General features: G+C 33.0%; 10 protein-coding genes and 1 pseudogene across 15 annotated transcripts; 5 read left to right on the top strand and 6 right to left on the bottom strand.

Annotated features, from left to right (window-relative positions):
• The first annotated feature begins 20,988 nt into the window (after positions 1-20,988).
• On the top strand, positions 20,989-22,278 carry LOC107612415 (RNA polymerase II elongation factor). 3 transcript variants are annotated; one of them, XM_021116823.2, is made up of 2 exons: positions 20,989-21,853; positions 22,151-22,278. In XM_021116823.2, exon 1 carries the CDS (start codon positions 21,106-21,108, stop codon positions 21,808-21,810), a length of 705 nt encoding a protein of 234 aa, XP_020972482.1. In that variant the 5' UTR covers positions 20,989-21,105; the 3' UTR covers positions 21,811-21,853; positions 22,151-22,278. The 3 variants fall into 3 exon arrangements, with proteins under 3 accessions (XP_020972482.1, XP_016169631.1, XP_016169691.1); XM_016314145.3 differs by having other exon boundaries at positions 22,097-22,234; XM_016314205.3 differs by having other exon boundaries at positions 22,087-22,220.
• A 1,148-nt stretch (positions 22,279-23,426) lies between these two features.
• TEX1 (Transducin/WD40 repeat-like superfamily protein) lies at positions 23,427-27,522 on the bottom strand. Its single transcript, XM_016314092.3, has 11 exons — positions 27,323-27,522; positions 27,100-27,195; positions 26,091-26,220; positions 25,834-25,925; positions 25,685-25,753; positions 24,860-24,917; positions 24,613-24,712; positions 24,321-24,407; positions 24,139-24,217; positions 23,766-23,898; positions 23,427-23,684 (listed from the first exon to the last, which is right to left on the bottom strand). The coding sequence occupies exons 1-11, from the start codon at positions 27,383-27,385 to the stop codon at positions 23,650-23,652; spliced, it is 942 nt and encodes a 313-aa protein (XP_016169578.1). The 5' UTR covers positions 27,386-27,522; the 3' UTR covers positions 23,427-23,649.
• Positions 27,523-46,936: 19,414 nt separating this feature from the next.
• LOC148575625 (uncharacterized) lies at positions 46,937-47,655 on the bottom strand. Its single transcript, XM_088501625.1, has 2 exons — positions 47,569-47,655; positions 46,937-47,482 (listed from the first exon to the last, which is right to left on the bottom strand). Exons 1-2 carry the CDS (start codon positions 47,653-47,655, stop codon positions 46,937-46,939), a joined length of 633 nt encoding a protein of 210 aa, XP_088357751.1.
• A 6,448-nt stretch (positions 47,656-54,103) lies between these two features.
• On the top strand, positions 54,104-55,629 carry LOC107612188 (uncharacterized; annotated as a pseudogene).
• A 3,953-nt stretch (positions 55,630-59,582) lies between these two features.
• LOC107612087 (uncharacterized) lies at positions 59,583-61,822 on the bottom strand. Its single transcript, XM_016313944.3, has 2 exons — positions 61,456-61,822; positions 59,583-59,866 (listed from the first exon to the last, which is right to left on the bottom strand). The coding sequence occupies exons 1-2, from the start codon at positions 61,718-61,720 to the stop codon at positions 59,700-59,702; spliced, it is 432 nt and encodes a 143-aa protein (XP_016169430.1). The 5' UTR covers positions 61,721-61,822; the 3' UTR covers positions 59,583-59,699.
• Positions 61,823-62,441: 619 nt separating this feature from the next.
• Positions 62,442-67,586, bottom strand: LOC107611979 (TMV resistance protein N-like). The gene is made up of 5 exons (XM_016313860.3): positions 66,884-67,586; positions 64,943-66,044; positions 64,533-64,802; positions 63,634-64,437; positions 62,442-63,522 (listed from the first exon to the last, which is right to left on the bottom strand). The coding sequence occupies exons 1-5, from the start codon at positions 67,372-67,374 to the stop codon at positions 62,554-62,556; spliced, it is 3,636 nt and encodes a 1,211-aa protein (XP_016169346.1). The 5' UTR covers positions 67,375-67,586; the 3' UTR covers positions 62,442-62,553.
• Positions 67,587-84,337: 16,751 nt separating this feature from the next.
• On the top strand, positions 84,338-88,117 carry LOC107611881 (translocation protein-like protein). The gene is made up of 5 exons (XM_016313782.3): positions 84,338-84,659; positions 85,437-85,751; positions 86,533-86,734; positions 87,355-87,583; positions 87,720-88,117. The coding sequence occupies exons 1-5, from the start codon at positions 84,570-84,572 to the stop codon at positions 87,991-87,993; spliced, it is 1,110 nt and encodes a 369-aa protein (XP_016169268.1). The 5' UTR covers positions 84,338-84,569; the 3' UTR covers positions 87,994-88,117.
• A 2,716-nt stretch (positions 88,118-90,833) lies between these two features.
• Positions 90,834-94,651, bottom strand: LOC107611622 (nuclear transcription factor Y subunit A-1). 4 transcript variants are annotated; one of them, XM_088500930.1, is made up of 7 exons: positions 94,312-94,638; positions 93,236-93,514; positions 92,983-93,086; positions 92,713-92,784; positions 92,357-92,521; positions 91,231-91,663; positions 90,834-91,007 (listed from the first exon to the last, which is right to left on the bottom strand). In XM_088500930.1, exons 2-6 carry the CDS (start codon positions 93,510-93,512, stop codon positions 91,262-91,264), a joined length of 1,020 nt encoding a protein of 339 aa, XP_088357056.1. In that variant the 5' UTR covers positions 93,513-93,514; positions 94,312-94,638; the 3' UTR covers positions 90,834-91,007; positions 91,231-91,261. The 4 variants fall into 4 exon arrangements, with proteins under 4 accessions (XP_088357056.1, XP_016169147.1, XP_016169092.1 ...); XM_016313661.3 differs by having other exon boundaries at positions 90,834-91,663; positions 94,312-94,651; XM_016313606.2 differs by lacking the exon at positions 94,312-94,638 and having other exon boundaries at positions 93,236-93,704.
• Positions 94,652-105,367: 10,716 nt separating this feature from the next.
• NPQ6 (YCF20-like protein (DUF565)) lies at positions 105,368-107,080 on the bottom strand. The gene is made up of 2 exons (XM_016313481.3): positions 106,958-107,080; positions 105,368-106,043 (listed from the first exon to the last, which is right to left on the bottom strand). Exon 2 carries the CDS (start codon positions 105,992-105,994, stop codon positions 105,539-105,541), a length of 456 nt encoding a protein of 151 aa, XP_016168967.1. The 5' UTR covers positions 105,995-106,043; positions 106,958-107,080; the 3' UTR covers positions 105,368-105,538.
• A 1,332-nt stretch (positions 107,081-108,412) lies between these two features.
• LOC107611453 (RNA-binding (RRM/RBD/RNP motifs) family protein) lies at positions 108,413-112,540 on the top strand. The gene is made up of 2 exons (XM_016313400.3): positions 108,413-108,587; positions 111,582-112,540. Exons 1-2 carry the CDS (start codon positions 108,574-108,576, stop codon positions 112,351-112,353), a joined length of 786 nt encoding a protein of 261 aa, XP_016168886.1. The 5' UTR covers positions 108,413-108,573; the 3' UTR covers positions 112,354-112,540.
• Positions 112,541-118,602: 6,062 nt separating this feature from the next.
• Positions 118,603-119,674, top strand: LOC148575624 (cyclin-dependent protein kinase inhibitor SMR13). Its single transcript, XM_088502375.1, has one exon. The coding sequence runs from the start codon at positions 118,789-118,791 to the stop codon at positions 119,131-119,133; it is 345 nt and encodes a 114-aa protein (XP_088358501.1). The 5' UTR covers positions 118,603-118,788; the 3' UTR covers positions 119,134-119,674.
• Positions 119,675-125,440: the final 5,766 nt, after the last annotated feature.

Here is a 125,440-nt window from a genome sequence, read left to right as displayed (position 1 = left end):
CAAACAATATATATATATATATATATATATATATATATATATATATATATATATATATATATATATATATATATATATATATGTGTGTGTGTGTGTGTGTGTGAATAGTAATGTAAATGTTATTGGAAATTTAATGTTAAATGTATATATCTGATTCAAGATGGATTAGTCCTTGTCCTGTTGGTCTGAGATGTTAATATATATATCTGTTGGAACTGTTTGACTACTGTTTTGTTCCAGGTTGACCGTGAATAGAATCAGGATATTTATCAAACATTAAGATCCCCAAAAAAATAAATGAACCGAAATTAATACACAGGGTGAACTGAAAAAGTGCATATATCAATATAGCAGAAAGATAATTTTAAAAAAATATTGCTATCAGTATTTAGTTTCAGAAACTCCTGAATTCTTTGGAATAATTTTTGTAGAACTGTCCGGCTTCTTAGTGTCTTGAAAATCATCCGGATATTTGGGATAAATTGTTTATCCACAACACATCTAGTTTGCAGAATGAACCGAACATGTTATTATGGTGAAACAATTGTATAGTACTAAATGAATGGAACATTATCCATTATATAAATTCAAATTCAAACAGCTTTCTGCATAATGAACCGAACACGTCATTATGATAAAACAATTGCGTAGTACTAAATGAATGGAACATTATCTATTATATAAAATCAAATTCAAACAATTTTCAGCATAATGAACCGAACACGTTATTATGGTAAAACAATTATATAGTACTAAATGAATGGAACATTATCCATTATATAAAATCAAATTTAAACAGCTTTCTACATAATGATCCAAACACGTTATTAAGGTGAAACAATTGTATAGTACTAAATGACGGAACATTATCCATTATATAAAATCAAATTTAAATAGCTTTCTGCAGAATAAACTGAACACGTTATTATGATGAAACAATTGTATAGTACTAAATGAACGAAACATTATCCATTATATAAATTCAAAACACCTGTGTCTACAATTGAGAGATTATCAATTCAATTCAATTCAGAACATATGCGTACATCAATTCAATTCAATTTAACAATTGCATTCCATTCAATTCGATTTAAAAAAAATCCAAACCTCGTTTGCTTGATTCGTTTCAGAAGAATAATCCAAAACACTCTCATTCAACTGATTTGAAGTTGAATCATTCATTGTTTTGATAGAATATTTAAATCTGAAAACGAAGAAGATAAATCCACAAAATCAAAGAAGAAAACATAGAAGAATAGGATGAAGAAGGACGAGCAGCAAAAAAAAAGAGCAGAAGGGAAGAAAAAAGAAGAAGAACGACGAACAACAGAGATTGCAGATCCAAAAATTATAATGCAAATCGTTAACGTTGAAGAAGAGAAGAATAAGAATGTTTACGTTGAAGAAGAGGTTTACGTAAATCTGTTACGTTGATACGAGGGAGAGGGGGGCACGCGTGTATTTCACGTAACTTGGGGGGAGGGGGGAGGCGCGTTAACAAAAAAGTGCTTGGATAACTTGGATAGGTTTTTTATATGGATGTGGAGCATTTTGTTATTTTTTGTTAGCTTTTGTATCCGATGCTCTCTATAGCTATGATGGCCCTATTTATTATAGCTCGACGAGAACTGAATTATATTGGATCTTTCCGATTTGGTCGTGGTCCACTTGGTAGTTATCCGAACTGACTGTTTGTATGGCCGAGATATACACGGATGCTATACAAGTGCTTTGTAACGATTTCTTCTTTAGGAAGTTTTTAATATTTAAATTTTGATTCCGAGATATAGTGTCATTGACCGAAGTATTCGAGTATAAACTAATTTGAATTGAGTTTTTTAAGTAAGAGTAAACTACTATTTATGTCTGAAAATTGAAAATGTCGATAACTTTATGAAAAAAAATTGAAATTATATCTATTAATGATGGATTCAGTGTGTCAAAATTACTCAATAATTAGACTGACATTAATTCCATTAATAATCCTTTTTACGTGACACATTAAGACATTATGTGACAAATGTAATCATTATGTGTATGGCATGCTCAGCAGTGTGACCATTATAAGCCACTCTAAAACTCAATTTTTAAATTTTAAAACATTCCCCAAAAATTCATTCTAATTAGAAATCTTAACTTTAAAAATTCTACGCACACAATCAAATGCCAAGACGAAGACTGTTTATCCCAATTCCAAATAGGAGTTACAGTAAATCTGAGAGTTCAATTTTAAAGAAAAAGCAAGATAAGATATTTGATGAGAGATGCTTTTGTGGATTGGATCTTAGATGTGGTGCTGCTGCAATTTAGAATGTCGAATGAATTTTAAGAGGTGATTTATATAATGTCCTCAATTGTAGATAAATTCTTGTACACTTTATTCTATTGCAAGTGAATATGTCTCTGAAGTTTCTTTTTTTTTTTGTCTTTGGTAGCGTTAAACTGCAACTATTTGTTGTGGGTAGCCAAAATTGAAAGACAATAGAAAGCTTTTAAAACAAATTTATCTAAAAGAAAGACGCGTTAAGATGCTTATGAGGCTAATCCCAAGGTCAAGATGCTCACGTAGATAAGAAAGATTGAAGTTGAAGTTGCGAGACTTAAGGTGTGGATTTTGACTGTTTCTTTGCTTGTGATGCTTAGTTTTGTTTATAATGTGTATCTAGTAATGATATGAGTTGTATATTGTTCTATGTATGATATAAAAATTCAATGCAATGACATTATCCCTTTTTGTGTTTAGAATGTTTGTATGATATGATTGTGGTTGATGTTGTATGGATTTTGTGTAATAACACATGCAAGATGTAAAAATTGCCGAATGAGGTCATACAAGATATAAAAGTTGGCCAATATTATCCTGAAAACAGGGCATGTTGTGAACCAATTTTAAGTCCAAAACAATAACAAACAATCTGTTTTAAAACATAACTCAGACACTCATACATGCAATATAATTAACATTAAGAGTAATGTATCTCTTTCAATGTTGTTCTGGTCCAAGTAATATGGCCGAGCTATAGAGCCTTTCTTTCGGGATGATGGTTGATCTATACGTCGGCCGGGATGAGCACTAAGGGGAGGAGTACCTGTAAAAAGCACTCCGACGCTCAAGTTAGAATGAGTACCAGATAAAAGAGATGGTATTCAGAGTGAATAGCGTACCTTTTATGTGCTTAGAGTTTTGTATTTATAGAGTTATTATGCTATAGGTGGTTATTCCGTGGTCCTAGTATTTTGGTAACCACTTCTGTACGTGTTCATATGGTTCCGTTATAGCCGAGATTCTCTCTAACTAAAATAGGCACGTTTTATTTATTTTATTCAAATTCCGACTTATAGGTAAATTTTAGGCCGAGGTATAGGCTTCATTGGTTGAGCTATAGGTAATGGATTAAGACTTGCTCTCCGAATAACAAGTGGCAATTACCGAGTAATACGGAATGGACCAAATTGTAAAGGTCGAATTATAGCTTGTAGTTGCCGAGTTATAGTGACGAGATCATAGCCCTCAAGCTTGACCTGTTTATTTTTAAGAGAAGCAGGTTGAGCTTTTATAAAAATTAAGTTATAACTTGGCAGGATATAGAAGAGATGCGATTGTGTTATAATTAAGAGATATGAGGATCAGCCCCCCAAGATCAACTTGATAATCTTGAAAATAAAGTTGGGCAAGATTGTCATTGGGAAAGGTGTTGCTTATACCAATATATTGTTGAACAAGATTTTTTGTTAGACTGATGCCGACTTATAGGTGTCGGTATGCTTGGACTGATTTTGACTTATAATTATTGGTCTGTTTGAAGTGATTCCGACTTATAAGGGTCAAATTGTTAGAAATGACTCCAACTTATAGTTGCCGGTTTGTTGGAAATGATTATGGCTTATAGTTGTCGATGAGTGATTGAAGGATGAGTTTGCTCTCAGATTGAAAGATGAATTTGTTCTCGGATTGTTGTAATAATTGATTATATAAAATGATAAACTATGTAAAAATGGAGCAATTTGGATACGTAGAATAGATATCTTAAAGAAGTTATGATGTATTCAAATTAATGAAATCAGATACCTTCACCAGTCGATTTTCAATTCCCTATTTGTGCTGACATTATAAATGCAAATTTTAAATTTATTGGCTACAGTTAAAATTAAGCTCTGTCATTCCGAAAATAGATAATTAAAGAAAATGGAAAAAACATGAATAAGACATATGAGCATTGAGCAATTAAAATGCAGTTGAAGAACAAAACAATAATTAGTTAATTACTAACAATAACAATATAAACAATAAACAGAGAAGTTTTCAATAATAAATGAAAACAATTGAGAAAGAATAAGAAAACATGTATCTTATGAAAACAGAGAAGTGTCGTTACCATTGTAAGTTGCTTGAAATTTTTATTGACAGCAACATAAGAAGAGAAAAAGGAATCGACATAAGAATAAATGTGGTGAATACAGCAAAGCAATGTAAAATAGAGAATAAAGCAAATACTTATTTATGAGTAATACGTGAATTTAAAATGAACATAAAAAGATTCACTATTACTAAAAGGAGAGAATAGATGATAAGTTTCTGAACTAGCACATTGAAATTATGAGATTAGTCGTATTTGATTGTTTGGATCTTATATAATTTCACTCTTGATCATGTACCAAAGATAAGAAAATCAATTTTTTTTATCAAATGCTTGTAAATTGTACTAACACAATTTCTGATGAAAACATGAAAGTTGAGCATGTATTATATGCAACTAGAATTATATAACACTAGATGATATTACTAGAAGATTTGAAAAGATTTGTATTGAGCTGCGTGATCTTGCTCATGGTGCCGGCCTTAATTGGGAGAAAATCAAGTTTGAATCTTCATCTATGATTTTATTACAGTGGGTGATGTTCATGCTCTTGATTTGAAGCTTTATCAAAATTTTAACAATGGCTAATGCAGTTTTTGCTTCTATTTCTTTTAAACAAGAGTTCGAATAAAATTATTAGCTTTCAATAATTGATAATGATAAATATAAAGGTAGATCGATCATGTACAAAAACATAACAGCAAAGAATAGATAATAGCAAAAATTGATATATTTTATATCATGTTTATTTTTTCACTTATCAAATTATTTGTCAAGACATCATAATTTTTTTAATTTATTGAGATTAAAAAATTATCAAATATTGTGATGTTATACTAGATAAGGTATAAATAAAATTGAGTAGCAAACATTTCCATAATATGTAAATTGCAAAAATAATGTATATGTCATCTAAAAATTTGTTCAAAAATATTATAAAAAATTGTTAAATTTGGTTAACAAATTTGAATATAATTCCTCTTTACTTAGATAAAAATTTATGTGAACTGTTTCCGCTATATTGGTGTTGGTAACCGAGTCAGGTATGTGGATGATCGTAGATGACAATCTAATTGTGGATTTTTTTAGTTAAGTATATTTTGGCAAATAAATTGTTGGGTGTGCTTGAGATGTTAAAGATTAAATCTGATAGAGTGGTAGTGAATAAATAAATATTGAAGATACATACTGCTAAAATGTTATTAATTGAAATGTGGGTTGTTTTTGTTGCAAGTGACAAGGCGTCTAATGTAACATCAGCCGGGCTTAGGGCCTGGGTGAAGAAAAGAAAGGCTGCTGAAAAAGAAGGCTCGACCACCATTCGTGGAAAGGATAGTGGAGTGGAGGTTACGCAGCTGAGTACTAAGGCCAAAACAATTATATTAAAAAGAAAGAAAAAAAAGGTTTATGTGTTTGGACATGAAAAACTGGACTCTATGCAAATGAAAGGAAAAGTTGAAGAAGAAAATGTTGGGGAGTCATTATCAATTCAGAAGAGTCAGAAATTGCTACATGGCTACTATGGTGACGAAGATTCTGATTCATTGTGGTGCGAGCATTATCAATTTGGTAGTCTTGCCAATCAAGTGGCTCAATCTGCCGAGGATATTCAACAAGTGGAAGGCGTCGGTGATTTCAGTATCGATCACTATCTCCAGGTGTTAGTTGATATTGATGTGTTTGCTATGTTGGTTTTTAGATTTGCAGTTTGTCAATGATTTTGTATTTTGGGTTTGCGGGTATTGGGTGCAAGATTCCTAAGTATTGGTCGGACACGGGAATTAACATGTGAAGGCTAGAAATAATGATGATGAGCTAAAAAAGGTTACCAATGCAATGCTTTTGAAGGAAGAAAGAAAAGACAATATCTGGGATGGCAGAGGCGGTGAAGGAAAACTGATGTTGCATGTTCGGTTTATGCGAATAGGTTTGATTAGTGCATTTTGCTTTTGATAGTAGTTGACTATGAACTTCTACCGAGGCTTTTGGTGTTTGTTTTTTTTTTTTTGTTTTTTTATTATTAATTAGCTATAATTTGATTGGTATAACTTGACTGTTTGTTAGTTACGAATTCGAGGTTTACTGAGTTGCAAAGTTCTATGATTTCATTTGATTGTTAAATGTGCCGTTGTATTTGTAGGTAATGATATACCATGAGTAATTGCAATTATTAAGTAGATGGTATGGTTTGAGCGTAATTTCAATTTTCATTATTATAATATAAAACTTATGGTATTTGAACTATAAAGATGTAACGAAATGAAAAGAGCTAGCCATGAAACAATTAAATGCATGCTATCTATTGACCATTAGTATTTACCATTGTAGGAGGTGTGGGTAGATCTTGTGTCTTTTAGGCTGCGTTTGTTTACAGAGATAGGACACTGAGACAGTGACACAGAGATACAAAATCGTATTTTACAGAGGAGACATGGACAAAGATAATGTGTTTAGGGACATTGAATTAGTGTATTCTGTGTCCATCCTAATAGGAAGGACACAGAGACACTAACAAGGGATACAACTTATTTTTTATTTTTTCTTTCATTATTCTTGTTAATTTTTTATAATTATATTTTTCGTCTCAAATTTTTTGAATAAAAAAAATGAGAATAAATTAGATTTTCATAATTTGTTTTAGTTTATCACCAAACAAGATACAAGAACATAAAATTGTGTCTCTGTCCTTTATGTCTTGTTCTCAGTGTCTTGTCTTGTCCTATTCTCAAAAACAAACGCAGCCTTAGATTATAGGGTGATAAGCTTATCATCGGGTTGTGTTGCTGTTTTCTTTATCACCTCGACTATTCTGTTGCAGAAGCTCGGTCACCCTTTGAATTTCAGCCTTAAGGGACTCATTTATAGCTATTAGTTTTGCCTGAGAGGAAGTCGGGATGATTAGATTTTGTGGTTCTGTCATTGGTCAAATGCCTGTAAAATGAACGAAAATGAAGGAGAGAGCTAGGCAAAAAAAATAAAATAAAAAGAAATAAGAGCAGAGGTGGGGCAAAGTTAAACTCTTCGGCCCCACGGTGGGTGCCAAATATTATGGTCCAAGTAATATGGCCGAGCTATAGAGCCTTCCTTCCGGGATGATGGTTGATCTATACGTCGGCCGGGATGAGCACCAAGGTGAGGAGTACCTGCAAAAAGCACTCCGACGCTCAAGTTAGAGTGGGTACTAGATAATAGAGCTGGTATTCAGAGTGAATAACGTACTTTTTATGTGCTTAGAGTTTTGTATTTATAGAGTTATTATGCTATAGGTGGTTATTCCATGATCCTAGTATTTTGGTAACCACTTCTGTACGTGTTCATATGGTTCCGTTATAGCCGAGATTCTCTCTAACTGAAATAGGTACGTTTTATTTATTTTATTCAAATTCCGATTTATAGGTAAATTTTAGGCCGAGGTATATGTTTCATTGGCTGAGTTATAGGTAATAGATCAAGACTTGCTATCCGAATAATAGGTGTCAATTACCGAGTAATACGAAATGGACCAAATTGTAACGGCCGAATTATAGCTTGTAGTTGCCAAGTTATAGTGACCAGATCAAATGTCATCAATTCAAACAAAATACTAAAACAAGCAAAATATGGTAAAATCAAGTCAACAAACAGATCCATCAAAATAACCTAAACCACACATAAAGAGTCTATTGTCTCTTCTCAATAAAAAAAAAAACTTTAAAAAAAAAACATTGAAATCAATAACCCTATATACAAAATTGAGAAATCAATAATAGAAGGAGTAGAATCAGAAAAAAATTACATATCTACAATTGGCACAAGCACTACAAACAACTTCAGAGGTCCAACAACAACTATCTCCTCAGCAGCAAAGAAACGATACCAGTCACGATGGTGGGCTCGCAATTGTCTCCAACTAACTTCCTTTATAGAGTACAAAAATGAGGAACGAAAATAGTGGAGGTCAATAAAAAAAGATGGACAACTTAGCTCTTTTAGCTATGCTCAATTCAAAATCCTTATCTAATTTCCAGGGACAAATTATCTATGGATATAATGTTTAATAATTATATTTTTAATGCAAATTAAACAAAAAATTGCTTTGTAATGCCTTGATGTGCCACATAAAAAGGATTACTAATAGAATTAACGGCAAACTAATAGTTAGGTAGTTATACGGAGCTAATTATTGATGGGTATAAATATAATTTTTTTTCTATGGACGGAAATGTTAGCGTTTTTATTTTTTTATAGACAAAAATAGTAATCTACTCTTTAAATAAATATTTAAATTAGTTCTTAAAATTGGAGCGATGCTGAGAATTGTTGGAGCTTTTTCTTATATTGTGTTGCTTCATAACTCATCACATATATCTTTTATTTACAATAAACCCTAGTTATAGCATGTGATGAATCTGGTGACCTTTCAATTTTTGATGATGAAACTGACGATGGTGGGTATGAAATTTTCGAAGGTAAGTTATACAAGCTCTACTACCTAAATTTGAAGACGGTGATACTGATGAGAGGAGGTCCTTGCAAGAAAGGTAAGGAAGAAGGATTTAAACGTAAAAGATATTGTTTCAAAAAAGGAGAATATGCAAATTGCAAGGAGTGATGTTATTGACAATAATAGCAAAGGTAAAAGGAGTAATGGAATCAAGAATATTAGGACTAGGCCAAAGGTATACACAACACAATAACATGACAACTCACCTCATGATGAGAAGGTTGATCATGCACAAATGGAAGTTGAGGATGACCCTTTTGTTGAAGCATTTCATGGAAAAATTTCGGTCTTACAATGAGTTTAATGAGGAGAATTTATTTGATTATGAATCTAAGTACTTTCACATTTCTATTGTGCTGCAATAAAATTTAGAAGGCATTGACCTTAAAGATGCTCAAATGAAAAATTTGAATTACGGATTGTGTACTCCTAACAGTATACATAACTATGATGCATGGACACTGACACGGACACGGGACACGTCGACACATAAATTTTAAATTTTAAATTTTATAAGACACGAGAACATGTATATATATAAAATATAAAGTATTTTTTAAATAAATCGTAATGGTATTTTGATATTTTGTTGATATTATAACATAAATTAATGTTTAATTATTTTTAATGTCTTATTTTAATTATATAAAGTATTTAAAATATTTTTTGTTTTAATAAATAATAATATATACTATTTCAAAATTTATTTTAAGAATACATGTTAAGAATAAGATTGGACACGCTGATACGTGATGGTATTTAAGTGTGTTCAAGCGTGTCCGAAGAAGAATTTTTTATTTTTTATTAAGACAGGGTTGGACACAGCAGACACGCATGTCGGATGAGTGTCGGTGAGTGTCGTGTCCGAAATGTGTCCGACATGTGGATACGACAACGAAGTATCCGTGCTTCATAGATACTGTTCCTGTGTAAATCGGAGCGCTCTGAGGTATAGGTCGTCCTACTAGAGCTCGGACCGACTTCCCTTAGAACGGAAGGATGGAACGTTGTCTACTTGCTGGGGAGGCGGCGTTGAGCACCTGCAAAGAGACTCCAACGCTCAAGTAAGTAAGAGTGTGAAGTAATTCAGAGTAAAAACTAAATGTATTGCGTACCTCTAGCTTAGTAGCTTACTAGTATATATATTAAGTTATTGTGAGGTTTGTTATTCGTATCTCCGTTGTTATTTTGACGGAGTCTATGCTAGTTATTGTTCAGGTTTGTTGGGGTAGTGATGGTTTAGTTGGAGAGATTGTTGGGGAGGATATCTCTGCCAGTTATACCCGGTTCCGAGATTATTGCGGTTGTGGGTCAGGGTTTGAGTAACGGATCATAGCCCCAAGCTTGACCTGTTTTTCAAGATCGCGCTATAATAGGTCGAGTTTCTTGTATAGTTCGGAATTGGGTATAATGGCAGCCCCCAAGGTCGATTTGTTTATTGCGGGTTTTTTTGAAAAAAGTGGGTCAAAGTTGGAGTTTTGGCGGTAAATTGATTGGGGATTTGGATGAAAGGGAAATTTTCGGAAAGTGTACTTGGCTTTTTAATGTTGTCTTGGGAATGGGAACGGTTGCAAATCGGGTGCGTTGATTTGTGAATTGGTATTCAAGATCAATGGTTGTGGTTTGTTTGAGGGTTTTAGTTTTTCACCTGAAGACGTGGTTAGTGGGCTGGTGGATTTTTTGGACCTTTGGTTATCTGCTACTGTTTACTTGTTACCTGGGGTTTCTGAAGATGAGCAAAAAAGGTTAGTGTGTTTGGTTTTCTTTGCGTTTTCTTCTCTTCTGGTTCTGTTTATTGCTTTGCTGATGGACAAGGGTAAGGGTGTGATGGTGGAGAAGAGGGTTAAGGGTAAGAAGTAGAAGGGGGTGGTTGATGGTAGTGATAAAATTGTAGAAGAGGTTTTTGTTTGGGATCCCATAAATCCTTATGGGTGGATTTCTGAATCGGTGAAGGGTTGGGTTTCTGTTTTCGATGATGATCGGAGTGTGTCCCAGTTAGGTTTGCCATCTTCTTGGGTTAGGGAGGGTGGTGATATTAATCTTAAGTTTCTGCCATGCAATGCTGTTGATCGAGTTTTACATCGTAGGGAGGGTGTTGAGTACTTCTATATGTACAGTGCTGTTTTCGTGGAGTTAGGTGTTAGGTTTTCCTTTTCAGAATTTGAATGTGGTGTGTTAATGCAGTTGAAATGTGCGCCGTCACAACTGCATCCCAATTCTTGGACTTTCATTAGATCCTTTGAAATTTTGATGGGTGTTTTAGAAATTGAGCCGTCCTTAGAGGTGTTTTTTGCACTGTTTCAGTGTAAGGGTATAAAAGGGGTTGTTGGTTGAACCTTGCTAATGCCTCGGGTCGTGCTATCTTCAGCTTGTATCGTTCTTCTTTTAAGGGTTTCAAGTCCATGTTTCTGAAAGTTAGTGTGGTTGAGCGTGAGTTTCCATGGTATGTTGATGATTGTTTGTTAGAGAAGTTTCCGTTATTATAGGTTTCGAGGCCTAGGCAAATTCTGGGTATGGATAGGATGGAGTATAGGAATGAAATGGTTGTTGAGTTCTTGGTGAATCATATATCTTCGTCCTCCCTGCTTTCTATTATAGATATTCTTGAACTTGAATTTGATAGAGATGCTTTATCTGAGTATATAGGTAAATGATTTGATTTCTTTCTGTATTTATTGATTTGTGTTTGTGTTGATTACTTACTATTTTGGTTTTTGTGGTGTTACAGTTGAGAAGGCTCCTAAAGTGACGTCTAGTAGTTTGCGGGTGTTCTTCCGTAGTAAGAATGTTGAGAAACTGGGTTCCAGTAGCCATACTGTGGCGGAGAAGGGGGGAGAGGTGAATCAGCCTTCTCCAGTGAAGAAGGTCAGTTATAAGCGCAAGAGGGGTGATAGTAAGAAGGGTATGAATGTTGACGAGGAGAAGGTTGATTTGAAAGACATTAATTTGGATCAAGTAAAATGGTTTACCGAGAACCAGAAGGCGTTGCATGGGTATAGAGGTGATGGAGACTTGACTTCATTGTGGAGTGTGTAGAACCTATGCACAATTACTCAAGAGGGGGGGGTGAATTGAGTATTGCAACAACAATGAATCTTTTTGCGGAAGTTAAAGACAATATACAAAAGTGTTATTGTACTAGTATTTTTCCAAGAGCTTAACTCAATTGTTAAGCATTTATAAGGAGCTTTTACTTTCCAATAGACACCAACTCAAATAAATTGATCAAGCTTTTCACCAATCGGACTTAAGCTATTCCTTAAGTACTTACGAAGCTACTTTTTGATCACAATTTATTTGCTCAAAGGTAAAAGACAATAATATTGAAGAGATGAGTTTGGAGAGATGCAAACGCTATTTAGAGTGGTTCGGCACAATCCTTGTCCTACGTCCACTTTCTTTCTCAATCGCTATTGAGAAGTTCCACTATTGCCAAGCTTCAAGGTGCTCGCGCAAAACCTTTTACAATCCGAGTCCTTAGTTTCCAACACCTCACGGTATATGATCACCACTCGTATACTAACCCACTCCACTTAGAGATTCCTTCTCTAAGATTTGCCTTGAGTACTTAGTATACTTCTTTGGTATCCTTACCGACTATAGTGTTTATAACTCTTGACTCAACCTTGGAGATCACACTCCAATTTACAAAGTGTTACAAGAAAACAATTCTCAAAGAATTGTTGAGATGAAATGAGTACTCTCTAGAAGAGTGTATGATTACAAGTTTAGCACTATTGAACCAATTGATATTGCTCTCTCAAATTGTGTATTATAACACCTTAAAAATGTGTAGAATGAAAGAATATGAACAAGATAGTTTGCAAATACTCACATGTATGAAATAAGGCTTCAATCCATCTATTTATAGACTCCCCAAACCTTAGAAACGTTGGGGAGTTAATGAGATGGAGCCTTTTTGTCAAAACTAGCCGTTTTTTATGTTTTTGAATCATTTGCATCGATGCATAACACTTTGCATCGATGCAAATGTGTCTTTGAAGCTGAAATTTGAATTTTCAGCTAGGTTGCATCGATGCAAGATGAGTGTGCATCGATGCAAACCTTAAAGAATGTCTTAAAATCACTTCAAAATACTTAGGATTGATCTCAAACTTGTTGGAGTCAATTCCTATGCTTTTGTACCTTTGAAAACAAGTTTTTAAACCATTTGGCTAGCATCGAATTGCAAGATGTGCATCAAAATATTTTATGAGTGTGTGTTGAGAGATTTAGCAATTGGTTCTTAACAAGAAGTTACCTAAGTCCTAAGACACTATACTTGTCTTCAAATGTTGTGGACTTGAGTTTCTTGTTGTTGTTGTGTTGCTTTCAACTCTTCATTCCTCAACGTTGAATGTTGGTTGATCTTTCAACATGCTTGTTCATTCAAGTTGTTTGTTGGTTTGTCTTTCATGTCGTTTGTTGGTTTGTCATTCATCAAAACCTACGAATACAAACTTCGCATACAAGCAACATGATTTACAGAGTGAACACTTTCCACTAACTATGGTGGCCGATGAGTATGGTCAGTGTCCTTCAGATGTTAAGCTCATTCATGATGTTGGAGATGTTGGTGTAGCCCAGTATTTGTAGGTATTATGTTTTTTGATATGTTTGGTTTGTTGTTGATAGTTTTAGTTTTGGTTTTTTGATTTTGTTATTTTTGGTTAGGTGATTGGTGCTCGGTTAATGTGTATTGGCCGGACCGAGGAGTTGAAACATGCGAGAGGTGCATTTGATAAAGCTACCATGGATCAGCTTATGCAAGATAATTTGGAGAAGGGTAGTAAGCTTCGTGATGCTTTGGATTTGGTAAATGTGTTGGGAGAGATACTGAACACTGTTGAGATTGCTGTGAAGAAGTCTCGGGAGGAGAAGGCGGCGCTTGAGGCGAGGTTGATAGTACTTGGAGTTGAGAAGAAAAAGCTTGAGACTGAAAAGGAGGATCATGGCCTTGAAATGTTCACGGCTGGTTTTGAGAGAGCTGTTGAGCAAGCAAAACTTCTGGCGCCTGTTGTGGATTTGTCTGCAATGGATCCGTGCAAAGTAGTTGTTGGCGACGAGTTGGTTGATGATGATGATGGTGTTGAGGGTGAGGGTGAAAACCCTAATGTTTAGCTTATAGTGGTTTGTTTGTTTTTGTATGTATACTTTTTGGAACTTCTAGACTTATAGCCGTTTGGCTTTGTTTGTTTTGAACTGCTGGCTTTAGCCAAACAAATTTGATAATGTTAGGATTTGGTTGCATGTTTTTGTTACATGTTTGATTTTGTGAAAAATATGTTTGAATACTTTGGGTTTTAGTATGATTTGCTGGTAGTACTTCGGACGAGTAGAATATGAGATAAAATGTAGATAATAGTTAATGTTTGTATTGTAATATGATAAACGAAAGAGGTGCAAGGTGGTGTGCCTCATTAAAACCTCTCCAGCAAAACCCTCCTTAGGGATACAATCTGGTAGTAGGAAAAAGAATGCATCACCATGTCCGACTTATAAACTAACTGAAATACATTTTTAAAGAAGATGTGTTCCAACTATTTAGTAGGATAGTTCCATTAAGCTTTTGTAATTTGTATGCTCCTTTGCCGATGACTCTTTGGATCCGGAATGGGCCTTCCCAATTGGCACTTAGCTTGCCGTGTCCTTGTGGTTTTCGTACATCTTCTATTCTTCTGAGAAAGAGGTATCCTTCTGAGAATGTCCTCAGTTAGATTTTCTTATTGTATTTCTGAGCTATAGCTCGTTTAACGGCTAGTTGTTGTAGTGTTGATTTGTCTCAGCTTTCTTTGACGAGGTCAAGCTCGGTTCTTCTGTTTTCAATGTTGTCGCTTTCGCTGACGTTTGTAGTTTTGGTATTTTGTAGGGAGATCTCAATGGGTAGCATGGCATCACTTCCATATACCAACCTAAAGGGGGTTTCCTTTGTTGATGATTGTTCTATTGTGTTGTAGCTCCATAGTATTTCAGGGATAAGCTTGGCCCATTCTCCTTTTGAGTCTTTGAGTTTCTTTTTAAGGCCTTGTAAAATGATCTTATTGGCAGCTTCGGCTAAACCGTTAGTTTGTGGATGTTCGACAGAGGAGAATTGTTGAACTATTTTGAAATTTAGTAAGAAGTTTGTGAACTTTTGATCTATAAATTATCTACCGTTATCAGTAATAATGGATTGGGGTATACCGAATCGGCATAGTATATTTTTCCATACAAAAAAAATCATTTTTTCGGAAGTTATTTTTGCCCGTGGTGTTGCCTCTATCTATTTTGCAAAATAATCAATGGCGACAATTAAAAATTTAACCTGGCCTGGAGCGGGTGGAAAAGATCTGAGGATATCTAGTCCCCACTTGTTGAACGGCCAGCATACCTCGGACACGTGTAACTGCTCGGATAGGTTGTGGATAATTGGTGCATGACGTTGGCAGTGATTGCAATGTTTAACTTTAGTCATGCAGTCTTGTTGTAACGTCGGCCAATAATAATCTGCTCGGAGGATTTTGGTGGCTAAACTTCGTCTCCTATGTGTGTTCCACAGACACCTTCATGAACTTCGTCCATCGCCAGTTTGGCTTCTGCCATGTTTAGACACTTTAGGAGAGGTCTTGTAAAACATCTTTTGTATAGTTTGGTTCCGAGTATTGTGTAGAAACTTGCTCTTCTTTTGAATTTTCTTTGATTTTGAATGTTGTTGGGTATGCTACCTGTTTGCAAGTAACTTATGAAAGGTGATCGCCAGTCATCTTCCTGCGAGATACTTGAAATTGTTGTTAGCATAACACTAGGTTTGTCAAGCGTTAGTTGAGATAATATAGGTGTCGTAGTTTGACTTCTTGTTGTTGTTAATTTTGAAAGGATATCTGCTCTATCATTTTGTTCCCAAGGTATGTGGGATATATTGAATTTTTGAAAACTGTTGACAAGGTTATTGACAATGGTGTTGTATTTTTCTAATAATGGATCTCTTACCTAGAAGTTACCTGTTACCTATTGTACCACAAGGAGGGAATCGCATTTGACGTTTAGTTGTGTTATCCCCATTGTGTGGGCCAATCTCAGTCCTACTATTAGAGCTTCATATTTTGCTTAGTTATTGCTTGCGTGGAAAGTAAATTGTAGGGATTGCTCTAATGTTGTTCCTTATTCGTCCTCAAGTAGTATTCCTGCTCCAGAACCCTTACTATTTGAAGCTCCGTCGACGTATAGTGTCCATGTGTTATCCGTAGGACCTTGTTCTTCTAAGGTGAGTTCTGCGATAAAGTCGGCTAGTGCTTGAGATTTGATGGCACCTCGGGATTGATATTGGATGTCGTATTCTGACAGATCGATCGACCATTTTCTTAATCTCCCTGCTAGTTCAGGTTTAGTCAGAATCTGCCTTAGGGGTTGCTCGGTTTTGACCACAATGGTGTGGCTTTGGAAGTAATGCCTCAAGCGTCTGGCCGTTGTGACAAGAGCCAGAGCCAGTTTTTCTAGCTTCGGGTATCAGAGCTCGAAATTCTGAAGGAATTTGCTGACGAAGTATACCGGGTGTTGTTGCTTTCCTGTTTTTGTTACTAAGACAGAACTGATAGCATGATTAGTAACAGATAAATAGAGATAAAGTGGTTTACCAGCCTCTGGTGTTTGAAGTATTGGTGGCTCTGATAGAATAGTTTTGAGCTCGGCGAAGGCTTCTTCGCACTCATTGGTCCATTTGAACTTTTGTTATTTTCTTAGAGTCTTGAAAAAATGATGTGATCAGTGAGCGATGCGCGGTAAAAACCTGGCCAATGCTGCAAGTCGACCAATTAATTGTTGAACTTCTTTTACCGTCTTTGGGCTTCTCATGTGTAAGATTGCCTGGAATTTTTCAGGGTTGGCTTCGATACCTCGGCATGTTAGCATGAAACCGAGGAATTTCCCGCTTTGCACCCCAAAAGCGCACTTTTTTGGATTGAGTTTCATTTTATATGTTCGAAGTTGTTGGAATATTTCTTTCAGGTCATCAACGTGATTTGTTGTATGGGTTGATTTGGCCACCATGTCATCGACATAAACCTCTATGTTCCTTCCAATTTGGTTTGCAAAAATTTTGTCCATGAGTTTTTGGTAAGTAGCACCTGCATTTTTGAGTCCAAACGGCATAATCTTATAGCAAAAATTGCCATTGTCAGTGATAAAAGTAGTTTTATCTTGGTCAGTTGAATGCATCAGTATTTGGTTATAACCAGAATAGGCATCCATGAAACTTAAACATTGAAAACCAGAAGAACTATCAACTAATTTATCAATGCATGGGAGAGGGTATGCGTCTTTCAGAAGACAAGCCTTGTTAAAGTCTGTGTAGTCTACACACATCCTCCACTTATCGTTGTTTTTCTTTACCATCACCACGTTGGCCAGCCACGTGGAATACCTCAGCTCTTTGATGAAACCAGCATTGAGGAGCTTTTGGGTTTCCTCCAGGGAGGCTGCCCTCTTGTCTGTGCCGAGGTGTCTTTTCTTCTGGGCTATAGGTCGGATTGATGGGTTGATAGCTAGCTTGTGGCAGATGACATTGGGGTCTATCCCTAGCATGTCTGCTGGGGTCCATGCGAATAAGTCGGCGTTGTGCCTTAATAGCTTGGCTAGTTGATCCCGTTCGTCATTTTTGAGTGCGTTACCGAGGTATGTATGTTTTCCTTCCTCAATAGTTAGCTGAATCTTAGTAAGGTCGTCTGTTGGCATCAGTTGTTCTTGATAGTTAGTTCTAGGGTCCAGGTTGGCCAGGGGAGGTAATTGTTCTGAATTATATACTGCCTGGACGTACTGCTGTTCGGGCTGTTTTGATTGTTTGTTCTTCAGGCTGGCGTTATAGCACTGCCTGGCTTCCTTCTGATCTCCATGGATAGTTATGACTTTGTTATCCTGCGAGAGAAACTTAACACACAAATGCACAGTAGAAACAATATCATTGAATGCATTTAAGGAAGGTCTGTCTAGAATGATATTATAAGGACTTTTGCAATCGACAACGAGGTATTGTATGTCTATGGTTTTACTGTCAGGACAATTTCCAAAAGTGGTTTGTAACCAGATGTAACCTGGGATGGAAACTCGCTCACCTGAAAAACCTACCAGTTCTCCGGATGAGGGTTGGAGGGTCTTGTCGCTCAGTTTCATCTTTTGGAACGTTGAATAAAATAACACATCGGCACTGCTACTTGGGTCCATCAGGATCTTCTTTACTAGTGGCTCTCCGACCTGTGCTGTGATGACTACGGCGTCGTCCAGGTTTCGGTCGGTTGCCTTATAGTCTTTAGGAATGAACGAGATCTCTGGTTTGTCCTTGTTGGTGGGTTGGGATGAGGTTGACTCTGTCATAGTCATCATAGCTCGATACGATCTTTTTCTCGTCGAGTTTGTACATCCGCCACCTGCAAAACCACCGGAAATACAATTTATTATTCTGTGAGGTGGATTGATATCACTGTCTACCTTTTTCCCTTTATCTCGGGAATTGTAAGTTGTTTTAGATTGTTGGCTGAGGTCTTCTGTGTTCCGCTTTCGTCCACGGCTATCGATGTATTTGTCCAATAGTCCTTGGCGGGCTAGCTTCTCGAGGACATCTTTTGCTATTACACAGTCATCTGTGGTGTGTCCATACTTCTGATGCAAGGCGCAGTATTTAGATTTATCTACATATCGCTGGTCCTGGTATGTACCGGCCCTGTTTGGAGGTTTGATGAGTTTCGAATGTAGGATGTCCTTTATGATGTCTTCCCTTTTTGTATTAAGGGGAGTGTAGCTGTCGAACTTAGGTGTCAGTCTAAATGACCTTTGGTCTATTCTACTGCTCGAATGTTTGTTCCGTCTTTCGTCCTCTCTATTCAAGGTAGGCTTTTCCACTCTTCGCAGTGCTCAGAATTCTTCAATTTCAATCTAGGTTGTTGCTTTTTCTTGGAATTCAGCCAGAGTCTTTGGTTTTACTATGACTATGGACTCTTGGAATTTTCCTGGGCAAAGGCCGCTCTTTAGGGCGTGGAGGTGGACTTCAGGGTTTAGATTTGGTATTTCATTGGTTGCTTCCGTGAACCTGGTCATGTAGTCTTTCAGTCTTTCATTTGGACCCTGTTTGATAGTGCTCAGGTAGTCAGAGTTGTGGACATATATCTTGGATGCGGCAAAATGATTGACGAACTGGTCGGTCAGCTCATTAAAATTAGAGATGGAACCTTCGGGGAGGTTAGAGAACCAAATCATGGCGGCTCCATCCAGAAAGGTTGGAAAAGTGCGGCACAAAATTAGGTCGGATTCTTTGTTCATGAACATCATAGCATGGAATCTAGTGACGTGGACATTTGGGTCTCCTATTCCTTGGTAGGGTTTTAGGGTCGATGGCAGGGTGAAGTTTTTGGGCATTTCGAAGCTCATGACTTCCTTTGTGAATGGGTTAGTTCTTTTGGTGGTTGTTTTCAGGGGATTAGGTATAGTGTGTTTTGTCTCCGATGTATGCTCATCGTTGTTGTCTTTGTTTTCAGCGTTCTTATGTTCTCCTCCTTTGCTATGGCCGTGCTGCTTCTAGCGTAAGAGTTTAGCCATTCTCTGGTTTTTGGCCCTGAGGGCCTCATTGATCGCTAGGAGCTCGGCTTGGTTAGTACTTGAGGGAGCATGACTGTGCTCGTTCGCCATGTGCCGTGGCCTGCAAAAAAGAGTGGAAAATGTACAGAATAAAGAGTCGTGGGGTTAGAAAAATCTTCGGGTCCACGGTGGGCGCCAAATGTTCCTGCGTAAATCGGGGCACTCTAAGGTATAGCTCGTCTTACTAGAGCTCGGACCGGCTTCCCTTAGAACGGAAGGATGGAACGTCGTCTACTTGCTGGGGAGGCGGCGTTGGGCACCTGCAAAGAGACTCTAACGCTCAAGTAAGTAAGAGCGTGAAGTAATTTAGAGTAAAAACTGAATGTATTGCGTACCTCTAGCTTAGTAGCTTACTAGTATATATATTGAGTTGTTGTGAGATTTGTTATTCGTATCTCCGTTGTTATTTTGACAGAGTCTATACTAGTTATTGTCCGAGTTTGTTGGGGTAGTGATGATTTAGTTGAAGAGATTGTTGGGGAGGATATCTCTGCCAATTATACCCGATTCCAAGATTATTACGATTGTGGGCCAAGATTTAAGTAAGGGATCAGATACATAAACAACTTCGTTAACTTTTATATTAGGAAGTTATGGAAGGACAAACTATGTCCAACGTTTGTAATCTTTGAGAATTTATTTAATAATTTTTATTATTTAAAGACTAATTTATTCAAAATTGATATTCTAAAAGATTTAATTATCACCTACTCTTTTAATTTTTTCTGATTTGAGTCGCAATATATGAAAAAAATCACAAATTAGATCCATATTAATAAATTGTAACGAAGCCCATATTTAGATGTTTTTTTTCTCCCTAAATTACGCCCAATAACCTAGTTGATATGAATTAGAGGTGAGCACGGGTCGATTTGGTTTGAATTTGTATTTTTTTGTATATGTATCCGAACCAAACTAAACCGATTAAAAACGGATTGGTTCGGTTCGGGTAATTGGATATCCGATGACTGAAATTCATAAAAAAAAAACCAAATTTTTATATTAAAAATTCAACAAATACAATAAACATGTAATATCAATAGAAATAATCCAAACATGTTAAATATCAAATACATTAAAAACTAAACTCATTAAAATTCAAACATATTAACAGTGAATAATCTGTCTAATAAAAAAATCATATGTATATTTTTTATTTTTTTATTTAATTAATATATGATCGGATTCGCGGATTGGTTCGGGTTTCGTAGCCCCAGAATCAATACTCGAACCAATTACTAACAAAGACCATCGATTTAGTTCGGATTGGATCCGATTACTCGTTAGTTCCAGAACCAATTTAATTGGTTCGATTTAGGTTCAAATGAGTAATTGGGTATCCGCTTCCCCTCAGTCCTATGAATCCTATTTTTTTCCATCCTCCAGAAGAAAAGATATATAGTAAGGGGAAAAAAGCGAGCAATGTGTCCGTTGGAAACTAAGGAACGTGACTGTTGTGGAAGTCATCAAAATCTGACCGTTAGGATCTCCATATGTGTATGACCTTTTATATTCCTCTAAACTTTGTTTTCTCTATCTCACAAAAGAAATAAAAAACTCTCTTTGCTTTCTCTATTTCTCTGATCTTCTCTTAACGCTCTCTGTTTTCACTTCATTCCAACTACTTCATTTCTTTTGCATCTTTCTACAAGCTCTGTTTCGATGGCGGAAACAAAGAAAGACACTCACATTGTAGAAATCCCGGTGGACCAAGAACACCAAAACAACCACAAGATCCTCTCATGCATCACCTCCAACATCGCCGAAGCAATCGAAGACCACCCTCTGACCGAGATCTCCGACAGCCCCGGTCACCTCCTTCTCCTGAAGCTCTGGCAGAGACAAGAGACTCTCTTCGCTGCCCGAATTGCCCGAAAGGAAACAAAACTAAGCTCTCTAAAATCCGAACTCTTCACACTCTCCTCATTCTTCTTCATCTTCCACTTCCTCTTCCTAACACTCTTGTTCACATCATCTGCCAATTCACCCCAAAAGAACGGCGCTTCGTGCTGCACCAAGTGGTGGCTACCGTCTACAGTTTCTCTCTGCACTTCAATGGTGTTTCTTGTGATGGTTCATGCGAAATTGCGAAGATATTGGAAGGTGTGGGAGGAATTACAAGGGGAGAGGGGTGATGGGAGGGCACTGAGTAGGTGCATTCAAGAACTGAGGATGAAAGGGGCGAGTTTCGATCTGTCGAAGGAGTCGAGTTGGAATGGGAATGGGGTGAAGAGGATGAAGAGTTCAAGCGTTGAGATCAAGTGGCGGCCGGTTAGTTGGTGTTGCCGGAATTCGCTAACTGTTTGCATTTTTTGTTTTACTGGTTTTGTGTTCCCTGCTTCAAAGCTTCTTCTTTGTGGCTTCTGACTTCTGGAATCTTCTTATGATGAGTTGGCATTTCAGAAATGAGGTAAGCATGGATGATTCATTTCAATGATTTCTTATTTAATTTAGAAGGATCTTTTAACTAGGCATATCAATTAGGAGAATTTATCGTAAATCGTTAGTGGGAAATGGTGAGTGAAGAGTGTGAAGTTTTTTTTTTTTTTTTTCTCTTTAATTTTCATTTCTTCAATTTTTATGAGTTCATTATTGGCTCGTGCCTGTTTTTCTTCTTTTATTTTTTTTGGCAATTTGTTCTAGCAAATTTCAGGGAATGGAGCATTTTTGGTCCGATTAATTAGGAACAACTCTTCAAATTTTGAAGGTCGCTATGCTTAGAAGTAGTTCAGAATTATAATGCAACCTTCAACTTCTGGGTAGGGAGCATATGTGATGTGACACACCAGCAAGGCCCAGACATAGGAGACTCTTTGTATGAGGCTCGGTTTCAAGACACCATAATCTGAGCTCCTGTGGTTTTTTATACCAAGACAAGATATTTGTGTTGCTCAGGACTAGAATTTATTCTGAAGCAAGCAACACCTCTTGTGTGCTGAGTCCCTGAAATCTTTCAATATTGTCAACTTATCTGAGATATGCAGTAAAACTGCAAGCTACTCCAATTTTGCCACATTCTATAGGCCTATTCTTTTTCATACATTATGAATAAATTCATTCATTCGTTCAATTGTAGAACTGATGTTGCTTTGCTAGTTGTTGAATCTACAATCTTGTCAACTCTGTATCTAAGCTGGATACAGATCAGTTCTTTGGAATATCAAAGCTGTTATCACTTCATGAGAATGGGCGCAAAAGCATTTTTTAATTTTTTTTGAAGACATATACTTTTGAAGAGAATGCAGACTGCAGAATTGTTCTCATAAGGGGTAACCATTAGCTTGTAAAAGATTAACTTTAATAATAGGAGATATTGCCACCAATTGATAATACCCATTTATGTTATTTCCAAATTATTCTCAGCTGAAAAGTTTCTGTTATCAACATGGAAAATAAAATACTAATGAAGATGGAAGATAATTTGAAAAATCAGAGAGGTTGCAATATTACTTGGAAGCTAAAGTGGCAATCTATCTTTAACATTAAAATGATGATATTTGAAAAATAAACTACTCTTTTGTCCCTTATGTTGCTTTTGTTTATATATACAGATCCTGAAAAATACATAACCATGTCTGACAAATAAAAAACATTAAATTAGTATATTTTTTTATTTTTCTTTCTAAATCTTTTGTATAGAAATAATAAAAATGAATTGAACTTTTAAAATTTATTCTTTTTATATTTAATTTATCACCAAACAACATACAAAAACACTAAATTTTATCTCTCTATCTTTTGTATCTTATTCTTAATGTCTTATTTTGTCATGTTTTCAAAACCAAACACAGCCTAAGACAGTTTTTACACAGTGCCAAATATCACTCTACTGTTTATAAAAGAGTTATAAACAACAAAGCAAAATGTTAAATTCTTCAACAGCTTTCATCCTAATCTTCCATTTTGGTCACAACATTGAATATTTCTCAGTCCGGGTAGAGATTAAAAAAACAAAATAAGACAAATACAGTAAGACCCAATGCTTTCAAGGAATCAAAGATAACACATTGAAAAATTTAGAAGTTAAGCTTTCCGAATATCGAGTTGCTACTCTACATATTTTTCACTTTGGATTACAATACAAATCAGCCTCTATGAGGTTGTTAATCCTGTAATGGAAGTCTTCTCTTGAGTTCATGCCACCCCGTCAACTATTCATCCTCAAATACTAGGTATGAATGTATTTTTATGATACACCAACAAAAATTATGCACTTTCAAAGCCAAAAATTCGGAAAACACCTGCAATCAAAATGCAGATAAGTTAACTGCAGCCTCCTGTTATTTTTGTGTTTCTAATAATTTTTCACAAAAGATATATACCTTCATCAGCCTGATACTTGTTTTTGTCATCACCAGCATAAGCCAGTAAATTATATTTAGGGTTCCACTCAACACTGTTCATGGCAGCTCTACAAGGAATCTGATGCACAGTTCGTCCAGTTTGGACATTCGACTGTTTCATAAGCAACAAAATTCTAATATAAATCTTCATTGCAAATAAATTATCAGAAACAACAACAACAACAACAACAACAAAGCCTTGTCCCACTAAGTGGGGTCGGCTACATGAATCAAACGACGTCATTGTGCTCTGTCATGTATCATGTCTACAGAGAGAATTGAAAAAAAAAAAAAACCAACAGGTTTTCCAATCACATGATAGTATTAAAAGTTGTGTCAAGCATAAACTTACAATATCGATAAATAAGTCTTCACTCGCAGAAGCAATCAAATCCCCAGTATAATTGAAACTGATTGTCCGAACAGGCCATCTAAGAAAGATAAAATTCCATTCCATATTTGTCATAACACGATCTATAAAATCAGTATATATATATTAAAAAGAAGTGCCATATGCAAGCCAAGAAAACTTACTCGAGCTTTGTGAATGTATGAACACACATCATCTCTGAGATATCCCACAAGCTAACAAGGGAATCAGCACTTCCAACAGCAAAATATCTGCCTCAAGAACATGAGGTTATTGTTAAAGAAGATCTATTTGTTATGTCCATATATAAACATTTTCATGAAATAAAAAAATATAGAACATAAAAAATTCTAAGACACTAAAAGATTGCTTTTATGAAGAATCAGATATATGGCTGTGCATTTGTCTCCTTCCTATGTAATAGCAAGACCAGAAATACAAAAATGAGAAGCATACCTTCCTACTGGGTCGATTGCGATGCAATAACAACCAGCTGTATGAGCCATGAGGGTATCAAGAGGTCGAAGAGATGGATAAGACAGTACTTCCACAGTCCCTAATGATGGTGAGAATGTAACAAGAATATTAAAGAGAATTTTTTTATATACTTCATTTGGACCCGATGAAGTGAAATGCACTAGAGTTGGGATTCATATTCGGACTTGGTTAGGGAAAAAAGCACCAACTCAAGCAGTGAGCTCACCATTTCCTGTTGTTAGAAAGAACATCTCTCCTGTCATGTTCCAAGCAATCTCATTTACCTAAGTAAACACAGGAAAAGTACAGGATCATTCAGAATAAAATTAACTCAATATGTTAAGATCATTATGTGAATTATAAAATTAATTTCCTGTCTGTTCTCAACTGTATATCAAGTATCAGCCATATGACCAAACTGCAAGGATGTACAATTTACTACTGGAATTACTTAAAATGGATGAACTTTTAAGAAATCACAAAATCTCAGCTATAAATTCGTCCGTTTGAGTAAAAGCATGAGCTCCAGAACAGCATCATAATTGATAATGTTTCAAAATGGCTAAAAAAGAAGCAAAAAAAAAAAAGGACTGCAGAGAGCCAGGTACCAGGAAATACATCAGCGACTTACTTTGGCCATAAGCAAAACAAAATCAGATTTCAAGGCAAGGAAGTCAAACAATAATGAAGTCAAACAAAACACATAAATATACAAATCTAGCACCAACTCCGACTTTTTGAAACTAGGGTTTATAGCTCTACGCCTCTACCCATTCAGAGCAAATATGGATTTAATTTGTATTTCATTGGACTCTTAAATTCGGCCGTGGTTCCTGAACTTAGCTGGGCAGTTTAAAGGGTATGGAAATCAAACAAACATTAATCATTTAAGGAATTGAAAGGATAAACACTACATATGTATATTCACATTTTACGCAAAATTTTCAAGGTTCAGTTTCATTTTCGTAATCTTGAGTTAAGTCTTAACGCATTCTCAGAAACAGAACAGACAGCAAGGGTTAAGTACAAAATATATAAACTAGGGTACTACCTCGTAATTGAACTTCCGCCTATGAATTGGTTTGAACTTCCGGACATCCAATATTGTTAACTCATCATCCTACAAAATGCTGAAAAACAATGAGAGAATCATAAAACCTAGTCTATTTAGTAACTAGCAAAGCTGATTGCGTAACAGACCCTATTGCCTACAGCTACATGAGTCCCATCAGGTTTGTAGGTAATATTGATATTCTCCCCACTAAGTTCTGCCTGTTGTGAGCATTTTCCACCTGCAGAAATCAAATATGAGCAGTTTCACTTCAACATTCAAATACATATTCTTGCTAACATAACCATAAAATGCACTACTAATCTCACAAAATATGAAAGGTCATAGTTATCCACCTTCTAAATATGACAAACCAAAGCAAATTGTACAACTAATGTTCACTTACTACGAGCATCCCACAAACGAACGGTCTTGTCACCCGATGCAGTTGCAATCAGATCAGCATGTTTGGGGTCCCAACATAGCTGATCTACACTATCAGTGTGACCCTTCAATTCGATATCTTTGACCTTACCCTATAACAAGTAAAACCATCCCAGTGCCCGAAAATCAGAACACGATACACAAGAATGAGAAGTCAAATTTCCAACCACAAAAAACAAAATAATCTTTACTAATGACATAAAAAATAGCAGCAAAAACTGAAAGATAATCTCTAAGCTAAAAGGTGCCAAGGAGATATTATTGTCAAAATTACAATTCACCAAATATTTCCTGATTTGATAAGTCCTGATTCTAATAGAAACTTCCTTCCCAAACTCCAATATCATTGTCATTCTGGATGGGAGAAGGAACCAGGGTGGCAACTACTTCATTGTACTTACCAAACTGCAGCTACACCTCAAATAAATTTAACTCTCCTTGAGCTATCAATTTCTAAAAATTAACCATCAGTTGAGCTGCATTCGGAATAGTTATATTAGCATCATAATTGAAAGGATATGTTTACCTAAACCCAAATCCTTTGGTGGTAATCAAGTCAAGCCACATCCAACAAAAGATGAAAAGGGGATAGCTTGAAATTCATTGAAATTTTCATCTTTTTTGAAAGCAACAAACCCTAACCTAGTAAGCAATTTTTGTTAGGGGGAAGGAAGTGGACTGCTTTAATTTTTCCTCAAACAGCATATGTATGCATTTCTTTGTAAAAATACTTTCTCCAATCAAAATGACACCATCTATATGAAGATTAAATGTCATTTTCAACCCCCATGAAGCCAAATTGAGGTAGAACTAAGTATATACTACCCTAAACCTAAGGCTAATGTAGATGACCTTTTACTCCTCTAATCTATGACATGAAACAGCAAGAGGATTCTCATCGTAAACAAAACGAGTCAATTATAAGGAAAACAAAATACTATCAAATAATATGCATCAAGGATCAAGCTTACATGGCCATGTGGCTCAATATGCCAGATTCGAGCAGTTTGATCAACAGAGCCAGAAGCGAGTTTTGTTCCAATGCAGTTCCATGCCACAGAGTGCACCTTTTCTCATACGAAACAAAACTTACCCAGTTTCAGAATTTAATCAGAAATAGTGCCAAGGAACTTGTCTTAACCACAAAATTTGAACATTGAAAACTTGATTACCATGAGAGAGAGAGAGAGGTACCTTCTTCTTGTGACCAGAGTACTCTCTGCTATGCAGATTCTTGAAGGGGATTTTTTCGTCCATCGTGCGAATTGCGAAGCGAAGAATCTAAAGCCGTTTTCTCTTCTTTGAGGCTTGAAGGGAAAAGAAAAGATTCTAACGCAGTTTATGTGATTGCTGGAAGCTGTATATGTTAGAGCTAGGGGCGTTCGGCAAGAGGCAATTTGAAATTATATATTTGTATTTCTTAAAATACATTTACACAATAAAGATTATTATTTTTAATTAAAGTGTTTAGAATATAATTTTTTTTATAAAAATTTATTTACTACTAATTACTTGGATAATTAAATTATTTATCACATATAAAGAGAAACTAAGATTATTTTTTATTATGGTCTCATTTAATTAATTAATTAAAATAATTAAAATTAATATAGTTATTTTTTTATAATAATATTATTAAAATTTATAAATTTAAAAATAATTTATTATTAAAAAAATACTAATATTCAAAAAGGAATAAAAATTTTATAAATAATAATAATATACAATATATAATTCGAGAATAATTTAATTTATAAAATTACTTAATATAAAGAAGAACATAGTTAAACTCTATAGTTGACGATAAATATTAAGAAATTGCGATATACATTCAATTAAGTTCTTTTTTAATTTTTATTAATATATAAAATATATACATCGGTCACATATACATCCTTAACATATATATAATATGCAACGGCCAACGGTCAAAATAGACAACTTAAATTTGGTTAGCATTTTAACTTTTATAAATAAAAATAAACAACTCACTCAAAATTTATTTTGTAATGTGTAAAAATTAAATTCATTTTTTTATGTAAATAAATATAATTAATTATTATTTAATATAACAATATAAACAATGTTCAAAGTATTCCACTAAGTACTTCTGAAAATCTCCTTTCATCTTCTTCGACTATATCTCTATTTAATTAATTATGATTTAATATAATTATTTATTTTTAAAATAATTTGCCACATGACAAGTTATTATTAGTTACTCGAAGTCTTTCTAAAGTGGAACTCTCTCTTCTCATTGTATGTATAAGAACTCTCTAGGCACAAGATTCGGTGGTCCAGGAACCTTTGGATCACTTAGTGGTCCAAGTAAAAAACATGTTTTTAGAGTTTTTTTATCAATTACTACGTAGTCCTTGAATTAATTTTAATTACAAATTAACCCCATATATTTTATTTAATTATAAAAATAAATTTTTATTTTATAAATTATTATTTTATCAATTATCTATTATATTTATTAACAATCAAATACAAAAATAACAACCAATTATATCTTCCATTCATCCTAATAATTCCAATTGATTAAAAAATTAACTTTGATCTCGTTACGTTCGTCCATGTCTTCCAAATCGTGTTTCCTTGAAATTCAATCGATAGGTTTTTTAAAACAATCGATTGAATGATAACTCAATTGATTGGTTTACACTATATCACAAAACAATCGATTGAAAGTTGTAAGGAAGAATGGTAAAAAGCTTAAACCAATCGATTGTTTATACTTTCTAATCGAATGAATGCCTCAAAACAATCGATTGTTGTTGTTACTCAATCGATTGAATTCACGAAAACAACATGGATTTGCCAAATACAATCGATTGAAAAGTGATGACATTGAAGTTTTAGCCAAATTCAATCGATTGGTAATGTAATCCAATCGATTGGAAGGTGATGAAGTTGAATGTTTTGCCAATTTCAATAGATTACCCATCTACTCAATCAATTGTTTTTTTTATTATACCAATAAGCTATTGAACCAACTTGGTTAAACTTGGTTACCAAAATAATTTCGTCATATAGTATCACGGATTTAATTAATACTAGTAGAAATACATTTCCTTCGTCCAAACTAGACCAAACTACAGGATCAATGATTTAAGTTAAGTGATAAAAATTGTTCTTATGTTAATACATTGATATTGGTGCAAGAAGATAATAAGATCCTGATCATGGTGATTGAAAAAAAATTGGATTAATGAGGATTTGTACAACCTATTTGTGATTTATGAAAGTAGAATAGAATAAATTGTGCAAAATCCTACAGAATTCTGAAAAATGAGAACATTACTAATTGATTGAGTAGATGGATATTCCATTACCAATCGATTGAAATTGGCAAAACATTCAACTTCATCACCTTCCAATCGATTAGATTACATTACCAATCGATTGAATTTGGCTAAAACTTCAATGTCATCACTTTCCAATCGATTGTATTTGGCAAATCCATGTTGTTTTTGTGAATTCAATCAATTGACTAACAACAACAATCGATTGTTTTGAGGCATTCATTCGATTGGAAAGTATAAACAATCGATTGATTTAAGCTTTTTACCATTCTACCTTACAACTTTCAATCGATTGTTTTGTGATATAGTGTAAACCAATCGATTGAGTTATCATTCAATCGATTGTTTTGAAAAACCAATCGATTGAATTTCAAGGAAACACGATTTGGAAGCCATGGACGAACGTAACGAGATCAAAGTTAATTTTTTAATCAATTGGAATTATTAGGATGAATGGAGGATATAATTGGTTGTTATTTTTGTATTTGATTGTTAATAAATATAATAGATAATTGATAAAATAATAATTTATAAAATAAAAAACTATTTTTATAATTAAATAAAATATATGGGGTTGATTTGTAATTAAAATTAGTTCAAAGACTATGTAGCAATTGATAAAAAAACTCCAAAAACATGTTTTCTACTTGGACCATTAAGTAGTCCAAAGGTTCCTGAACCACTGAATCATGAGCCAACTCTCTATCTCTCTTCTCCAACAATTGGTCCTCATCTTTTGACAAAAAAAGTAAAAATGAAACCTTTGATACTGGGCACAGGATTCGATGGTCCCAAAACGTTTGGACCATTAAATGCTCCCATAATAAAACATGTTTTTAAAGTTTTTTTAACAACTGCTACATAGTCCTTTAACTAATTTTAATTACAAATTAATCCCATATATTTTTTTTAATTATAAATTATTATTTTATCAATCATCTATTATGTTTATTAACAATCAAAAACAAAAACAATAACGAATTAGATCTTCCATTGATCGTAATAAAGTTTTTGGCTATTCCAATAGATTAAAAGTTTATATTTGATCGTGACGTTCGTGATCAACAATAAAATCGTGTTTCCTTGAAAACCAATCGATTGGAATTTCAAAACAATCAATTGAATTATAACTCAATCGATTGGATTACAGTTTATCACAAAACAATCGATTGAAAATTGCAAGGCAGCATGGTTTTCGCATAAATCAATCTATTGGTTATATGACCCAATCGATTGAACGATGAATAAAAAGTGGATTTTTGTAATTCAATCGATTGTTTATACTCTCCAATCGATTGAATGCTTGAAAACAACCTGAAGTCTCACCAAAATAATCGATTGGTTTTGTTACTCAATCGATTAAATTCACCAAAACAATATGGATTTGCCAAATTCAATCGATTGGTTGTGTATGTGAATTCCAATCCAATCGATTGGAAAGCGTTGTAAATGATTTTTTTTTCTGAATTCAATCGATTGTTAATATATTCCAATCGATTGAAATTTGAAATGCCTATCTATTAAACAAGAAAACCATGCGTATTCACATTTTCTAAAACGTGAGAAGCTTTCTAGATTTTAGAGAGAGGAGAGAGGAACCGAACTAGTATTCTTACGTGGTCGAAGCAGGGTGTAATTGAGGTTATATATTAAATAATATTTTATTTTATTATTTAGGTACTCCTTAGGTACTCCTAAAGTTATATATTAAATAATATCGTCTTTTTATTCCTCCATTTGTCTTGAATTACCATAAAATAACAAAACTTAAAAACCTTAAACCCTTAAACTCAGTTTTCTCACACTCAAATCTCAGTAGAATTTTTACCTTGAGCTGATGGTTGTTACATGAAGCCAAGAAGGGTGCAAATTCCGGATCATTTAGAATCTCCCTCCATTTGCCTCTCCTATGTTTCTCGACGCCTCAATGAGCGCGTCTTCTTCTTTCTTCCATTTCTCCCTTTGCTTACCCATTTGACTGCACCATAACAACAATGATTTTTTTAACAATTCAACTTGAGAAGCTTTCTGGATTTTAGAGAAAGGAGAGAGGAACCAAACTGGTGTTCTTACGTTTCAAAACGGGGAGAGACTGGGTGTGAATACGTATGGTTTTCTTGTTTAATAGATAGGCATTTCAAATTTCAATCAATTGGAATATATTAACAACCGATTAAATTCAGAAAAAAAAATCATTTACAACGCTTTCCAATCGATTGAATTGGAATTCACATACACAACCAATCGATTGAATTTGGCAAATCCATATTGTTTTGGTGAATTTAATCGATTGAATAACAAAATCAATCGATTGTTTTGGTGAGACCTCAGGTTGTTTTCAAGCATTCAATTGATTGGAGAGTATAAACAATCGATTGAATTACAAAAATCCACTTTTTATTCATCGTTCAATCGATTGGGTCATATAACCAATCGATTGATTTAGCGAAAACCATGCTGCCTTGCAATTTTCAATCGATTGTTTTGTGATAAACTGTAATCCAATTGATTGAGTTATAATTCAATCGATTGTTTTGAAATTCCAATCGATTGGTTTTCAAGGAAACATGATTTTATTGTTGATCACGAACGTCACGGATCAAATATAAACTTTTGATTCATTGGAATGACCAAGAGGTTTATTACGATCAATGGAAGATCTAATTCATTATTATTTTTATTTTTTATTGTTAATAAACATAATAGATGATTGATAAAATAATAATTTATAAAATAAAAAACTGTATTTTTTATTAAATAAAATATATGGGGTTAATTTGTAATTAAAATTAGTTAAAGGACTATGTAGCAGTTGTTAAAAAGATTTTAAAAACATGTTTTGTTATGGGACCATTTAATGGTCCAAACGTTCTGGGACCATCGAATCCGGTGCCTTGATACTGTAGCGTTGGAGTTGCTCTCACTCTTGTCCTGCACCTCTAGCATCATTTCATTCTACTTCTACTGGGCCAAGCACCAAAAAGTTTATCTTGTACTATTGTTATTGTCTCTACGTTAAAAATAATTGTTGTCAACTCGTTATAATATTCAAAAGTAATTTTGTAAGTAATATCGTGCTCTACCTATTAGCTGTTAGTGGTATCTCTATTTTCTCTCTGTACATCCCATACGCAACCAGCCTCTTCTACCCATGACCGGCAATGAGCGACCGGAAAGGGCCCCCAATGAGCCACCATGACCACCGTAAAATCGTGAGAACCCACTGCGCAGTAGCAAGAAGATAGGAAAGGAGAAGAAGGTTATTCGGGGACCCAAGCTCTCACCCCTCAACATGAAGACTGATGACAACGAAAGAAGTTATGGAACAAGATCTTATGCGAACATAGTGACTGGAGTAGGAGCCATGTCCAATGATAACATGTCAGATTCAGAGAAGGAAGATATGATGAGTGACCAGGAGAAAATACATGAAACAACAGAAGTAAGAGGAGAAGGAAAAAAGAAAGAATCAGAAGAAGTAACAGTGGTAGATATGGGAGAAGGACTGTTTAACATTATCATCAACGATACAATCAAAAAAGAACTCTGAAAACTGTGGTGGAAATCCCTAATAGTTAAACTAATGGGAAAGAAAATTGGTTATGCAGCCATGAAGAGGAAAATAGAAACTTTATGGGGGAGATTTGGTGGAGTAGACATTATTGACCTGGGCAATGACTTCTACCTGGTTAAGCCTTACTCTAAAAATGATTTAGATCACGCCCTCCTTGAGGGCCCTTGGAAAATATATGACCACTACTTAGCGGTAAGACTCTAGGAACTAGATTTTAATCCGCCGCTCACTACTATTGATAACTACTATTGATAAGATCACAGTGTGGGTAAGACTCCCAAGACTGCCCATTGAACTCTATAATGAGAAGATTTTGAGAAAAATTAGAGATTTGATAGGTAGAACATGCAAGATAGACTATAATACTTCTCAGTTATGCAGAGGTAAGTTTGCCAGTCTATGTGTTGAAGTCGATCTAACCAAGCCACTGCTAAGGAGGTATATGGTGAATGGAAAAGTCTATCAAGTTGAATATGAAGGTATCCACCAAATATGCTTCACATGTGGAAAAGTGGATCATGAACAAAAATATTTGTGCCGTACGGAGGGAATTAAGGGAAGCAAAACATCAGTAACAAAAGGCAGAAGAGGAAAGAGGAAAACAACCAGAAGGCAACATGGAAAAAAGGCCAGGGACACTAGAGAACGAAAAAAAAGAAATGAGAACACAGAGACAACAGAAATTTTAGCAATAAAGGAAAAAGAATCAAATAACTATGGTCCATGGATGGTTATCCAAAGACAAAGAAGATGGAAAAAGGAGACAAACAAGGATGGAGCTGGTCTAAGTCATTCAAAAGAGAAGGGAAACAAGAAGAATAATATATCTAGATATAATGCATTGAAAATAGAAGAACCAGAAAATAACAGCAGGGATAATGAGGAGGAGAGTAATCAAGAGAACAACAATAGAGAAGATACAGAGCCAAAAGAACAGATGCAAAAAGAAAAAGAGATAGCTCAACCAAGTAGAACTCACAAAGAAATAAATCAAATAGCAACCAACAGGAACAACAACAAAGAACAGAACTAGAAGCAAAACCAGCAGATACAAAAAAAAAGTCAGATCAACAAAGGAAAAGAAACACACAAAGGAGAAAGCATCAGCCACAACCAAAGAAATAAAATAGTCAACTGCAGGAAAAACTGGAATACAAATGAGAATGCAACACAAAACCAAGCACAAAAAGAAAATGTTATAGAAGTGGAAGAAACACAATATAATGAAGAGAATGAGCCCCCAGACCTGGGAGAGACAAAACAGAAAATTGAAGCTTCTAGGGATATAAAGATGCAGAAGGATATAGAAGATCTTATAATGGGGGTAGGCTTCAAAAACCTCAGGACTAGTGGTTTGGAAGGAGCTGAAGCTGTGGACATGCAGCTGAATTAGATCCGCCTTTTATCCCCTTATTTTTTTTAATGATTATAATGTCTTGGAATGTTAGAGGTGCAGCTAGTTGTGCTTTTAGACGTACCTTAAAAAGAGTTCCTTAGATAATACAATCCGGATATTATCATACTTTTGGAGACCAAAGTTAGTGGAGACAATGCGAGAAGAATTATATAAGGTCTGGGATTCAACAACTTCATCATAGAAGAGGCGCAAGGCTTCATTGGCAGAATTTGGATTTGTTGGAAGGATAGTAATTTTTCCATTACTCCGCTGGAAACTAATCAACAATTTATTCATACAAGAATCCAAGTGCAGATTGAAGAACCTTGGTGCCTTACAGCAATTTATGCTAGCCCTCAACCAAGCAATAGAAGGATGCTCTGGCCGAATATTGAAAGAATTGCTAGAAATATAAATGAACCGTGACTTTTAACCAGGGATTTTAATGAAATAAAAGACTGTACGGAGAAGAAAGGAGGTAGCTCCATTGATCAGAGAATGTGTAGGAATTTAGCTGATTGGATTGACAGATGTGGTTTAGTGGATTTGGATTTTGTTGGCAAAGATTCACTTGGAGAGGACCTCAATGGGTAGGGATATGATAGAGTTTTTAAAAGATTAGATAAAGCTCTATCAAATCCTTCCTGGAGAACTAGGTTTCAATAAGTAGTGGTCAAAGTCCTCCTGAGAACCAATTTGGACCATCACCCTTTGCTAATCAAAAGAGGAGGAAGAAAGCAATTGCAAGAGTAGAAGACCTTTCATATTTGAAGCTCTGTGGTCCTTGCATCCAAATTTCAAGCATTTTTTGGAAGAGCACTGGAGAGAAGACAACAGACTTATCCAGAATCTAAACAGTCTAAGGGAAGATCTCAATAAATGGAATAAGGATGTATTCGAAAATATTTTCAAATAAAAAAGAAGATTGCTAAATAGAATCAATGGCATTCAGAGGAGCGAAAGTTACGGAAGAAATCTGTTTTTGGATGACTTGGAAGTAAAGCTCAAGAGAGAGCATGAGGAAATACTAGATAAAGAAGAAGTTTTTTGGCTCCAAAAATCAAGAGAGCAATGGGTGGTGGAAGAAGACAGAAATTCCAAATTCTACCACACTAAGGCTATCATAAGAAGAAGGAAAACCAACATTCTCAAGCTAAGAAATGCAAGTAGAAATTGGATTGAAGAAGACCAAGATTTAAAGGAGCATGTTATTGAATATTTCAAAAGTCTCTATCAAGAACAGGTAAATACCACTCCTCTAACCTTAGAAAATATTATAGTGCCTAACTTGGATCCTTTGGATTGTAGGATGATGGAGAGAATGCCAACAAATTGTGAGATCAAGAAAGCACTTTTTAGCATAGGATCCTTCAAAGCTCCAGGAGATGATGGATACCTAGTTGTTTTCTTCAAAAATAATTGGGATTTATTAAAACATAAAGTCTATGACTACATAAGAGATTGTTGGAGGAACCCTACCTTGTTAAAGGAGTCTAACTCAACCCTTATTGCGCTCATCCTGAAGATACAACACCCATGTAGCATTTGGTAGCGAGACAGAGACTAAGAGACAGTGACTGAAAGACAAAAACTAAAATAACTCTCAGTATTGTGTTTGGTATAGAAGTGTACAAGATTGAATTATGTCTCAGTATCCTGTTTGGTTTGAATTAAAACTAGAGACTGAAATGGTTAAATTTATAAAAATACCTTTAACCTTTATATGCATCCCTAACCCCAAACCCAAATTTAATTTTTTAGAAATGTAATTTGGTGCCTTACCCCACTCAAGCCATAACCCACTCCAGAGCCCTTCTCGTATCCTCTCCCCAAAACTTCTGGTCTTCCCCGTCGCCGGCAGCAACGTCGAGGATCCCGAGCGACGACGGCGTGTCTGTCTGTCTCCAACGGTTCACAATCGCGTCTTCAAGCCTCCGACAGTGGTGTCGTTGCTGCGGTTTGCGTGTCTCTAGGTCTACGCCACCACCATCGCCACCGTCTCTCGTCTCGAGTCATTGTCTCTCAACGGACTTGGTAAGTTCGCGAAGTTCAATGTTGATATTTGGTATAGCATTTGTGTACAACTTAATCTGATTTGGTATAGCCATCAATGAATTCATCTTATTTCAATTGCTTTTCTTCACATGATTATTTGATTCTTAAGTTTTGCTTTTATGCAAACCTAAATCAATGAATTCATAGTCTCTACATTTTTATATATATTTACACTTAGATTGAATTTATGGAAGAGTGATAGGGATGAAATGAATAGATCGAAGGATTTCACTATTTTTTTTTCTTTGATGTAAATAGCTTTACATCATTCTTTCAAATTAAGTATAAACAATTTGGAATTTTGCCACACTTTATATATATATATGATGTGTTGATAGAAAATTGTCAGGAAAAGGTATTTTCTAACTTGATTTTGAGTCTTTTCAGAATAGATAAGAATGAATATAATAATAATTGGTGATGATGATGATGAGTATGTTTGTTTCATGTTTGGTACTATCCATTGCTAATTATATTAACAAATCATTAGCATTAGGAGCAATAATATTAACAGAAGCTGAAATATTGCATTCATTTAGAACATTAATCACAATTTTAATACTTAGATGACCAAGGCGTTTGTGCCAAAGGTCTACAACATTATCCAGATTATGATTCACATGTAGAGTAGTCTTAGGTATCACAGATTGAATAGGAACAGATACACTATTGGATTTTAAATTCCTAGGTACATTAAAACTAGTTAAAGCATAGATTCCATTATTAGAAATTCTTGAGGTCTTGAGTTGCCAAAGTTGAATCTTCCTCCTATGTCAATCTTCCACCTCTTCCTCTTATTAGATTGCTCCCATTTCTCTTCCATAATTATTAAGAAAAATCGTAGTCTTTGAAAAGATTGGCAAAAAGAAAAGAGCTATCAGGCGTTTTGAAGAATCTATAAAGCATGTAGATGAATTCCACTTCATGTTTAAAAAGTGTATAAATTACCATGTTTGCCACACTGAAGATTGCACTTTAACTGCTTCTTCTGCTTTAATTTGTGAAAATCATCTTGTGTGATTTGAGTAAAGCTAAAAAAAGATTGCACTTTAACTGGGTTAGTTGAACATCTAATATAAGAATCTAATTGAGTACTAGACATATTATTGAATCTCATTGTTATTTAAATATGGGAGGTAGCTATATATAAATGGTCAGCCACCTAACCAAATGAAGAAGGTATAGAGATAGAGTTATATTTGTAAATAATGACTTATTAGAAAAAGTTATGGACAGAGTTATATTTAAGATGCTTCTTTATTGCCTTTGATAGCAAGGTTTTTCTAAGTGGCTGAGTCTCATCTTGATTGTGATATTCCTCTGAACATTCTAACATAATTCAATGTCTACAAAATAAATGCAGTAGGATCTAGCAATACTCACTCACTCGTGTTAACTTGGAGTCTATTTATTATTGAATGAAATATAAACATTATATTCCCATTTATTATGAAAATAAGATGTTAATCTTATATTAAATCTGATTTGGCCTTTAGGTTCAGCAGCTTATTTAACCATGGCATCTACAAGTAGAAGACCTACAAGTGGTTCCTACAGAAGCGGCAATGTAATGGGCAAAAGGTTTTGTGAGTGTGGTTTAAGAGCTCCATTACAAGTCTCAAACAGCATTGCCAACCCGGGTAGAAAGTATTATGCCTGTCTTGTAAAACGATATGGATGGTTTAGATGGGCAGGTCCGTCTAATCAATGTCCAAGTATCCAACATTCTGAAGTTTCAGATGGTCGCTCTTGTGATTTCAATTCCAATTTGAAGTTGATCGAACGAGTTAAAAAACTACATAATGATGTTGTATTTATGAAATTGTTAGCGTTCTTTCAACTTTTTGTTTTTTTAGTTTGTATTGTCTTGATGATAGTATTGTTGTTTAAGTTGTAGTTTGACATTTGGATTGAAACAAGCAAATGACAAATTGTATAAATTAGTTTGCTTTAATGAAATGCTCTTATATAAATTGGTTTGGCATTTGGATTGAAACAGGCATATGACAAATTGTAGTTTATTTTCGTCACTTGTTTTCAATAGTGAGCAGTTACATTATATTGAAATAGACCAAACATTTTTCCCTTTTTGCAGGATCCTGGATTCCATCAACAACACCAAAAATATAAATAACAGTTATATTATATTAAAATATTTTGTGTTCAATAACACAATTAAAATGAAAATATTGTACTAAACATCAACTCACCTACTCAATACATACCAAAAGAAAAGCAATACCAAAATATCCAGCCAAATTTATACCAAATGACAAGTAATACCTTAAACCATCTACTGTATACCAAGGTAGCGTTTGTTTGTGGGACAGAGACAGAGAGACAGAGACCAAGAGACAAAGACAGAAATAAGTATTTGTATTGTGTTTGGTGTAGAAGTGTACAAGACTGATTTATGTCTCAGTATCCTGTTTAGTTTGAAATAAAAAGTGGAGACTAAATATTTAAAATTACAAAAATGCCCTTAAATTTAATTAACAACCCTAACCCCCAAATCCAATTTCATTTTCCTCAGCATGCAACCCTAGACCACCTTGTTGTTCACCCTCTAAAGACCCCTTTTCTCCTCTCCTCTATCCTTTCTCATCTCCTATCCTGCGAATGAATCATGGAGCTTGACCCGCTGCCGGTAGCACCTCTAAAGGTCCGAACGACAACGACGCCTCTCCAATTCTCCGTTGGTTCATGTTTTATGGCCCCAGTTGCTCCCGTCAGTTTGTGACGCTGTTATCGTATCCACGCCCGTTAGTTTGCGTCGCCACCGTCTCGGAGCTGTGCGTCTGGTGTCCGTTGTTTCTCTGTCAACGGAGCTGGTATCTTCTTTCTATTTACCTTATTTGCTTGTTAATTTTGTGAAGTTCAAGAGGGATTTTTTATTCCCTCATTTTCTAATTTGTGAAGCTCTCATCTTCTGATTTGTCCTCATATTGATGAGAATGTATAAATCCCTCGTTGGATGATTTGAGACTCGCCCTGATTTGGTTAAAATTGCTGATTTGTGCTTCATCAATTGTTGAAGATTTCTGAAGTTGTTATATCCAAGTTCTTATTTTCCCTCATTCGCATGTTTATATATTCCCGTGTCATCTTTTTTTAAGATTTGGGAATGTGTGACTACTGAGTGCTGATTCCATGGTTTGCGTATTATATAAAAAATTTTAGCTTACTTGTGCTTGTTAATTGCTGATTTGTGAATTTGTGATTGTTATTTTTTTAAATTTATTTATGATGATTACTGTATAGAAAAACAAAGAAGATGATTTGAGAATTGTGTATCATAATTATGTTCCTGTTGTCACTCTTTTTTATTATCGAAATTAGTACCTACTGGTGTGTTATATTGAGTTGGGAAATTTTTTTACTACTGTCTAACATACTAGGAGTGTGAATTTATTGGAAAAGCTAGAGGTACCAACATTTGATTTTAAATATGACAAAGACATCTCTTCCTTGGAAATATCTTGAATTGGAAAATTTGTTTTGATTAGATTCATTAAATAATTTTATTTGGACTAGTTGATTCATTCTTGTGTTGTGTTACTATTTCTTGATAACCTGGTAAATGATTTTTGCTTATTGTTAAATGTATAGCCTGGTTAACAATGGCTTCCACAAGTAGAAGATCTACAAGTGGTTCGTATGGCAGCGACAATGTAACGGGGGAACATTTTTGTGAGTGTGGTTTAAGAGCACCATTATAAGTCTCGAATAGCATGGCTAACCCGGGTAGAAAGTATTACGTCTGTCCTGTAAGGCGATGTGGATGGTTTAGATGGGCAGATCCAAGTAACCAAAATTCTGATATTGGAGATGATCGCTCTTGTCAACTGAATTCTAATTTGAAGACGACCGAACGAGTTGAAAATCTTCATACTGATGTTGTGTATCTGAAATTGTTAGCGTTCCTTCAACTTGTTATTTCTATAGTCTATGTTGTCTTGGTCATAGTATTATTGTTTAAGTTGTAGTTTGACCTTTGAACTCAAATAGGCAAATGACAAATTGTAATAACTAGTTTGGGAACATGTTTCAGTATTTTTTATTGTTAAATATAAAATGAGTACACGTTCAACATCACTTCTTCTCTTTCTCACTCTAGTCTTTTTTACTTCACTACTGCTCTCACTATATTCTTTTCATATAAAAAATAAAAAAAAATGTTGGTACTATGAAAATGCTCTTCCAAAAAGGTTGCTAGCTTTCAGTGAATATTTGATTGACAAAAACCAATCTAAGGACAACATATATGGAATTTTATGAATTGAGCCAAGAAACATTTTCTCTTTTGAGGTAAGTACATACAAGATCAACTATCTAAGTTGTTTGTTTCATGTTGTTTTAATACATGTTTTGTGTAAGATTTTATGCCTGTCTTTGCTTCTGATTTTAATACTTTTTTTCAATAATGATAGAGTTGAATAAGTTTGAATTCAGGGGAAAATGGTGTTATGCAATTGCCTTTTTAATAGTTTAGGAAACCTGATCAAACCCATTTTGGTTTTGTAACTGATTTTTACTTCTTTAGCCACAAAAAGGGGAGAAAAAAAAGGCAATAGTTGGTTTTCAGGCCTTCTTTGTAGAATCTGTTTAATTTTCCACTTCTTCATTAACATATTCAATAATTTTAGTATACACAGTATCATTTGAGAACCACAAATTATTAGAATGGGACAGTTGATGACTAAAAACTAACATAATTTTCATTAACATGATCATGACCATAAATATTGTACTTAGCCAACAATTCCTGCTCAAGCAACCAAAATAAAGGCCATACCACAACACCCATAAGATTGTACGAAGAACCTACACCTATTCTGAATAGAGCAAAATACAGGCATTACCAAAATATCTATCCAAATGCATACCGAATATAAGTTTGTATGTTAAACCATCTTAAATATAACCATCTCACAAAATCCTAAAACCCTATAGTGAAAAACTTAATACCCTAAGCAAAACTTAATACCTTTATCCAACAGTCAACTTCATATAATAGAGTGCACAAGGCCAATCATCTGTGAATCTGACAAGCCCTAAAAGTGTGCATACACATTAGGACTCTTAGCAAACTTCAAAATTCGCCCTCACCACCTCGTCATACCGAACCCAAGCTGTGTGAGCTTCTCGCCAACCTTCCAATTCTTGTTCACACCAACAATGGCATCAGCTATCAATTGGGCATTCTTCCTTTGGTCAGCCGAAGATTGCTGAATATGGTCAGCCATCCTCTCCAGTACGTCAGCTTGTTTTCTCTTCCTCCCATATCGCCTTGTGCTTCCTGCACTCGCATCAGCTTCAGAATGTGATCCTTGTCCTTGCATTGCTGGCCTTCTGTCGTTGTCTGGATGTGGAGACATCTCAAACTTATCAAATCCAACTGCAGTGTCTTCTGTCTCTTTGTTAACATGTTCCTCCGCATCAAAGCCACTAACTGCTGCTGCTCCCGTGGCTCTATCCCTGCCAAATATACCCTCTAGCCGGTGAAATAGAGGAAATGGCTTACCAGGACTGTAGAATTTGATTGGATGTGCCTGTGAAAATATAAACCCGATTTAACAAATTTTTGATGAAGTTCCTACTGTAAAAGTAGTGACATTAATGAAGTTCCAAATAATTTAATAAAGCCACAACCACATTCTCAAATTATTGGTAGTTACTATCACTAACACAAATATTAATTATTGCATTAGTTTTAGTCAATGTAATTTGTAGAGGGAAACATGCAAAGGGAAATACAGCAAAAAAAGAAAGATCAAATTTAACTTGAACACAAGAGGTAAGCAACTTGTGGATAAAAATAGGAAAATGGATGAACAAGTTTAGGATAAGCAAATTGTGGATAACTAAAGCAAAGGAAAAGGGTCAACGATGATGCTTCCAATATTTATTATATTGCATTTAATTTTGTATGATCCTTTCAAAGATGATAGACCCTAGCCTAGATAGATATATAGATATAGTTGAGACATAAGGCAGGACGGGTAATACTAAAATATCAGATTATAAACTTTTCTTTTTTCCTTAACAAAAAAATGATTCTGATTGTGAATAAGTCTCCAAGTAAATAGTGAAACAACAAGCATTCTGTAGGGATCTGCTCGTTTCATTAATATTATTGTGTCAGGGAAGCACCAAAACAGAATTTCAAAGAACTCATTCAAGTCATAGACTGCAACAAATTTTAACTACCAGATGGGTAGCTAATGCAATTGTGAAATACTTCTACATATCATTGCCAAGGTCAGTTTCCATTTCTAATTTCTACGTTAATGCATAATGCACTTCAGATTTTGTGGGTTAACAGAAATTTAAGCAGGGCAGTTTATGAGAGATATCAAGCGACCATGTCACCAAAAAGTTTTCATTTAGACAAGAACCAAATAACACATTGAGAACTGAGAATATCTAACCCAGAATTTGATAAAAAGATGTAGAGTTTAAAACAGAACAGTCTTTCTTCTTCTCAAAGTGTGAAATATGGTATTTATTATATGACCATCCACCTAAGCCTCGCAGACACAGTAACTAGGTAAGCCAAGTCTAAAGTACTCTAAACCAGAAGTATACTAGCATAATTATTGATCATTGATTGAGTTACTAATGCATTATTCAACTAGACTTGTTCAAGAGGTTCAAAGTGGCTCAGATTCAATATAAACTGTATAGTTCTATACAAATGTTTATATGATATATTAAAAATTAGGAATCACACTCACCTTCAACCATACATCAAGGACATCTTTGTTGTCAACTTCGACACATTATTTCTCATGATTCTAGCCAAATCCACTGCATCCAAGCATGTCAGCGGCGTACTAATACTTCTCCTTCAACCGCTTGTGCTTATTCTTGCAATGCTTCGCGGTCAGGGTACAACCGGGGAAGGCCTCCAGCATCTTCAAAGCCAGTTTCTCGAATGTTCCGGGTTTGAACTGCCCACAGTCAGCCCTCTAACCGTCTACCACAAACTTCTCCCTGAAGCCAACAAAAGTGTTAGTCTCTTCATCACTCCACATGCGCTTGTTCTCCATTTTCACTACCAAAATTAAGATAATCAAAATTGTGCATATTTAAATTTTGTAGACATAAATTATCTAAATTACAGTTAATTAACATAAACTAACAAAACATAATAAAACAACAAACAATAACACAAATAACCACGACTAATCCACAGCCTACAATTCATCCAATAAGCAAGTACAAATATATAAATCTGAACCACAAACACTTAGTTGCTATTACAAATGAAAAGGTGTTATTACAATGTTTCCCGTCTCAACAAGTCATACAAATTAAAATGCAGCCATTACAACAATACTCAATCGATTACAATGTTTATTACGCTGCTCTTACAATACTATGGCATACGACTTGTACGCCACTCTTTATACATCTCAGTTGCTATGTTGTCATGCCAGTGAATCCACTCGTTCGTGTTTTCAACCACATCAATCATTTCATCCTGTGCTTCATCTCCATCAGGCATAAATTCATCCAATATGCTACCTTCCTCCTCCAGATCCATATCCATACTCTTTCGAATGAAATTTTTGCAGCAAACAACAAGCAATAATTATTTGAGATTGTGTCTTTAGAGGGTAAAAGCTAGGGCTTCTTAAGATGGACCACCTCTTCTTCAGCAAACCAAAGCATCGCTCAATGATATTCCTTGCAGAAGAATGAACCTTATTAAAATATTCTTGGTAATTGCGTGGTGCACGTGCTCCTTGGGCCCACTCTCTAACATGATATCGAGTGCCTCTATACGGTGCGAGAAACCCTAAACCATTTGTGTAACCAATATCAACTAAATAGTAATTACCTATAGACAAGTAATGCAAACAACATAAGACGTTGACTATCGTGAACTCAAGCTATTCGTATAGGATTAACTCCAAAGATGGCATAATTACCGTGGGGTATCTTAAGACTATTACGACAAGTTACTGCATCTCGAAGTACCTGTGAATCAGATGCCGATCCGTCCCATCCACTGAGTACATAGACAAAATCCATCTCCGGTTACACACTCCTAAGACATTGGTGCAGATTTTACCTTTTCTTGTTTGGTATCTTGCCTTCTCAAACTCGGAGACTGTCACCTCTATATAAGTGCCATCTTAATGCTCCCAAGCAACCCTATCATCCATAAAAAGTTATGATACAGATATAGAATCCTTCAGGCAATTATGAATCATATACAACATCGAATAAGCTCTACCTTAAACCTTCTCCATGTGGGGTCAGGACAATCCACTTCAACTGGTGTAGCCTTGGCAAACAAAATGCTTTGAATCCGTATTACAGCCTTCAAAACTTTATTAAAATACTTACTAACTATCTCGCCGGACCTACAAAATCTAACCTGCAGACTACGATTTTTTTTTGTGATGCGTTAAGATAATTAAGAAAGTCACAACCTGCTCCGGCAGGCTTACATGACCATCCTCTTTAAGTCCTCCTTGAACTTGGAGCAACTCACACAAATTAGCAAAGGCATTTGTGTTCATTCTCAACTCCCAAATACAATTCCTATCACCCTCACCAACAATACATTCTAAAGCCTCACGTCTAATTCTACTATTCATTCTTTCGCCTAAGGACAGTTGGCCACTAGTTCTATCCCTAAAGTAAACAAATAGCGTAACCACAAAGAACAACATCAAATCTTCATGCTTGAATCTCATCTCTTCATAAAAACACACGCATCGCTTAATAATTTTCGACCACTCCATTTCTTCCTAGCAAAGTCATCACATTAAAAAATGCATAAACATTCAAAGAAATCTAACACTACTTGATGCAAAATCTGCTAAATCTTCTTAGAACTAAAAACAAGATCAAGAAACTGGAACCAAAAGACAGTATAATGGAAGTTTCTCAAATTTAAGAATCTGATGCTCTTCTTTGGAACCTTAATTAAGAAACCTAGTTGATATAATTGGAAACTTAAAATTAATTAATTAATTAAGCATCTATAATTACCATATCAGATGCGAGTTCCTACTACAAGGTTGGCTGAATATTAAAAGAGGCAAATTAAAGTAAGGGCACCACTCACCTATAAATTATTAAGATTGGAGTGTCTAATAGAAGCATTATCCATACAGGGATTCAAATTTTTGTCACATGTGACCATAAATTTATGTCATAATACTATATATATATATATATATATATATATATATAAAGAGAGTATGATATAAAAAATGAATTGATCATGTACTTAACAAAACTGCATATATGAAGTTTGGTAATATAGAAAAACTTAAAAGTTTGGTGCAGTTATATAAAATTTTATTAGCTATAGTTGAATATCAAAGTATGTTAATGGAGTGCCACAACTCTTTAAACTACAACTAAGCTAACAAATTTCTCATCAACACAATTTCAGAAATTACTGTGAGTGCGTTGGTTATAGCCACAACAATCATACATTTTACAAAATAATTTACACATTTTCACATCAAACAGATGTAAATTAGGCAAAAAAAGTATCCCAAATTTCAGAATCAACAAATGCATAAAAATGAATTCCAAAAAAACCAAGCATGACCAAAACCAATTTATAAGAAGCACAGCACAAACAAAATTAATGAAACAAGATATGAGGACATAGAACCAAATCCACAGAAGCTATCTACGCATCTATACATCAGAACAAAGAACCAAATCGAATTGAAGAGAGAAAAAGAAAGATTCTTTCTATGCATCTAGTTGAACAAAGAACCAAATCCATAGAACATAACTCGCGACATAAAAAATCGACCAAAATCAGTAATGAAATTTGACCACAACTAACCTAGGTTACACAAGCTGTGACGACAACAACGAAGTTTGATGAACTCGACAGCAACAGGGGAAACTCTCTCAACTGGGTTCCTCAGATGTTATCCTGTGAAGGAGCAAATGAAGACATGAGAACTCGCAGCCTAGGAAGACGAACCTCGACGGCGACTCACTTACCTTGCGGTGGTTACGAGGGGGACGTGCTGACACTAGCGACATAGAGGCTGGAAGCACTTTGAAGCACAAATGAGAAGATGGAATGAGGGGCTGCTCACACTGAAGCCCTAATCTGATTTGAAGAAAGGGTAAAGTTGACATTAGTTAATTACAATAGGGGTATTTTAAGTACAAAAATATTATTAAAGTTTCAGTCTCTGTCTTTAAAAATCTCAGTCTCCAGTGTCCCTACTTTTTGGTGAGGTACTGAATTACTGAAATTTTTGAGACAGAGACACAAATTTAAGTACCAGTCTCTACCTCAACAAACATAATACTAAGTTCTTGTCCCCCAGTCTTAGTTCTAGTCTCTGCAAACAAATGCTACCCAAATGACAAGAAAAAGAAATACCATTTTAACCATCTAATCATACTAAAACCCTATAGTTCCAACATAATATACTAAGCTAAATCCACATAACAAGTTTCAATCACATATGAGAACTTCAGATAATGGAACGCACAAGGGCAATCTTCCGTAAATCTGACAAGCCCCAGAAGTGAGCACACACATTCAGACTCTCAGAAAACTTCAATACTACCTTCACCACCTCGTTATCACCGAACCCAAGTTGTGTAAGCTTCTCACCGACCTTAAACTTCTCGTTCACACCAAGGATGGCATCAGCAAGTAGTTGGGCATTCTTCCTTTGGTCAGTGGAAGATTGCTGGATATGGTCAGCCATCCTCTCTAAAACATCAACCTGCTTTCTCTTCTTTCCATAATGCCTTGTGCTTCCTCCACTTGTACCAACTTCAGAGTGTGAGGCTTGTCCTTGCATTGATTGCCCTCTGTCTATGTTTGGATTTGGAGACATTTCAGAGTCGTCAAATCCAATTGTCTGGTCTTCAGTCTCTTTATTAACCTGTTCCTCTACATCAAAGCCACTGATGGCACCTGCTCCCGTGGCTCTATCCTTATCGAATATACCCTCCATCCGGTGAAACAGAGGAAAGGGCTTGCCAGGACTATAAAATTTGGTTGGATGTGCCTACGAAAACAAAAACAAGATTGTAGTCAATATATACAAAGAAAAAAGATACAAGTCATTCAAGTAGGGATAAGATCACACACGACCTTGAACCACGTATCAAGGGCATATTTGCTATTAGTCTCGACACATTGTTTTTCATGATTCCAGCCAAATCCACTGCATGCAAGCATGTCAGCGGCGTACTGATACTTCTCCTTCAACTGCTTATGCTTATTCTTGTAGTATTTCATGGTTAGACACCCAGGGAAAGCCTTCAGTATCTTCAGAGCTAGTTTCTCAAAAGTTTCGGGTTTGAATTGACCACAATCAGCCCTCTGACCATCTACAATGAACTCCTCCATGAAGCCAACAAAAGCATCAATCTCTTCATTACTCCATATGCATTTGTTGTCCATTATCACCTAACAAAATTAACATAAATAACCATAAGCAAATACAACAAGTGTAAACCCTAAACCACAAACAAATACAATTGTAAAAAACAACCATAAACAGTTTTAATAACCATAAACATTTTTAATAACCACAAACAAATAGTTGCTATTACAAACAAATAGTTGTGATGCGTGAGCATCTTTTCTTTATTTTCTATTCATTTTAGATATGAATTTATTTAGTTTTAATTAAATTTTTGTGTTTCAAAACATGTTTAGATGCTACTTTGAGTTGGTCTATTATTTTGATTATTTTAGGCAAAGTTTGGATCGGTTTGACAGAGTCTGTGCAGAAGAAAAAAGAAGAATGTCAACTCTGTTAAACTGGCGCTAAACACCGCATCTGGCATTTAGCGCCCAAGTACTTTGGATTGCGTGCAGTCATTCTGTCAAGTTGGCGCTAAACGCAAACCTAGGCATTTAGTGCCAGGTGCCTCGTAACGTGTGCGAGCTCTCTGCCTCATAGGGCGCTAAACGCTGAACCTAATATTTAGTGCCAGGCAGTCAGAAACAAATTGGAGCTTACTGCCATCTGAGGCGTTAAACACCGATTTTAGCATTTAGTGCCAAACACACGGATCAACCTCACTCAAAGGAGCATCTTTAGTTAGATTTGGCTTTTAATTATTATATTTTGTTTTATTTTGGTTATTTTTATTTACAAATAAAATCTTTTAGAGCTAGAATTTATTATTTTATTTTAGTTTCAAATCAAATTAGGTTAGATATAAAAAAAAAGATTAAGCCCTTCGGGATGACTTCTCCCTTACGCACCTCATTACAGTTTTTACACACTCTTGGAGCCCTAGTTTTCTCTCTGAGTCATGAGCAACTAAACCTCCCCGGTTAAGGTTAGGAGCTCTATTTGTTCTATGGATTAATACTATTACCATTTTATTTTGATTAATGTATTGATTCCAATTTCAAGGATTTGCTTTCGTTCTTCATCTTAGGGATTGGAGTATATTGGAAGATAACCCTTTTTCTACTTGAGTTCTTGTTAAATCTTGAAAAAGTAATTTACGTGGACAAAAGCTTGAAAGTAATTTCTCCTAAATCACTAATTACTTGGACTTAACGGGATGCGTGACATATAATCCTCTTATATTTGGGTAATTAGAAATTCTGTGGCTAATAAACTAGAATTGGACTTAACCCTCTAATCGAAGTCAAGTGATCAAGGAATTGGCGGTTGATTAGGTTAAAGGAGACTAAATTACTAAGGAATTAGGGTTTAGTCAATCACATTTTGTCATGAATTGAATCTTGCATGATTAAAATAGTTGTTAAGAAATAGAAATCCAGAAAATAAACAACTCTGAAACCTTAACTGTTCTCTCACATACTTTTCACACCAAATTTATTGTTTGCTTTCTAAATTCCAGAATGCAATTTGAACCCCGAAATACTCTTTTCTATTTGTCTAACTAAGTGAATCATTCAATTGTTGTTGCTTAGTCCATCAATTCTCGTGGGATTGACCCTCACTCACCTGAGGTATTACTTGGTACGACTCGATGCACTTGCCGGTTCAGTTGTGGTATTCTAATTCTGCACCAAGTTGCTATTACAATGTTTCCCTTCACAACAAGTCTTACAAATTAAAATGCATCTATTACAACATAAATTAATCAATGACAACATACATTAAAATCTACTACAACACAAGTTAATCTATTACTACTCTATACGATTAGTTCGCCACTCTTCATACATCTCAGTTGCTATGTTGTCACGCCAGTGTGTCCACTCGTTCGTGTTTTCAACCACATCAATCATTTCATCTGGTGCTTTATCTGGGTCGGGACCCCCAATCGTGCACCTGGTGGCTTTGGGTTCTTCTCCGAACTGAACAAGATGTTGTCGCGGACCGCATGTCGGTCCAGGTTCATACGGGCATCCTTCAATGACTTGAAAGCTTCCCATTGGTCTTTCTCCATTCTCCTCATGTAATCCTTGACAACCATCTCCATACCTTCCAGCTCGGGATCCTTGTCTTTCCCTTTCATGACTCTTGACGGTGTTTCCACACCCTTGGGGGTGGCTAGAACATTCTCTGAGTTCTTAGCCTTGTTTCTATTTTGGCTTGGATTCCCACCCTGCTCCAGTAAGGCCTTAGGAGTAGACACAGGTTTCTTCAGAGTTTGTGGGTTTTTTCCTGCACCCGATTTGGGGACCCATTTTAGAGTTTGGGTCCTAACCGTTGCCTCTTGGGCCTGGGGTAGCTGCGGCCCAATCTGCCCTACATCCTCTTGGTCCTTATCCAAACCTTCCATATTATATCCTGCACGTTCCCCGAACTTTCCCATGCAAATTAGCAAAGCGGGATCCCTGCCCAGAATCTTTCCCTTTTGGAGACCCGTCCTTTTTAGAATTATAGCTAGAAATCGGCACCTGATTGGCCTGAGATTTCTTATGTCCTGATTGAGCTTTCTTTTTGTCAACATATCTTTTAACCATCATCCATGGCCCAAAATCAGCGATGGATTGACCATTAATGTGATTTTGCTGATTTCGTGGGGTCTCAGACTTTCCATTCTGGTCACCCTCCCTCCCGACCGGTACCTCCACTGGAGTAGTATCTCCGGCGCTAGTGTCTTCCATCGGATTGTCGCCAGATGCGAGGTTCTCTATACATTGCTCTGATCTATGGCCATATTTGCCACATGAAAAGCAGATTTGATGCAAACTTTCATACTCAAGGTGGAGTTCACATCCAAGAACCGAGATCCGAGGTACCAGTTGTTTAGCCAGGTCAATTTCAACACATATACGGGCAAACTTCCCCCTCGAGTGAATTGAGGTGGTACGATCGACTTTTAGCATATGACCAATAGCGGATCCTACCCTCCAAAGAAACCGGTGGTTATAAAGTTCAATTGGAAGATTTGGGATCCGGATCCAGGTAGCGATTTTCCTCACTTCTGTGGAACCTGATAGGAAGAAAGGTCTCCATCTCTATACAATGAGATGGTGGCCGGCGATCATCCAGGGCCTTTCCATAAGCGCATGTGTGTAGTCCTCCTCGTCTGAAAAGTGAACCAAAAAATAGTCACGATTCATATCAATAACATGAATCTTACCTTTACTTTCCCAATCTTTGCGGAGACGTTGCTCCATGAACGCGAAAGTAACACATTTGCCCAACACCTTGACCATGAGAGCATTTTTCCATGGTTTGCACCATTCTTCAAACTCCTCTTTTGACATTGGAATCGTAGAGTAAGGGTTGAAAAGTTTCTCTACATTCCCCCATCTTCATCATCTTGATAACATTTGCCTTCAGGGTTAGGCTCATGATCATCCATGTTGAAAGGCTCTTCATGGTCGCCTTCAAAACCAGGACTGGTCAGTAGAGTATCCTTATATGAGTCTTTCAAAACTGGTATGGACTTTTCCTTTACTGGGACAATCTCCATACAATCAAACGGTTGATTGAGATCCACCTCTCCTCGCGTCTTCACTTTCTTCATACTTCGTTGCATTAGGTTATCCTCTTGAGTGGAAATCCTAGCAGAACGCTATTTTGTATCCATATTTGAGTTTTACATCAATCCAAACACTTTAATTAGTTAGATGATGATCATAATTTAACATCATAACTATTGAAATGTATTTTCAAATTTTAGTTAATTAAATTTTGTATTCGAATGTATATTACGCATAATGAAATTTAGAATATAAATTTATTTTATCCATTTAATTTTGAATTTATTTTATGAAATTTAGAATTTTGTATTTAAACGTATTGGAATATATTATTTATCCATTTAATTCAAAAATTGAATTTGAATTTCCTAAGTGTACCTAATGAAATTTAGATTTGAACATAACCTAATTACATACTATTCGTAATTATTATTATTATTATTATTATTATTATTTTAAAGGTAAATTATTATCATTTTTTTCCGAATTTTGTTTTTATTTTTGTCTAGAAAATTTTATTTGTTCAACGGTAATAAGTAATAATACTATTACCGTTTTTATCATCAGCACAAAGATTGCGATTGTTTTGAGGATATGATAAATTAAAGGGTAAAGTATATTTTTTGTCCCTAATGTTTGTTAAAAATTTCAAAAATATCCCTAAGTTTTAATTTGTTTCAATTTTATCCTTTAAGTTTTCGATTTGCATCAATTTTATCCTTATAATTAATTTTTAGATAATTAATATTTTTCTTTCCAATTATACCCCTTGTCTATCCCCCCACCATCATCATCATCACACTCCCCTCTGTTTTTCTCTCTCTATACCCCTCGTCTATCCCCCCACCATCATCATCATCACACTTCCCTCTCTTTTTCTCTCTCTCTTTTCCCCATTCTCACCATCATCTCCCCCATCGTGAATAACCATTATCAACATCCTTCTCCATCATCGTCGGCCATACCCCTCTTTTTCCTTCTTTCTCCTTTCTCCTCCAACCCTCCATCTCCACCAGCGTCAACATCAGCCGCAAATCCTTCCGCCTTGGAAAATTCGTCCAAGACCTCAACGCACTCCAAGTCTTACACAAACCGCACGTCTCCTCCGATCTCAACTTCTTTCTCTCCGTCGTCGACTTCGACAGCGAGGGAGTCTATTACTTCATCGAACAACTCGTGTGGCTCGCCAAATCGGGACCCATCGATCTGAAGTGGTCACGTTCGTCCATAGGAGGTCTGAGGAGATGGACGGAGATGAAATAGGGTTAGGAGCACTGAAGCCAAACGGAGCTTCGAGGAGAATTTTGGTTCTGTGAGGAGCAATAGGATTAGGGAAAGTCGTGGAGTTGGTATGGTTTTTCAAAATTTCATGTCAATTTTTAGTTCAAATCAATGAAAATTTTTCTTTTGAAATGGTCATTGATGGGTACAAATTTGAGCTTGAACACTGACAAAGATAAATATTATTGTGGCTTGTGGTGGTGAAATATTACATTTATTTTTGCAGTTTTGTAATTGACACCAGCAATAGCCATGAGGACAGAGCATGAATTAGAAAAGAGAAAATAATGCTTATTCCAATTGAATGAGTACTCTTCATATTCTATGGGAACTTGAAAAGAAATGCTCCTTAATGTTAAATACAATTGAATGAGTACTCTTACATAATGGTTGTAATGGAGAGTCCGAAGAAAAAGAGAGGTATGGATTGAATGAGTACTCTTACATAATGGTTGTAATAGAGAGTCAGGAGTAAAAAGAGAGGTATGGATGGAGAAGGAAGTTGATAATAGTTGTTTGATGATGATGGTGGTGGAGCTCATGGTGAAGACGGAAGAGAAAGAGATGATGATGATGAAGATGATGGGATAGGAGAGGGGTATAATTGGAAAGAAAAATATTAATTATAAAAAAATTAACTATAAGGATAAAATTGATGCAAATCGAAAACTTAAGGGATAAAATTGAAACAAATTAAAACTTAGGGATATTTTTAAAACTTTTAGCAAACATCAAGGACAAAAAATATACTTTACCCTAAATTAAAACATAAAAAATAAGACATAAAAAACTAAAAACATATAGTATTTTTATATTTTATTTGATAATAAAAAAAATTATTAAAAAGAGATTAAAATATATTAGGATTAATTAATATTTATAAATACTCTCTTATATTCCATCATTCTAAACACTTGAGTACTCACAAACCCTAACAGCCACTCTCTCCCTCTCTCTCCGAGCTCTAACCCAGCCAGCGCCCAGCGCCGCTGTCGCCGACTCTTCTCCTCAGCCAGCGTCTAGTCCCGCCGTCGCTGATCCTCTTCTCCTAGATCCCTTCTCCTCGCGTCGTCAGGTTTGCTCGGAGCTGCTATTGGCGTTGCCGCCTCTGTCCTCCTTGTCGTCGGCCGCCGTGAACTCGTGTCTCTGTCCTCTACGTCGAGCCCCCTCTCTCTCTCTCTCTCGCTCGCGTCAAGCCTCTATCCTCGAGCCCCCTCTCTCTCTCTCTCTCTCTCTGTCCGAGTTCACTTTCCTTCCTCCCTCGCCGCCAGCCTCTGCCGCCGCCTGCAAACTCTGCTGCCGGCACCGCAACGAACACCGCCTCCTTCAGAAACTTAGCTGGAACATAGGACATGTGAAGTCCAAAGCAGCTGGACAAAGAAAGTGTAGCCGACTAAACTAACGCTTCAAATTCCGCAACCGCCATTTTCTTACAACAAAATCCTTCGTTTTACTGCACCCTTCAACTGGGGCGATGTCTTTGTCAAAAGAAGCAGAGCCAACGTTGGGTCACCTCACGCTCAAGGACACTGAGGTGAAGCTTCCACGGCCAACGAGGGTCAAGAACAAGACACCTGCTCCGATTCAAATCACAGCGGAGCAGATTCTACGGGAGGCTCGGGAGCAGGCTGAGATCCGCCCGCCAAAGCAGAAGATCACTGACCCCACTGAGCTTGGCGAGTACCGCCTCTGCAAGCGCAAAGAGTTTGAGGATCAAATTCGGCGTGTGAGATGGAACATTGGCGTGTGGATTAAGTATGCACAGTGGGAAGAGTCTCAGAAGGACTTGAAGCGAAGTTTGTGGCATTTGAGAAGCAGTATGGTGATAGGGAAGGGATTGAGGATGCTGTTGTTGGCAAAAGAAGGTTTCAGTATGAAGATGAAGTAAGGAAAAATCCCTTGAACTATGATTCATGGTTTGACTATATACGATTGGAGGAGAGTGTGGGCAATAAGGAAAGGATCAGGGAGGTTTATGAGAGAGCTATAGCTAATGTTCCTCCTGCAGAGGAGAAGCGATTCTGGCAGCTATACATCTATTTGTGGATTAATTATGCACTCTACGAAGAGCTTGATGCTGAAGATGTGGATCCAACAAGAGATGTATACAGGAAGTGTCTCAACTTGATTCCCCACAGCAAGTTTTCATTTGCAAAGATATGGCTTCTAGCAGCCCAGTTTGAAATACGTCAGCTGAATCTCAAGGGTGCTCGACAGATATTAGGAAATGCCATTGGAAATGCTCCAAAAGACAAGATTTTCAACAAGTATATAGAGATAGAACTGCAGCTTGGTAACATAGATAGATGCAGAAAACTATATGAAAAGTATCTGGAGTGGTCGCCTGAAAATTGCTATGCTTGGACCAAGTATGCAGAATTGGAGAGATCTTTATCTGAGACTGAAAGAGCTAGAGCAATATTCGAGCTTGCAATCGCTCAACCAGCATTGGATATGCCTGAGCTATTGTGGAAGGCATATATTGACTTTGAGACTGCAGAATTTGAGGCACAGAACAGTTTAGACCTGACAGAAGAAGAGCAAAAGAGGGAATGCCTTCAGCGTGCTAGAAGGGTGTTTGAGAAAGCTCTTAACTACTTCAGATCGTCTGCTCCAGAACTGAAGGAGGAAAGGGCAATGCTATTGGAGAAATGGCTCAACATGGAGGCTGCTTCTGGGAAACTTGGTGATGTTAGCTTAGTCCAGTCTAAGCTGCCGAAGAAGCTCAAGAAGAGAAGACAAGTTACTACTGAAGATGGTTCTGCCAGAATTGAAGAATTCATCGACTATTTGTTCCCTGAAAAAATTCAGACCAGTAATCTTAAGATCTTAGCAGCTGCATACCAGTGGAAGAAGAAGCAAAAATTGTCTTCTGGCGACAACTAACAATATTTTCATCTTTTGTCTTGTTTGTCACATGTATATATGTGTTCAAGTGATTACGAATGGGTTATTCGTTATTGTTAAAATCGAAACTGTTGAATACAATTATTGTGACTACAACTTAGCCCAGTTACGTCTTTATAGTTTATAACATTCACTGTTTTAGTAGAAACTTAGGTGGTTCACGTGAAGTTGACAGGTGAGAAAGAGCTTGACAGGTGAGAGAGAACTGTTAATGAAAATTTAGTCAAATCAATCAAACTATCTAACAACTCTCCGTTATTAACTTCACTTAAATTCGACTGCACCTGAGTTTATATCTACTGTTTTATCTAAGGCCAACAAATGTTAATCTACAAAAAAATAATTATGAAAATATAATTTATTTTTATTTTTTCATTCAAAAAATTAAAAAATATATATAATTATAAAAAAATAATAAAAAAAATTAAAAAATAAATGATATTTTTTGTTAATATTTTTATATTTTTTTATCAAAATAAACATAAAATATAAATTTAATATCTTTAAATATATATATTTTTTTATATTTTATCTATTAAACATAATTTTATATCTTTTTATTTTTATTTTAGTATCCTATCCATATAAACAAACACGCTCTTTAATATCTTTTCGGGCCATGTTTACACATGAATTTCAAATTGATTGAAACAAACACAAATGAAAATCTAATTGAATTGAAAACTAAATATAGGAGCACAAATAAACTCATGATACAATCTTATCGGAAGTCAAAAAATAAATAAATAAACAAAGATTGATGTTACACGCACAATAAGTAACATTATTGTACAAGAAGCCTCTTCTGCTCACAGGTGGCAATGCATAGGTAGTGGACGAATTTTTGTCATATTCGACTCTATCCTATCCTATAATAGTGCATATAAAATTTGTTTCACTCCTATTTATAGATAGTAAAAAATTAAATTTTAATTTATTTTTGTATTATTCTTTCTTTTTTTATTTAGTTTTATAATTATTAAATTTAACAAATAAAATAAAATTTTTAAAATTTATATAACTATTATTACATATATAATATAAATTAAAATAAAAATTTAAAAATAATACAATATTATTAATTATTTATATATATTATATATTATATATTATAAATATATTGGGACGGTTAACAATATATTATATATTATAAATATATTATAAATATTATTTGTGGCTGAATCTTATTTCAAGGACATCTTTTTCTCCACTTGTCATGAGAACCCTGAACTTCTGTTTATTGATTTTGAATCTAAGGTTATAGCTCACATGAACCGTAGGCTTCAAAGACCAGTGACTATGGAGGAAGTGAAACACGCAACATTTAGCATTCATCCTCAAAGTGCTCCAGGAGATAATAGTATGACAGCAAAATTTTTTCAAAGCTTCTGGAACATACTTAGTGGTGATGTGTTTCGAGCAGTTAAGAGTTTCTTTTCTGGGGGCAGAATCTTGAAGGGTTTTAACCACACTCAGATCTGTCTTATTCCCAAGATTTCTGATGCTAAAGATATGACTCAGGTAAGACCAATAAGCCTATCTTCAGTCTTTTACAAGATTATCTCCAAAGTATTTGTACATAGGTTTCAGGGTATGATAAATAGACTAATCAGCCCTACGCAGAGTGCTTTTATTAAAGGCAAATTAATCTCTGATAATATCCTAATTGCTCACGAGTGTATGCATTACTTGAAGAACAAAAAAGGGGTCTCGAAAATGAAATGGCGCTAAAATTAGATATGAGTAAGGCATATAATAGGGTGGAATGGCACTTTCTTTGGTTTATATTGGAGAAGTTTGGTTTTGACTCCCGATGGATCATGTGGATTCGAGAATTAGTGACAACTGTTTCTTATTCTGTTATTGTGGAAGGACAACCTTATGGTTTCTTCAAATCAAATAGAGGTATTCGACAAGGAGATCCTCTATCCCCTATCTTTTTCTTTTTTGTGCAGAAGGTTTCTCCTTCTTGCTACACAAGGCAGAACAAAACAGACTAATTCAGGGTCTTCAGATACATAGGCGATGTCCCAAGGTCAACCACCTCCTGTTTGCTGATGATTCTATTTTATTCTGTAAGGCTAATCCTGAAGCATGTTCAAATATCCTGCATTTATTGAATTCTTATGAAAGCATCAGTGGCAAGAGGGTAAATCTTAATAAATCTGCTGTATTCTTTAGCCACAACACTCCGTCCACTACTCGTACACTACTGGCTAACTCTATGAATACTAATCATATTGGGGCTCAGGATAAATACCTTGGTTTGCCTTCTACAGTCTCTAAATCGAAAAAGGCTTCTTTTAGTATGATCAAAGAAAAGGTTCGAAAAAGAATCCAAGGGTGGAAGCGCAATCTTCTTTCGTCAGGTGGTAGACACGTATTGCTTAAGGCAGTGGGAGAAGCTATTCCTATTTATACATTGTCTTGCTTTAAGTTGCCTGATGGTTTAATTTCAGAAATTCACTCTCTACTTTCTCAATTCTGGTGGGGACAAAAAGGTTCTGAAAGGAGGATGGCTTGGATTAGCTGGGACACTATGACTCGCCCACAAAAAGAAGGAGGCCTTGGATTTAAAGATCTCAGAATCCAAAATCTGGCGCTTTTAGGCAAACAGTTTTGGCGACTTGTAACACAGCCTACTTCCTTATTATCCAAAATCTTAAGAGGTAAATACTTTAGCAATGGTAATGCTATAACGGCAGAAATTGGAGCCTTACCTTCTTGGGGATGGAGGAGCATACTGGAAGGCCGAAAGATTGTTGAAAAAGGTCTTAATTGGGCTGTGGGTACTGGTGAGAATATCCGAACCTTTGAGGATCCTTGGCTGCCTCCTCCGTATCCTTTAATGATTTCTGACATACCAAATAGACAGGCTATTTCTGAGTTGGTTTCAAGAGTTAAAGATCTAATTACTGAAGATAGAAATTGGAATCAGAATTTCATTCAAGAATTATTTCCCCAAGACGTTGCAAACAGGATTTTGTCAGTTAAAATTCAGCAGAGTAGGGACAAATTGAAATGGGATTTGAACAAATCCAAGCAATATGATACAGCTTCAGGTTACAGAATTGGCTATTTATTTTACCATCCGTCTCTGGAGCTTTGCCCTAATTATATGCAGCAGAAAAAGCCGTGGATTGATCTATGAAAGTTGAACTTGCCTCACAAAATTAAACTATTTATCTGAAAAGCTCTCCATGCCTGACTTCCGGTGCTTGCTCAGATTCATCACCGCATCCCATCTATATCACCAATATGCCCTTGCTGTCATGAAGCAACGGAAACAGTCACTCATTGTTTGATCGATTGCTCTAGAATTAAAGACGTATGGTCTCAGAGTTATCTTCGTGACTGTCTTCCCCCTCAGAGTTCTAACGACTTTTGGACATGGTGAACTGCATCAACAGAGATACTTAACCCGTTGAAGAATGCTGGGCGTAATCCTCAATTGCTTGCCATCATTTGCTGGAACTGTTGGAAAGTTCGCAACCAGTTGATTTTTGAAGGTTCTACTTCTATGTCGTCTGCCATTCTAGCAAGCTCTGTCAATTTGTTTCGTGAAATCCAAAGAACTCCCAGTTTAGGTCGTCATCTCCATGAGACAAGCTCTTAGTTGCATTCAATTTGATTTATCATTATTTCTTCTTTAAGATTTTTCTTTGTTTTTCGACCACGCACCGTTGAATGAATACCTTCAGTGTAGTGTTTTTGAAAAATTCCCACCTTTTATTATGTTGTTCTGCTTTTGGACATCTTTGTATTTCATTTTTTAATAATTAATGAAATATAACCTATTATCTTTAAAAAAAAAAAAACAATTGGTATTACCTAAATTTAACTCTCATCCCGTATCAAAATAGATAATTACCTGGTTCAAATAGATAGGAACAGTATAAGTACTTATAAATTCGAATGGTATTGTCTCCCCACTTCTTCTATTTAGGAGAAAAAAAAAAAAAAAACCTTAAACTCAGATTTAATGATTAATTTTGCCCTACTATTTGCTTGTTTGGTAACAATAGGAGAGCAACAAAACCTCTAAATTTACAAACTTATACAAGACAAATTGAAAAATATTAGTTATCAACATTTTTTCTTACATTTATCCTTTATATAGGAACGTTCAAGGATGATGTTTAAATTAATAAATCCTATATAGGTCATGGTGAACCATCGATTGATGGTTTAATTACAGTAAAAAATAGTGTATTGTAAAATATAGTTAAGAGAACTAGACCACCAGCCACGCTTGCAAGTAACGAATCTGTGATTTCAAGCTTCTGATCCATCTCATTCACTTCTTCTTTGCTGATCTTCATATCTGAAACTGCAAAAAACGTTGAAAATAATCAAAATATAATATGAAAATCAAAACACATTGAGAAAGAGAAATAATATGTTTAGATAACTTTAACATTTTACCTCTTCAAAATTGTCATGATGAGAAATGAGAATGAATATATTATACACCACACATAATCACTTATTATACTTCCATTTTGAACATGAAAAATACTAAGTAGTAAAATATATCATATCAAACATATTAAAAAAATATAGTGATGTTATACGTATGGGTAGAGCTTAGTTGAGACAATGAAGAGTCATAATCTCCAAATTTTTTATAAAAAATTAGTAGTACTTTTTCAAAAAATAAAAATAGTTCAATTGATTCATATATTTTACTATAACTTAAAGTACCCAATTTAATTCTCATTTTTTGTTTTTATTGCACAATAATTTTTAATTTTAAACATTAAAAATATGTTGGATTTAGACTAAATTGGGTGAATTTTTGTTGACTTTCACAACACATCAAAATTAAAAAATAAATTCAAATCAAATAAAAAATTTATCTAACAAAAAAAGATAAGAATAAAAAAAATCATCTAACAAGCAACACTCTCTCTACTTTTGAATTTAAATGTAAAAATTAGGTATTTTTTATTTATTTAATTTAATATTATTTTATATTTTACTGTGTATTTAATTTAATTTTTATATGATAAAAAATATTAGAATATTCAATAAATATTGATATTATTGTATTTGTATAAATTGATAAAAAAAATTCAATATATATTATAAATTACTGAAAAATTTAGTTCTAATTCAATTATTGAAGATTTCAAGTCACTAAAGACTCTAAAAATACTATTATAAACTATTTTATATTTTTTATCTGTAGAATTATTTATTTATTATCTTATTAATAACAAAATTAAAGAATACTTATATTTATAAATTTTATTTTAATATAAATATTATTATTAAATTTTTATGTTAAATTTTTGTCCCCAAAATTTTATTTCAAGCTCTGTTACTAGTTATGCGTATAATTTTTGTGTATAATTCTCCTGTATATTTTTTATTTTAAATATTAAAAGTGATTCATAAAAAAATAATGATTGAGAAAACCTTAACAAAATAACCGCTATTAAGATTTTTAAGTTTTGGATTAATGAATAACTTTGAGCTATTATTTAAGTAGTTTTTTTTAAATAGAATATAATTAACTCTTGTCAAAAACTCTATCGGTCAATAAATCTAAAAAAATTAACTAACTATATATTTTCTTCTTTTCTTTATTAAATAATATTTGAATCTACAATAATTTCATACATATTACTCAAATTCCTCGTCACACAAGCTATTCAAAACGGCTTTAGGGAGGGGGAAACTAACACCTGAATCACGTTAAATAATTAATATTTTTATAGCTAATACTAAAAAAAAAAAAAAACAAATTAACTGAACAAATATGTTCTCCCTCTTGAAAATAGCATTATTGATTACATATCTTCTAAATAATTATTAGATTTGCTATTAAACCTTTACATTATCAACTTAGTTATATAAATTATTTCTATACATAAAAAACAAAAGATATAACCAAGAAAAGAGAGAATAACATACCCCTGACTTTTGGAGAAGAGATTGGTTTATTGGAGAGAGATTGGATTTCTTGATCAAGCTTTTGTAATGCTTCTCTAGCCTTATCTGGGTCTACTTCATATTGTTGTGAATCCTCCTTCACTGCATGAACTATGAAATAATTAGAAGGATTTGATATTAGCCTCTTATCCTTCAATAACATGCTGTTGTTATGGTCACTGTGCACTAAGTTTTCACATAGTGGTGGCTGCTTATAGAAGCAGAGAAGCTGAAGAGAAGAGAGCATTATTTCAAGTATAATGGGAACTAATGAAGGAGCTCAATTTTTTTTTTTTTTTTTTTGTCACACAATTTGAACCTCATCCAATTATACAACACAAGCAAAGGAGTTGAAGATAATGTTGTGCATCTTCAGGCTAGAGTGTGAAATAATGAAAGTGACCTTCTTTGATATTTTGCATTCTGTTTGTTTGGTAATGCGTGTAAGACTGTTTAGGGCATTCTAGTCATTTCAGCGAAATTTACATAGTATCGCATAGATATACTTTTTTTATTTTTTATTTTTTATTTTTTAAATATACCACATGCTCAAAGGGCATAAAATTTCACATAAAATTAGACCATGCAAAAAGTGGTCTAAAGAATATCTAATAATAAAACCACAGGTCACTACATGATTGCGAGTATAATCAAGTCTTTGCAATAGTCGCAGTATCCAAGTTTAGTTAATTGCAAACTTAAAAAAAAAATAAAATCAATGAGTTCCAGTGTTAGCTTAAAGTTCAAATTAGACTATTGGAAATAAATGCTAAATCATACATGTTATGTGAGTTGCTGGTGACATTGGTTAACTGTGCTAGCTCCTAATCTAGATATCTATTGTAAAATTCTTAAAACTTAAGAGTTGGTGAAGATAATAAACAAGTTTCTAGTTATGTTTTTCAAAATTTTCAAGTTTCAGCAGTTAAGATTATGAAAGATTTATATTATCATACTATAAAATAAATAAATAAAAATATCCTCATATCAGACAATTTGGAAAGCTGGAAGGTTTAGGGGTTAGGTACATTATATTAGTACAAGAGTTTGTCTATGAAACATGAGCAAAATCACCATATCCTATGCTTCTGAATCTGACTCTTCATCCTCGTCCTCGTACTCGCCATCACTTAATATCTCTGTCTCAGCCAGCCATTTGAAGCTATCATTGTCATGGTCTCCGTTGCTCATGCCTTTCTTTTGTCTTGGAGCCGTAAACCTCCTCAAGTTTTCCATCACAGTTTGGAGGTTCTCTGAGAAGGAAAGAGGCTCTTGGTTCCTAAAATCAATATCATCAACATCATCATCTTCCGACCATCGACTGATCATATTTATCGACAATCGTCTTCTGAACTTAAAACGACGAAGTTTCTTGAAAGATGACGATCCGGGTGAGTAGCAGCAGCTGCAAGAGTCAGCACAAGGACTTGAATTGTCAAGTACCTTGACACTTTTTGAGCATGATGCTTCTTTCTCTTGTACAATAGTATCCAATTCTTCCACATCACTTGAGGAATCTGTTCCTGTTGCACTTCCTTCCTCCACCCAATCTCTTGATACCCATATCATGTTCAAGGTTAAATCCATAAACGATCGAGATCCTAAGGTAGCTGTATATGGACATGAGAATTGGATATTAGCCATGTTTGTTTCTTTCTTATATACATGAACCCCCCAGTCTTTCAGGATGATGTCTGGTTCACACTTCACCTGGATGGACTTCCAACAATTATCATGTCGGAAACGAGCATCAAGCCTCTTCCACTCCTCATCTCTGAATAAAACTCGCAGGTCGCACAACAGCACATGATCTTCTGCTATATTGAAAATAAGATGTTGGCTTTGAACACTTACATGCTCATTGTCAATGAACAAGTGCAAGTTAACAGCATGATAGTTTATTTCGGCGAACACAAAGGCCAAAGCCACAACAGGGAACTTGCCACGAGCCCAGAAAATGGGAATCACACCATGGCCATGATAGTCCAACCATTCTGGAATCTCTGTTTCGGGCATCACAACTTCTAATCTATCAATCTCTCTGGGCATCTGTAACATCCATGGAGAAATATTTTAGCGCAATCTTTTATTTGTCATTTTTTTCTTTCGAATTTAATTTTGCTAAATGAAATGAAATATGAATGTGAGGAAGTAGTGAACCTGTGACCAAAGCGTACTTGATGAGTCAGCTGTTAAGGAATTGCAGTGTCTTGCATCTACTTTTTGAATACTAGAGGGCAGTGCTGGAATTTGCTGTAGCTTCAGGCAATAACTCACATCAAGAGTTGTCAAGTTAATAGATTCCTTAATGTACGTTGGGATTGATACAAAACAGTTTGATGACACATTTAATTCTCTCAGCTTTGGGAAACTATGTACAATCACATAAAGATCTTCATCTGATAGACTGGCATTGCAGAAATGCAAAGTCTCTAGATTTGGCCAGCACTCTGCTCTAGAATCGCATCCTTTGAACTGTGTAAATGATTCCCGAAGTTGAGGGCACCCTCCAATTTTTAATGTGACAAAATTTGGCAAGACAAATAGTTTACTTGGTAGATTTTGGAGTTGCTTACAATTTGACATATTTAAGTAACCAAGTCCACTAAGATTGGCAAAGGAAGGTGGAAGCTCTCTAATAGCAGTATCTTTCATACAAATTTTTAATGGCTTATCCATTGTTCCCACTATGTCTGGAAAGAATGCAAGTCTTCTACACATGTCAAAGGAAAGGAATTCAAGAGACGGCAAAAAGATTCTTGGCAGAAAACTTCTTAGTTGAATGCATCCAGAAGCACTTAAGTAAACAAGGTTAGGGAGAAAGCCGACCGATTCATCAACCTTTACCAGTTTCTTGCATTTATTAAGTATCAATTCTTTTAAATTTTTGGCTCCAGACACATCAGGAATTCTAGTGATGGATTGACAATAGGAGAAATTCATGTAGCTCAAATGCTCAAATTTCTGCAAAGAAAAAACCAATTGATCAATAACGGCAGCATCATAGCTAAATTGAATAAATTTTAAGCACTGCAAGTAACTGGCATCACCAACTTTACCTGAAATGGTTTTTTCAATACAAGAGGACTGCAACGTAAGTTGAAGGCAGCAATTTTCTTGGGATAAAAATCTGGTGGGAAAGATTTCGAAGGGAAACCCTTCCAATCAAGCAGCCTTAACTGGTTTGGTAGATGAATACGTCCGAATGAGAATGAGAAGCTTGTGTTCCGCACGATGAGAATTCTAAGCTTCTTCATCTCCTCAAAGGCTCTAGAAATCAAATTTTCTTCCAGGCAATCAAGCTTTATCCCTTCAATTTTGCTACTTCCCTTTAACACAAGTATATGTAAGATTAATCATTTATTGCTTGAAGGGTGTGGTTTGGGGTGGGGGATTCAAAATAAGATTCTGCTGATGTCTAATGATAAATGAATTGGATAGTTTGCATGTTATAAATAGAAAATCTTACTCTATTTTCAGTTAGTACTTGAAGGACATCTTCTCTAAGCCATAATCTACTACGTTCAGCGGCATCTTTTGGCGCCTCCTGCTTTACAACATCTCTACCCATGTCCTGTATTAGATCATGCATCCTCAAGTGACCATCTTCAACTGTTATGAGAGATCTATCAATAAGTATTCTAAGACCATCTTCCGTGTAGAACTCACACCCATCAAGTATTCTTTTCACATACTCCAACCTCTGCCCATTGAAGAAGCATGCGATGTCAAGAAAAATGTCCTTTTCATTGCTTTCTAAACTATCATAGCTTATTCTTAAAATGCTTTGAATATCTCTATGAGGATTCCGCTTATATTTCTTCAATGCAGACTTCCACTCATTTAAATCTTTGCCGATCAAATTAGAGCCTATAACTTTTAAAGCCAATGGAAGCCCTTTGGCATACCCTATTGCTCTAATGGAAAGGTCATGATAGTTTGTTACAGGACTACTCATTTTGAATGCATTCAGACAAAAGAGCTCAAGAGATTCATAGACATTTAACATTTTCATCTCATAAATGCTTTTGACCTGATGAGCTATTAGCAAATATGTATTCCTTGTTGTTATAATAATCCTGCTCCCGGAACCAAACCAACTACATTTTCCTGCCAATGCTCTTAATTGTTCCATGTTGTCAACATCATCAAGGACTACAAGGACTTTTTTTCCAGCAAGTCTGTCTTTCAATATAGAGATCCCTTTTTCTACGCTGCTAAACTTGATTTTTCCCTCTTCCAACAGTTCCAACAAGAGAGTTTGTTGCAGATGCACTTGCCCCTTGTCTTGATTTGAAGTTTTTCTGACATCGAAGAGAAAACAAGCACCTTCAAACTGGTTGCAGATGGTGTTATACAAAGCTTTCGCAAGTGTTGTTTTGCCAATACCACCAATTCCATAAATCCCCAACATGGAAGTGCTGTCACTAGACTTGAGATCTAGAAGTGACTTCACTTCCTCAACTTTAAACTGCAGCCCAACCATGTCCTCATCAATGTGTAACTGTTTCGAAGATAGTAATTTAGCATCGGCCTTGCAAACAATATCTTGAATGAACTTGTATTCATACCTGCATATATAATATGCAAATTGTTCTGGAATCATTATGTTGATCATGAAGAATTTTATTTTATTTTGATTAATGAGGATCTATTTCATCAAACGAAAGACAAAATAAGCTGCATCAACCTGTAGAAATAGATAATCAACTCAAAACAACTGAATAACGTAAAAAATAGTGGGAAATATAAAAATAATTTTAAGAAAACATAAGTTACATCAATAGACTTCTTATTTGGCAATTAACATTTCTGTATATCTGAATTGTTTCACTTTATTTGGTCTGTTTTCAATTTTAAGAAAATTGCTCATTTGATTTTGGGAGAGGATAGTTGTTAGTTAACACTCAAATCAGGGCTGTTTCACATGTATTAATAGCCACCAAAATGCAAAAGCCTTTATAAATGAGAAAGTAATGTTTCAATGACAACTTGACAAGTGAAGTTACACTCGCGCCTTAATCTAGTCCTCAATTTCGATTTACTCAATTTGGTCCCCAAAATTTCCATTTATTCAATTTGGTCCCTAACTTGGCATCTATGACTCATGTTAGTCCCTTATCTTATTTTCGTCACACAACCGTTAATGACGTGCTGAGATAAATTGTCGGCAGTCATGCTGCACTCCTAATGGCCATCTCAGGTGTCCTTGTAGAACCACAAACCCTAAACTCTAAACTCTTCAATGACCTTGCGTCTCACACTTAGAAAATCTTAAATTTGTTAGAGTACCAACAATTGAGAGAATACATAATATTTATTACCTTTTATATAATACAATAAACAAAAAAATATTATACCTCCATGATTAAATAATCCTTAAGACAAGGTTCGACTAGTATTTACTTACCCCTCTCTCAAAACATGTCCTGAAATTTGGGATACATCAAACAATGCTGACCTCCATTTTTTCACCTTCTCAGAGTCACAACCATACCTAAGTTCGTGAGCAGCCATGGCTTTTTCATAACTGTTTCTCTGATACCGTACATCAGAGGGAGCTACTTTGTAGAAGATTGGAAACAAGAGCATATTCTTCTCGTTCCGGCACTCGAGGATCTTCACGAGTTCATCAAGGCACCACTTGGAAGCAGCATAATTTTCAGAGAAAACAACAATCGAAATCCTTGAATGTTCAATTGCTTTAAGAAGATTAGGTCCAATAGAGTCCCCTATCCTCAGATTCTCATTGTCCATGAAGGTTTTGATTCCCTTGCGGGACAAAGCTTCGTAGAGATAACCTGTGAACGTGTGACGCGTGTCCTCACCCCTAAAGCTCAAGAAAATGTCGTAGTTACTCTTGTTGGTTTCAGAAGATTCACCTGAATCTGCATTTGCCATCTCTGTTATGAGGAGAAGAGCACTACAAGCAAAAGAGTGTACTTGTAAGTTGTAATGGTGTGCTTCGTGAAATGATTTGGAATCTGAAATTCTGAACTAAATTGCGTTTTACGGAGCATGGATTGACTCATTGACCAACTAAAGTTAACTTGCAATCATATTCCTTCTCCATTATCACTAAAGACAAAGTCATCCCTATCCAAAAAAACAACACTCCAAAAGTAAACAGGCGCGCTGCATATTAATAGTGTAATCAAGTTGGCCCAATTCTAAATAGAATCAAACGCATTAATGATAGTGAAAATACGCGCCCGTTCATTTACTCTACTTTTTCTTCTGCGCTTTTTTTTGTCGCTCGTTTACGCACAGAGCATTTTTTTCTTTGTTTTTTTTCGTGTTCCTTCTCTTTCACGTGTTTTCTCTTTATCGGCATTCTTTTGTTGTTGTTGTTGTATTTTTTGTCTTTTTCTCCTTTTCTTTCTAGTGAAGAAGCAGTAGAAGGTGAGAAAGAAGAGTTTTGAATAGTGCAGTATGAACCAAACACAGTATTCATAGTGAATCGAACACAGTACTCATAGTGAACCGAACATAGTACTCATGGTAAAACAATTGTATAGTACTGAGTGAACGAAACATAATCCATTATATAAAATTAAATTCAAACAACTTTCTGCAGAATGAACCAAACACAATACTCATGGTAAAGCGAACACAGTACTCATGGTGAACCGAATACAGTACTCATAGTGAAACAATTGTATAGTACTGAGTGAACGAAACATAATCTATTATATAAAATCAAATTCAAATAACTCTGCCTACAATTTACATATTATCAATTCAATTCAATTCAATTCAGTACACCTCCATCCATTTAATTCAATTCAAATTAGCAATTGCATTCCATTCAATTCGATTCGAAATTGAATAATCCAAACTTTGTCAGTTTGATTCGTTTCAAAAGAGTAATCCAAATTACTCTCCTATTTACCAAAAAATTATGAACCCATAAACCCTAAACCCTAAACACTAAAACCAGAACTCTGAACACTGAACCCTGAACCTATAAACCCTAAATCTCTAAAACCTAAACCATAAACCCTGAACCCGAACCCTGAACTCTGAACTCTGAACTCTGAACCCTGAACGCTAAACCATAAACCCCTAAACCCTGAACCCGAACCCTGAACCTGAAATCTGAACCTTGAAAGCTAAACCCTAAACCATAAACCATGAACCCTACCGTAAACCCTAAACCCCTAAAACCCTGAACCCTAAACCCTAGATACCTAAACCCTAAACCCTCAACCATGAACACGGTGAATCAAAATTAATACACGGGGCGAACCAAAAGTTTGAAACACATTGAACCCCTGTACACTGAACCCTAAACCCATAAACCCTAAACCCTAAAACCCTATCGTCATTCTTTTGTTATTGTTGCTGCTGTATTTTTTTGTTTTTTCTTCCTTCTCTCTCTGCTGAAGAAGCAGTAGAAGGTGAGGAAGAAGAGTTTTAAATAGTGCAGAATGAACCGAACATAGTACTCATGGTGAACCGAACACAGTACTCATGGTGAACCGAACATAGTACTCATGATGAACCAAACACAATACAATTGTATAGTACTGAGTGAACGAAACATAATCCATTATATAAAATCAAATTCAAACAGCTTTCTGTAGAATGAACCAAACACAGTACTCAGGGCGAACCGAACACAGTACTTGTGGTGAAACAATTGTATAGTACTGAGTGAACGAAACATAATCCATTATATAAAATCAAATTCAAATAACTCTGCTTACAAATCAAAATCACAAAGGCCACCAAACCGAACAATATTCATGTGGTGAATAAATGGTGATTAACTTTCAATCAACAAGAATAGTATTTCTCCATGCAAAAGAAGTACTGAACAGAGTTATTTGAAATATTATTCTTTTGCATGGAGAAATACTTCTTTTGCATGCAAGAATAAACTCTCTTCAGTACTTCTTTGCATGGAGAAATATTATTCTTGTTGATTGAAAGTTGATCACCATTTATTCACCACATGTACATTGTTCGGTTCGGTAGCCTTTGTGATTTCGGTTCACCAAATGAATGTTGTTCGGTTCGGTGGCCTCCTTTTACTCTGTTCAATGTTTAAGATTATTGTGATAGCATACAGCAATCTTTCCCTAGCTGTCTCAACGTAATAACCTCATTCAACTAATTTGAAGTTGAATAATTCATTGTTTCCATTCAGAAGTGTAGATCGAAGAAGAAAACGAAGAAGAAGAAGAACGACGGAGCTTATTACGTTGAATTCAATGCAGATCAATAATGAAGAATGCGAGCAGAGAAGAAAAACGCGAACAGAGGTGAACAGAAGAAGAAGAACGAAAACGCAATACGTTATATAAGGCGCGTGTATAACGAACGACTGTGGGGTGGGGGAACACGTGTGTGGAGAAAGTTACTTGGATAACATCCATGTATTTTTTACATGGATGTAGAGCTTTTTCCTAATTTTTTTTATTTTAGGACAATCTTTAACTTTTTTATTTCTGGACAATACGATTTTTCTGTTAAAAAATCCGTTAAATAATAACAAAAATTAGTTTTGTGGGAATTTTATTTATATTTTGTGGGAGTTTTAAATTTTCACAAAATTCTTTTCAACAATATAACTAATTACCACCATTACTACCACTACTTTCTTCATCCTCATTATTATTACTCCTACCTCTATTATTTTTATTAATTTATCATCATCATTATCTCTTCTACCGTCATCATCACCAATATCAATATTATCAACATTAAAATTCTCTTCTTTCATTTTTTATTCGATTTTATTTTTTCTTTTAAAAAGTATTTGTATTACAATTACTTTTTTTTTCGACATCATTTTCATCAATGGTTTTTCTCTACTTAACCCCATTGGTGAAGGAATTTTTCAAAAACAAACTTATTAATAGTTAGTGGAGATTTAAAACCCCCCACAAAACTTTTTTTTAATTATTTAACGGATTTTTTAACAGAGAGATCATATTGTCCTAAAATAAAAAGGTTGATGGTCAAAGTGTCTCTTTTGTTTGGACAAAGATCGCTTTGTTCTTTGTGAAAATGGACAAGGAACGGATTGAGTGTTTACTCTATTCTAATACTCGACAAACTTTCGTGCTGCGCCATGAACGACTTAGGGCTAATCATATACTTTAAAATTGTAATTTTTGGTGTTTTCGAAAGGTTTGATTTTTGTACCTCAAATTTTTTAATTTTTTTTACACAAATTGGACAGTTTGATTTTTATATCTCTCACAAATTGGACGGTCCAATTTGTGGGCCTTTAATAAATCGAACGGTTTGATTTCTACTTTTCTAATTAAACGATTTCACATTTGAGAATAACACTCCAACTATTCACATTTTAAAAAAACATCATTACCACCCCAATATCAAAAACAAAATGTTCACGACTTAGATGTCGAACATTTATATTTGAGATAAATTAGTTTTTAAAAAAACATTAATAAAATTTTTTAGAATAATAGACATAAACATATTATTTTTAAAGTCAATGAGTTATAATTCAAATAACATAATTTTTTTATCCTCACTTATAGATTTCGGGTTTGAGTACCACTCTTTTTTGAAAAAAAAAACATTTTTTTTAAATTAATTTCTATAAAAAAAATTAATTTGAATTAATTTGTTCATATTTATTAGGGCAAAAAATCCAATTAAGCCAAGGGGAGCACAAATTACATGATTAAGCCAATCTGAAAACGACTTCATCAATCAACCAAATCACATCTATATGTAATTCGAAAGAAGTAGATTCGAATTACATTTGTATATAATTCGAAGGAGCTCATTTCGAATTATTCACAAACACACGATGACACTAATTCAAGTCTTCTTATTTCGAATTATGAAAAAGTATAATTCAAAGTAGGTTGTCTCGAACTACACTTGTGCATTATTCCCAAAGTAGTTCGAACCTAGTTGATTCGAATTACTAACATTTCGCCTCTAGTTGTAATTTGAATGGGGTTGATTCGAATTACTAGTGCTTTTTATTGTATTCCATATGTATATTCAATAAAGATTACATTTAATAATACCCATAATGAATACAATCAAAAATACATGCAATAATAAATTATAATATTATTTTTTTAAATTTATTATAATTTTTTTATACTTTTTTTTTAGTATATTTTTTAATATTATATAATTTTTTTAGTATCCTATTTTAGTAGGTTATAATTTTTTATTATTATAATATATTATTTTTTCTAGTATCCTATTTTAGTATGTTATTATTTTTAGAATTATAATAGAAAAAAATTATAACATACTAAAATAGGATTGATAAATACTCTAAGCTTTGTTGAGAAAGAAAGGTGCAATCTTGGAGTGTCCCAATTGTGGATTGTGACAAAGTGTTTGTATTTTGGAGATATGAGTTAACTTGGTTTAGGAATTTTTGGGTTTGGGATATTGATTTTTGGAATGAGAAACGGCCATAGTCAAATATGTTGCCATTTTGATTTGCAAGCATGTTTTTGCAATAAGAAGGGTCTATCTGCTAAGGACAAAGATGTCATTAACAAAAAGAAGGGAAGAAAATGGGATACAAAAAGATTGATAAGAATGGAGAATTTCTTGAAAGCCATATTGGGATCTTATTGAGAATGTGTGAGAAAAAAAAATCAATATACAATTATTATTCATTTATATATAAGCCCAATATGTTCATAACAAATTTAAAAAAATAATAAAAAAATAAGATACTAAAATATGTTAAAAAAATATTATAACCTACTAAAATAGGATACTAAAAAAAATATTATATAATATTAAAAAATATACTAAAAAAGTATAAAAAAAATTATAACAAATTTAAAAAAATAATATTATAATTTATTATTGCATGTACTCTTGATTGTATTCATTATGGGTATTATTAAATATAATCTTTATTGAATATCCACATGGAATACAGTAAAAAGCACAAGTGTTAGTAATTCGAATCAATCCCATTTGAATTATAACTAGAGGCCAAATGTTAGTAATTTGAATCAACTAGGTTCGAACTACTTTGGGAATAATGCACAAGTGTAGTTCGAAGCAACCTACTTCGAATTATACTTTTTCATAATTCGAAACAAGAAGACTCGAATTAGTGTGATCGTGTGTTTGTGAATAATTCGAAATGAGCTCCTTCGAATTATATACAAATGTAATTCGAATCTACCTCTTTCGAATTACATATAGACGTGGTTTGGTTGATTGATGAAGTCGTTTTCAGATTGACTTAATTATGAAAATTTGTGCTCCCCTTGGCTTAATTGGATTTTTTGCCCTATTTATTATCTTAAAAAAATTTATTGATATATTTTTAAGAATTAATATATTTAAAATGTAAATTTTTAAAAATTTATTTGCCATTTATTCTTTAACTTAATATTCATTTGGCTTTTTTATTTTTTATTTTTGTACAAAAAATAGATTTTGCTGGATAAGAGGACGTTTCGACTATAAAAGTAGAGATGTGTAAGCTGAAATCGAAGAAACATGGTACAAAGAGCGTCGAAGTTGAAAAGTAGTTATTGTCTTTTCTTAAACATCAAGACTTGCTACTCGACCATCAGGACTTAGTAGAGAAGATGAGTGCGAAATTTGAGGAACAAGCTGGAGAAACATGGGACTTAAAAACTAAAAAAGACATGAGTGTCAAAACATAGAGATCATGATTTTTCATGGTCAAGACAAGGTCATAGTTGAAAAAACGAAAGAGCTAAGATAGTTGGCAAGTCTATTTCCATGATATATAAAGAGTAGAAACTCAAAAGAGTTCGAAGACTTCAATCAATAACACTAGATCATCACATAAACTCATAAGATTCTCAGTCTCTGCGACGCAATGGAAAAACATGAAGTGCAAGTGCATGTGAGTATTAGAAATCAATTTTTAATTTATTTGTTTTTGTTTATTTGATTCATTTTCGTTTATTTTCTTTAAAGTTTTGTTATTATTTTTTTATCAATATTTTACACTTTTATTGTCTTTTTTATTTAATTATTTATTCTTTAGTTTTTTTTTTTTTAATAATTCTGCCACTAGTAATTTTAACATAAAATTACTTTGATACCATAATAAAGTAATTTCAAAGTCTAATTTACTCTTTTTCAAATGAGTCATATCTATTTACCAATACTTAGAATTTTAATACAAGTTCGTTTTGATATTACCTGTTGAAGTCGACCAAAAAACGAGTAAAACAATTTTAAATATTAAAAATGATTGATAAAAAATTAAAAAAAAAAGTAAAAAGATAGTAATTGAAAAAAACCTTAACAAAGTAACTGCTAGCGTAGTTTTTTTAAGTTTTGGATTAATGAATACCTTCAATCCATTATTTAAGTAGTTTTATTAATAGAATATAATTAACTCTTAGTCTCTTAACACTTTATCGGTCAATAATTCTAAAAAAATTAAGTAATAACTAATAACTATATATTTTCTTTTTTTTATTAAATAATATTTGAATCTACAATAATTTCATACATATATATTACTCAAATTTCTCATCACACAAGCTATTCTAAGCGGCTTTAGAAAGGGAGAAACTAACACCTGAACCATGTTAAATAATTAATATTTATTATGGTGTAAATTTTAAATTTTATCTACACATGTAGAAAAACAGGTGTCAAGCAGAAAAAGAAAAACTAAAGATGCAACAAGATCTAAAAAGTTAGGACCCACAAAAACTGAAAAAAACTTGTAATAATAAACCTACATGTTTTTGAATTTGTTGTTAATGATTCTCATCGCCATTTTTTTAACAAAATTTATTTGCAATCATATTAAAAAACTTAAATTACAATAACAATATAAATTAGGCTAATTTACAATATATTATACTTAAAATATTATCGTCTCTTGCTCATATTACTTTATTTATTTATCACAGTCTAATAAAAAAAATTATTTAATTAAAATTAAAATCTACTTATAAATCTATTAAAATATTATTATTTTTCTTTTGCTAACAACACAATAACAGTAGAAAACTACAAAATAATTAATTCATATTGGAAAATACTCATGTATAGATATTTAATACTTAAACTTTTAACTAATAATATCATCTAATTTTGTATAAGGTACAAATATAATACTCGCTAATAATAAAACTCTAAACACAAAATTAATATAACAAATTGACAAATGACTTCAGTATATCACTAAAATTCAATATTTTAGTGCATCGATTTTTCTACATGCAATTGAAGTGAAGCGATCTTTATAAAAAAAAAATAAAGTATCGTTTTTGTCTCCAAATTTGGGGTAAATCTCAAAGTTGTCCCTAACATTTGAATCGTCCTATTAAGTTTCTAACGTTTTAAAATTAATTCAATGTTGTCCTGTCGTTAGGAATCTGTTAACGAAATTGACGTCGGGACAAAATTGAGACGATTTTGAAACGTTAGGAACTTATATAGGACGAAAACGTTGGGGATAAAAACGATACATAATGTTAGAATATAATTAGGATCAATTAGGATCAATTAGTATTATTTAGTATATCTGAATATTTATTATAGGTGATTACGTCTTTATTATTACGATTCTCTTAGCCCCTATAAATACCCTTCTATATTGTATCATTCTACACAACTTGAATAGACCTTGAATACACTTTTCAGATTACTCTCTCAGTCTCTTATTTCTAACACATAAAAATAAATTTTAATTTTATCCTTCACTAATATCAATCTTTTATGGTACAGAGTTATTCAATTATTTTTTAATCACATTTAAGTAAATTACACTTAATCACATTACTTTGATTTTAAATAAATTTATTTTTTTTTTACAATTTTACTCTTAAAAATTTTTACTCATCCTGAAATATTTGTAAAATGACTAGAATCACATTACTTTATTGTATTTATATCATTTTTTTCTCCACAAATTTATGTACGAGTCATTCTACAAACATTTTATGATGAGCAAAAAATTTTAAGAATAAAATTATAAAAAAATAATTTTATTTAGAATAAAATTAATGTGATTAAGTGTAATTTACTTAGATGTGATTAAAAAATAATTGAATAACTATGTACCGTAAAAATTTGATATTATTGAAGGATAAAATTAAAATTTATTTTTATGTATCATTTTTGTCCCTAACGTGTTCGTCCTATTTAAATCCCTAACGTTTTAAAATCGTCTCAATTTTGTCCCGTCGTCAATTCCGTTAACAAATTCTTAATGGCAGGACAACATTGAGTCAATTTTAAAATATTAGGGATTTAAATAGGACGATTCAAATGTTAGAGACAACTTTAAAAATTTACCCCTAACGTTTAAGACAAAAACGATACTTTACTCTAAAAAAAATCGTTTCCACTTAATTTGTTTTTAATATGATTGCAAATAAACCTCATTAGAAAATGATGATGAGAATCATCAGAAATAAATCTAAAAACATGTAGGTCCATTATTAGTTTATTATAATTTACAAGTTTGTTCAGTTTTTGTGATTCCCAACTCTTCCAGCCTTGTTACGTCTATTTTTGTAGATTTTTTAGGGAATAGATCCTTTCAATTTTTTTTAATAATTAAAGAAGTAAAGTGTGATCTTTTATCATTAATTTTATAAGTATGACTAAGAAAAAGTATAAGAGAGAAAACAATAAAAGATTAAAAATTACACTTTACTCTTTTAATTTTTTTAACAATTGAAAGAATTTATTTCCAATTCCTTAATTCTCTTTTTTCGATATCTATCCTTCTACATGTGTAGATAAAATTTGAATTCTACACCATAACATTGACCTTAATATTTTTGTAGCTAATACTTAAAAAAAAAGTACAAACAAACAAATTAACTGAAAAAATATATTCTTCCTCTTGAAAATAAAATTATTGATTACATATATTCTAAATAATTATTAATGGATTAGATTTTCTATTGAACCTTTACATTATCAACTTAGTTATATAAATTACCAAGTCATGTTCTATTCATACAGAACAAAAGATATAATCAAGAACCTGACTTTTCGAAAAGAAGAAATTGATTTATTGGAAAGAGATCGGATTTCTTGATCAAGCTTTTGTAATGCTTCTCTAGTCTTATCGGAATCTCTCATATTGCTGTAAATTCTTCTTCACTGTATGAATTATAAAATAATTAGAAGGATTTGATATTAGCCTCTTATTCTTTCATAATATGTCATTATTATGTTTATTGTACAGTAAATTTTTACATAGTGGTGACTTGGTAGAGGTGGCGCTGACATGGCCGTTACGGAACCCACGTGGCAATGAATTTTTTAGAAACAGGACATATAAGTCTTCGGAGACGAAAACGATACCGTTTCGTTACTGACCTCCACTTCTTCTCCCTCATCTACCTCCTTGGATTCTTCGGCATTGGCCTTGTCCAACCCATTATTGCAGCTTCCTCTCGACCTTCCTCTGATGACGAAGCAGAAGAAGAAGAAGAAGAAATCATTAAAGACGACGCAAGAAACCCCAGCCCCTGCCCTGCCGGAATAATCGACTGCTCCGCCATCGCCGCTATTTCTCCTGCTCCGCCATCGCTGAAACCTCAGCTTCCACTTCACGTTCTGCCTCAGATTCCTCCTCTCTTTTCCGACGACGAGGAGCTCGTACAGTAGGTGGTGTTTGGCGAGGTTCCATCGTACTCTCTAGAGTCCAGACTCGGTGACTGCCGGTGTGCGGTAGTAATACGGTGCGCGGCGGTGGAGAGAGTCACCGAAAGGTCCCTGGAGGGTCTTCCGGTGGAAGGTTTCGATTATGATTCGATCTTGGGACAGTGCTGCGAGATGCCGATAGGATTTGTTCAGATTCTGGTGGGTGTTGCGGGTCCATTGTTGCTCGATGGGGGTGGAGCACACGGTGCCAATGGCCACCACCGAGGGCTGTTTGGTTGCAAGCACAAACAGGGGTTGCAAGGCCATATCTGTCTCCGGCGGCGCCTCCTCCGTCGTCCTCTGTGATGGCATGACCAGGCCATCCGTCGTCAGGTTCGCCACCGCCGTTAGGGCCGCACAACTCAAGTCCTACCTTGAAGACCCAATCAACTTCGATTCCTTCGCTGTCGTTTTCAACAAGTAATTTTCATTTTCCATAATTTTTGTTCCTTTTTTTTACTCACACCTTCAACACAAGTTTTGATTTTTTGTAATGTTATTGGTTCTTGGCTCTTTTGGGTAAGTGAATATCGTGACAAGTTTGAATTTTTTCTTGGCTTTCTTTTGTGATACTCCTTCAGATGCCATAGAAGGAAGAATTTTCTTTCTTCATTCACTCCCCACAACACCCACTTTGCCGTTTCTGTGCAGACGAGGGATTAGGGTAGAAAAATTTGAAAGATTGGGGGAGGTAACGAAACGGCGTCGCTTTCATCTCCAGGGACTTATATGTCCTGTTTCGAAAAAGCTCACTGCCACGTGAGCTCCGTAACGGCCACGTCAGCGCCACCTCTACCAGGTCAGACTTTTTCGTCCCGTCCAACTGCCTGAATTCAACAGAAGGGTTGAAATGTCCACATTTTTCAGGGGTGAGGGACTTGAATATAGTTTTCCTTCCTTGAGGATGAAAATATCCGCAAAAAAAAAAAGTTAGGAACCTATTTGTCCTTTATTCTTATTTAAATTATAATGAGAACTAATGAAGGAGCTCAAATCTTTTTCTTTTTCTTTTTTTTTCACTCAATTTCAATCTCATCCAATTATACAACACAGGCAAAGGAGTTGAAGATATCAAGATAATGTTGTGTATCACTGTATCTTCAGGCTTGAGTGTGAAATAGTGAGAGTGACCGTCTGTTCTTCAAATTCAATTATTTTTGAGTGAATTACTTTAATAAATCAAATTCAATTCAAAATTACTCAGATTTTTCAAAACAAAAAACTACCTGAATGTTTTAAATTAATAAATTCGATTTATCCAAATACATACTAAATCGAATTCATTAGATTCGAATTGCATGTAAATGGCATTCATGTATAAATTGAAACTAATGACTTCAATTTAGATACCCACACTAAATCGGAACAATGAGATTCGAATTTTGATTAATGTAAATCGAGCCCATTCAGTTCGATTTAGACCCGTGAATAGCTGTCTATAGTAAATCGAAGTCAATAGTTTCGATTTAGTAGTTTCTATAAATCGAAACCCATAGATTCGATTTACTTTCAACGTCTCCCTCAAGTAGTTTCATTCGATTTACATGCAATCAAAATTCGAATCTCGTTGTTTCGATTTAGTGTGGGTATATAAATCGAAGTTATTAGTTTCGATTTATACACAAATGTCATTTGCATGCAATTCGAATCTAGTAGATTTAATTTAGTATGTATTTGGATAAATCGAATTTAATGAATTCGATTTACATAGAAATACAGTTTGGAACATTCAGATAGCCTTTTTTATTCGGAAAAACTCTGCATCCATGTATTTTTTTACATGGTTGTTAACCAAGTAATTTCCTCCACACACGCGTCCCCCACCCCTCACTCGTTTGTCATACACGCGCTACATATAACGTGCTGCAACCTAAAGTTTTACTCAACGTAAACCTTCTACTGCAACGAAAACCTCCTCCTTCTTCTCCGCTCGCGTTCTTCCTTATTGATCTGCATTGCCTTCGTCGTTCTCCTTTGGTCGCGTTCATCTTCTTGTTTTCTTATTTCAATCTAGTTGCATTTATCTTCTTCCTATTCTTCTTTGTTTTCTTCTTCGATCTGCACTTCTGAATCGAAACAATAATGACTCAATTTCAAATCAGGATAACGATTTGGATTACTCTTCTGAAACGAATCAAACTGACAAAGTTTGGATTATTCAATTTTGAATCGAATTGAATGTAATGCAATTGCTAATTTGAATTGAATTAAATGGACGGAGGTGTACTGAATTGAATTGAATTGAATTGATAATATGTAAATTGTAGGCAGAGTTATTTGAATTTGATTTTATATAATGGATTATGTTTCGTTCACTCTTTACTATACAATTGTTTCACCATGAGTACTGTGTTCGGTTCACCATGAGTACTGTGTTTGGTTCACCATGAGTATTGTGTTCGGTTCATTCTGCAGAAAGCTGTTTGAATTTGATTTTATATAATGGATTATGTTTCGTTCACTCATTACTATACAATTGTATTGTGTTCGGTTCACCATGAGTACTATGTTCGGTTCACCATAAGTACTGTGTTCGTTTCATTCTGCACTATTCAAAACTCTTCTTCCTCGCCTTCTACTGCTTCTTCACTAGAGAGAGAAGGAGGAAAAGACAAAAAATACATCAGCAACAACAACAAAAGAATGACGATAGGGTTTCAGAGTTTAGGGTTTATGGGTTCAGGGTTCAGTGTACAGGGGTTCAGTGTGTTTCAAACTTTCGGTTCGTCCCGGGTATTAATTTCGGCTCACCGTGTTCATGGTTGAGGGTTCAGGGTTCATGGTTTTAAGGGTTTAGGGTTTACGGTAGAGTTCAGGGTTTATGGTTTAGGGTTTAGGGTTTAGCGTTCAGAGTTCAGAGTTCAGAGTTCAGAGTTCAGGGTTCAGGGTTCGGGTTTAGGGTTTAGCGTTTAGGGTTTAGGTTTTAAGGTGAAGGGTTTAGGGTTTATGTTTTAAGGTTTTAGGGATTTAGGGTTTATGGGTTCAGGGTTCAGTGTTCAGGGTTCTGGTTTTAGTGTTTAGGGTTTATGGTTTAGGGTTCAGTGTTTAGGAGTTCATAATTTTTTGGTAAACAGGAGAGCGATTTGGATTACTCTTCTGAAACGAATCAAATTAACAAAGTTTGGATTATTCAATTTTGAATCGAATTGAATGGACTGCAATTGCTGATTTGAATTGAATTAAATAGACGGAGGTGTACTGAATTGAATTGAATTGATAATATGTAAATTGAAGGCAGAGTTATTTGAATTTGATTTTATATAATGGATTATGTTTCGTTCACTTAGTACTATACAATTGTTTCACCATGAGTATCGTGTTCGGTTCACCATGAGTACTGTGTTAGGTTCATTCTGCAGAAAGCTGTTTGAATTTGATTTTATATAATGGATTATGTTTCGTTCACTCAGTACTATACAATTGTATTGTATTCGGTTCACCATGAGTACTATGTTCGGTTCACCATGAGTACTGTGTTCGGTTCACCATGAGTACTATGTTCGATTCATTCTGCACTATTCAAAACTCTTCTTCCTCACCTTCTACTGGTTCTTCACCAGAGAGAGAAGGAGGAAAAGACAAAAAAAATACAGCAGCAACAACAGCAAAAGAATGACGATAAGGAGAAAACACGTGAAGAAGAAGGAACGCGAAAAAAGGAGGAGAAGGAGGAACGCGAAGAAGAAGAAGACGCTCCGTGCGTAAACAAGCATGAGAAGAAGAAGAAGAAGAAGAAGAAGAAGAAGAAGAAGAAGAAGAAGAAGAAGAAACGTGGGGGAGAAGAAGCGTTAGACAAGAGCAATTTCGTGTGTGTTGGACTCGTGTATTTCACGTTTCATTTAATGGTATTAGATTTTTTTAGTGTTGGGCCAACTTGATTACATGGTTACATGGATGTGTAGCACCCCCATTTTTTATTTTGGAAAATCAGAATAATTTTGAATTGAACTTGGTTTTTTTTGTGACTAATTGAACTTAGTTTATTAAAGTAATTCACCCATTATTCTTTTTATTTCTCTTTTTTTAATCTTTCACTTTTCCTGTTCAATTATTGAATGTAGATTGTCGAAATTAATAAAATGAAAATTACAAGTAAAAGGTGGCGTTAAATATTTGCCACATGCTCAATGGGCATAAAATTTCACATAAAACTAGACCATGTAAAAAGTGGTCTTAAAGTACCTTATAATAAAATAAAAATATTACGTATATATAAAAAAATTATTTATTAAATTAATTATTATATATAAATATATATTTTATTTTATTTATTTTTAATATATAATTTATATTCTAATATATTTTATATAGATAACTGATTATCTAATTTAATAATTGATTAATTATATATATAACACTGATATAATGATATAAAGATGTTTCATCATGAGAACTTGAATGATCAAGTACCTAGACACGTTTCAAGTATGATGCCTCTTTCTCTTGTACAATAAGATCTGGACATTTAGGCACTGAAAGATTTCTTTTTGTTGAGTTAATTGTTTTTTATATTAACATTAAAAATTAATAAAATAAAAATTAATCTCAAATTAATAACATCAATCATGCAGAGCAAAAATAAATTTTTCTTAGAACATACAAGAAATTTTTAAAAATATGTAATATCTCTTTCTTTGTAGAATTTTGTAAAATGAAATTCACATCAATTAAATAAAAAATATCCTTGTCATCTCAAGATTTAATTAGCATTGGATTCATTTTAAAGTGTTTCTACCTATTTTCTCATAATATAACAGTATCATGTTGTAAACATTAAAATAGATTAAGAGTCTCCAAATCCTTTACATAAACTGTAGCATCTCTTGACCTGCCGGGTTGGGAGATACCGTGGGAAACCAAAAAAAATAAACCACACAATGAAGTGTCTTTTTGTTTCAGCTATACGTTACAGTTGCATTGCATTGCCTCTTGTATACATTTAAGTTTTAACTGCTAACTAAATAGATTTTAATTCTACTTAACGTTAACTATTTAACTTATTTAATATAAGGAGTTAGTAATTTTACTTTAGAGATTTTCTGAGAGATGTTTAATACAGAATGATTATATTGAAAATTCAAAAAGTTTAAATTTTCAATATTTTTGTAATATGTTTATTAAAAAAAATCAAACTCTTTTTTCTATAAATAACTTTAACAAGTGCATTTTAATAAAATATTTTATTTTAAGGTGTTTATATGATCCATCCAATTACTAAATCATCAAGTTTACATGAACTTTAGTTTATGGATAAATTCTTTAGGAATAAAACTCTACGTCTAAACAAAATTCTTATCCAAATCTATTTAAATTGTTGTAAAAACTTTTTAAATAACGCGCTCTTCTCCTTTTCCTTCTCTGTTTCTTTCTCATTCTCCTTTTTCTCCTCCTCCTCCTCTTCTTCCTCCTCGAATTTCTTCTTATTCTTCTTCTTCTAAATTCACGCAAGCTTCTTCTTTTTCTAAATTTGCACACGCATGTTTTTTTTCTTTCCTTCTTCTTCTCTTCCTCTTAGAAATTATCAATTCAATTTAATTCAGAACACCTGCGTTCATTCAATTCAAAACAATTCAATTCAATTCATAATGAACCGAACATGTTATTAAAGTGAAACAATTGTATAGTACTAAATGAACGGAACATTATCTATTATATAAAATCAAATTCAAACGGCTTTCTGCAGAATGAACCGAACATGTTATTATGATGAAACAATTGTATAGTACTAAATGAACGAACATTATCCATTATATAAAATCAAATTCAAAACAGCTTTCTGCATAATGAACCGAACACGTTATTAAGGTGAAACAATTGTATAATACTAAATGAACGGAACATTATCCATTATATAAAATCAAATGAACCAAACATGTTATTAAGGTGAAACAATAGTATAGTACTAAATGAACGGAATATTATCTATTATATAAAATCAAATTCAAAACAACTTTCTGCATAATGAACCGAACACGTCATTAAGGTGAAACAATTGTATAATACTAAATGAACGGAACATTATCCATTATATAAAATCAAATTCAAAACATCTGTGTCTACAATTTAAAGATTATCAATTCAATTCAAATTCAGAACAGCTGCGTCCATTCAATTCAATTTAGCAATTCCATTCCATTCACACTAAGTTTGGAAACCATTTAACATGAGAAAAGAATTCTATTTCCTTTAAGAAAAGAATTCATTTCTATTTGAAATTCAATTTCATGATTTGGAATAGAATTCAAGTTTAAAGAGTGTGAGAGTTGATTTGGAAATCAGACCCCTTTTTTGTCTGATTTACAAATGAAGAAAAAATGGGAATTGAAATTCTCAAAGGAATTCAAATCATTCATGTTTAGTTGTTCCAAAGCAAGAATCAGAATTCAACTCTTAGTGAATTCTAATTCCTAGCATTCCAAACAAGCTCTCAATTCCGATTGTAAAAATAATTCATTAACAAAATATTGGTGTTGGTGATGACGACAATGAAAAAGGAAAAGAAGAAGAGGAAGAGAAGAAGAAGAGTCTGCGTGCGCGAAGAAGGAGGAAGATGTATGCGTGAATTTGAAAGAAGAAGAAAATGACATATACGTGTATTTGAAAGAAGAAGCGCGGGACAGGAGAAGAAGAAAAAGCTTGTATAACAACGCTCTTTTAATGAGAGTAGTTTTTATTAATATTGGACTTACTTGAATAAAATTAAATAAAAAAAATACTTAGATGTGTAGCAATACTCATTCTTTATATTACATAAATAAGTTTTTTCTTATGATTACATAAGTTACTTGTTAACTTAAAAAAAGGGTAACTTACATATTTAAAAATAAATTAACATATTATCAATATAATGAAATTTATATATTATCAATTTATCATATCAGAAAAATAAAACTTAAATTTTACACGCACTATTTGAATTATTATGAAAATGAATAGACATAATTTAAAACATTTTAAACCATTTACCAATTAAGAATTATCACCATGAAATAAATAACAAGAAATTTGTTTTCCACGCTGACTAAATGAATTATAAAATAAAATGTATTTTAACAGCAAAAAATCAGACAACTAGATTTTACCTAAATCTAAACTGATTTAGTATTTAAATAATTAAATAAAATTCAATAAAATCGAAGATTTTTTCTTAGCCAAATTGCATATGTCCCACACATGGACAATTGTACCCTTTATTCTCATGAATGAAATTTCTACCTTTGGGAAAAAATGCATTATTGCAACATTTTCTTTTGCACTAAGGCAAAAGTTTACCATAATCTTCTCATTCACATTTCACTCAATAAAAATCTTTGCAACAAGAAAAGAGAAAGATAAAAATAAAAATAAACAGCAGAGAGAGAAAAAGAAAGAGAAAGAGAAAGAGAGAGAAAAAGCGTTGGGGGTGCTGAGTGCGGTGCGGTGCGCGAGGGTAAACAGAAAACTGAAAAAAAAAAAAGAAAAAAAAAATGAAGAAATCGTCAGGAAGCGCTGCAGAGAAGAAGAGAGTGCGACGTTCCTCCGCCGCACCAGATCCCAGCTCCGACGCCCCTCTTAGGGTTTATCTCTTCTCCCATTTCCTTCTCAATCTAGGGTTCCATTTTTCCAATTCCAACTTTTATTTTTATTTTTATTTTTTTTAATAATCATGGTTGTAGGATTATGACTTCTTAGAAGATGACATTCTCATAATTTCTTTTAATTACGAATATTTTTATTTTCTTTCGGGATTTTAGGCTGGAACTCATGGGTTTTGTGCTTATGCATCTGAATTTCATGGCTTTTTGTTTTGTTTTTTTTTATATTATTGTTGATTGAGAAATTTGTGTTTGTTATGTACAGTCATTTAGTTACTTACAGTGAAGGGTGTGCTTGCACTTGGTTGAAACATTATGGATCGAATTTTATTTATTTGTTATTTATACTCTTTTTCTTGGAGTTTGGATTTCAGTAATGTACTGATTAATGTTGTTGTAGTCGTTCTAGATCAGTTGGTCAAATGAAGCAGTTGTTTAAGATAGAGTTTTTGATTTAGTTGTCAATGTCTCTCTTTTAGTTTCATCTGTATTTTTCTTAGGATATGAAATTTTTGGTGAAATTAGAAGCCCTAACGTAGTTCTTAATTCTTATTGACATTTAATCTGGTGTGTATTTGAACTTATGTGTTGATCTAGACTTCATGTCAATTTCTGATTTTCTGGAACTATTTTCATTCCTATAGTTTTACAGGGTATATTTAATGGTTCTCCATTTTTTTTGGCCCCCCATTTTGTACAGCAAGTTAAAGTTGTTTCTGTCATCTTTTGCATTTGTGTTGAGGCTGTTTTGTTTTTCAGAAACAAGCTGCCAAGAAAGATGTGTTTCAAGTGTTTGCTGAGAAGGTTAGGGACCATAAGGATTTGGTTTCTAGGTGGGCCGTTCTACAGGAGACACGTGTTGAATATTTTAGAGGGAAGGATTTTGTGAGCTTCATGAAAAATCATCCAGAACTCAAAGATGTTCTCGAATCGGACAAGAACTTAGAAACAGAAGATATTGCTAACACTCTACTTGCCAAAAATCTTCTAGTGCGCTGTGATCGCGTAGTAAAAACTGTTCGCCCCGGGAAGAAAAAGCTGTCTACTTGGCCTGCACATTTAGAAATTTTCCCTGTACGTACATTTTATTTTGGCGTGAGCTTCTTTATTGCAGTAATTGAATTGCAATGCTTATGATAGAAAGTTTAACCTAGACATAATTTTTAGAATTCTTCATCCACTGCATTGCTGCTATGTTTAAATATTATATTCGTTTTTGGTCCTTATTGCTTATCGGTTGTCTTGTTTCTTCTTCCTCTGGTTTTTGCATGGCTTTTTTATGTAACTTACAGATGTATCTAGGGTAAGTATAATAGAACAAAGTTTGGACTCTAGGGAGTAATCATAATAAATTGATGATGAGTTTTAAGTGAAAGCTAGACCTGGCTGAAGTTGTATCTAAAATTTAAAAAGAATCTATGGTCACCATTAATGGACATATGTGTCTGCTTTACACGGTTACTTGTGCTATACTAGGAAATGAATAACCTGATGGTTTAATCCATGAACATCATCTTATTCTTGGGTTTATCTTTCATAGGTATGGTTTCAATTTACTGTATGAACTGCAGTAATCAGTAGCTGATGCATTTTTAGACTGGTGCGCTTTTGTCCTATCTGTATTTCATTGATGTATCTGTGGTTATATTGAGATATATTTACATTTATCTTCTATATTTTGGCGGTCATTTTGCTATTTCCTTTTAGAAGATTTATATACAAGCATTGTAAACTGTATATAAATTTTAAATGCATATTCGTTCATATCATCCCGTCCAGTTTTATCTTTGCATTAGACTGAAGTGATTTGATTTCTTTGGTTTTGAATCTGACAGAATTAAATTCTCTTTGGCAGGAGCAAGTATTTTCTGAAAATGATGCTTTTTTTGCATGGACATTTGTAAAACGCCATCCACTTTGGCAGACACTCCTCTCATTCTTCTGGCCTGTGTTAACATTGGCTATTTGCTTGTTTCCTGTGTATCCTCATCGCTGCAAGCTACTAATACTTTACTCGTGTGCTGGGATCCTTTTTCTAATTCTCTCTCTACTTCTGAGTAAGTTCTGTTTTTCTTTAAATTTTGATTGTTTTCCTACTTTCTTATCTTTTCTTGGAGTTTTGATTGTGGTTTTACTGTTTTAGATTCTTGTTACCGATTTTCACTTCTGAAGTAAATATTATTATAGCCCTGGAGTGGTTAATGTTCATATATAATATTTATGAAAATATAACAATTAAAGACTATTTATTTTCTATATACCTAAACGCTGGATTTTTATGATTTGTCAATTCTATTCTATGTTTAATCAATGCATTCCAAACACACTGAAGAGTTTAAACCCATGAAATACATATGGAAATGTTGTGAACATTATAATGAGTGTTTATGGGTATGTTTATACCTGATATTAGTATTCTGCTTGCAGTTCTCCTAGAACACCTAGTTGTATGATGACCATTTTGTTTTTCAATTTCCTGGTCATTACTTCATAAAGTGAAGTTGTCTCAGTGGCTTTTCCCAAGAGTGGACTCAATCTATAAATGTCTTAGGTTAAATGGTCAAGTAACCATCTCATCATATTCCTCTAGAAGTGGTTCTGTGATTTATGCTTGAATAGTGTCCTTAGTCTGCTTTAGTGATTTATAGGGGACTAATGTCTATTCTTTATATTGTAGTAAGAGCTGCAATGTTTGGTGTGCTATATATTATACTTGGAAAGAGGGTATGGTTTTTCCCGAATATCCTTGCCGAAGAAGCAACACTGCGAGAGTTGTTTAGATTTTGGCCCAAGAAAGATGAAGAGGAAAGACCTAAGTGGACAACTAGGATTTTCTATGCCATACTGGCTGTGCTGTTCATATTGTTGCTGAGGCATCATGCACCTGATGAAGCCGCCAGAGCAAGGTGTGTTCCTTGACTTGATGGAAACTATTTGCCGTTCTTTCTATCGCTTACTACCTCGTTGCATTGTACAAGTCATGGTTTCTTTTATGGCATGCTTGAATGAAGTTTTTATATATATTTTTTAAACTTTCTACAGGTATCAGAAGAGGGTATCTAACATCATTGATGATGTTCTTGAATGGTCTCCAAGTTTAGCCCTGTCTGGAATGATGGATAAGCAACAAAATGTGTCTAATGCCACAGGATCCTCTGATCCTACCTCACAACCAAACAGAACTGCTGGTGAGCATAGCGCTCCACCTGATGGTGATGAAGATGATATAAATACTTCTGCGGAACAGTATAATACTGAAGTAATTGATAACAACATAGATGATGCAAGTGAAGATGATAAACATCAGCATGATTAAAAGTGAAAAAAAAAAGAACTAAATTAAATATCTCTAGTCACTAGAACACAATTTTCCTTTTGCTTTAAGAGTGTAAAAGTACCATGTATGAAATAATATAACAGTAAAGTCGTTCCTTCTTGAATCTATGCTTTGTAGAGGATTATATATGGCGTAATGCGAGTTTTTCAACGCGATTAATAGGGTGGAAGATGGAAATACATATTAGCTGAGACACAAGTTGATAGCAAATTTATTTATGGTAATTGAACTACCCTAGTAGAGAGGTATCAACAAGATTTTAGTTAGATCGCTGCAAAGAAATATGTTTCAGCACCCTTATATTTTCATTTTGCGAAATTTTATTTGTATATACTTCTTTGATGTTAGTAATTAAAACGAAGGATCAAAGATCTGCCACAGCAGGTTTGCGATGGAAGTGGAGAAATTCTATGACCTGCCTTGACGTAACCAGTTTGATTTACAATTTGTATGTCGTTTTATGATTTTTTTTTATAATAAAATTTATGAAGGATTTATTGGTCAAATAGTCTATTAAAATCTTTATTAAAACTTCTTGTTTAGTAGAACGATATAGTAAATACCTTTGATTACACGATAGTATTAGATGAATTTGGTGATATTCTTTGGTTAAATTTTTTTTATTAAATATATTAATATTGATTTTATATAACAAAAATTATAACAGTGAAATAATTAAAATGATTATATAAATAAATTATCCGAAATTGATAATCACATTCTAATTTAATGTAGTTTTGTTATAAATGTACTTTGTATTACGTGTAATATATTTAAATTTGAGAGTGGCAAACCTAATGTGTCTATTGACATTCATAATTTTTAAAGAAAATTTCACTCTCTTTTTTTAGAGATATTAAAATGACTCTTTTTTTTTATTTGTAAAATATACATTTTCTTTATAACTTTTAAAAAATCTCATCTTTAATTCATTTAAAAATTTTTTTGTTAATTAATATTAATTTTATCTATTTTTTAAGAAAAAATAAATTATTTTTTACAAAAATACCCTTTAATAAAAATTTTATTTTTTGTTATTAAATTTTGCATACCAAAATACTCTTTAATAAATTATTTTTTTATTGATTAAATTGTATTTTTATCAAAATATTTTTTTAAAAATTTAATAATTAAATTATTTTTTCTAATTTTTCTAATTTTTATCAAAATATTTTTTAAAAAAATTTAATAATTAAATTATTTTGCATACCAAAATACCAATATTAATTTTCTTTGTGAAGTGTATACACTAGACAAATTGGAGATGTCTAGATCAACTATTTATGTTGTTTGTTCTTTTGCTATGGTGGCTCCACAATTTTTAATATACATAATAATTTCAACAAAAATTTCTAATATACATAATAAACAAATTAAGTCCCTAACATAGATCACAAAAAAATTCTTATAAGAAAACCCTTCAAAAAGTGATTTTGTAGTTCTGATAAAATAAGTAATAATCATAAGTCTGAAAATTAGATCTAACTAAGTCCAACTGAGTTAATGGAAAACTGATAATTAAACTAATTTGGTTCAAATAAAAAACCAAGTGGTAATGAACTGATAAAAAATTGGTCAAACTGATATATTTTTTAATTATTAATCGATCTAAAATAATAAAACACAAAAAATTTACTTTTTTTCTAAAAAAAAATATACACAATCTTCGAAATAACTTCACTCGACCTTGTCTTTTTCGTCAAAATGTATTTTTGCCAAAAGATAAACTACCAAAAATACACTCAAATAATTTTGTGGTTGACAAAAATATCCCAAACTTTATATAAACAAAAATACCCTCAAATAACTTTAAAATGTGATAAAAATGACCCAAAAAAAATATTTTTTTGTAGGTGACAAACGACTTTTATATTTGATAAATTGCTTATACATTTGAACTAAAATTTTTTAGGAATATTTAGATAATTGTTTAAAAAATACACAAAAAAAATTGATCTCTATATTTTTATTTTATTTTTTAAAAGTATTATTAATTGTTGAAAAAAAAGATAAAACACAATATATACTTAACGAAAAATTGCTAAATTTTAAGGATAAAAATATTTTATTTTTTTAACCATACTTACAAAAAAACATATTAAAATTCAATCTCTAAAGCACTTTTTAATAATACATATTAAAATATTTTTGTCACGTTTTTAAATTATTTGAAGACATTTTCATCAATAACAATTTAAGTACATTTTTATCAACAATAAAATTATTCAAATACATTTTTGGTGATTTACACTTTGCGAAATCATAAAAACCTATTTGTCCCGATCTCCAAAACTTGACACATTTCATTGTGACAGGCACTCAGCTATTTAACGAGTACGTAGATTCCTCTTAGGCTTTAACGAATCAAATCAATAGAAAAAACCAATCCGTTTAAGATTAATTTTAGAAATGACACCACAAAAGAAAAAAATTCCTTTGAATAATTAGTTACATACCTGAGTTGTATTGCTAGTGACGGATTAAACACCTACCTAATTGATTTCTGTTGCCGTATTGCTGATAAAAAAGTTACTGATCTACCACTACCACTGAAGAATACACCCAAAACTTTCATTTTAACTCCTACTCAACTAGAGAAAAGATATAAACTACATGAATAAAATAATAATAATCATAACTAATGCCAATATTTTGTTATTTACACTACTATATTTGCACTATTAAAATCTAAATACTTCCAATTTGTGCACTTATAAATTTTCTACTCTATGTAATTATCCTCCATAACTAACTTCACCAAAGCACTGCTAAAACTTCATAACACAAGCCCAACAAATAATGTTATGTGACCAGATTCATGAGTCAAATTGTCCTATGATGTCTCATCACGTTAACATTAAACAACCGGTGAGGTTACACAAGCTAAGAAAACCAGTCAAACTGAGAGTTGGTACATCAATAGTTTTGTTCCCATCAAAGTCTTCTGATCTGACCATCCATCTCGGCTTGAGCTCTCACTAACACTATTCACTCTGTACAAAATGCAAAAAGAATGAGAAAAGAATGGAGGATTGATTTGACTTCAACAGAAATCACATACCCCAATCACCATCATTCTTTCCCCAAACATCATTTCACACCATAAACAGAAACAAAGCCAAGAATGATTTGCCGCTTGGCATGTATATTTGCCAAGAATGTTTTACAGATAACCAAGGTATTCACCCAATATATGACACTAGGATACAAACCAACCTTGGCATCTATACCCCCCGCATGCAGGGGTCTACTGAATAGCAAGGCGCCTCGCCGATGCGTGCTCGTTGGTGATGCTTCCCCGTTGCTGACCCGAACAGTCCCCTTCATCCACTCTGTCACCAGAATGCAAATGATAAGATTGCAAACCATTATGACTGTGGTAGGAGCCACTGCCATTTTCGTATTTGTCGTGCACTTTCGTTCCCCTTGCATTTAGTTGCACATTGGGAGAGTTCCAAGTTTGATTGGAATCGCAAGGCAAAGGTTCAGAACCAGATGAACTGATTGACTGTGATGACAGGACTGGACCTGAACCATCCTTTTCCTTGCCCTTGTTTGAGCCCTCAACTTCAGATTTCTTTGCAAAACGCCCTCCGGTACCCCTTGCCCTTCTCATAGCATGCTGATGCCGAGATTCATGAAGATATGGCTGAGCAGAACAGATGTTAACACAGTGTGAAGGAGGATGCCAGATGTGAATTTAGAATACATAAAAGCATGACCACAGAACTAGTAAAACCAAATTCTAAATGTTCTTCAAAACATACTTGAATGGTTCATGAGCAGATTTTATAGAATATAAGCTCTAAACTCTATAATTGCTTTCATCGCTTTTAAGTCCATATACAGGTGACTTCTAATGATGTCAGAATTCTATTTGCAATCACAACCATGGTTCAGGAAAAAGCTACAAGAGTATTTTGAAAAACCAATTAGCAAAGAACAAATCACAATGACAAACCTATTGCACTCACAGATTAAGTCAGTGGAGTGAAAATTATGGCAAGCTCATTTTTTAGGATTCAAACAAATGTTGAAGATTTGAGGTGAAGGAGCTTTACACTAGGTTCTCTTATTTTAACTTTGTTTAATGGCCAGCAATTACTAGGCTTCCTTTCTACTTATCTTGTGCTATGCCAGACATTCTCAGATAAATTGAAATCCCTTCATGTCCTAACAAAAAGTTTTTAGCCCAACAAAGTGCAATATGAGGTTTAGTGTTGTAGAAGGCAACATAGCAGCACTAAATTCTCACACTTGAAAACTGTGATTAGGTAGCACGTATACAATACAAAGGCAGTACGACAAAGGTAAGAATAGCAAATATGCACAAAGGCAATACCTTTCTGGATTTTATTAGCTTCTTTTCAAGTTCTGCTTTTGCTCGAGCCTGTCTTCGCCTCAGAATTCCTTGGTATTGCTTAGCATTCACATAAACAGGCTCTTGTGCCATCTCAAGAGGTAATGGCATTCTGGCATGGGGCATTCCTATAAAAGGAGCAAATCCCTGATGGTAAAAATAAATAAAATATGGTTACTTATCTCACTGTTACCTGCATATTACCATTGCTTTAAAGAAACAGAAAAATCAACGAGAGACGAGATTACTATGAACAAAAACAAATCATGATGCTAGTTATCACCTGCACATGAAGTAACATTTAATCACATGTACCAACAATGATAAACAACACATACCAATTGCTGGGGTCCATAAGCTGCCATCATGCCCCCATAGTACGGATCTTGATAAGGATTTGTAGCACATGCCTGCATTGAAAGAATTTAAACAAAGTTAGGAGTTCCATTCTTCCTAAAACAGAAAAGCCTACATCTATAAATTCCAAAATAACAAAATCTCCATAAAAGAGATATGTAATAGGCACATATTTATGCCATTGAAACAAGTCATTGATATTTACAACATCCATGTTTTATATCTTTATAACAAAAAAGGAAAGTACATACAATTGAATGACCAACGAGTTCCAGCTGTGGAGCCTGAGCGAGGCCTTCTTCGCGCATTGAAGGTGCAGAATGCTGCATCCCTTGGTTTTCTTGTCCATAATTTCCTATGGAAAAGACACATGATATTTAATCTCACATATATTTGCATAATTTCATGAAAAAAGTGCATGATTATAATTTTAAGTGCCAATTCATCTTTTTTATCTTCTCTTAGTTTAAGGTTTGTAAATAGCTAGAAATACCCTCAAAGCACCTGATTGATTAGGATCGGCAGGTTGTGAATCCTTGGCAGCATCATCATCTTCCTCATTCATCCCACTATTGGATAAGGACTGACCTTCCTCATTGGATTCTGAATCACCATTAGGGCATTCAAGAGAGGAGGAATTGGATGCATTTGCACCAGGCATTGCTTGAGGGATAGCACTGTAGCCACCACCATGCCACCAAGGCTCAGAACAAACACCACTAGGTTGAAAGGAATGTGGATCCGACCTCAGTCGATTTGCAGTTTCAGACTTGGACTGCATATCTTTAGACACACAACTTATACCAATTACATAAATTCCATTCCACATACTAAATCAAAGCTGAATAATACTAGAAACAACAAGAAAGAAATCATTGGGATAACACAGATTTTATTTTCTACAGAATGTTATACAAGAAACTTGACAACCCAGTGAAATAAATTATGATTCACTATGAAATAGCAAATTATAAATCCTTGGCCAGCACAAAATTCAATAAACCTATTCATATTAACCTTAGAACAACATCAACCAACAGCTTCAGTGAAAGATATAAACAAAAGGAGCATAATTCTAAGACTATGTTACAAATCCTGTTAGTCATATTCAGTGAGTTAACCAAACAGAACCACAAGACATGCCAACGCATGCAACCTAACTGTCTGCCAGACAACGCAACACACTCCCCACGAAGCACCTAGAATTTCCCCAATTTTCCCACCTAATTACACTACCTTAATAGACCCAATTTCACCTTGTTCCCCCAAATTCCCACCCAACCCTAGCTCACATAAATCCTTAATCCGCCATAGCAAACAAAAAATAGTCGTTTCGTGATTCCTCACAAGAATTCTCACAGCACAAGCCATGCAGCTACAGAATTATTCAACCCAGATTGAAAAGACTAAGAAACGCACAAATTTCACCCCCTCAAGTACAAACACAAAACCCTAATCCCCAACCAAAGAAACGAATCAACAAGACAAAATCAAACCAAATTCACCTAATCAATCAATAATTTTCAAAAGGGAACAACAAAACAACGGAAATTGAGCCAAAATCAAAGCAATCGACTCACCCGGGAAGAACCACAACCAGAAAACCCTAGATTTTGGGTCCTCAGAATCTGACAGAAAATTCAAAAGCGCTAATCTGATTCCCCCCTCTCTCTCTCTCTCTCTCTCTCTCTCTCTCTCACACGCACCCGCACTCGCACTCTCTCTCTCTCTCTCTCTCTCTTCTCCTCTCAGTTACTCTCAATTTAGCAGAAGAAAAATATTAATACAAATAATTAAAAGAGAAAATAGTAAAATACAAACATAAAAGGATAAGAAAATAAATAAAATAATAATTTGTAACCCTCAAAAAGTCTTGGTCTTTTAAAAGTCTCTAGACCCCTTCCTCTTCTTCTAAAGTGCACGTTGCGTTACTTAAATCTTTCTTAGTAAGTGACAAAGGTAATGATGACGTCACCTAAATGTGGGGTCCATGAGGTTCTACTGCTGGGGGCACGTGGCGCTTAGCGGGAGAAGGGGGACCGAGTGAGCCGGTGGAAGAGCGAAGCATTTGGTGTGCGAGAAGCTGTGAAGTTCAAGGGGGAACCGGCGATAGCGGGTTGGAGAGTGGGTGAGGGGACTGATGACTGCGGGTAAGGGTATCAGGGCCCCTTCTATGAAAGGAAATTGTGGCCCACGTGACACGCACTTGACTAGCAGGAATCCGCGAAACGCGTGGCCTCTATGCGGGGACCACATCGTCCCAAACTTGACAGCAACCTTGGCCACGTGTCCTCTTCTTGAGCTACAAAAATGTCCTTCTTTTCTTTGTTTTTTATTTCTTTATTTCTTTATAATTATAAAATGTAGTATTAAATTAATTTTCTTGGAAGCAATTATTGATTGAATTTTCTCCGTTTATATTGAATTTTTTAAATAAATATTTTATATTTTTATTGATCAATACACGTATTTACAAGTAAACTATTAATTTAAGTATTATTACTTATCTCATTTATTATAAATGAGTTCATAATATACGTAAATAAGATAAGACACGTAATTGATAAACGTGTCACAGGGTGCACACGTATTGTGTAACCGCGTTTATATAAATGAGATAAGCGCAAACAACACTTATATATGTAATTCGTTTATAATAAATAAGTTGGATTGTATGAGAGATATGATAACACTATAAATAAAGTTATTATCCAACTGTTAATGATCTTGAGACATATATAATAGAACTAAATAAGTGTACGGTCCTCCAAATTTATGCACCTCCCTATCAAATAAACATAAAATGGGATTGTTATTTTGTTATACCTCCATCCCAAACCAATCATAAAAAGCTATAAAAGTATAACTTCAAACATCATAAACTAACTTACAAATACCTAAGATTTTTTGACGGATGCAATACGGAGACTTCAAATACATTCTAATGCAGTTTGTCTGCAATGTACGTGGTACTTTGCTCAATCATACTCAACAATTCTAGACTCAGCATTCTTCTAAATACTGTATACCTAGCATGACAGCCTTTATGTTCTTTAATCTATGCACAATGCAAAATTCTACACCGTCATCTATGTTGTAATCATCTTCTCCCGTATTAAAAAAATGAAATATCCTCATGTATCGCGCCAAGATTCAACGTGTGAGAGTGGCTAGGTACAACAGACAACTCCAAAACTGGCTTCAGGGCAGGTAGAAGATACCGAACTATTCTACCGACCGAGGTCTCGAGTACAAACTCCTCATCATCCAAAAAAAAACACTTTTGTTGCTCTCGACACGTATTCTTCATCCGACTCCTCACTATCCACCTCCGTGTGTTCCACTAGACTAGCACAATATAGAGGTGGTAGTGCAAGAGGTGAGTCGTTTTGGACAAAAGTCGAGTATCCAGAACCACCACCACATACGGCACCAACCTCCGCAGCAAGCTTCATCACTTATTGGGCTATGATTCTTCCATGAACATCAAACATCAATCACACATGCTCATCGTCATCCAATAAAAAAACATGAAACCGAAATAATCTATTTTCCATCAGTGCTAACAACTTCTACCCAATTCTTCAAACCTTATTTATTCCATTAGCACCCAAACTCGTCAATATTAGGCTTTTCAACTCAGAAAAAAAAATCTAATCAACGAGTGTCCAGTAGGATAAGATTTTCACTCTCAAAAACAACCCCGTCGTCACCCATTCTCATGTGACAATTAGAATATACACTTACAAAAACATATTCAGACATTCTTGTTAAACCTTTTGAGAGAACAAAGAAGAAAAAAGGGTAAGAAGAAGTGATTTGCTTGTAACCAACACCACTACTTGCAGATCATTTTATAGCTGAATTAAATTTGTCGTATTATATCTCGTTTACGGTATAAACGAGTTAATAATACACGTATCTCGTTTACATTACGTTGAAATCCAACTCCGACATGTGTCTCATGTGCACCCAATTAATTCACATAAATTACGTGTCTTATTTTGATTCTCATCAATTTCATTGTATATGTATAATAATTTTTAATTATATAGTATAATATTTTAGGAGTATAAATAAGTCGGATAAAATTATACCTAAATTCGTACTTAATCTTATTCGCAATTCAATCTGTTCAGCTTTTAATCCGACCCCGATGCGGGGATTGAGTTACCAACCGTATTCAAATGAGCTGGGTCAAGTTTGAGTATTCTTAGATAGGATTAGTATTAAAAATCCTAATCCGTCACACTAAAAATGACGCAATTTTATTTGTTTTTTTTTTAAAGAATGACATTTTCTTACCTTGTTATTTTAGACAATACAATTGTTTTTTTTTTTAATTTCATCAAATACTAATAAAAATAAAAAATTATTCTCTACATACAAGCATTTTTCCCATACAAGTTATACAAGCATTTATATTCACGCGCTTTCATGTTTTTCTTCGTGTCTCTTCTTCTTCTTCTTAAATTTTCTCTCTCGTTATCGTCGTCATCAACACCACCTCTTTCTCTTCCTCCTCTTCCTCATTTTCTTCATTGGAATTTCTTCTCCTCTTTTCTTTTTCTTTTTCTCTTTCTCCTCCATCATCAGTTATCTCGTTGTTGAAAATAATAAATAATTCAGGTTCAGATTGTCAACCAGAACGAAATTAATTATTGTTTTGAATCCAATCGAGTGGCTGAGGTGTGGTTCAATTTAGAAGAAAAATATAGCATTAGAGAAAATATTTTTCTGTATTTGCAGCAAATTTGGGTGTAGTATGAAAATATTTGGGTGTAACACGAAGATATTTGGGTGTATTTTAAGATTTTCTTTTGTGTATTTTTATTCTGATTAGTTCTGCATAATTCAAAACTCTTCCTCTTCCTCCTTTTCATCTTCTACTGCTTTTTCTTTTTTTTTTCTCATCATCATCACCATCTTCTTCTTTTTTTTCTTTCTTATTCATCTTTTTCTTTTTGTTTTACCTTCTCAAGTTTCTTTTTGTTTTACTCTCTTAATAAGAATAAAAACAAAAAAATGAAATAAAGAAGAAGAAGAAACACATAATGCTACAAAATTACTTAGAAGAGGATGAACTTACATTCATTTAACTAAAAGAAAAAAAGAAATAAGGAAACAAAGAAGAAGAAAAAATGCAGCATTAGAGAAAATATTTTTCTGTACAGCAAATTTAGTTGTAACACGAAAATATTTGGGTGTAACACGAAGATATTTGAGTGTATTTTAAGAATTTTTGGGTGTATTTTTATTCTGATAAGTTCTGCATAATTCAAAATTCTTCCTCTTCCTCCTCCTCCTTATCTTCTACTATTTCTTCTTTTCCATCTTCTTATTTCGTTTTTTTATAATTCTTTTTAGGAGAAAAAATCAAACAAAGAAGAAAAAAAACATAATGTTGCAAAATCAAAATAGAAAGAGGAGGAGAAAAAAATGCAGCAACAACAACAATAATAAAAAAATAATGATGAAGATGAAACACGCGAAGAAAAAGGAGAAGAAATGCAAAGAAGAAGGAGAAGAAGAAGGAAGAGAAAGAAGAAAAGGAGAAACGCGAAGAAGAAGAAGCGTCTTTCATAATGGTGAGTGAAAGCGCGCTTTGAAAACGGTTGAGTGACGCGCATGTTTTTTTTTTTTTTGTTGCCCACGGTATCCCCCAACCCGACAGGCCAAGGACTAATCCGTCACGGATCGGAGCTCCATTTAAGGGTCTGCCGCTGGCCAATGGGTTGCTGCATGCACAAGACGGGATTCGAACCTCCGACACTTGCTTAAGCGGACGAGTGAGCTGACCACTCGACCAACCCAAATTGGTTTGAGTGACGCGCATGTTATCACACTCCAGTAGATAAATGTAGTTTTTGTTAAACTTGGCCCAACTTATAAGACTTATAAGCCAAAAAAAATTTGTATGTATAGCATAACTCAAAAATCAATCTAGTAGCATTTTTATTTGTAACAAAAGAATCAACCACCACCACTTCTTATCTTATACTTATCATTATAATTTTTATTTCTAGTATTTCATTATAGCATTTTGCTACTATCACTATTTTCTATATCACCACCATCATCACCATAATTATAGAGGTGTTCGCAGTATTATTTGAATCAATTTTAAAAGATATATATAATTTGTTGTGATTTTAATTTTTATCGGTTTATTTTGTTTTTAAATCTAATCCAATCTAAAATTTTTTATTTAGAATCGATTATTTATTCTTTTTTTAAATTATAAAATTTTAAGATTCCATTATCAAAAAACAGACGTAAGTTTAAGTTGGTAAAATAAATGAATTAATAAATTTCATTATATATTCACAAAATACTCACTAAATAATAATAATACATAAATAAAATTAAAAAATATAATAAACTAAAGATATTATATGTAAAATTTAAATATAATAATAAATAATAATATTATATTATATTTTAGGCAATTTACATAAATAAATTGTTTGTCCTTTAAATTCACGCAATTACATTCTTTTAAATATGAAGACGTAAATACATTGTTTCATATATCTATAGAAACCGCTACTAGCAATAGCGGTTTACGGAAACACATAATCCGCTATAACCAGCCGCGGATTACATGCAAATGGGGGAACACAGAAACCGCTAGAGGCTGTCGCGGTTTCTGTTTATTGATGTTTGGCCATAAATCGCTACTAGCAATAGCGGTTTATTTGTGTGGAGAAGTGTGTGTAAACCGCTGGAGGTAGTAACGGTTTACGTTGAACAAGATATTTGCTGTTTCTGTACTATTTCCGTGTCAACTTATATGTTATGATTTTTCATATCTTGTTTTCATATACATGGGCATGCGCGGAGTAGTCTTAACAAGATCGAATTTTGATAATAATCTTATATGGTGTCTTATTTGTATTTCTTGTTTGTGAACTAAAGTTTTGGCTTTATTTTGTTTGGTCAGGGAGAATGCATGACTTTGGTTTAGTTTAGTGTGTATCGGAATGTGATTTTAGAAAATCTCTTATATGTTTAGATGTTATTTTACTAGCTCAACTTATTTTGTTTTGTTAAGTTTTTTTAATTTTATTCTGTATTTGTGATTGAATAGCTTAACTAAAGATTAAAAAAAAATTATAGACATTTTTTGTCAAAAATATTACCCACAGTTTCTTTTCACAAAATGTCCAATGAATTTGCTTCTGACAAAATAGAGTTCACGTTAGTGAAAATCAAAAAAATTTTACTTTACTTACAATTTTTACTTTCTAACGTCAGTTTCTATTTTATTCTTTTATATATATATATATATATATATATATATATATATATATATATATATATAAAAGAATAAATAGCTCACGTAAGTGAAAATTAAGAAATTTTTACTTTACTTACTGTTCTTGATGAGTTTGGTTAGTGTATAATTCGTCCGTCGATGAATGTCTACAAGCTTCTCGTTGGGATGAGTTATACGTCGGCAAGGAGAGAACAAGGGGGTGGGTACCTGCAAAAGACACTCCAATGCTCAAGTCAGTAAGTGTTTAAGAGGTGTGAGGGAGAGAGAAAGAAAAAGAAGGCTAAGAAAAGGAAGGCTAAGAGTTATTATAGGAAAGTTTTATTTCTATCCGTTGAAATTATAGCATATAACCACTATATAAACATTTGTAAAATTTCAATTCAATTATTATCAACAATAACAACTACATTCACATCTTCTTTTCATATTATTATTATTATTATTATTATTTTATTTTATTTCCTTTTCTCTTTAATAATTATATAGCGAGTGCATTATTGTGAGTAATGTTCAATTTCATATTACTTTGTAGCTATTAGAAGTCAAAATTCCGCTGCAGACTCAATAATTGATATCAAGAGCCAACGTTATATTATTCATTATTTGAGTGGTAAAATTCAATTTTGAATATAATGACTTCTACTAGTAGTAATGTCAAAGTAGGCAAATATGAAATCGAAAAGTTCAATGGGAAAAATGATTTTTCCTATTGGAGGATGCAGATGAAAAATCTGCTTATATCACAGAAGTTACACAAGGCACTAGCAGGAAAAGAGAAAAAGCCGGAGAAAATGAAAGATGAGGATTGGGAAGAATTAGATCTTGAGGCGCGGGCTGCAATAATCTTATGTCTTGAGAGGGATGTTGCTTTTTTGGTAAATGAAGAAGCAACTGCAGCAGGCGTTTGGTTAAAGTTAGAGAGTAACTTCATGACGAAGACTCTAACTAACAGGATCTACTTAAAATCCAAATTGTATACATGCAAGATGGAGGAAGGCACCTCAATCCGAGAATATATTAATAAGTTTGACAGGATCATATCAAACTTAAAGAATATAGATGTGAAGGTTGATGATGAAGACCAAGCACTCATATTGTTACTTTCATTACCGAAGTCCTATGAAAATCTGGTGCAGACATTGATGCTGGTGGGTGACACTCTGACCATGGATGAGACGAGGGCATCACTTTTAGCGGATGATCTACGTAAGGTTGCTACAAGTGTAATGTCATCTTCAAATGGAAGAGAGTATAATGATCAAGTACAAGGATTGTTCGCGGCTAGAGGAAGGACTAATGAAAGAGGAAAAGGTAATAAGCGTGGAAAGTCTAGGCCAAAATCTAGACCTCACGCGAAGAGAACATGCTTTAAATGTGGTGAGGCTGGACATTTCAAAGCAAATTGTCCAAATAAGAAGATAACTTTCAAGAAACAGAACAACGACAACCCAAAAGAAAAGCAAGAAGCAAGCTACGTCTCAAATGATGAGGAAGATTGCTACTCTGTGACAGAACAATCTTATGAAATCTTCGATAAGTGGATTCTTGATTCAGGAGCCTCTCACCATATGTGTTCAAATATATATGTGCGATAGAATTTACCTTTAAGTTTTAAAGACACTTTTTGTCGCATATAAAACCATATACACTCCGCCATTTTGACCAACCTGCTTGGATCCTATGATTTTCATCCTGTTCAATCTCTCCATTATCCTGTATGATGCACCCAAGATACTTAAAACTTTTAACTTTTCGTAGGATGTTTTCTCCATTATTCACCTCTATATTAGGGTTTTCCTTTTTCAGACTGAACTTACATTCCATATATTCCATCTTGCTACGGCTTATGCCCAGACTATACACTTCTAGAGCTTCTCTCCATAACTCCAACTTCTTATTTAGGTCTTCCATTGACTCTCCTATAAGGATGATATCATCGACAAAAAGCATGCACTATGGCACAGGCTCTTGGATGTGCTCTGTGAGTACTTCTAAGACTAATGTGAAAAGGTATGGACTTAAGAATGATCCCTAGTGTAATTCTATATCAATAGAAAATTTTTCTGTCACATCATCTTAAATCTTCACATTAGTTGTGGCCCATCATACATGTCTTTAATTGCATGAATATATACAATTTTTACTCTTCTCTTTTCTAAAACCTTCCATAAAACTTCTCTTTTCATCTGACTAACACTATTTTTTTTTTGGTTCGTCTATGTCTTGTACTTGCTTTTATTTCCTTGCAGAATCACTTTTAATAATGGTCTCTTTAATTTTAAGAGCATAAGTCAAGAGGAAGACACTTAAGAAGTTTATATTTTTTCCCTTCTATCCTATGGTTGACTATTGACATATTCCCACATACACGGGGAAATTTACTGCATCGTGCATGCTCCAAAAGTATCTATAGTTGCTATGTTATGTAATTACATTTTATTTTTACATAATATATTAAGAAACCATGTAAAAGAAATTAAAATAAGCAATAATATTGTATCTCAAAGCCTCATAGAGAGAGAACAATTCCAATATCAGTAATGCAAAGTCATTTACAAAGAGTAAAAGCTGCGTTTGTTTACGGATATAGGACTGAAACAGAAATATAAAACCGTATTTAACAAAAAAAATACGAATAAAAATAATGTGTCTAAAAATATTAGATTAATATATTTTGTATTTTGTATTCATCCTGATAAAAAAGAGACAAAAATACTAATAAAAAACATAATTATTTTTTATTTATTATTTATTACTTTTGTTAATTTTTTATAATTATAATTTTTTATTATTATATTTTTTATTTCAAATTTTTTAAATAAAAAAATAAATATTCATAATTTATTTTAATTTATCATTAAATAAAATATAAAAACACAAAATTTTATATTTTTATTTTTCAATATCTTACTCTATTCTATTTTCAGTCTTGTCTTATTGTATTCTAAAAAACAATGTCTTATTGTATTCTAAAAAACAAACTCAGCAAAAGAAAACACTACTTCGAAGTTCGACTCGAAATAAAAGTCAACTTGAATGAGGTCTGAATTCTGAGATCATGTGAACAGGTGTCATCTGAGGAGTAGGAATAGGAATATCCCGCTACCACAAATGCCAACCCAAATAAACATGAAGAAGGAAAATACTTATCCACCTTTATTCCAATACATACAATAATACCTTAAAATGTTCAACAACTAACAAAATTTATTATTTTTATTTTTATTTTTAATTATTAATTTAATTTTTTAATTTAATAATTTAATAATATATTTTTATACATTAATAATTAATTATTAATTAAAAATAATAAATTCTATTACTTCTCTAGATTTTTAAATTAGAAGTATACATATCCTATAGTTACAAAAAAATAAAAATGCTTCCCCAAATTTAATTTTACATCTAATCCAAATAGAGTCACCATTGTGCAATTTCTTCCCCAAGTAATTAGGCGTTGTTTCTCGAGTATTCATATGCTAAAAACCAACGACCTATCATCATTTTAAAAATTCATCTTTCCGTAAATAGTTACTCACAATCTTTTATAATACTATAATTAAAATGTTTGGAATTTGATCTTGATTAATTTAAAAAAATATAAATTTTATAAATTTACATAAATAAAAAAAAGATTTTTATATGAAAAGATTCATATGATATAATTATTTAGGTTATGTTTAGAAACAACACTAAAATTAAAAGATAGAAACGAGAAGATAAATAAAGAGATAAAAATTAAATTAAATCTTTGTATTATGATTGATATAAAATGCACATTATTAAATTATATCTCAATATTTTATTTAATTTAAAATAAATATAAAAAATAAAAATAAAATAAATTTTAATCCCTCTTCATCGTCGTCAGAATTAGTCTCACCTTCATAAATACAATATCAATCTTATTCTCTCACTCTCATTTTCAGTGCCAAAAAAAAAAAAAAAAAACGAATATCTTATCCGATCCCTAATAAATAATAATTATATTGAAAGGACAATGAGATAAAAAAAAAATCAAATTTGATCCCTAATTATTTTTGGGATATGATTAGTTTCTGTACCAAAAAAAATACTATTAATTTTTTTTGGCACAAGAACCTTTTTGTCTTTTCGAAATAATTCTCAGAAGTCGAATTGAATTTTTTTTTGTCAAAGACCTCGTTGTCTTTCGAGATAATTGTCAGGAACTGTTTTGAGTTTTTCTCAAAAACAAACAACCTTATGTATTTCTCTATTATTTAAGCTTTGAATAAATAGTTTGATGACAAATTTCTTCTTAGGTGGGAGGAAACCAGAATCACCGGGTCACATGCTGGCTGGTGAGGTTTCTTTATTCCAGTTTGGATTTGTGTACCGATCTATAATGTTAGACACGTCATGAGTGATTGGTGCCATGATTTTTTTTTTGGAGCTGAAAAAAATATTCGAGATTCTCATAGGATAATTTGTCATCTTAATTTTATTTTTAAGCCCAGAAATGAAATTCTGATTAAGGAATCATGAAACTGATTAAATTATTTTAAAATATTCACCAAACGATTATTTTAAAAATTGTCCATTGCTCATTCCTGATGATATGCTCATAGTTTACAATATTATATCACAGTTCAAGACATGAATTCAGATATGAACTCCACGTGTTACTAAAGATGGGATCAAAATAGCATAGTCCTTTTATTTTATTCATCGTAGTTGGGACCGTGCTCTGTGGTTATGTGAGGATCTTCTCGACATTATTGCTAATTGATTTCACTAATATATTATACTTTACTGCACAAGTTAAAAGATGAAAGAATTATTAAAAAATGAATGCAGCAATTGTATGAATTATGATGGATGCATATACAATCTACCATTTTATATGCTGCAAGCAACCAAGATTGTCAAACTCAAACACGCATGTTTTGATTTATTTATTTATTTATTTTTACACGTCCATTCATACTGGGAAGATACTTTATAAGATAATAAAGAAAAATACTATAATTTTGGCCAGAGCTTTTGAATAAATACACTATTTCTAAAATAATTTATTCCTACTAACTTAAATCATTTAACTACTACAGTAAACAATACCAATAAAAAATAGAAAAAAAAACTACTACAAGCAAATGATAAATTCAGGCACAATAGGGGTTTCTACTTTCTACCCATCAAATGAACTTGAGTTGCAACATTCCACTTCGAAAAGTGAGGTTTTAATACCATCACCTCACCTAACATTGATGAAGATGATATTAACTGGACAAGAAACGTTTCCACAAAACCAAAACATTCTGTTGTTCTTTCACCATAATTTGTGAGAGGTTTGATGACAATACATAACCTAACTAATTCTAATGCTGACAGCAATATTGGATCCACTATTTGTGCATTATTTACAACTTGGTATCAAATTACATATTTGAAAGTTTAAGGTGTAAATTTTACATGGACTGTAATTTAGGGGGCTTAACTATATTTTTCTTGATAAATAATGGAACAAATTTTGAAGAGGAGAAGTTGCACTAAGATATTAATAAAGATTAACTGGCAAGCTTGAAGGCATCAATGAAGAGACCGTAAGTGAAACCCATTTTGAAATTGTTCAGAAGAGCAATAGGGAAAGTAACTTTAGGCCTGCTGTAATAGAATTTAGTCACATACTCTGTAAGAAGAACACAAAGCACTGCTGCAATGACATCATTGACTCCTAGAGCTCCAAATGATAGGGAGATTGTCTGTGCAACATAGAATCCACCCAGCAAGGAGATTCCACCGAATAGAGTCCTGCGAGAAGGGCTCTTGAAGTAATTCCTCGAGAGTTCAGGCACGAGTCGAATGATGTCAACTAGTCTCCGTGATCCGCCATTATCTTGGACGGCTCGAACACGAAGCCCTGCTGAAGATCTGGACGTAAACCTTCCAGAGACCCCAACTTTGGGTTTAGTACTCGGGTGAAAGTTGAGACCAATATGGATCAGGTTCATTGACAGAGCCATTGTTCTCTTTATCAGAAATCAGTAAGTTTGAACCAGAAAGATAGCCAGCCTAGGAAAGTTAGTAGATGCAGAATGTTATATATCAGATAATCACATATTCAATCCAGCAAGAATAACACCAATACAAAAAATAAAGCAAAAAGATATCAAATAAGTAGAACAGAATCAGTAATACCAGGAATTTAATGTGGACTAAAATTTGATTGTAATATTTTCAGCTACAAGTGGTTCTTAAATTTTAATCTTAATTTCTACAAGTACAATATTTGCATTAGATTAGCACATAGATCATAGGTGCAGATCATCCACTGTAAAATTTCCTCAAGCATCTAAAACTTAAAGTTGATGTTTCAAAGCAACACAAGTATTTAAATAGGACGGGTCTATAATATGCTCAATGGTTCATAGCAATATTCAGATGAATAATATGAGCTAAGGTGAAAAAAAAAGTGCAGAAGTTTAAAGACATGAGTGCTTCCTTTCACATGACAATTCTATCTTACAGATAACTTTACTTAGAAAACCTGCTAGTAGGTCAGATTATCACAGCCTCACAAATCACAACACAACAGATGCAACATTTTTATAGAAACAATATGTGTATAAGTTTGAAAATCATTGAGACATTATATCAAACACTTCATGAGCATCTTCTACCACACTGTTTGCAATGAAGATACCCAATAAAGTTTCTTTGGGCCATCATATGAAAAAGTTCTCCAGCATCGCTAATCCTACCAGTATCATAAAATCATGAACACAAATATCATGGAATTTTTATTTCTGTTTCTTGAGCACTTCATAGAAATTGGAACTACAAACAGAATTTCAAACTTTATTATTATTATTATTATTAGTTTATAAATTTGAATTAGTTAAGAGGGCAAGAAAGAAAAGGAATGTGTAAATAACGATTGAATGAATATGAAATGACTTTGAGAGTTGATAGTGCGCTTCACTGACCTAAATGGAGGAAAAAGAATAAGCTTTCTGCTATTCTGTGGACTCTGGAAACTAGAGACCCCCAACACCAAACTCAGCATCTCCATGTTTTTTTTTTCCTTCCATTTTTGGGCTCAAGCGAATTTTTGTTTACGTTTCTGTGCACATGCCATGGGCTATATACCTTTTGGACCCTTAAATTAGTTTCTAAATAGTAAGCAACTCTAATGGAATATTTTAAAAATATTTTTAAAAAATAAATAGACTTATAATTAAAATTTGTATTAAAATTGATAAATAAAATAAGATCAATTTTATTTTATAAAAATGATATCGTTTTGATAGAAAAACAATAAATTATTTTAATAAAATAATTAAAAATAATATAAGCTTTAAAATAATAAATTATATTTTTAATTTTAAATTATTATTTATGATATATAATCTCAGAAATATTAATACATTATTTTATAAAATTAAAAATAATATTAGAAATACTCTAAAACATAATTTATGTTCAAGAATATTCAGTCTCTTATACAAAAGTGAATTTTTTTTTTTGGTGACTATACAAAAGTGAATTTAAAAAGGACTACTCATTTTTTCTCGGTTTACAGTTTTATAAGTAGTTTAAAAAAGCATTGTGTTAATAAAAGAGATTTTTTTTTAATAATAAAGTCAAATATTTCAAACTAACAAAAAAACTCAATTTTAAAATGAACAAATTATTAAAATATGAAAAATTTTAGTCTAAAATTAATATTTTAGACCAAAAATTAATTTTTTATTTAAACAAAATATAAAAAATAATAAATAAATGAACCTATCCATTTAGTTCGATAGACTTCCTCTAAATAGTTTACACTTTTTAATTTGAAAATTTGAAGACTCATATATATTTAATATATAATTTACTCCCCTCTTTAAATAGACGAGTCTAAACAAACTGAATAAACCTGTTAGAGAACCATATGTACAAATAAAAGTTCTTTAAAATGTTATATTATAACAACGTGTTTGTTAGACTTGTTACACTCCATTTTGTGCATATAAGACTAGACTAAAATTTACACAAACAATGACATCTAGTCATTGTTCTATATTTATTATATTATTTCAAAAAAAAAAATCTAGATATGAAAATGAATCGGTTAATAAATGTTTCAAAAGCATTGGTTAATAAATAGGAAAAGTCTAGGAGACCAGCAACTTTGTTAAATTCTGGCCAGCATGTAACCAGCAAAGAAAAGTGAGCTATTGGATGAAATTTCACACCAATCTCACACCATTAAAACCATCATTGATGGTTACAAATCACAAAAGTTACTGCCCCTAACATTCCTCTAATAAATAAAGTAAAATATTTTATTTATTTCAATATATTAAAATTTTAATTTTTTTATATTTTTATTAATTTTTTTTATATAGTATTAGGGATTTTAACCAATAAAAAGGGACCCTAGCAAATTAGCAATCGAGCAAAACCAAAAGAAATAACGAAGTTAACAGCACAAAGAAAAAGTACCAAGTCACGAAAACTGAACAGAAGAGAAGAGGAATTTTTTTTTTTGCCCTATCTTCAAAACTTAGCTCCAAACTAACAAGATTCACCTTCGTTGCTTCAAATTCTTCATACAATGTTCTACAGAGGGTAACAACACTTTATCTACCTCTTTGTTTTCTTGTTTCAATTCTTTTTTTTCTTTCCTTTGTTCTTATTATTACCTAATTAGGATTGGGGATTTTTCCCCCTTTTCTATCTTAAGCAAATCGTGGCTTAATTTCTTAATTCTATTGAATTTTCTTTTCTGTCTTTCCCCTCTTTTTATTATGATTGTGTTGACATGTTTTTAAATTGTCAAATTTTCACCGACCCGTAATGGTAATTGGTTCATTTCTTTTACGAAATTTTGAACTATCTTCCTTTTGCTCTCAAATTCGGAACAAATTATATTTAATTATAGGTGAATAATGAATAGTGATGAATGGTGAGTTACTTACAAGTGTTGTCTCAATAAAGTAATGGAAAAACGTATGAGAGGGAATGCTCGAGTTATAGGATTTCAGATAAATGATATGATTGCAATTATAGCTGTAATGTATTCCTTGCATTATGATAAAGCTGTTGCTGCATAAAACTGAATGCTGGGAAGAACAAACCCTTTACTCTTACTAATTATTTGTTTTGGAATGAAATTTTGTTCAATGTGTTATAAGTAACCAAGGGGAGAATTTCGAAGTCATATTAACACTTATGAGTTAGGAAGGCATGGAGGGGTGTATGCAGAATAGTTTGCAGCTTATGGGGTTTCTCTATAAGTTTGGGTCTTCCTTAAGTTCTAGTTTTCAATGCATGAAATAGTAGAGGTCCACCTTTTTATTATTGCGTTCATTCCGCAATATTACTATTTTTAAAGAATTCAAGATATTCTAATTGATTGTCATTTTACTCAACACAAATAGAATTTCTGATACCATTATTATCTTTGCTTTCCTTACATTCATTTCGTTGCCACTTATTTTAGTGACAGTGATCAGTGATATGATATGTAAATTTCTCTTTTCTACTTGGTATTTTAGTCATTTAGATCTAGAGCACTCTTATATTTTCTTAATCCTAGTGCATAACCTTAAAAGACTAACATTGTGAACTAGAGGGGCTAATAGAAATGTTTCTTGAAATGCCTCAACTTTACCATCACAAATTACTTAACAGACATAATTCAGAATGCAAGTGATTCAATAGTTAAAACATTTGGCCGCATCCTAATGTAAGGTGTTATGCACAGACTTCATATTTAATATTTGTCATAGTTATACAACAATGTGATCATGGACTATTGCATTTCTTAAGTTCTTATGGACTATTGTTTTCCTGATTGTTTGTTATGGATTATTGGCTGTACTAGATGAGAATATGGTGACTACTGTGGTCTTTTGTCTTTTTTGCTTGATGATATTATGCATAAAATTGGGATCCTCCATCTCTTCCCTCACACACATATAACAGGTTCACTTAAGAAACCTGAAGGGATAGTATCAACTGGCATACTGCTGCTTGTGACTAAATATTGATTAATTTGTCAATTTGTTTGTGGTCATCGCTGATGGCTCATCATGCATTTCTATTAGTCCATCTGCTTATCACTATCTGAGTAATTAAGTCAAAGAGCAGTTTGTTTAAAGATGCTGTCTTGCATTGGTGTTCAGTCATTTGTTTGTGTATGCTTCATGTTCAGAGCTTCCTGTTCAATGAAAATAAGTGAACTTTTTTCATTAATAACTAAATAAATAATGAAAACAAGTGCTTTTTGTTTAAGGTATTTCTGCACCTTTTGTGTTGAACTTAAGAGATTGTTTGTGCTTCGGTGTTGTTATTTGTTATGAAAAAATGCTTAGCGACATGATTAAGCTGATCCTCTAATTTAGATGTGTCAAGTGGTAGTGTAGTAGGTAGTAACCAAGCATTTATTAGGTGCCCTTTGAATGAGATTTTAGACCCAAACTTTAGATTAAGACTTAAGACCACTATCAAAAGTCTAAGTTGAACCACGTGAGAAGTAATTTGTGTTATTTGTGCTGTCTTTTGCTCTTTTGTTCATGGCAACTGTGGTTTATGATATCCTTTACTTATGATATATCTATAATCTATGTCTTCTATAGGATTATTGGTTGTCATTCTTCTTTCCCTTTTGCACCAAAAAGTAGCATGCCAATGTAAAAGGAATTTGCTTATGCAAGTTTATTCTGCTTTCTTTATCAGTAACTTGCTTTATAGAAAAATTCCTCTATAGCCTTCTGATTTCTTGTTTTATGATTTAACTACATCCCAAGAACTTAAAGGATGGATTCCATCTCACTTAGGCATCCATCATTAATAATTTCATTTGAGGATTGAGCCATTTATGGGGATTTTCAGTAGGTTTAAATCTTAATAGGCGACTGACTTGTCTGCCTTATTTATTTATTGATGTTGACATGGCTTCCTTCTGTTGCTACTTGATGCCATGTAAAAGTCTAGAGGCATGGATTTGAAACCTCAAAAAAGTTGGGAGGAAGAGGGAAAATGATTTCTGCCTAATGTGGCAGAGAGAGGGTAAAAATGAAGAGGGGGAGGGGCAGTGGGAGAGAGAGGATTATGATTGCCTTATAGAAGAAGGAACAAGATGGTTTATAATGTTATAGAATAGAAAGGCAAGAGTGAAGTTATATGAGACTTATTAACATTCACAACATGATGCAGTTTCTTGGTTTGGCAATGAGCATGTTTAATTTTGGTATTAATTTTCTGCATTCATTTTCAGATTTTTTTTATTGAGAAAAGATGTGAAAAACGGTGAAAACAACAAATTTGATCCCTGTTTTCATTTCCGTTCTCCCTTTTTCCATCACAAATGCTAAAAACGTAAAAACATTGAAAAAGAAATTAGAAAAGAAAATAGAAACCAGAAGTAAGATTTTGATATCTCCTTATAATTATTCAAGACCTAATGTTTATACTAGAGTGGATTATGTTTGAAGGATTAAAACAGTCACGTATCTTTTGAGGACTAGTTTGAAGTTTACACTATTTTATCATCATGTATATTTGTTAACTAATAACGAGCTTCTTAATTTCTGTTATGGTTATGGATCAAAATTGCAGTAAATATGCTGATGGTGGTGATGGGCGTGAAATGGCTGCAAAGCGTCAGCGGACTGTAGATCCGGGATCTTCATTCTATGGTACTTCCCCCGGTTCCAGTTTTATGTACAATCCAACTCCATATGGATATGTCAGCCAACCACCACCTCCTCCACCTTTTCCCGTTGTTCGATTGCGTGGCCTCCCATTCGATTGCACTGAAACTGATGTGGCCGAGTTCTTCCATGGCCTTGATATAGTTGATGTTCTTTTTGTTCACAAAGGTGGAAAGTTCACTGGTGAAGCCTTCTGCGTTCTGGGTTATCCTCTTCAAGTCGACTTTGCTCTTCAAAGAAACAGGCAGAACATAGGTAGAAGATATGTCGAGGTTTTCAGAAGCAAGAGGCAGGAATACTACAAGGCAATTGCAAATGAGGTTTCAGATACTCGAAGTAGTTCACCCCGTCGAAGTGCACCTCGGGCTAAATCATACGATGATGGAAAAGACTCAGCTGAGCATACCGGGGTGTTGCGGCTGAGGGGATTGCCATTTTCTGCTAGCAAGGATGACATAATGGACTTCTTCAAGGATTTTGTGCTGTCCGAAGATTCTGTTCATATTGTAATGAACTCGGAAGGCAGGCCATCCGGAGAGGCTTACGTGGAATTCACAAATGCCGAAGATTCTAAAGCGGCAATGGCAAAGGATAGGATGACACTCGGAAGTCGCTACATAGAGTTATTTCCTTCATCACACGGTGAGATGGAAGATGCAGTTTCAAGAGGACGGTGATTCCCTTGGTTGACTCTCTCCCTTTCTCCTTTGTAGTTGTAATTGTTAGCTTGAGCTTTTATATGATTTAAGATTTTGCTTCAATAGACATTGCTTTACTATATTTGTTTTAGGATATATAATTATATACAGATATGCTTTTCAATATGCTGATTAAAATACGAGCATTTGCCTGGATTGTGAATTATGTGGATTATTTTTCTGGTCACCTGCCACCAGATTCTTGTGACTAGTTCGGTTTAGTCTACATAGAAGCTTTGAAATTGGATTGTAGATGGTAAAATTCAGTCATTTTAAAGGCCGAGTTTGGAAATTAAGGAGCAAAAGAAGGGGATAATTTTTCAAGGAACTTTTATTCTAAGTTTTCTTTTGGTTTTTGGAGCTGAAAATTTCCTCTTTTTTTTTGGAGGATTTTTTCCAACGGGCACATGGGCTGAGTATTGCTTGAGCAAGTTTTGTTTTAGGCAATAAGGGAAACAAAAACCAAGAGACACAATGCTTACATGTGCATCTTATAATATGTAGAATGTTCTGTTTCTTATTTTTTTGTTATTATTGCTGCTTCAAAGATTATCCAACGATGCCAATTGCCAAAGGAAATGAGGTTAAATTATAGTTTGAGTTTGGTGGATCAACATGAAAATTAGTTTACTTTACAACAAAACATCAATTTATCACTCGTGTATCTAATCATATGATGCAGTAATTTGTCGTTCGACATTAATTAATCACTTCCTAAAAGAGAAATGATTTTGCCCATATTTCTTTTTTTCATCAAGTTGCTAATTCTTCTTAATTATTGATCGGTGCAGAAATGAACATATTTCTTATTTCATAAATCAACTCGATATAAAAAAAATTGAGACTATAAATAACAAAACTCATTATATCAAATGTCAAATAGACTGGTCTTTATATTTTAGTTTGCTCATTTCAAACCGTGCAAGTAAATTGAATTTCAACTTGTTGAGTTTCCAATTGAGTTTGAAATAACTCATGATTTAGTATAAACTCTAAACTAAAATTGTCAAGTGTTGTAATTTCCAGGTAGCAAGCACATCTAACTACTAAAATTTGTTGTGTACCACATATTGCACATAAAATCTCTCCAATAATTGCAAATAAAATTCTTTGCCAAATTAATTGCTTTTATTTAATAAATGTATATTGACATGTGTATGTATCACAAATATATCAAACCAGGTGTATTTTTTTAATAATGCAAATTAAAGTAGTACTATTATAATATTATGATTTAACTTATATTCTCATTCTCTATGCTTCAAATGGTGAATTCCTTGCAGCATGGAATTTTTCTTTCATCATTATTGCAGCTGAATGAAACTGTAATTTGGCACGTGAATTTTAGGGCTCTCTTGTGCATGGTTATCAGTTACCACCCATAACAAATCAACCTTGTTTTCAACTCAAAGATTTTGTCAGTCCGAAAACTCAGACATATGCAAGCCTGACATTATTTGCATGGTAAATTAAATGAGCACCTTAAATAGTCGAACCGGGTTAACAGGAACCGATAATTTATTATTTGGTTCGATAAAACATCGGTTGAACCAATCAAAATTGGTTAAACCGCGTTGAATCGTGGCGTTTTTAACCATTAATTGGTTCAAAAAATTATAAAATAAAAAAATATTTAAAAAAAGAATATTTATGTGTATTTTATTTTAAGATATATTTTTCCTGGAAGTATATGTCAGCTATGATAATCTATTTTCTATTTTGCAAAATTTTTTAAAAAACAAAAAAGTACACATAAATAGGAAAATAGTTTGAAGAAAATTGTAAAAGAAAATTACATAATTGAAAAAGACAAGGCAAGAACATTACATAAAGGTTAACTTGTACAGTATTTAGCGTCACTAAAATGAGAATTTGTTAGGTGTTTTTCCGAATAGAAGTTTCAATCTTCTAATAATATAAAAATAATTTAATTTTTATCTACTGTTAATGTAAAAAAAATTTCTACAAATAATTAATTTTGTCACATACATAAAAATAATTAATTTTTTAAATTTATTATTTAAAAAATTATCTAAATACATGTATTTAACTAAATAACGGTATAAAATTCTTTATATTGTTAATATATTAAAATTAAACTTTTCATGATCCCTTTTAACACAATTTTTTTTTAATACAGAAAAAAAAAACTAGTGTCCAAAGTCTTAAAATTCTTTTTCAAATATTAAACTCAATGTAGGACACACAACGTATTAACCCTCCATCGTAGTTATCATTTTTTTTTTTTCAACTCCAATAATAATTTTCTTATGTAGGCTCTCAAACATTCTCACATATATCTATCTTCAGTTCTTACTCGTTCCTACACATATTTTACTATAAACCAATTAATTAAGGGGCTTGTTACCTTAACTATGCTCATCATCATCATCATCATTATTCTCCTAAAAAAATTCTATTATATATATATATATATATATATATATATATATATATATTTTAATTATTTCTCGGTTAGTTCAAAGTTTGGCGTAAATAATTGTCATTAGCAACCTATCACACTCTTTTGACTTGTATATGTTTATCCTAATATATATATATATAGTACTAGCTAGCGATTCCAACTTCAAAATATTCTTTGGTGGTAAAATGTGCATGCATGAATAAATTACTCTATTTCATTTTGCATTACACGAGTGAATGAATAATAATATAAATAAATAATATATTGATGTGATAACCTGAGTGAAAAACAGAGCAAATTAAAATAAATAATTAAAGAGTGAATATCCAACTCCATGTTGATAATTCTTTTCAAGGACTAAGAAGTTTTTAAACCAATTTTTTTTCTATTTTTTTATATTTAATTTTGTGAGACTAATTAATTTTTTTGTTAATGATCTATCTTTAAAATATATTTATGTGATATGTTAATCATTAATATATTTTAAATTTAATTTTTATAAATAAAAATAATTTAAAAATTATTAATATTTCTTAATTTTACATAATAAACTTAACTAATATATTTAAAAAAGTTAATAAAAAATAAAAACTAAATAATTTTAATAATTATTCTTAAAAAATAACAATACTCTCAATAAAAAAATTTATTATTTTTAATTAATTTTTAATAGATAAATCAACAGTTTAACGTATTATATAAATTTATTCTATTAATATCGATAGAAAATATTAATAAAAAAATCAATCTTATAAAAATAAAAATAAAAAACAAAAAAAGATATTTTTTTAATAAAAAATCTCATTACCTTTTAAAATAATTATCAAACATCGTTTAAGATTTTTTCTCTTAAATAAAAGGAAAGGATCATGTAGCTATAGGGAACAGAGTTTCTAGGATCCTATGAGGAAACTATACAAAAATGAATTTCATTCATCAGGGGTCTGATCCTGATAAGATCATGTGAAGCTATGATTTTGGGCTAAAAGACAAAACAGTGGGACTATTAAAAGACAAGAGACTCTGAGAAATTGAGAACCCCTCCTTCGATTTTTCAACTCCATAATAAATAATAAAGGAAAAGTCTAGGAGGCTAGCAGTTTTGTTGAATTTTGGCCAGCATGTAACCAGCAGAGAAATGTGAGTCATTGGATGAAATCTCACATCAATCACACACTATTAGATCATCATTGATGACTATTTAATGGCTACCAATCACAAAAGTTGCTGGCCCCTTAGCATTGCTCAATAATAAATTAAATAATTAATTACCAAACAAACACATCAATTAGTGGCCGCACAAATAATAATACTTTTTATGGATTATATTGCGAGAATCTTAACTATTACTACCTCTTCCTCGGGCACCGCTACTACAAAAATATTAAGTATATAACATAGGTTTCAATCAAGCAATTTTGGTAGTATATTAGTATGTGTAATTGTGGCATTATTGATAAATTATGACTATGCAAAACGTCGTTTCATATTTATAATATATACAAAGGTAAAAACTCAGGTGAAGCCGACTTCACGTGAAGTTGATATCTAAGAGTCGTTAGATGAAAATTTAGTCAACTCAGTCAAATTATCTAACGACTCTCAGATATCAACTTCACGTGAAATCGACTGTACCTGAGTTTCTACCATATACAAATTAAAACTGTATATTTGTGCTCATATATATCTCATAAGTTAACTAGAACTCAATTTAATTATATTAAATAGGCTTGAGCTTAAATTAACTCTCCACCTTTTAGAATACAATAATACTTCACCGATAAACCCAATTAAACAACTACTTGAAATAAACTAACCAAAAAAAATAAATAAATAAATAAAGGAAAAAAATATTGTAGTAGAATAGATGAAATAGCACCTATTTTTATAGTTGTTTAATTAAATTGTTGATGTATCATTAGCCTTAAGAATATCATTCATATTTTTTATTTTACTTTTAGATTTTTTAAAATAATCTATCTAAATTTTTATTTTATGAATAATACTACACATCTAAATTTTTTTGTTAATTAATCAAGTTTAACTAACTTAATCTAACATATATAATAAAAATCAATTATAACTAACATTATTCTAAGTCTTATATTATTTATCTTAGTTAAATTTAACTAAGAAGTGTAGCATTATTCTTATTTTATCTAAGTTATATACTTCATCAACTTAAATGTGGGTCATTTATTGATATTCGAAAGAGTACTAAGGATAAATATATATATATATATATATATATATATATATATATATTAAAAAGCTTATGTAGGCTTAATTTTGTTTATTTAAATATGGGACATTTATTGGTGTATTCTATATATTCACCTTTTTTTTTATCTTTAATTTGTGTGTTTTTTATTTTGTCAAATAAAATTACTTTAATTTTGTTAATTTTTTTATCTTTAATTTTTATTTATGGAGTTTCATACTCTTTAATTTAAATAAATAACTTATTTAGATTTATTAAAAATTTCTTTGTTGAGTGGTAATAACGATAACAAAAGAGCAATAAAATTATCCATACATATATACATGTCCCTACTTATTTGAATTTTATTTTGGTGAAGCGAAAATTTGAACTTTAGAAGGCATGTAACAATAAGGTAACACATTATATAACTAACACATTAAATATTATGTGGGTGATTAAAACTTGAAACAAAAGAAGATTCTGTATGATTTTAATTAACTAATAGTAGGTCTCCTTTATATGCTTTTGGCAATTGATGAAATCCCAAAAATTGAAGTCATGATCCATGAATAAAGCTTTAATAAGTTCTGGGTCCCAAATATTTGAATGAGCCACTCTCTCCCTCCCTTTGACTGGTAGCTATTGGGGCAGCCCTGCCCGCTGCCCGTCATATTTATCTAGCTTCCAATATAAATTGCCCTAAGAATTTTTGCACACGAGAGTGTCAATAAAATCTCTTACCTTCCCAAATTTCATTCCCTCTTTAATTTCTCCTCTCTCACTACCTAGGGTTTAATTGGGGCTATCTCTTGAATAAAATTGGTATTTATTATTTTTATTATTACAAGAAAAAGTATAAAAATTAATTTTTAGTTTGTTAATATTAATTATTTATAAAATTTAAGATTAACTATTTATGATTAAAAATTTAAATTTTAATATAAATAAAATAATTTTTAAAAAATTGATTGATGTTAATTGAAAAAAATTAATTATCTATTATTATTATTATTTTGATGCACTTAGTCACTTATAATATAAGGAGACCACTTTAATTATTAAACCCGATTTTATCCAATCGAATTATATAATTTAAATTAAATATCTTTAAATTTTTTGATAAAAAGACAAATATATTTTTGACTTTTTATTTTGCAGACATTTGAATTCCTAAAAATTAAAAAAATATAATTAGATCTCTAAAAAAAATTGGGTTTATTGTTATCGTTATAAAAAAATCGATTTTATTCTAATTTGTTAAGAAATTTAAAAATAGTCGGTTCATTAATATATTCCATAATAATACGGCACGTAAGCGTCTTTAGAAAAAGATGTTTGACGCGTCTTTATGTAAGCATTCTCCATAATATAAATCGTTTTATACGGTTGTTTAATCGTATTTATTTTTTTTGGATAATTATTAAAATATAATTTTTTTTAGTGATGTAACATTACATAATTAAATACACGCATAAAATTGTGTTTTATATCGATAGTGTACTGAAATTAAATTAAATTATTATTAGTTGAGAAAATTAGGAAACCTATTTGGTAACCTTGTGATAGAGATTGTTATTTGCACTCAAAGAGTTTTGGTATTTTAGTGTGGAAGCATTATTATTACAAGAGTTTCTTTTGAGCATTTCAAAGTCCAATAGGATAAGGCTTTGTGTGTTGTGTTGTGTCATCTCAAAATCTCTCTTCTTCTCTCTATAACCCTTTCAATTTCAACAACCTTCTTCTCTTCTCTTGTTTTCTTCTTCATACCAAAGCTTGCTTCTCTCTCATGGCACCTTCTGGAAGGACAATAACAACATCAGAACCAACAAAACCAAAGACAAAGAAAAGAAGAAACTTGAAGAAGCAACAAAAAAGAGAGAACAAGAAAAGGAAAGAAGAAGAAGTTGATGAGGTCATTGATGACGTAAGCGGTGGTTGTTGTTCAACACCAAAAGGAGAGAAATTTAGAATACCAGAGATTTCAACGTGTCCTCCAGCACCAAAGAAGCAAAGGGTAATTTCGTCATCTTCAAATTGCTCTTTGCGTCGGTCACCACTCTCATTCTTTTCACCCCCTGATTTGGACCTCTTCTTCTTCATCGCTCTTTCCAGAACAGATGTCTCTGTTTGATTTTCATTTTCTTCTTCTTCTTTTTATGTGTGTTCATAGATACCATATATTATATATTAATAATAATATAATAAGATCATATATCACACTACTTTAGAGGATCCACTACTTTTGGAGTGCTTTTTTATATTATATATTTTTTGTTTCTTTTTTTCTCTTCATATATAGTTATGACTAGCAAAATTTGAGCTACATATATATATGATTTGAGAAATTTAGATTTTTGGTGTGGTTGATCTTAGGAGAATAGGTAGTTATTGCTTTCCTTTCTTTTTATTTCCACTAATTTTAATTAGGACTGAATTTAGTTGGGATTATGGCTCTCCAACTAAATTTTATTTAGGAGATATATATATATGTTCTGACTTTTTTGGTGTAAGTTTAAAGTGTGGTGAGTGCAAATGTAATGGGTTTGGTTTTGAGGGTGTTTGTGAGTGTTCAAGCTTGCAATTAACTCTCTACAGAAGCTTTCAGTTGTTAATTCTTAATTATTAGTCAAACTTTAATTTCAGAGAGAAAGTACTTCTCTCTTCTCTATTTATTTTAATTTCTTTCCTACTACTATCTCTCTTAATGCCCCCACTAGATAATAAGGATTACAATAATGTTTGGAGACTAAAAAAAATTAGTCAAAACAACTAATAAAATTTGTCTTAGTTAGTAATTATTAATAATATTATATTAATAAATATCAAATAAGACAAATTAAATTTAAACTGTTTTTATTTTTTTGTTCTCTAACATCAGCGTAATAATTATATGATTTAATTAGTTTGGGAATGTGTTAAAAATTGCATGTACTAAAGTTAAAGGTAATGTTAATCAATGAATCCTTAGATGTCTTAATTAAGGTGGGTTCAAGTCATATGAATAATAAGTTGCCTTAACACTAATAAAAGAACTTCGTCCTCCAAATAGTTCTATTTGATTCGGGTAAGATTGCCTCAAATTAGAGCCACTTGTTTTCACCGGAAAAAAAAAATTATCTATTATATACTTTTAAAGTACATATTAAAATTATAAAATAAATTTTTTATTAAAAATATAAAAAAATTAAATTTTTAATATATTTATTAAATAAAAATATTTAAATTTTTTACTAAAAATAAATTTATTATGTACGCTAAAAACACATATTAACTAATTAAACTCTATTTAATATTTATTAGAGTAAATTACCATTTGTATACATAATACATGAAAGATACAAATGCTGATAAATGTACCCATATAAGAATAAAACGATAATTGTACCCACAAAGATAGCTTCCGTGTGCCAAGAATACCCTAACAGACCAATTATGTAACCAACATCCGGGTACTCTTGGCACACGGAAGCCATCTTCGATGGTTATAATTATCGTTTTATTCTTATATGGGTACATTTGTCAATATCTGTATCTTTTATGGGTACAAATGGTAATTTATTCATATTTATTAATTGTTAATTCAATATATACTCTTTTTACATGCACCGCACTTTCCATGCATACAAGCATGTATGGTATAATAAATGCAAAACGCATAGTAGTAGCATCTTTTATTTAAGTTGACATTATTAAACGGGGAATTGATTAAGAGTTTGATTTTAATTCAGCAATTAGTATTTAGTAGTAGTTGTTGGTAGGCCTAAACCCCACTAATCATAACACTGTGGCACTATGTTTGGTCTACAACATTAATTAAATGAACCAAGCTAGTGTATAACTGTATATTAGTCAAACTTAGGGTCCACCGTCTCCCTTATACCCCTGCTATAATAAGGTCACTTCTCATCAATTTTTCTTAACAAAAATAATTAAGGGTATATATATATATACACTTGCATTTTCATAGAAGGCTTTCTAACTTCTGCTAGCTATTGCCCTTATTTGGATCCAACGAGGATGTATAAATTCTACATTACAGATAGGATATTATATATGGGAATGAATCTTTCTTTTTTTTTTATGTAAATTATATTCATATTAATATTGTTGCTATATGTTATTTTTATCATTAATTGGAAAGAGAATACCAAATATCAGATTAAAAAAAATCGATTATAATACGTGTATACTAAAATTAGCTGCCACAGTTAGTGGCTGATTTTAATGGTAGATTTTAGTATACGAATAATATTTTTAAAAAAATTATATATAAAAACATCAGAATAATTAAGGAAGAATATAATATAAAAAAAAAAAAAAAACACACTTACATTTTCATAGAAGGCGGCTTTCTAACTTTTGCTAGCTATTACCCTTATTGGGATTCAATGACGTTGTATAAATTCTATATTAGAGAGATATAGGATATTATATATGGCGATGAATCTTTTTTTTTTTTTTTAAGTAAATTATATTCATATCAATATTGTTGCCATATGTTATCTTTTTATCATTAATTGAAAAGAGAATACTAAATATCAGATAAAAAAATTACATATAATAACATCATAATAAAACCATAATTTAGTTTTCAAAAATTCAAATATTGACAATTTAATCTTTAAAATCAACTAAGCAATCACGTGACACACTCAAAAAATTAAAAGTTTTCACTAAACATAATCAAAATCTTAATTTTGCTAATGTAGTACTTAGATAAGTTTAGAAAATTTTATCATGCAAACTATTTTTTTAGCTTCACAAAAATATGTTTTATTTTTTTTCGAAAACTAAATATATTGTACTATTTTAATCTTCGGACATCTAGATTTATGAAATATGGGAGATAGTGGTTGCAAATATTGGAAGAAGCCCTGAAGAAAATTCTCAAGTGGAAGTAGCAAAGACAGGGTTGTTAGGACAATTTTGGCCTTTTCTGTCCAAGTGGGAACACAAGAGATCATGGGTATATTTGGTTTTTTTCTTCTCAACATCATTATTTCTAGGATCTTACTAACAAATAAAAATTTAATTTTGATATCCTGTTAGAAAAAAATTAATTTTATATATTTATTTAATTATATAATATTATATCAGTTAAAATAATTATTTTTTATATTCATCACGTTAATTATTATTTAAAAAAATAAATATAATTGTATGATTGTGTAATTTTACATTATTAACTAATACATTAAAATTAAACTCAACAAATAAATAGAAAATTTTAATTAAAAATAAAGAAATTAATTTTAATATATTGATAGTGTAAAGCATTTTTATACCGTCGTGTAATTACTTTTGTTCTTTTGGATTATTATTCACACATTTAATGTAAAATGTGTAGTTATTTTTACTAATATGACCTCACGTAATTAAATACACGTATAAAACTATAATGTATCAAAATTAAATTTAAAAATAATATTCTAAAATTTTTTAAACCTTTCATATATTTAATTTACTGGAAAACATTTTTTAATTTTGTTAAGTAATATTTTTAGGATAGATTCTTATTTGCAATGGAAGTATTAATAAGGTTAAGGTTAAGGAGTGATGGATGGAAAATAATAAGTTGTCAGAAATGTGGGAGTGTCTTGGCAGAGGGCGGCATCTGTGACTGAAAGAGAATCCAATGAAGCCACTCTCGTGCGGCTCTGTCACTTTCACATTACAGAATCTCAAGAAAATTTCTCATCATGTTTTTCATATACTTTTTCTCCTTCATCATTATTCACTGCTCACTGCTCACTCATCCTATTAATTAATTCAGCTTTTATTCACAAAATTTACACATAACATAAATCCAAATTACTCTAAATCAAATTTTGATATATTAAAAATATTATATGCTTACAAAAAATTATCACTAAAATAATTATTATATATTTATATATAAATATATTATTTAATTTATTTTTAATATATATTTTATATAAATAATTAATTTAATAATTAATTTTTAATCTGCAAATAACTTGATAATATATATATATATATATATATATATATATATATATATATATATATATATATTAAATTTTAGTAGGTAAGTGAGCGTTAGATTTGTTCATAAAACCCACACTAGCACGATTTAGTAACACAAATTATTTTAAAATTACCTCACTAATTCTTTTTATTTTAGTTCAAAAATATGTATTTCATGAATAACTGAAAAAAATGGTGTATTTTGATTCTGAAATTTTTTTTATGAAATTTATGCGTGGTTTTGGACAAAAATAAAAAATGAATTTTAATCGATCATATATTTTTTTATATATTAAAATGATATTAAAATAACATATCTATATATTTCAAAATTTATTAGTATTAAATTATTGTAAAAAAATGTATGATTAAAATTAAAATTAAAAATATTTATAAAAGTATTTGTATTTAAACATGTAAAAAAATATTAAAAAATTAGTGAATTTTAAAATGTAAATAATTTTAAATTTATAAAAAAAGATAAAACAATTGCATAGATCAATTTACTTGAAGATATTTAATTTTGAAAACTAAAATTAGTCACTTAATACAAAGATAGAGACTAATTTGGTGCACTTTCAATGATAACATGACAAATGTTACGTGGATTAATAACGTTGCGACATGTAGTACAACCATCTATGCAAGCATGTCACGTATCACTATAAACGCGTTATTATATCATTATACGTGGCTAAACCATAACATAACACATATTCTAATGCAGGGCTTGTTACCAGCTCTTGAAGAAGTCATTCCAGGGATTGACAACTGATATTGCGTGAGGCATCTCTATAACAATTTTAGGAAGAAATTCCTTGGATTGGAGCTGAAAAATCAAATGTGGAAATGTGCAAAGTCAACGCACTGAAAATATGGGGAGAAGGAGATGAAGTCACTGAGATTCAAGAGTGAGGGTGCATTTCGGCACTTGAACAGCATTCCACCTAGGTTCTGGTCCCATTCTCGCTTTTCATTTCATTCAAAATGTGACTCCCTTGTTAACAACATGAGTGAGAGTTTTAATGCTGTCATAGTTGAGGCTAGAGAAAAACCAATTGTCACTATGTTAGAGGACATTAGGGTCTATATAATGACTAGATGGGCTACCAATAGAGATAGGATTCAACTGTACCAGGATAACATCATACCAACAATTAGGAAGAAGTCAGAGAAAAGGGCAAAGTATGCTAGGGACTAGAGACCATTTTGATCAGCTGCTAGTAAGTATGAGGTGATATGTGGATTAGACAAATTTGTTGTGGATTTGTCTGCTGGTGAGTGTTCCTGTAGGAGGTGGTAGATGAGTGGACTACCCTGTTCTCATGCCATTAGCTGCATAACCTTCAAGGGGTTGGACTTGGAGCTATTTGTGGATGACCACTACAAAAAGGATGCTTACCTGAGGTGCTACCAAGAAGTGATACATCCTCTGAACGGGCCAGATCTGTGGGAGAGATCTCAGTATGATAATGTCATGCCACCACCATATAGGAGGCCAAGTCACCGGCCAGTTAAGAAGAGGAACCGAGGACCTGAGGATGAGGATAACAGAAGCCAAACTGACCTCTCCCGTAGGGACCAGATACAAAAATGCTCTAATTATGGTGCTTTAGGTCACAAGAAGTCAGGTTGCACAAAGCCTAAGAAGAAGGCATGTGACTCACTGTTATAGGGTTTAATTTGGTATATATTAAATTGGTCTAAAAATGTTACTAAATGTTTTATTTTTCTCACAGGTCTAGTTTGCAACTCAACAAGCTGGCAAGGGTCCTAAGAGAGGTATTAAGGTTGCAAGCTCACAACCCCCTGGCCAAACAGTATAAAGAGGGAAACTTAGCAGGACTTCATGCTCTCAGCCCAACCCTGCAACAACTCAGCCCAACCCAGCAATAACTCAGCCCAAGAAACCAGTAACCAGGCCTAGAAAGTTAGCAGCTAAGCCCACTGATCACTCAACTCAGCCCAAAAATCAGGGCCTGCACCACCTCAATCCAACCCTAAAACTCCTTCATCTCAACCATTGTCTAAGAAGAGCAGTGCAGCAGCATCCTCCATTAGCAACAAGGAGTCACACAGTCAACCAACTGACAGAAAGAGACATTTTTCTGTTATCCAGACTGGTGCACCTCATATCTCACTGCAGAAGTTGAAGCTAATGGTAAAATTGCCTCCTAGTGCATGAGGTAATCATTAGAAATCATTAGTTATGAACACTGTTGGTCTGTGTTTTTTTATTATGGCTGTTTTACTAGGCCTCAAACAATGTTATCTTGTTATTTTGTTCTATGTGGTTAACTGATCTCAACTTTGTTTATGAATACTGTTGGTCTGTATTTTTTTTGTTTAAGTGACATCTTTAGTTCTGTAATTGGCCTTCTTGACTTATGGATTATGTTATAAATGACTTTAAATTGTCAGTTTTTTAAGGTTCATTGGTTTGTGTTTTA

This window comes from Arachis ipaensis, chromosome B1 (assembly GCF_059453495.1).
Source record: "Arachis ipaensis isolate K30076 ecotype BB chromosome B1, ASM5945349v1, whole genome shotgun sequence".
NCBI classification, from domain to species: domain Eukaryota; kingdom Viridiplantae; phylum Streptophyta; class Magnoliopsida; order Fabales; family Fabaceae; genus Arachis; species Arachis ipaensis.
The sequence above is the reverse complement of the archived record's forward strand: the minus strand, read 5'-3'. Positions and strand labels throughout refer to the sequence as shown.

Coding starts and splice junctions, on each gene's coding strand:
- NPQ6 (XM_016313481.3), bottom strand. CDS start 105,994: ATGGCTCTGTCAATGAACCTGATCCATATTGGTCTCAACTTTCACCCG.
- LOC107611622 (XM_016313553.2), bottom strand. CDS start 93,560: ATGTGGAATGGAATTTATGTAATTGGTATAAGTTGTGTGTCTAAAGAT. Junction 93,087..93,235: donor TGCCGATCCTAATCAATCAG/GTGCTTTGAGGG, acceptor TCTTTTCCATAG/GAAATTATGGACAAGAAAAC. Junction 92,522..92,712: donor CTTATGGACCCCAGCAATTG/GTATGTGTTGTT, acceptor TTTTACCATCAG/GGATTTGCTCCTTTTATAGG.
- LOC107612087 (XM_016313944.3), bottom strand. CDS start 61,720: ATGCTCTCTTCTCTTCAGCTTCTCTGCTTCTATAAGCAGCCACCACTA. Junction 59,867..61,455: donor CTCTTCTCCAAAAGTCAGGG/GTATGTTATTCT, acceptor CGTTTTTTGCAG/TTTCAGATATGAAGATCAGC.
- LOC107611881 (XM_016313782.3), top strand. CDS start 84,570: ATGAAGAAATCGTCAGGAAGCGCTGCAGAGAAGAAGAGAGTGCGACGT. Junction 84,660..85,436: donor GCTCCGACGCCCCTCTTAGG/GTTTATCTCTTC, acceptor TTTGTTTTTCAG/AAACAAGCTGCCAAGAAAGA. Junction 86,735..87,354: donor AATTCTCTCTCTACTTCTGA/GTAAGTTCTGTT, acceptor TTTATATTGTAG/TAAGAGCTGCAATGTTTGGT.
- LOC148575624 (XM_088502375.1), top strand. CDS start 118,789: ATGGCACCTTCTGGAAGGACAATAACAACATCAGAACCAACAAAACCA.
- LOC107611979 (XM_016313860.3), bottom strand. CDS start 67,374: ATGGCAAATGCAGATTCAGGTGAATCTTCTGAAACCAACAAGAGTAAC. Junction 66,045..66,883: donor GGACATGTTTTGAGAGAGGG/GTAAGTAAATAC, acceptor TTATATATGCAG/GTATGAATACAAGTTCATTC. Junction 64,803..64,942: donor AAGTACTAACTGAAAATAGA/GTAAGATTTTCT, acceptor CTTGTGTTAAAG/GGAAGTAGCAAAATTGAAGG.
- LOC107612415 (XM_021116823.2), top strand. CDS start 21,106: ATGGCGGAAACAAAGAAAGACACTCACATTGTAGAAATCCCGGTGGAC.
- LOC148575625 (XM_088501625.1), bottom strand. CDS start 47,655: ATGCTTGCATGCAGTGGATTTGGCTGGAATCATGAAAAACAATGTGTC. Junction 47,483..47,568: donor CCCTTGATACGTGGTTCAAG/GTCGTGTGTGAT, acceptor TTGTTTTCGTAG/GCACATCCAACCAAATTTTA.
- TEX1 (XM_016314092.3), bottom strand. CDS start 27,385: ATGGACGAAAAAATCCCCTTCAAGAATCTGCATAGCAGAGAGTACTCT. Junction 25,926..26,090: donor TCGTTTGTGGGATGCTCGTA/GTAAGTGAACAT, acceptor TGATTTCTGCAG/GTGGAAAATGCTCACAACAG. Junction 24,408..24,612: donor GCAATCGACCCAGTAGGAAG/GTATGCTTCTCA, acceptor TTCTTGAGGCAG/ATATTTTGCTGTTGGAAGTG.